General features: G+C 42.8%; 10 protein-coding genes, 1 non-coding gene and 3 pseudogenes across 18 annotated transcripts; 5 read left to right on the top strand and 9 right to left on the bottom strand.

Moving 5' to 3' along the window:
* Positions 1-9,689: 9,689 nt before the first annotated feature.
* On the top strand, positions 9,690-11,508 carry LOC133906609 (aquaporin SIP1-2). The gene is made up of 3 exons (XM_062348561.1): positions 9,690-10,173; positions 10,290-10,562; positions 11,164-11,508. Exons 1-3 carry the CDS (start codon positions 9,868-9,870, stop codon positions 11,317-11,319), a joined length of 735 nt encoding a protein of 244 aa, XP_062204545.1. The 5' UTR covers positions 9,690-9,867; the 3' UTR covers positions 11,320-11,508.
* Positions 11,509-22,522: 11,014 nt separating this feature from the next.
* On the bottom strand, positions 22,523-26,365 carry LOC133905658 (asparagine synthetase [glutamine-hydrolyzing]-like; annotated as a pseudogene).
* Positions 26,366-43,094: 16,729 nt separating this feature from the next.
* On the top strand, positions 43,095-47,842 carry LOC133906182 (xylan O-acetyltransferase 4-like). Its single transcript, XM_062347988.1, has 4 exons — positions 43,095-43,776; positions 43,940-44,311; positions 44,444-44,599; positions 47,057-47,842. The coding sequence occupies exons 1-4, from the start codon at positions 43,301-43,303 to the stop codon at positions 47,448-47,450; spliced, it is 1,398 nt and encodes a 465-aa protein (XP_062203972.1). The 5' UTR covers positions 43,095-43,300; the 3' UTR covers positions 47,451-47,842.
* Positions 47,843-51,617: 3,775 nt separating this feature from the next.
* On the top strand, positions 51,618-62,216 carry LOC133905943 (clathrin heavy chain 1-like). Of its 2 annotated transcripts, XM_062347757.1 has the most exons (29): positions 51,619-51,805; positions 51,901-52,105; positions 53,096-53,184; positions 53,283-53,489; positions 53,747-53,845; positions 53,948-54,056; positions 54,256-54,335; positions 54,423-54,650; positions 54,730-54,795; positions 55,542-55,658; positions 56,100-56,297; positions 56,417-56,533; positions 56,630-56,689; positions 56,807-56,893; positions 57,010-57,093; positions 57,234-57,368; positions 57,448-57,510; positions 57,597-57,701; positions 57,804-57,916; positions 58,003-58,255; positions 58,355-58,491; positions 58,580-58,858; positions 58,959-59,961; positions 60,054-60,539; positions 60,630-60,800; positions 60,883-61,068; positions 61,254-61,376; positions 61,461-61,571; positions 61,665-62,216. In XM_062347757.1, exons 1-29 carry the CDS (start codon positions 51,761-51,763, stop codon positions 61,836-61,838), a joined length of 5,130 nt encoding a protein of 1,709 aa, XP_062203741.1. In that variant the 5' UTR covers positions 51,619-51,760; the 3' UTR covers positions 61,839-62,216. The 2 variants fall into 2 exon arrangements, with proteins under 2 accessions (XP_062203739.1, XP_062203741.1); XM_062347755.1 differs by having other exon boundaries at positions 51,618-51,805; positions 56,417-56,689.
* Positions 62,217-62,955: 739 nt separating this feature from the next.
* Positions 62,956-63,822, bottom strand: LOC133905944 (probable calcium-binding protein CML25/26). The gene has a single exon (XM_062347758.1). It carries the CDS (start codon positions 63,616-63,618, stop codon positions 63,163-63,165), a length of 456 nt encoding a protein of 151 aa, XP_062203742.1. The 5' UTR covers positions 63,619-63,822; the 3' UTR covers positions 62,956-63,162.
* A 5,693-nt stretch (positions 63,823-69,515) lies between these two features.
* Positions 69,516-72,251, bottom strand: LOC133906430 (ammonium transporter 3 member 1-like). The gene is made up of 2 exons (XM_062348327.1): positions 71,005-72,251; positions 69,516-70,496 (listed from the first exon to the last, which is right to left on the bottom strand). The coding sequence occupies exons 1-2, from the start codon at positions 71,647-71,649 to the stop codon at positions 69,720-69,722; spliced, it is 1,422 nt and encodes a 473-aa protein (XP_062204311.1). The 5' UTR covers positions 71,650-72,251; the 3' UTR covers positions 69,516-69,719.
* Positions 72,252-72,399: 148 nt separating this feature from the next.
* Positions 72,400-75,051, bottom strand: LOC133906431 (uncharacterized; annotated as a pseudogene).
* Positions 75,052-75,096: 45 nt separating this feature from the next.
* On the top strand, positions 75,097-75,170 carry TRNAI-AAU (transfer RNA isoleucine (anticodon AAU)). Its single transcript has one exon. It is a non-coding gene; the product is annotated as a tRNA-Ile (tRNA).
* A 1,313-nt stretch (positions 75,171-76,483) lies between these two features.
* LOC133906325 (probable phytol kinase 2, chloroplastic) lies at positions 76,484-79,111 on the bottom strand. The gene is made up of 8 exons (XM_062348194.1): positions 79,010-79,111; positions 78,796-78,876; positions 78,504-78,652; positions 77,798-77,865; positions 77,577-77,711; positions 77,362-77,477; positions 77,106-77,220; positions 76,484-77,009 (listed from the first exon to the last, which is right to left on the bottom strand). Exons 3-8 carry the CDS (start codon positions 78,621-78,623, stop codon positions 76,730-76,732), a joined length of 834 nt encoding a protein of 277 aa, XP_062204178.1. The 5' UTR covers positions 78,624-78,652; positions 78,796-78,876; positions 79,010-79,111; the 3' UTR covers positions 76,484-76,729.
* A 5,892-nt stretch (positions 79,112-85,003) lies between these two features.
* Positions 85,004-87,208, bottom strand: LOC133906669 (transcription factor LUX-like). Its single transcript, XM_062348637.1, has 5 exons — positions 86,540-87,208; positions 86,346-86,422; positions 86,171-86,207; positions 85,954-86,077; positions 85,004-85,821 (listed from the first exon to the last, which is right to left on the bottom strand). Exons 1-5 carry the CDS (start codon positions 86,823-86,825, stop codon positions 85,299-85,301), a joined length of 1,047 nt encoding a protein of 348 aa, XP_062204621.1. The 5' UTR covers positions 86,826-87,208; the 3' UTR covers positions 85,004-85,298.
* Positions 87,209-94,975: 7,767 nt separating this feature from the next.
* Positions 94,976-106,559, bottom strand: LOC133906541 (uncharacterized; annotated as a pseudogene).
* An 837-nt stretch (positions 106,560-107,396) lies between these two features.
* On the bottom strand, positions 107,397-111,260 carry LOC133906251 (protein MALE DISCOVERER 2-like). 4 transcript variants are annotated; one of them, XM_062348102.1, is made up of 8 exons: positions 110,663-111,260; positions 110,446-110,523; positions 110,230-110,375; positions 110,023-110,131; positions 108,974-109,290; positions 108,652-108,842; positions 108,418-108,550; positions 107,397-108,243 (listed from the first exon to the last, which is right to left on the bottom strand). In XM_062348102.1, the coding sequence occupies exons 3-8, from the start codon at positions 110,324-110,326 to the stop codon at positions 107,663-107,665; spliced, it is 1,428 nt and encodes a 475-aa protein (XP_062204086.1). In that variant the 5' UTR covers positions 110,327-110,375; positions 110,446-110,523; positions 110,663-111,260; the 3' UTR covers positions 107,397-107,662. The 4 variants fall into 4 exon arrangements, with proteins under 4 accessions (XP_062204086.1, XP_062204085.1, XP_062204084.1 ...); XM_062348101.1 differs by having other exon boundaries at positions 110,762-111,260; XM_062348100.1 differs by having other exon boundaries at positions 110,230-110,334; positions 110,663-111,259.
* A 1,985-nt stretch (positions 111,261-113,245) lies between these two features.
* On the bottom strand, positions 113,246-119,649 carry LOC133905682 (ubiquitin-activating enzyme E1 2). Its single transcript, XM_062347446.1, has 7 exons — positions 119,509-119,649; positions 119,067-119,438; positions 117,490-117,707; positions 115,962-116,756; positions 115,005-115,873; positions 114,315-114,747; positions 113,246-114,128 (listed from the first exon to the last, which is right to left on the bottom strand). Exons 2-7 carry the CDS (start codon positions 119,314-119,316, stop codon positions 113,532-113,534), a joined length of 3,162 nt encoding a protein of 1,053 aa, XP_062203430.1. The 5' UTR covers positions 119,317-119,438; positions 119,509-119,649; the 3' UTR covers positions 113,246-113,531.
* Positions 119,650-137,346: 17,697 nt separating this feature from the next.
* Positions 137,347-140,569, top strand: LOC133906095 (uncharacterized). 4 transcript variants are annotated; one of them, XR_009907733.1, is made up of 5 exons: positions 137,347-138,105; positions 138,192-138,461; positions 138,681-138,851; positions 139,894-140,019; positions 140,097-140,569. XR_009907733.1 is itself a non-coding variant. In XM_062347879.1 (4 exons), exons 1-3 carry the CDS (start codon positions 137,641-137,643, stop codon positions 138,758-138,760), a joined length of 765 nt encoding a protein of 254 aa, XP_062203863.1. In that variant the 5' UTR covers positions 137,347-137,640; the 3' UTR covers positions 138,761-138,851; positions 139,238-139,446. The 4 variants fall into 4 exon arrangements, 1 of the variants encoding a protein (XP_062203863.1); XM_062347879.1 differs by lacking the exons at positions 139,894-140,019; positions 140,097-140,569 and adding an exon at positions 139,238-139,446 and having other exon boundaries at positions 138,242-138,461; XR_009907732.1 differs by having other exon boundaries at positions 137,604-138,448.
* Positions 140,570-141,897: the final 1,328 nt, after the last annotated feature.

Here is a 141,897-nt window from a genome sequence, read left to right as displayed (position 1 = left end):
TCTCGAAGTTGGCCAAGAACAACATGGAGATGCTCAGAATGTTCTTCTTCAGTCTTAAAGTAGATGGGATGTCATCGATGAAAACCACGATAAACTTGTTGAGCTCCTCCATGAAGACCGTGTTCATCAAGTACATGAAAAATGACAGTGCATTAGTCAGGTCGAAGGACATAACGGTAAACTCGTAGAGCCCGTAACGAATAAAGAATGCCATCTTGGGAATATCCTCCAGTCGGATCTTTATCTGATGGTAGCCCAACCTCAAATCAATTTTGGAGAAAACCCGGCACCAGTCAACTGATTAAACAAAATATCAATCCAAGATAGTGGATACTTGTTCTTGATAGTGACTTCATTCAACGGACGATAATCAACATACATCTGCAGAGTGCCATCTTTCTTCTCAACAAAGAGCACTGGGCATCCTCAGGGTGAGGAGCTTGGGCGAATGAAACCCTTCAAGAGTAACTCTTGAATTTGCTTTTTCAATTCTGGCAATTCATTTGGAGGTATCTGATAAGACCTCTTTGAAATCAAGGTCATACCGGGCAAAAGATCAATAGAGAGTTCCACTGCTTGATCAGGTAGCATTCCTGGCAGTCCTCTAGGAAGACATCAAGAAATGCGCGGGGGATTGGTGGCCTTGGAGCAGTCACCGTGGTTCCGGGCTTCGAGAAGGGGCATTCTCATGCAAAATGCTAGCTGCGCCCATAATTGTAATAAGGACCGCCGGGGCCACCTGTCACTTGCTTGAGATCCTGTAGGTCGTGGAGGTTGTCCTTGCGAAGAGGAGAAAGATGAGCGTCACACCACCCACATTGGTCGTGCAGCAGCCGAAGCCGTCATAAGAGATGAATGGGGTTGACTCTCCGCCCATAGAAAGCGACGGGTGAAAGTGCATCTAGCCATACGTGTGGTTTTGGTAATTAATGACATTATCTATGAACTAACAATGTGTTCAGTTTGTTAGTAGTTCCATAGGTGGTGCATAGAGAAGACATATGCATCAAGATGAATGAGCTCTTAATGATGCTCATAAGAAGAAAGAAAAACCCATATAAGATAGGCGATAAGTGTGAATGCTAAGTTACTTATGGTAATCAAGTAACTAAAGGTATGTCATTATCAATAGAGTTTTATGGACTAACCCATGTGCTTTATGTTTAAGAGTGAGTTGGGGTTGTAATACATAAGAAGGCATAAGTTGAATCGAAATCCAATATGCCAAGAGTGAAGAGCAAGATTGGACTCCATATATGATAAAATGAATTTACTGAAGATGTCGGATACAAAATGGTTTTCTATGGCAAGATGGTAAAAGGGGGCAGATTTTTGTAAAATTGCCTATTTACCCCCTCTAGGCGACATCATTGTCCTTTCAATTGGTATCAAAGTGAAGATTCTCTTTTAGGGCTTTACCGTGTAGAGACTAAATATGTTGACTAGTAGATTTGTGCACATTTCCACTCCTATTAGATGACTCTAATTATATTGAGTGGAGTACTCGCATACTTATGATTTTAGGACTATGAGTCCTCAAATAGAGCGAGTTGTAGATGTAAGTATTTCTTCTCCTAGTGGCATCTTGCTAACACCAAAAGAGGAAGATAAATGTCTACATCTCAATGTTCAAGCAACTAATGTTTTATTTAATACTTTAAGTATAGATGTTGTTGAATCCATCATGCCACTTGAGGACGCTTATCTCATTTGGACTACTATCAAAGAAAGATATGACAAATCCAAATGTGATAGAGAAGAAATTGTTCTAGACACGTTATTTGAGAAATACTCTACTTCATCATCACATCATAAAGAGCACCAAATGACTTCCTCCTTATCCAAAATGATGTCACTTTGTCATCCACCTCACAAATTGACAAATCTAAGCAAGGTAATGATATGGTAAGTGGGATTAGTAAGTGTTCAAACCTTTCTTTGGACTTTGATAATACTACTAGTGAAAATTCTATATCCACTTGTGTTGTTAACCTTTGCATATCATCTAGTGCAACATTGCCTATATATCATGATGATATGGTTAATTGTTCTCATTGTAATGAATCTATTTTCATTAGTATTTATGAGACTATTATTTTGAAGGAAATAGAATCTTACTTGAGACATAGTTAAGTGAAAGAGCCTCAAGAAAAATCAAGAAGAAAGGTCCATCTAAGAGAAGATCAAGGAGGACGTGCATCAATATGGACATTATAGCATGGATTTTCCTTAACTTGGAAGTAAAGCATCTACTTCTCCAAGGTGCTCATCCCCTCACTACGATGCTCCATTATGCTTTATGGTAAAAGGTAAAAAGAAAACGGTAAGTGAGGCTTATAATGCTAGTTTTAGTGCTAATGATAGTGATGAGATCGAGTTTGATCTTTTTAGCAAAAAGAACAAGCCTAAAATGATCAAACTCATGCACATAATAGAAGGCCATGAGGAAAAGCTTGAGAGGCAAGAGGAATTCCTCATTGAGAAAATAAAAGAGTTTAAGGCCTTAAATGAGAAATATGAAAAATTCAAGAATCTCATAGTTCTTTATCTAATCCTTATGGGATCTTAAAGTTAAGCATATTTCCTTAATTGATAAATTAGATGATATGGCTATAGTAGATTTAAAAAAATTAAATCCTAATTGCAACGTTTTATCTAAGAATAAATTCACTATTTCTCCTATTGATAATGCTTGCGCTTCTAACTCTATTTCTCACGTAACATCTTTGGAGAAAGAAAATATTGAGGTAAGGGCTCAACTTAAAAATCTTACTAGCAAGTATGTGAGCCTCCAAGAAAATCATGATAAGTTTTTTATACTCATAAAGATCTTGTAGATTCTCATATGATACTAGAAATAGCTCATGAGGTAATTGTCACAACAGTAAAATCCTATGAACCTCATGTGGACTTAAGAATATTTTCTTTGCTAAAAAAAAATTTGATTTGTGCTAGTCCTAAAAATAATCATTGTTTCTTTAAAGCTAATATTTTTCCTAGTATTACTTGTGATATTGATAGTAAAGGAAAAATCAAGAAGCTCAAGGATCAAGTGCATTCAAGAAATAAAAGTGGACTTGGACTCAATTTCACCAAGAAAAACAAGTTCAACAATATCAAGATCAAGGAGCAAAATCAAAAGAAGATCAATGCTCCCATCACTTGCTTCAAGTGCAAGATAGAGGGTCACCATGTAAAAGATTGCCCTTTGAAGAAAGTATAAAAGAACATGAGTAAGAAAGAAGAAAATGAGAAAAATTTTGCTCACATCAAGTGCTTCAAGTGCACCAATGCGGAACACTTTGCCTCAAGTTGTCCTAGGGAAGTTGATGATGAAGCAACACTTCTAATAAGGAAATAAGAATTAACAAAAGGAAGTGTTATGGTTACAATAAGAAAGGACATAAAATTACATTATGTCCTTACAAGAGGGAATAAGCTTCATCACCATCAGGAACTCAAGCGAGTTCTCATCATGATGACAAAATCCAAAAGAAGAGGCCCCAAGCTAAGTCAAGATCACTCAAAACAAGGGGTAAAGTAAAAGGTCACCAAGGTGAGAAGCTTCAAATAAAGAGGTTTGGCGGCAAAATTTGCTACACATGTCGTGAAAAAGTTTATTGGTAAAAATTATCTCAAGGGTAACATTCATAAGCTTAACTCTTTCAATAATGATCAATATTTGCTTAAGAAGGTTAAGAGTGGTACTTGTGTTGCTAAGGTGATTAGTTCACCTTATGCTAATGCAAGGGTTATTTGAGTACCTAAGTCTCTCGTGACTAACCTTAAAAGATCCAACAAGGTTTGGATACCACAAAATGCTTAATTTGCTAAATAGGTACTTGGAGATGCATTGATGACTTGGCTCACTTGAGAAAAATTATATTACACATCTCATATCAAGTTTCTTTTCAAGTGGTATTTCTCATCATTTGTGTAAAGGATGTCAATTATGAAGATTATTGTTTCAACATCAAGAATCAATGGTATCTCGGTAACACGTACCTACTTTAAAATATCTAGCCTCCTTAACCATATGCAGTGTGAATGTTTACGATCTTTGGTGATTATGAACACTTGAAGTTGGTAGGTAAGTTTTGCTTGAAATTCTGCATTATTATAAAGTGGTGCGTTTAATAGTGCTCTACTAGAGCAAAGTTTTATGAGTGATGCATGCAATGAATAGGTACTTGGAGATGGTCATCAAGAAAAATATCAAGAAAAGATCAAGACTTAAGAAAACCCCAAGAATCTTATCTCTCTGGATTGATTATGGAAGTTTCGATCTTTATAAACCAGATATTCCGGGCTAAATTCGGAAGTTCTGAAATCTGCAGAAGGTTGGAGGTGTGTTAAGATGAAGAAAGAAGTTGAAATTGGACCTCCACTTCAAGTGCTTCGTTCAAGAGCTCATCAAGTGTCCAACAAACCATTCCATAAATGATGTTCAAGGAGACATTTAAAAGAGGGATAATAATTGCATAAAAAACTCTTGTTACAATTTCTTGTGAATTTTATTCTTTCATGTCTTTGTGAACTATATAAGGTAAAAGAAGCACTATAGGACTTGGACTTAGTGATGACTATGGAAGATGAACTTAATCTACCATGTGAAGAAAAAGCGAGTGGAAAAATATGTAGATTGCCAAGCCATAATTCATATCTTGTGGTAATCTACATTATTTCATGGTTGTAAGTTCATTCTCGGCACAAGTATTTCCTTTATAAATTCTTTTTGTTCTTTAACTCAAACTATATGGTAAAATCCTCTAGATTCTTGAATGAACTAAGTGCATATTACAAGTAATTCAAGTACTTTGATGCTCATATATATGGGGAGCTCATAGTATATGTTGTGCTTTGAGACTAATATTTCTTGAAGTGAAATTTGTGTTTAGTCTCTTGGTGAAATGGAGGGTATTGGAGACTTGGCTAAATTATTTGAAGATTTATCTAATTGATTAAAGAGCTAAGTTGTGTGGAATATAAATTATCTATCCAATGTCACTCTATGAAGGTAACTTTCTATCACAATATCTTTAAATTTATAGTTTACATCTTTGCGATAGATTTGCTGTTCTACATAGTTTTGTGGAATTTACAGAATTCGGAATATCCGAGTTTAAACCAGAAGTTCCAGGTTTGACAAAAATTGGAAGTTTAAAGTTGTATCCGGAAGTTCTGGATTATAGAAATTCCTAACTCTTTGCATGTATAGGTTTTGTATCTATGTTTATTTAGAGTTTATGCTTATTCTAGCATGTGTAGACTTAATTGCAATCTTGATATGCCTATGTTTTATATTCATACATGTCTTGATTGCTTATTAAGTGTGTTATGAATTTATTTTTAGTGCATATAGCTTTTCTTACCAACTAGTATGGGTAGGATGCATTACACTTTCATTTGTTGATTGTGTGGTTTTGAGTCTTATTCGTCTTATTGAATTCTATTTTGGCTCTTTTGAAGATACTAATGGGTTATCACATTATGGGGGAGTATTATGCTTTGTGCATCTTAAAAATCCATAAAGTGTGAATATTTGAGCAATACTATTTAGAATTAATATTATTCTTATCTAGCATCTATGTGGTATGTCAAGATCATATAAAACTTATCTTTGCAAGAATCCATTAATTGATCCATTTTTGGTTTAAATTGAAACTTGAGACTTGTGGTACTTATCTTGTGACCCATTTAATCCCAAGATTTTTTTAATTTGAATCATTTCTTATTCGAATTTTTGAAGAATGCATTTAAAGCATGATACTTAAATTGCTAAAATCCTTCTTCTCATATTTCTTGAAAGAAAGTTGATCTATGTCTTATAGTAATTACCGACTTATGAAATCTTCATATACCATTATTTTCTTACAATTAGTAGTAATACAAGTGGTAACCCTTATTGATCATCTTTGTTTTGATTTTTTCTTCCAAGTGATTTCTTTCTTTGTGAAAGATTTATTTAACTCCTATGTTAAGAAAATTAGTTTCTTGAAGAAAACTTTCCTTTTGGAGTTTATGAAAGCTTGCTATCTCAAAGCTTGAATCATTATCAATATTCTTACTTGAGATAAGCTTTTGAGCAAGGATGCAATTCATTTCTTTATATGCTCAATCTTTTCACTTGGTTCATTTGTTGAACTTTATGAGTGATCATTTGTTGATCTTTTATCTTAGATGTAATTTGGACAACCTTTTGATATTTGTCTTTTATTTAGTATCTTTATTGCTTATATACTATTTTGTTCAAATTATATTTTTAGTGGATCTTGAAAGTGACGAGCATGCTTGTTTGACTCAAATGTTAACATTTATAGCATGTTTGCTTTCTTTGATCCAACATATGGAATAAGCCTCTCTCAACATATGGAGCTCTTGCATCTTGCTCGGGTCAATAGCAATTCCGTTCTCAGACAAGACATGACCCAGAAAAATAACTTCCTTGAGCCAGAACTCACATTTGCTGAACTTGACATAGAGTTGGTGATCTTGAAGTCAGCCAAGAACAACACGGAGATGCTCAAAATGTTCTTCTTCGGTCTTAGAGTAGATGAGAATGTCATCGATGAAAACCACGACAAACTTGTTGAGCTCCTCCATGAAGACTGTGTTCATCAAGTACATGAAGAATGTTGGTGCATTAGTTAGGACGAAGGACATAGCGGTAAACTCGTAGAACCCGTAATGAGTAGAGAATGTCGTCTTGGGAATATCCTTCAGTCGGATCTTTATCTGATAGTTTCCCAACCTCAAATCGATTTTGGAGATAACGCAGGCATTGGTTAATTGATCAAACATATCAATCTGGGTGAGTGGATACATGTTCTTGACAGTGACTTCATTCAACTAACGGTAATCAACATACATCCGTAGAGTGCCATCCTTCTTCTTAACAAAGAGCGTTGGGCATTCCCAGGGTGAGGAGCTCGGACGAATGAAACTCTTCTAGAGTAACCCCTGAATCTGCTTTTTCAATTCTGGCAATTCATTTGGAGGCATCCAATAAGACATCTTTGAAATAGGGGTCGTACTGGACAAAAGATTAATAGAGAATTTCACTGCTCGATCAGGTAGCATTCTTAGCAGTTCCTATAGGAAGACATTAGGAAATTCACAGATGACAGGGATATCCAGAAGATCCATGGTTGTGACCACCTTCAGGGCATACAAGTGGGGACCACCCTCTCTAAGGTGAAGAGAAATCCGCACACCACATAGATTTTTGAGAGAAACCACCCTCTTGGCGCAATCAATATGAGAACCATATTGGGTTAACCAATTTATTCCTAATATGACATCCAGTCCTCTAGTATTGAGTAGGATCAAATTTGCAGAGAATGTAACTCCTTCAATAATAATTTTGGCCAGAGGAACAAATCGACTAGCTTGCAACTTGGCACTAGGCGCATCAATACATAATGAAGAAAGTAGAGTCTGGGTGACTATATTGTGACTCGGAATACAACATTCCCTGACGAACGAATGAGATGCACCAGAATCGAAAAGCACAATTGCATGATGAGAATTCACAAATAGCGTACTAAGAAGCATGCTATCGTCCTCTCGAGCCTCCTCAGCGGTAATGTGGTTCACTCGGCCACGCTTAGGGACTTGCGCAGCCTTTGAGCCGTGATGAGAGGATTGCGCGGGGATTGGTGGCCTGGGAGCAATCATCGCGGCTCTCGGCTTCGGGAAGGGGCATTCCGTGCAAAATGCCTGACACGCCCATAATTGTAACAAGGACCATCAGGAACGCCTGTCACACTTGCTTGAGATCCTGCGGGTCGTGGAGGTTGTCCTTGCGAAGAGGAGAAAGATGGACGTCGCACCATCCACATTGGCCGTGGAGCAGCCGAAGCCGTCATGTGAGATGAAGGGGGTTGACTCTCCGCACGCGGATGTTGAGAGCTCCCGCCCATAGAAGGCGACAGGACCCTCTTGCGTTTCTTCTCCTCCTAATGGTTTTTTATCTTGAATTCAACTGTGAGAGAGGTGCTCACCAATTTGTTGAAATCGGTAAATTCATGAGCTGATAACCGGTCTTGCAGCTTTAAGGTGAGGCCGTTCACAAAATGATATTGCTTCTTCTCATCGGTGTTGACATCTTTAAGACACGTATTATGCTAGGTGGTTGAACACCTACACGTACTCTATTACTGACTTGCCCCTCTGCTGGAGGTCCAAGAATTGCCGCCTTTTGATCTCCATAGGAAGATGATAATCACGAAAGGCTTGGCGGAACTCCGTCCAAGATACACGATGATTGGCGGCGTGCATGGCAAGTTAGTTGGTCCACCATGCACCAGCCACACCTTAGAGTTGATGTACCATGGAGTTGAAGCTCGTTTTAACTACGAATTCATTTCTTTTCTATCATAATTTTTTTCTCTCTCATCCAATTGACTTAAAACTAAGTGTTCTAATACTCCGAAACAAAATTACTCCAAATCAAATATAATGCTTATGAAGTATAATTATGCTTAATTACGTTATTACAGTTTCAAAACCTGACACACACCCTCAGTTGTTTGTTGAATATTAGCTTGAGAATGATCAGTGTGTGGCCAGTTTACCTAGCTCAACTCATACCGTAACTATAATGCTAATTTCGATTAATAGATCTAATCACCACGATTATATCTACCGGTTAATCGTCTAATCATGAACTAGACGAAGTAGAAAGAACACACATGATAATCAGGACCAAAACGGAATACATGACCGCGGATCTTAAATATAAAACTATTGATTCTTCATTAAGGATAAGATATAATCACCATTGTAACATATCTTGATTGTGGCAGTTCCAGCTCTAAACCCTGATCTAGTTAGATCGTCTAAACTAGCATAAAATTAGTCAAGATATCTAAAGCTAAAATTAAAGGCGTTTCACCGAGGTTGGCTCATGACTTGGAATCTTTGATGCCGAAAACATCGAGAGGATCATCTATATATACATAGTGCTCGGAGTCGGCGGTCACAAAATGTGGCCATCCTCATGGTTGTCGTGTGGCACCCGGGTTGCTTTGTCGTGTTGACCACGTCCAACTCATAGGTCGGTTCGTCGTTCTTCTAAAAGATATCTAGAGGCTTCCAAATGGCTTTAATACAAGTAAAAAATTTTAGATGGACTTATAAAGATAAGTTTAAATTTTCGATAATTTGGTTTTTATATTTGATATTTTTAGAATATTCTCAGTGATATCAATAGTAGCTTTTAGAAGGCTTGTGAGAGGGGAAGGTAATTTGAGCCTTGGATGGGCCGAGGTGGGATCCAAATGTTTGTCTTCTTGTAGGATCCACTTATATTTGATTTTATTGTCTTTTTTACTTAATTTTACAAGTCATAACCAAACAATACTATACATAAATATCATCAACATTAACATTAATAATTAATAAAAATAATAAATAATTAGTAACATATTAAAAGAATATAACGCTAATATATATGTATAATGAGCGTCATCAACGTCCCACTCGATCGGCTTCGCCATCCCGAGCTCAAATCGTGACGGCATCTCGGCAGCAGTAAGAAACGTAAATTATTGTATGATGGAGATGCATATATTTTAAGGACTCTGCTAAAGGCTTGTATTTTTCCCATTACCCCTGTAGGCTTATATAAATATGGAGGCGCGCTCTGCGTGCATCAATTATTATTCCCTCTATATTGTAGAGATTTTCCCATAAAGTAAAGAGAGAGAGATGGGAAGATAAGAAGCATGGGTTGTTGAGAGAGAGAGTAGCACGGCAAGAGCGTGCTCTTGTTTACCCACCCCCTTCTTCTCCGCCTATCGAATCGATCTGCCGAGCAGAAGAGAAGAGCAAGCGAAGAGAGAGACGATAAGGGCGGGCCAGCGGATGGCGACGGGAGCGGCGGTGCGGGCGGCTGCCGCGGACGCGGTGGTGACGTTCCTGTGGGTGCTGTGCGTCTCCACGCTGGGCGCCTCGACGGCGGCCGTGACGTCGTACCTGAGGGTGCAGGAGGGCTTCCACTACGCGCTCCTCGTCACCGTCTGTCTCCTCACCCTCCTCCTCTTCGCCTTCAACCTCCTCTGCGACGCTCTCGGCGGCGCCAGCTTCAACCCCACCGGCGTCGCCGCCTTCTACGCCGCTGGACTCACCAGCCCCTCCCTCTTCTCCGTCGCGCTCCGATTCCCAGCGCAGGTGAGCTACCTCCTATGAACGAGTTCACTTTCTTTTTTTATTGGATTTAATTCAATTCAAGAATTTGATATTAAGCATCACACTGGCATATCTTGAGAGAGACTGGTTGTGATTAGGCCGCCGGCGCTGTGGGCGGCGCTCTTGCTATCTCGGAGCTGATGCCGGCACAGTACAAGCACATGCTCGGGGGGCCCTCGCTCAAAGTGGATCCCCACACCGGCGCCGTCGCCGAAGGGGTGCTCACCTTCGTCATCACCATGGCCGTGCTCTGGATCATCGTCAAGGGTCCCCGCAACCCCATTCTCAAGACCTCGATGCTCTCCATCTCCACCGTATGCCTCGTCCTGTCCGGCGCAGCCTACACCGGCCCTTCCATGAACCCAGCCAATGTCAGTCTCTTTCCTTGTACTGTCAATTTCTTTGTCAAAATCGCGGTCTTAGATAAACCGTACGCACTAGTTACAGGGGCTAAGCTTCAGTTATTGGAATGCTGATATTTGCTTCTGAAATATTACCAAGTTAAAATCCTTTTTCTCTGTTTTGTCAAATTGAAGTTAAGAACATAGCCACACAGACCCAGGTCATGAGACAATCAAATTAAGTGTTTTCTTGATGTATTAGAATTATGTGATTACATATTTGTGACTTTAAAGCAAATTTTTAATTGCTTTCACCATTATTGATCCACTTCATTTACTTTTTATTTTGTGAAAAAAAATCTTATCTACCTCCAAAGCATATGTACTGCAAGTTTGGTGGAACATCAGATCTTAGCGTAGTTCAGGATGCTTTGTAGAGTATTACTGAATTTTGAATATGTTGTTAATGATCTGATAAGAACTGATTTTAAGTTACTGTTTCTTTTGAATAGCATATTGAAAAATTCTTCTGTTCCTTTCCGTTTTCAGTTAAGCACTTCGCAGCAAAATAAGCATTATAGTTTCCTTCTTCCCTCGTAACTTATGTTTCTCGGTCAAATATTATCTACAGGCATTTGGCTGGGCATACGTTAACAATCGCCACAACACATGGGAGCAGTTCTATGTGTACTGGATATGCCCCTTTATTGGTGCCATTCTTGCTGCATGGATCTTCAGGGCTGTGTTCCTACCACCGCCACCTAAGCCGAAGGCCAAGAAAGCATGATGAACACCATTTGGTCGTGGATGCTGGATAAAAAGAAACCAGTGTTAATTGCTAGAAACAGAGGAACACAAATAATAAGTTCCTGATGTATTTATTTATCACAATTTCCCAGCATATTGAAATACACTGATTAGCCAGGTACTCTGTTATCCATCATCATTAATAATTTGTTCTGTATTGATGAACTTAGACTGGTCAGAATGTTGTTTTCACATCTTTTTCTTTTCTTTTCTGAGGAATCAGAGAATGCAAAATTTATACAACTTTTTTAGGTACTAGAAACATAAGAAAGAAGCTCACCAGCCTGGACCAAGTACTTTGCACATTGCAGACCTAGACACACTGAACCAATACCAGAAGACAATAGTGCCACTATTCTTCATTTGCAAACTACAAAATAAGGGCAAGGAGAATGGCTTAGCCAGCCTAACAATGACTTAAGGGGAAACGAAGTCAGTAATGACATAGCAACGACGTTCCCATTACTTTGAGATTGACAAACTGAGCAACGTTCATTATGAGTTTGTGTTATCCTCTTCATCTGTTGATGTCTTCATTGATCGCTATTAGATATTCTGACTCGTGCTATTTGTGGCATCTGGAGGTTAAGTAATGTCAGTCCACTTCTCTGAGCTCTTGCAAAGTCATCTAGATGTCGGTGTTAGCTAATGATATTGCAGTAGATGAAGATGAAGATTCGTTTCTCTTATTCGACATATCATGTACTGCAACTTAGATGTCTGGTCTAGATGATGTTTATATTGGTAATCGGTATCTCAGTTTCTGTACAAGTTTTGTTTCTGTTGCTGGCAAATTGTTGCCTGCGAAGTTTGAAATTGACCTAGTGGCGAAGAGCCGTTGCTCAAGCAGTGAGTTTTTTTGACTTTTCTTTTCTTTTTTTGGAAATATGTAGTAGCTTGCCCACTTGGTGGTGTTTGCCTTAAGTTTCTCTTTTCGGAAGAGAGCTACCTAAATTGTGTGGACGTCTCATATAGGAGGCCAAACGAATCCTGTTATCACTCCTAGTCATATTAGTTTTGTCCCTAAATGCACACCAATTTTTTTTTCTTGTTCTGTACGTATCGGAGGGTTAACTCCTGTCGCATGGATCTTGAGGGACCTTTTTTAAAGATTCGGTCAGGGAGATGATTCTGAATATGTTTGCCGGAGAAATAAATGGATATGAATGCGATGGCTGGCGGGGTGGAATGATCTAGTGCGGAATGAAGTGAATGTACTGGGGTTTAGACAGGTTCGGGCCGCACGGAGCCGTAACACCCTACTCCTGTATGGATACTATAAATGCCCTGAGAATATCCCTCAAGGATGTTGCTGGTTACAAGAATGTTTATCTATCTTAGAGCCTGGGGTTCCTTGTTCTTCGATCTGTGTGTATCTGTTGGCTTTCCCGATCTTCTCTACTTCCTTAACTGTTTCAACCGTGCAAAGCTTGCCGAGAGATTGTCTAACTTGTCGAGAGCCTTTCTAGCGCCTGTCTTTGTTCATGCTGTCGGCTGCTTTAAATACCCGCCGGCAGTAGCGAGCCCCGAATGGGAGGGCACGAGTTCCAAGGCACCATAAATGGAAAGGGCGTCATCATAGCCTCTATGCGAAATGACTGGGGATTGAAAACGCGCCTCGCGCCCGGTCATCAGTCACCATAATGGCACTGGCAACGGGCGCCGTGGAGCGGGCCCACCGGGCAGCCGCAGAGCGGCCCGGCGTGCCCGCCCTGTCTTGTTCTCCTGCCAAAGAAGCGCGGCAGACGGAACGTCTCGGCCCTTGCGACGTTATCCCGAGACGTGCCGGATGGCACGGGATGGGACCCGTGCATTTAATATCCCCACGCCCTTCTGCCAGAATGTGGCAGGAACTGACACCGAGCGTGGCGGGAGCAGTTGGAGGTGACAGGCCACGCGCGCTCTTAAATGCGGCCTCTGGCCTTTGACTGGCTGACACATCATCGCTGGACCCCTATGGAGGCCGCTGTCAGGGGGCTTCCTGGGTCGTCGGGGAACCGAGTGCTCGGGGGTCACTGTTCACCTCCCCGAGCACTCTCTCCTGAGAGTGCCCTTCCTCGGTTCTCGGGGAACCGAGTGCTCGGGGGCTACTATTCACCTCCCCGAGCACTCTCTCCCGGGCATGCTCGTACGGATCCTCGAGGGACCGAGTGCTCGGGGACCGCTGCACGCAGCCCCGAGCACTCTCTCCCGGAACTTCCTTCAGTGGGCCCTCGGAGTACTCGGGTGCCCGGGAGGCTACTGCTCGCAGCCCCGGACACACCCCTCCCGATACTTGGTTTTCACAGATTATCGGGGAACCTGGGTACTCGGGGACCACTGACTGTGGCCACGACGCCCTCTCCCGGGACTTAGCCTTTTTTACCTTGCGGAGGAGACTCCACGGGATAGCGCCACGTGGCGGATTGCTGGCCAGGCCTCGGGATTCGGGGACCCCTGGTTCCTGATTCACCGACAGCAGCCCCCGAGCCCATTGGCAGGCGATGGCCTAAAGACTGCGGATGGGCCCTTCGTCATCAACGAGGCCGAACCCAGCACCGACGCCACGCGGCGCGCTCTTAGACGCTGGCCCTTCCGGTCCGGGCTTCTGGTACGACCCATCGGGGAGCCGAACGGACGCGCGTCCAGCCGACTCCCGAGGCGCGTGATAACGGGACGGGCGGCGCATGATAACGAGGCAGGCGGTGCACGTGGCAACCGCTGACAACCGCACGGCCCGAGGGAGATTCGCCTGTCGGTTGCGCTGGCCGAGGAAACCGTCTCGCCGAGCGCGTCGCAGCAGGCGACATTTGAATTTCCCTGGGGTATAAAAGGAGGAGGGAGGATTCCGGGCCAACACCGTTAGGCCCGGAATACAGGATCCCGGAATCAAGGTGGCAATACCGAAGACCCAAATCTGCGTAAGTTTTCCCCCTTTTTCCTGAGCATGCCTTGCCCGGAGTGAGTTCGGAGACTGACCTTGTTTTCTTTTGCAGGCCGCCTACGAACGCCGCCGGAGACCAATGACGATCGGAGGCGCCGAGGTCGGCTCCAGCCTCTGAGCCTAGCGCGCCTGAGCCAAGCGCGTCGGTGGAGCCAGAGCCGCTGAGCGCGCCGGCCGAGACAGAGCCACAGGCGCCGCCCTGCCCTGAGCCGATGGCAGAGGCCGCGCCCGAGCAACCGGCGCTTGCAGAGCCCGCCCCGAGCACATCGAGTGTGGGGCGGATGGCCTCGTCGATGGCGGTGCCTGCGTGGCAATATTCGGGGACCCCGAGCCCCTCAGAGAGGGCTCGCATGGGACCCAGCGCCCGGTCGTCGCCCAGCCAACCTGCAAAACCCCTTCCAGACGTGCTAGGGAGCGCCCGGGAGGTGATCGGGCGGCTGGAGGCGGCCGTGGCGGGGGGAGAGGACGCTTCTTGAGGCGGGCTGCGCCGCCCTCTCTGAGGAGAGGGAGCGGCTAGCCAAGGGCAGGTGCCTTTTTGAGGCCCACATCGCCGCGGCGCGCGCCGCCAACGAGAGTGAGCGGCGCGTGATAGAGGCGGAGCGAGAGGCCTTAGAAGAGATACTCACGAAGGCCGTGCAGGAGCAAGAAGAAGCCGCCCGCCTGGCCGAGACACTCGCCAGGGAGAGGCAGGTGCAAGCTCGGGAGGAGGCGGTCCTGGCCCGCGAGAGGACGGTGGAGGCCTCCCAGGCGGACTTGGCCCGCCAGAAAGGCGAGGCTGATCAGATCCACAACGAACTCCAGCGTCGGGAGGAGGAGCTCCAGCGCCGGGAGGAGGACGTCGCGATCTGCGAGACCAACGTCGGCATCACGGCATCGGATCTGGACGCCCGGGAGGAGCTGCTGATCCGCCGGGAGACGGAGGCTGCCGAGGCGTTGGTGGCCTCAGCTGCTCGAGAGGAGCGGGCCGCCAAGTGGGAGTCAGAGCTGACTGCCCGTGAGTAGGCCCTCTCTGCCCTTGCAGAGCAGGTGAAGCAGGCTGAAGCCCAGGCGCCCGGCGCCGCCTCGACCGGCGCGGCCGGGGGACTGAGCCTCGAGGAGCGGGTGCAGAGCATGAAGGATGAGCTCGAGACCGCCAGGACCGAACGGGCCAACGTGAAGCTGATGATGGAAGACATCCTTCGGCAAGCACGGAGGTCCGTGAGGGTGGCCAGGCTCGGGCGAGTCCATGTGGGAGCGAAGGGGACGGGCATCGGCCACATCGCCCTTGGCTTCAAGAACATTAGCCAGCGCCTCGAGGCGCTCCCCCAGGCCGTCTAGGAGCTAGCTGCCCGGGAAGGGCATGGCTAGGCCCAAGCGGTGGCCGAGCACGTTCTGGCCTGCTACCGGAGCCGAGATCCGAACTTCTCGCTGGAACCAGCTCAGGAAGAGGTGGTCGAGGCCGAGGAGGAGACCGCTCGGGAGGCAGTCCGGGGCGCCGCCGCCGAGGTGGCGGCTTGCTTCACGCGGGAGGCGACACCGATTCCAGACCCGGGGAGCAGCGGCGAGGAGGCCCCGCTATCTTCCGAGCCTGATGGCTCTGACTTAGATTAGGCTTTTGTAATTTTCTTTTTCTTTGACTTGATATAAATATGGGAGTGATCCCTCAGAATAGCTGTCCTCTCTTGTGAATATAATGGAAGTCTTTCTTTGGGGTCACAACTCCAGTGTTCTTCCAAGTGCTTGATGAAGTTTATGTTCTTTTCACTTGATGTCCCGAGGAGTACTCAGTCAAACCGAGCCTGACCTTTCCCTCCCCGAGAACGAAGTTGCCCCGACCACTCGTCGCCCGAGCAGTGAGGCCTTCTTTGCGCGTTCAGCCCCCGAGCCCTCGCGAGTCCGCAGCGGCTAAGTCAAAAGACAAAGGCACGAACTTCCTTGCTCGGGAGATAGGTCGATCCAGCACGGAGCACGCCACGACCAGTGAACACTTTCCCATTCTGCAACCACTCAAACAGGTAGACTGGAGACACGTGCGGGCGGAAATGCGACCAAGAGTCCCCACGGTTTGGTGGTGCCCGGGCTAGGACAGACCGGATCGAGCACCGACAGCCTGCCCCAGGGGTCTAGGCTCCTGACCGCTCTTTGCTCAAGCGGTGAGATTACCCGAGAACCCTAGAGGCTCGGTAGTGCCCGGGGCCTTTTAAGCGGACCGAACACCACGACCACCATGAAGGACTTCGGTCCGACATCACCGTTCATACGGTACACCTTTCTACTGTCCGTTCTGTCGTTCCGGGAAAAGCGGACACGTGGCAGGGTTTTGTGCGCGAGGAGACCATCTCGCCGAACAGATTAGAATACGAGGGCCCCGAGGATAACTCGGGAACAATATATTACTGAATGTAAATTCATAGGAATTTAACCACTCACCGGACAGCTGTCAGCTTTTCGGCCGACAGATCCAGGAGAGGTATGCGCCCCGAGCTCGGGGTGCCCGGGAACTTGGTTCCTTCGACTGGAGCGCCTGAGCACTGGGGAGCGCGATGGGGAGCCTGGGACCAGGCGATCCTGACCACTCATGTCTGAGCAGTAGGACCACCCGAGGACACCCTAGGGCCGAGCAGCGACCTGGGCACTGAGGCCCTCGCGATCGAGCTGCTTTTGCTTTTGATTGTTGATCTGTGATTTGAGAAAAATAGAAAGATTCTTTGCTTGGTGCGCTCTGTTAGTGCGGTACTCATTATAGGCTGCTCTTGTTTTCGACCCGAGACCTCTCAAATACCCAAACCGGCGAACTATGCAGGCAGAGGCATAACCCAGAGGTCCTATGGTTCGGTGGCGCCCGGGGTATGACAGACCAGACCGAGCACCGACAGCCCGCCCCTGGGGCCTAGGCTCCGGACTAATCTTTGCTCGAGCGATAGGATTACCCGAGAACCCCAGGGACTCGGTGATGCCCGGGGGACTGCCACGACACCGAACACCACAGCCTACCACGACAGACATATGTCAGCAGCAACTGCCCGCGCGTATACCGATCGGGATTCTTTTATCAACGAGAAAAATGAGAGAGCAAATTTTTTCTCGCACAATCGAGCATCTCACCAGACAGATTAAACATATGGAATCCAGAAAAATAAAATTTGACATAAGAACTACACATTGATAACATATATATTGTAATGACAATTTTTACAAGACTGGGTGACTTACCCGGTTAGTGGTAGCCCCCGGTCAACTTGGGCGGGGGTGAAGCCCCCGGCCTGGTTGACCTGAGCACGCATACATGCCATCTACGGGAAAAATTTGCGCAGGTGCTCGATGTTCCACGCGTTGGGGAGCGGCTGCCCATCCTCTGCAGCCAACCGAAAGGAGCCTTCTCGCGGGACACCGATCACGGTAAAGGGGCCTTCCCACATAGGGGACAGTTTATTCCTTCCTTCGCGCGACTGGACACGTCGGAGAACTAGATCCCCCACCTCGAGAGATCAGGCCCGGATGTGACGCTGATGATAGCACCACAGGCTTTGCTGGTAGCGGGCTGCTCGGACGGCGGCACGCCGCTGGCGCTCTTCCAAGTAGTCGACGTCGTCGCGCCTCTGCTGTTCCTGTTCGCCTTCAGAATAGGCGTGCACCCGAGGGGAGCCTAGAGTGAGCTCGGAGGGGAGGACCTCCTCAGCGCCGTACACAAGGAAGAAAGGAGTCTCCTCGGTAGCGCGACTTGGCGTGGTCCGATTGGCCCATAGCACGGCAGGTAGCTCATCGATCCACCATTTCCCGTGCTTTGCGAGCATGTTGTAGGTCCGGATTTTGAGCCCCTTCAATATCTTCGCATTGGCGGGAGTAGTTGGAGGTGACAGGCCACGCGCGCTCTTAAATACGGCATCTGGCCTTTGACTAGCTGACACCTCATCGCTGGACCCCTGTGGGGGCCGGCCGCTGTCAGGGGGCTTCCTGGGTCGTCGGGGAACCGAGTGCTCGGGGGTCACTGTTCACCTCCCCGAGCACTCTCTCCCGGGCATGCTCGTACGGATCCTCGGGGGACCGAGTGCTCGGGGGCCGCTGCACGCAGCCCCGAGCACTCTCGCGTGGAACTTCCTTCAGTGGGCCCTCGGGGTACTCGGGTGCCCGGGAGGCTACTGCTCGTAGTCCCGGGCACACACCTCCCGATACTTGGTCTTCACAGATCATCGGGGAACCTGGGTACTCGGGGACCACTAACTGTGGCCCCGAGCACCCTCTCCCGGGACTTAGCCTTTTTTACCTTGCAGAGGAGACTCCGCGGGATGGAGCCACGTGGCGGATTTCTGGCCTGGCCTCGGAATTCGGGGACCCCTGGTTCCTGATTCACCGACAATACAGATTGCTGAGATGATACTAGTTTGTCCTATTCATGTTGCTTTTCTTTCAATTTGAGCCTGCTAGTTATGAACTTTTGTGATGCGTCATTAAAGAGGCTAGATTGATTATATATTGTACTATCTCCGATTGCAAATATACATCGTTTTAGATTTATGCACAAGGATTAAGAAAGTAGATCAAATGATCTTATTGTCCTTTATTTTTGTTGTCCTTTATTTATTCTGCATTGGAAATGATAACTCATTTACTTGTGAGAGTGATAACATTTATTACGCAAAGGTAAGAAGAGAACAAAAGAGAAAAAAATACATAGAAGTTTAAAAATAGCTTATATTTAGAGAATAATTTAGAAGACTAAAACGATCTATATATTTGTAATTAGAGAGAGAACTAGTTAAAGCTTGCTAGTTATGAAGTGTACTTGCTACTATAAACCACACAATATAGTAAGTTTTCGTCAGTTTCGGTAAAAGAGTACAATAACTAACATGCAGGCACTAATCTTGGCAGAAAAGGATCCGAGCAAGTAAATAACAATACTGACATCTCTGATTTCATTTGAACAAAGGATATTACGTCCATCTTATTACGTACGCTCACTCCAGATCGGTAAAGCTCTGGTTCCTCTTCAGAGATAGATTACTACGTGCTGCCCAACAAATCGCATCGCTAGGCAGCACATTAGCAATGCATAAACCTCAAATTACTCTACTGACGAATTAAAAAGAGATACGCTGCCAGCAACGGGGCAGCAGGACACCTTGATGACCCTGGGCTTCTTGCTGCTGCTGGCTCCTGCAGCAATGGTGGCCCGACTTGCTTCTGATCATATTCGTAGGCGGCGAGATCGACTCCCAACGCCGCCCTCCCAACTCCCAATGTCTGCATCAACTTCGCTACTGGCAATGTAAGTTGTTACTTGTTACACGTTCCTGTTGTAATTGTTTCACTCGCCTGTGGGACGAAGAGATTTTTTTTATTTTAGTTTTTTTAAACTAATATTTTAATAACAGCACGAGGGCATCTAAATTTTCAGAAACTAACCTCTTTTGTCACAACATAGTCACGCCATATTCATTGGTGTGACCAAAGTGGCCACGCTAGCGGAAACCCTGACGCCTTTATACATGGGCCCGATGTGACAGCCTGACTCGGATGAACAGTGTTTTCAGCGGATTCAATTGTTCTCTTTCCGTTTTCTCTATTTGAATAGTGGAGTTGTCGTACTCTAAAATTCACGAAATTTTTTCTGTATGTCCTATAATTCATGATGAATCCATTTTAAAAAGATTCACCTCAATACCCCATCTAGGTTTCAAAATAAAAAAACTTCAAAAATAGCTACTTTTAGATATTCTAGCAATTATTAAGGCCTCAAATAAATTTCCAAAAATCTGAAAAAATTCACTAATATTCCTCTCATATGGCGTAATAATTTCTAAAATTATTTTCAACCCTAGGTTACTTGGTGAAAAAGTGAGTTTATTTGCAATGCTCTATTTATATGTATTTTTATCATTTCATATTATTTAGCCTTGTAAACGCCCTCTAAATAATTAGCAATTATGTTTGATTTTACTCAAAATTTTGCTAGCGCTTAATGCAACATGTATAGATCCTATTTGCAAACATGAACAGTACCAGGTAGATTTAAATTAAAGTCCTTTCATCTTTCTCTATTTGGACAGTGGGGTTGTTGTGCTCCAAAATTCACGAAACATGCATTGGTGTGTCTAAAGCCTAAGTCAGGACAGAGGTCTTATCATTTCATGGCTAAAGCTGAGTCGTGTGGTCACTTCTTGTCTAAAGCCTGACTCACGACAGATGTGTTGCCATTTCATGATTAAAGCTGAGTCGTGTTGTCACTTCGTGTCTAAAGCCTGTCTCACGACAGAGGTGTTGTCATTTAATGCTTAAAGCTCTGTCGTGTGGTCACTACATGTCGAAAGCCTAATTCACGACAGAGATGCTGTGCTAGTGTCCTCTTATGACTAATATTCGTCCTTGAAGGTTGAGAATTTGTTGTAGTTGCCTGTGACTGCATGATTTTAGAGGCCCCTTTGCACGGAGAATACATTTTGAGTGGGTGTAGAAGTAACATCTATCCCTTTGATCTTAAGCCAAAGTCAAAGCATGCTTTAAGCATTCATCCAAAAAGCAAGCAATCTTTGTGTGTTGAACGGTTCACACAATCACATGATTGATGCTACAACTACAACTAATGTTAGTCCCCGAGGTGCTGGTGATACAACTACAAAGCTCTGTTATGTGGTCACTTCGTGTGTACAGTATGAGTCACGATAGAGATGCTGTCGTGTGGCCACTTCGTGTGTACAGTGTGACTGTGTGAGTCACGACAAAGATGCTGTGATGGCAGCAAGGTATTGTCATTTCATGTTTAAAGCTGAGTCGTGTGGTCACTTATTATCTAAAGCCTGACTCACGACAGATATGTTGTCATTTCATTCTAAAAGCTCTGTCGTGTGGACACTTCGTGTGTACAGTGTGAGTCACGACAGAGATACTGTGCTGGTAACAAGGTGTTGTCATTTCATGCTTAAAGCTGAGTCATGTGATCACTTATTGTCTAAAGCCCGACTCATGACAGATGTGTTGTCATTTCATGCTACCGTTACATGCTTTGATTTTGATCGTTCCTTGGATCTTCTTCCTAAAACATCGTGCAAATTTATGTGACCCTACAGGTCAGGTGCCGAGAGGGGCCGCTGCCAGCTTTCATGTGTAATCACCATCGGATAGCTCCTTCCAATCCACAATTAAACTACTCATGGATAATGGTTACCACTATTTCATTCAGTGTAACCTAAATTATGTATAGATTCTTGATGAACATATCTCATGGCTTAAACCTAAGAACATTAATGTTATCAAATGCCTACTTTCAACAAAATTGGAAATTATTTCCTAATTTAAATGTACGTTTCAAAATGCTTAATTCACCTTGTAGTCTCAAAGGCTGTGGGTAACCATAGCACTTAGCCATGTTTGAATATGCGCAATTTAAAGTGTATTAATCTTCCTAAAAATCATGTGTGTGGTTCAGCTAAAACATATTCTGAACTATCCATACAATAAATTTGGTAAGGTTTAGACCGCAAATGGCAATTCTTTTTGGCTCCACAAGTCACCTAAGTATCATTGTTATAGAACAAATTGTAATATATACCAATATTCGAAATTGAATAATTCAAATTCTATGACTCTATTGGATGTGCATGTTTGCAAATAGGACATGTACATATTGCATTAAGCGCTGGCAAAATTTTGAGGAAAATCGAACATAATTGCTAATTATTTAGAGGGCGTTTACAAGGCTAAATAGTATGAAATGATAAAAAATACATATAAATGGAGCATTGCAAAGGAACTCACTTTTTCACCAAGTAACCTAGGGTTGGAAATAATTTTAGAAATTATTATGCCATATGAGAGGAATATTAGTGAATTTTCTCAGATTTTTAGGAATTTATTTGAGGTCTTAAAAATTGCTAGAATTTCTAAAAGTAGTCATTTTTGGAGTTTTTATTTTGAAAACTAGATGGGGTATTGAGATGAATCTTTTTAAAATGGATTCATCATGAACTATAGGATATACAGAAAAGGTTTCGTGAATTTTAGAGTACGGCAACCCTACTGCTCAAATAGAGAAAGCGGAAAGAAAACCATTGAAACCGCCGAAAGCACTGTTCATACACGTCATGGTGTGACTCAGGCTGCCACGTCGAATTCACATGTAAAGGCGCCGGGGTTTCCACCAACGTAGCCACTTTAGTCACGCCAATGAATATGGCGTGACTACGTTGGGGAATCACGCCAGGTACTTGGTGTGACAAGAGATGCTAGTTCCTGAAAATTTAGATGCTCACGTGTTGTTATTAAAATATTAGTTTTAAAAAAGCTAAAATAAAAAAATCTCTGGGAAGAATATCTCGAAAATCATCAGTAGGCCTCTTTTTGTCGACGGTGTTTTGTGAGGATAGAAGAACTCTGCATTGGACATCATCTTGTCAGTCACCTGCATCAGTACGTAATCCGATTTAAAAATTGCAATCCAATATTCGTATGAACCAGAAAATCTTTTTTATTTATTTTTACTAAACTTGACATAAGATTGGATAATATTTACATTTGATGCTGCATCGGCCTTTAGTCCATTGATCCAGCTGTAGCCAACACCATCACTGAACTGCTCTTTCTGTCTGTCCAGGATATGCTGCGAGTGCCACACAAAAATAAGTTTAACCCACTACTCCTGCAACATCTGAATGCAGAAATGCTACAAAAATTCCAGTAGCAGGCGCCCGATTAAAATTGTTGCCTTTGGCAAGAATTGTTGCTCTTTATCATCAAATGCTTTCCTTAGTACCCACTTCGCAATTCTTCCAAGATCAGGCCGGACCTGTAACATCACAAATGATCATTGCTTGAAAGCAGTGCCCCCTTGTCAGGTTTCTATTTCTATGAAGTCCTTGAGATTAGTACCATCTTCCATTCAGGATCAGTGCTCATTGCCTCATTGATGAACTCCTTGTCCAAGAACGGCACATGAGCCTCAAGGCCCCAAGCAGATGTGGCCTTGTTGGCTCTCAAGTAATCATATTGGTGCAGAGCTTTAATCTGCAGAACAATAGTTTTGTCAGTTAGGGTATTTGGAGATGTAATATCCGTTCCACTATTTCTCCCAACATTTCTACTATTTCGGTGACCTTCCGGCATGTTTCGTGGTGGAACTCCTCTTTGTTGGGGGCCTTGTGGAAGTAGAGGTACCCTCCGAAGATCTCATCTGAGCCCTCACTGGAGATGACCATCTTCACCAGAAGTGCCTTGATCTTGCGTAACATCAGGAACATCGGCGTGCTTGCTCTGATCGTTGTCACATCGTTTGTCTCGGTGTGACATATCACATCTTCAACTGGAATAATGCCATCCTGCAACAGTTAGTGCAATCAGTGTTAGTAGTCTGTTATGACCTTCAAGATCGACAGACCAATCTATGGTAATGGATGTTCATGGTTGGTACCTGAACAGTGAAGTGGAACTCATGGTGCACAGTGCACAGGTAATCCGCCACCTCCTTTGCAGCCTTCAGATCAGGGGATCCCTGTGTAAATAATGGTAATTAACAGAATTGTGGTGTAATTTGCTGAGATTTAGTAGAAAGGTTCAGTTAAATATAAATGTGTTGGTTTCGGTTTTCAGACCTCAAGGCCAAAGCACAAGGAGTGGAGCTTAGGGCCCCAGCGCTTTGCAGCCTTTGTCCCTGCCAAGTGCCGAACAGCCTTTGCAGATCAGGGGAGCTTAGACCATCTCTAATCATATTACCTTTATTTCGTTTCCTTTTTAATTCCCTTCTTCGTTCATATTTTCTTTATTTTCTTTCATCTCCAACAGCTTTCTTTCGAAAAAAATCGTGAAGGAAAAAGAGAGAGAATTCCGTCCTAAAGAAAATAACCTTAGGAATCCCTTCGTGAAGAAAACCGTTAGAGCGCTGAAGGAAATAAAGATCTCGTCGCAAAGGGATTCTAGATCTGAAGAAAAACCCTTAAAGATGATCTTATGGCTGCGACCAATGACGAGTCGAGGCCACCAGAGAGAACAGCGAATGGGACATCAGTCATAAGCCTCTTAATCACGGCCTGAAACATACAGAACATAATTAGAGACTTACTGCACCTGTGAGTTCTCAAGTTTCTTTATTTGAAGAATAGTTTCGTTCATTTTAGATAACCGGACAACTTATTTGATTTTGTTGTGATATGCTGAAAATTCTATTCTTGGCTTTTTTGAACTGCCGTCTGAATAGTACGTAGCCTTTTTGGTTTTCAGATATGCAAAAGTGGAAGCAAGATCTTATATCTGTCAATACTTGGTCCAAGCGCAAAGTGCAAAACATGTCACCGCATTTCTGGACCAGAACAATGTCCATTAGGACTTTTTGGGCAAAACGATGATGTGGATGCCACTGTGCTAAGGCGCTTGTTCATATTTGTTTGATCTCAGTTCTAGTTTGAACTCTGAACTACAAAATGTTAGGCCAGTCCTAATGGATTCCCTTTGGAGACTAAAATCTCGTCGTGAAGGGATTTTTGTTTCCTACAGCGCTCTAACGGTTTCTCTTCACGGTTCCCTTCACGACGGGATTCTCTGTGTCATTCTCTTCACGACAGGATTCTCTCTCCTTTCCTTTCGCGATTCCTCTCGAAGGGAAGCTGTTAGAGATGAGAGAAAATAAAAGGAATGAGAACGGGGAAGGGAATCGGAAAGGGAACGAAATGAAGGAAATATAGTTGGGGATGGTCTTAGTGCTTGCCATGAAGATATGAAGTTAAGCATGTGTGCATGACTTGTGCTTTTACCTTTTCAAATGCCTTCCTGAGAGCGAGCGGATCATAGGGAACGGAGGGGATTGGACTCGGAGGACCACGGAGGGTTGTACCATCTCCTGAAGCCGCCGGTCTTGCTGGAGTAGAGGTGGCCAGTGTTATTAGGACACGGGTGCGAGTATCAGAGTCCGACTCAAGTGTGGGTGTTCGATTCAACAAACTTTAGAAAATAGGATTCGATGATTTGTCTATATATATTATTTTAAAAAAATCATAAATACAAAAAATAGAAATTTAACTTTATAGCTACAAAGCAAAGTAGGTAGTGAGCTCCACATCTTTGAAATACTCACGCTGAATACATCAATCACAAGAGGAAAGGAGGGGGAAGAAAAGAAAAGAAAAAATGAATGTGTTGGGCTTCCATGTGAAAGGCTGCTGGACCATTCAGCCCACCTAAAAAGCCTAAAGTAACCTACACTAACCCATAAGTGGTCACACACACGCAACTGCTTTGCTCCACCCTCTGCTCCACCTCCTACTCGTCACCGTTTGCATTGCTCCGCCCTCTCCCTGCCTCTTGAGTCTTGAACTCCTCCCCTCCCCTCCCCTCCTCTCCCCACTTCATGGGACCACCATGCTCTGCGCCGAGGTCAAGCGCATCCAGCTCTAGGATCTGGCGATGGCAACATGGATCTGAGCAGCAGTGGCGGTAGGTATGTCTCCTCCTGCTCCTCTCCCTTGGACACGACCGCATCACGTCGGATCCATGTCGCACAGCATCCAACGTGTATCTACAAAGAGATACGTGTCGACATGACAAAAAAAAAATGGATTCGCATATTCCAATAGCACTTAAGGTGGTCGGGAGGAAAGATCTCAAAATCAGTGGCAGACCTACATTAAGACAATGGTATACATCTGTATATCCAAAATTTTATTAAAAAAAGTTAAGTACATATCATATCTAATAGATGTAGATGTTGATAGTTGTTAAAATTTTATAATTACGTGATGTATTTCAACCAACAGACCATTTATACACTCATATGTCTTTTCTCACTAGTCACTGCCGCACTCCACCGTCTCTGAGCCCAATTAGCTTCCGGTGCTCGCACTCGTCGTTGAGCCTTGTTCATCTCCGACGATATCCAAACCGACCCTGACATTTTGAAGGTATCATAGTGTAATTAACTAGCTGTTGCATGCTTTAGTTGAGAGCAAGCACGCACGAGCACGGCTGAGTGAATGAATTACCATCAATTACCCATCCAAAGTCGAGGGCATGACACTGATGGCGTCGCAGGCAAAGGACTTACGGTGACAATGACAGAGTGATCCTTGTTGTAGAGTGGCTGGTCGCCGGAGGCGGGGTCGATAATGGCGAGGGGCTGGTGGGAGAGGTAGTAGTCGACCATCTGATTCAGGCCGCTCCAGTCGGTGCTTGAGCCTGCGTGAGAGCTCTAGGATGTGAGCGCACTTCTTGCCCTGTAGCGATGACTCACAGCCTAGCACCGCAAGGATGTCGCACATTCTCTCTGCTCTGCTATGCGGATCCTGCTAATTGGCGTGCACCCGCTCGCAAGCTACGCACGAATCTTGGACAGCAAACCAACAAAAAGTGCTCGTGAGTTACCCACCCCCTTTCGTTATGAGGTTGTGCACATTGGTGTCTCACGGTCTCACTCGTCTCACCCTTGTGAACCTCACCTGACCCGATCGGCAGCCAGCAAAGCAACAGTGCGCGGGTGGCTCAAAAGTTTTGTCTCAAATATTTTGAGAAAAAATTTGGCTGAAAAAAGTTTTGAGAAAAAGTTTGTATCAAAAGTTTGGCTTAAAAGTTTGCCTCAAAAATTTTGAGACATAGTTTGGCTCAAAAGTTTTGATCAAAAGTTACCGAGAAAAGTTTGACTCAAAAGTTATCGAGAAAAGTTACCGAGAAAAGTTATCAAAAAAAGTTTTTACGTAAAAATTATCAAGGAAAGTTTTTAAGAAAAAGCTATTAAAAAATTATCGAGAAAAAAAATTCAGCACAAACTTCTCTGTACTATAAAGCGCGATTTTCTCAAAAATATTTCTCACCCAACAATTATCTACCCAAATCAATTTAATAGCATCGGATCCGTTGCACAATTTCCATCCAACAACATGCATGGACGGTGGCCCCACTCGTCCATGCCCGTCCACGCACGAGCAGCTGAGGATTCAAGCGAGAACGCATGTGTTTGGCCTTCGGGGTCACCCCTACGCGCACCGGCCCCATTTCTACCCGCCCACAGATACCCGCTTCTTTCCTCCGCCACCGCCGCCCTTGGCTTTGCCTCTCTTCGCTGCTCTCGACCCCACCGCCTCCCTCTCTGTCATCCCCAGCCCCGCACCCTCATACCCACACCACACCTCCTCCCCAAATCCTCATATACGCCTCCTCCTATTCACCCTTGTATCGCGTCGCGCCGTGCCTCCACACCACACCCCACCCTGGATCCAGTCCACCACCACCGTGAGGACTAGCAGGGCGGCGGCGGGGTTGAGGCCACCTCGGCAAGGAATCCGCTGGCATAGGGTGCCTATCGCCCGAGCCCTTGCTCGCTCCGACTACCTCCGCCGCCACAGTGAGGGGTAGGTGGCGGATGCGTCCAGTGCGACCCCTACATGGAGGTGGCAATGAGGCGGAGGATGCGGAGATGCTGTGATTGGGAGTCACCATGGATAGTCATCACGGTGGACTCCGCCATTTTAGATCCGACGAATCCGCCGCCAGATGCGCCTTCGGCATGGGAGGGGGCTGGTTGGAGTCGAGTACTGCAGCTCACCAAGCTTCACAACACCGACCGCCGAGCCCTCCCACGCAGGATGCAGAGCAACCTCTGAGGTCCCCATGGTGGGCACACTTCTCTTCGTCGATCTGCCTCAGGGCTAGGTATAATAGGCCGAACTCCCCTATATGTTTTGTTTGGAATTTTAGACGAACTTGTATTGCTAGGACTCATGTTCTTGGAATGTGAGAACACATGAGCAAAGAGTGCAACAGGATTTCTAGCAATGTTAGGGCAACGTATGGCAGGGTGGAAAATGGATTGTTAGAAATATCTTATCCGACATTTCGATGAATTCTTGTTGTCCTAGCACAGTTTAATTTGTGAAATTTTATTCCTACTTCTACAATTAAGAGTTTTAACTGCGTGTGCTTGTGCTTAAAGAGAAGGGAAGGTACTTCAGGGCTGCCCTCACTCGACACACTTCAACACAGTGAGGATGGGCAAGGCGGTGACTGGATCCGAGGAAGCTCGTTGCCCTCTCCGTCCCACTATCTGCGCAACTGTAAGTGCTCTAGACTCCAGTGCATAGCGCCTACCTCTCAACCTGTGACACGGTGATGACATTCCCCCACATCACTGGCCTGCACCTTCGAACTTCATGGATCTAGGTTTCCTCTATGTTCCTATCTACAATTTTGTCTTAATTTGACTCTGAATTCAGAGATAGTTGGCACTCTTCTGTCCGTCTCCCATGGATGGTTGAAATGAATGATCCCATGGAGGTACGATCTATTTTTCTATATGTTTTCTTAACTGAGATCAGCTTGAATTGCTATCATATTCTCTGAAACAACAAAGACATAGGTATCAGGCTAAGCTTGTCCATGTATGTAAGCGTCTGATATGAATTTCTTAGGTAGTCAGATTTCCATAGCACTTTGTTTCTGTTTGACGGTCTGAAGTAGATACTATTCTATAACTTTCTTTAAAAGGAAGAGAAGAAATAGATGTAGCCTCATTCTATTTTATTCAGTATTAATTTTTGGTATCAAAATTTTCATTTTGAATGAACTGTGTGCTAAGCAATGACAGCCTCCATTCCAATGCAGTATGTGACCACAGCCAGGGAGTTGTTGGATTGCAGATTAAGTTTTCCCAATCAAAAGTTAGGAGTAGAAACTACACCAGAAGGGATATCAAGGTGTGTTTTTTTCAATGGCGTAGTGTTAAAAGCTTTTTTTCGAAATGCTAATATAGTGATTTGACGGCCATCTGTGAACTATCCAATGTTTGTTGAGGATCCATTCCAATGCAATATGTAACCACAGCCAGGGAGCTGTTGGAGTAGCTAGGAGCAGAAACTACACCAGAAGGAATATCAAGGTGTGTTTTCTTCAATGGCGTAGTGTTGAAAGCTTTTTTGGGAAATACTGATATAGTGATATGGCGGTCATCTGTGACCCAACTGATGTTTTTTGAGGATCCATAATTTTTTGAGGAAAAAAAGTGAAAACCAACTGCCATATGACAGTACCAAACAAAAACATCAAAATTCCAAAGTGAAATGTAAAACTATTAAACATAAATTTCAACATTGATCTTGCCGTGTCATTTTGCATTAATGTAAAATCCTGAAGTCTATATGAGGAGTACCAGCTGCTAATGAAAGAATAAACTCTGCTGCTATTTGTCTTTGGCTGACAATGTGTTTCAATATTTTGTTAAGCCTTTTTAATGCCTTTACATTCTGATTACACAAGAATGCCCCCCCCCCCCCCCCAAAAAAATACAAGAATGAAGATTGAGAAACTCATGATCTTTCCTTTACACACAAGTGCTACATTAACCTAGCTTCGAGAAAAGTCTTTCTTCTTTACCCTTTTGTATGTAGGGTTACAATATATACCCTTTTGTTGTGCTAACAGAAGTGACGCGTCAACAGGGAATTTCATTTTTACTGAAACCAAGGGTTAAATTCTATTTCTAGCTAACCTACTGGCTAAATTAGTTCACTGTTTCCTTCATATTGAAATATTGTATTGTCAAAGGCAGCATTACTTTTGGGCTCTTAGATGCTTACATGATGCATTGATCTGATGTTTCTAAGAAAAAAAAAACTTTAACCAGAACTCTATGGAATCTGAAGTAGTTCACCCAGCCACCATACATTAAGGGTCTGTTTGGCAGAACTCCCAGAGCAGCTTCCCAGCTGGAATCAGGGGGAGCTCTGCCAAACAGCAGCTTTCAGCTTTTAGCTCCCTGAGTGAAATCTGTGGGAGTGATTATCTGAAATGAACTAGAAGCTGAGGAGTTGGAAAAAGCAGCTTCCCCTGAATCACTTCCGCACAGAATCACTTCCTCCATATATTTATTTTAGAGAATCACTAGAGAAGCACTTTCAGTCACAGAATCATTTCCTCTAAAGAATCACTCCCCACAGAGAATTTAGATCGGGGAGAGCTCTACCAAACAGGCCCCATGCAACTGACTTCTTTTCTCTTGGTGAGAGCTAATAATAAACTATGTTAGAATCTTTGTTCAAGCACTAGTTGTAGCATTGCTTAAAGTTAGCTAGGGGGCAATGCCATCCAGTTGTTTAATTTTCATGAAAATATAGCACTGCAGTTGTTAGGTACAGCTATATGTGAAAAAGTATAAACTGCAATGCATGCATGGAATCATAATATCTCATGTAAAGCATGGAAAATTTATATCTGAGATTTTATTCCTATTTACTGGTGAATGTTGACAATCTTTTCACCGCCCCTGTGGTCCGTTGTCTTATGGTTAGTTTTTTTTTTTTAGAAATTACATACATACAACACACGCACGTGACCCCCCGGTGCAACACCCGCGTACACTCAAAATTCATACACGGGCGGGTGGGGCGTTACGTTGCCACCCACGCCCCACTACGGCCTCGAACCCAGGTCGTCACAGTAACGCTCGGGAGTTTTGCCACCTGGGCCAAGAGCCATTCATGTTTTGTGGTTAGTTAGGTCTGGAGTTCTTGGCAGAATGTTGCACACCTGTCTACATCTGTGCTGCTGCTTTTTTCCCTTGGTCGTAATGCGCTGAGTGCAGTTATTGTGTTAGGTTTATGGTGGTTTTGACTTTTGCATACATTTGGCTTGAATACGTTAACGGAATCTGGAAACCTATTCTTGCTCAGCTTGTACACTGCAAATTTGAAATTCTACCAAAATGTTTGAAATTTTTCAGCATACAGAGGATCTAATCTAGATGCTACGGTACATGGTAATAAAGCAACTAGAGGTTTTGGCATTTGCAAGGAAGCTACACCTCTCAGTCTGGCCATCAGTTGCTTCACAATCACATCTCCCATCAAGTCAGCTGTTGGAAGGGTTGTTTTTGTCTCCTCCTTCTTCCTGAGCTATTGCAATGCCCTGCATGCTGCATCCATACATCTATGCTTGTGCTGAAAAAAAGCTGAAATTTTTTGTGGAAAATTGTTTCGTGAAGAACATGAATTTCTGGTTGTTTGCTGATTGGTTGTGTAACTATGCATTAGCTGAAAGTTTGAGTAGGCCTGAGGCAATACTTGTCTGCTGGTGATCATCTACGACATGATCTATGATAGCACTTTGCAACACATCTCCACTACATTTGTTAGTAGTGTTTGAATTTATGTTAGCATTGCCATTTGAAACTAAGGGCACGAAAAAGAGAAACCAAACTAATGCCTACATTAGTCAGTAGTCTTTGATTTGTTAGGAATATACCGTATATATGTCGAGATTGCCAGTATTGGTTTCACTCAGGTCTAATCATAAATTGAATTCTACGCGTCTTGGATTGTCTTGGATTGCACCATCAGGATCCTGCAGGTACCACATTAGTGGGGACGTGAAGGACCAGAGTACATCTTCGATGAGAAAAGTAATTGGAATCGGTGGTCGCGCCCCATTGAGTGATCAGACAAATACAGTAGGCAATGCTACTGAATGTATACCGCATGATGTATTATATGTGGGTTGTTCTAGCATATGTGCCATTGCTCCGCTCCATGGTATATTTTATGATGAAGCTATATGATGACAATCACTTGCTGTTTATCAATGTTTGTGTTAGGTTTTATAGGCAATGAGTATTTCAATGAGGCTGAGCGTAGGCGACAAAAGGATAGGGAAAGGTTTTTCAAGATGTCCGATAAGGATAAAGAGAATATCCGTGCTAGAAAGCGTGCATATCAGCGACAATATATGGATAGAAAGAAAGAATTGATTGTGTGTATTGATGAGCATGGCTCATCACTATCTACGACGCCTGCGACAATACCTTGTGTGATAAATGACAAGTTTTGATTATTTATATTTTTTAAAATGAGCTATCATCAATGTTTTTGTAAAATCCATTGCACACTGGTAATGACGTAATATCTTATACCTTCAGGTGAAAATGGTGAGAATGTTCTGGACCAGACCATGCATAAAAGGGAGCAGGGGATGGCAACATACTCTGGTAATGGAGTTAACCTCTTTTGGATTTTTCATGCTGCTGGTACTTATGTCACAGCTGCTTTGCATTTCGCCCATGTAGGAAGCACGTAGTCTATAATTCCTGACAGGAGCATCATGAGTAGAAATGGAAGGGGCATTACCTTGGAGGAAATAACAATGTAGGAAGCACACAATCTATAATTCTTGTACACATTATTTTATTTTAAATATGTGACTTTCATGTAATGTATTGGATGTGAAGTACATCTATGTACGTGTATAAAAATTGATGTCGCACGTGCATGATTACTAGTTTCAACAAAAGCATTAGCCCACGTCCTCTACTCCTTTGGGCCAGATCAGTCACGCGTGCGTTCTCTTTTTCCCTCTCTGGGCCGCAGCAGCCCAGGCCGCCTTAGAGGCCGCCCCCTCCACCAATCCTTTTTCCCATCGCCCGAGTCGGCCCGTAGTCAGTCCCCCAATCTAGCTCCAGTCCGCCCGTGGGCTGCTTAGACAGCGTCGTCCGCGACTTGACCGCTTGTAGGCATGCTCGGAATAGTTTTTTGGCCCTAAACCTCCTTCAATTTTTAAGCATAGAAGAGAAAGAAGAAAGAGAAGAACGAAAGAAGGATGAAGAAGATGAAGGAGAGTCTACTATTTCATATTTCTGGATCTGCCACTGCGGATAATTACTATAACTCATCCAATACAATCTAGATCCATGTTGGCACCTTTTGACGTGTGTGCATGTGGTGTACTGGCTGAGAGAAAAAAACACGGGAATTCAATAACTGGTTTTCTTTTTGTTGGAAGGTTCGATAAATGGTATTCCAATCAAGGGAAAAATCGGACTATTGTGATAGTTGAGAAGGTAAATAGGACTTTTTTCAAGAAAAAAAAGAGAGGGAAGAGCCCGAATTATGCAGGCCCACTAAGAACTACAGGCCCAAACCTTTGGAAGTCCATGTCCAGCCCCTTCTTGATGCACTCGAATTTCTTTTTTGCTGGACCGTGAGTGGTAACCATGGGCTGAAATGACCCGTATCCTTGTGGCCTATGATGAGTGATGATGACCGACGCGTGCTCTTGGTGCTCGGACCTGTCTACACACGTCGGTCCGGCATTCACTGAAGAAGGGGACAAATATTCCTAGGGCAGTAAAAGGGCTCAAGGTTCAGTGGCGTGTGTGCATGAGCGCGTGTGCGCGCGCTCTATTTGCACTAGAAGGGTTTAAAGTTAAAATCCATGTGGAAGAGAGAGTTGAAGTGCCCCCCCCCCCACACACACACACCAAAATTGATATGTTGAATTGTTGCAGTTGCATTGCTGACAGTTGGAGTATTAAAACATAAAACTAAAATGGAATGAGAGACATGATTTAGTTTCAAACTTCTCACTCTGCTATATTATATCTTTGGCCATATACAATGAGGCCACCTCTACCCCCATCATATAAATAGGTGGAGAAGTCACTGCTAGACAACGAGGGACTAAACCTACCCCAATGAGTCTTAGTATGCCGGTAGCCCCCTAATGGGCACCGATTTGGTAAGGCATCAATGCCACTAGGCTCTAGAAGGCGGATCTCATAACACTATTGTTGTACACTTTTTGCCAATGATAGTCTTGTGCTCCATGAAAAACTCGTTCTAGAAACACATTAAAAAAAAGAAAGGAAAGGGCATAAACATTTTCGTCATTGCACATATCACCTCATAAAACCCTCCCGCGTGAAAACCAATTACGACGAACCAAAATCAAGGAAAGATAATATGATTTTTTTTTCTTTTTTTCTTGACCACAGGGAGAAGGCGTTCCCGTACTTTTTTTTTTTTTTTTAGGTATAAGGGTGCCAAACTCTGGCTGATTAGGATCACGGTGACACCAAGTTTCTCAACGAGGTACCCGTTGCGAGCACCCAAATTCAAATCCGGATAGGTGGCCTCCTCAATAGGAGGCTCTACCAACTAAGCTATCGCTCAGTCTTTCATATAAAATGTAGTTGCCATAAGTTCCATATCCGATGTTGTTTAACTTCTCTAATTGTGGAAAAAGTTACCTAAATTATCAATGGCACCTGATGGAGGAACCAAGTAAAACGTGGACTACTCCTGGAAAAGGGATGAATGATTGCCGCTTACCGGCAGGTAGCGCAAGAGGGCCGACCGAGTTGGAAAATAGACAGCGAGATCTCAACCAGAGTCCAGAGGGAATAAAAAAAGTTGGAATTGCATTAGTTGGTTCCATCCATACACAATATAGCTGAATTTGTAAGCTTACAACTGTTGCAAGCAACCTGCCGTGTGTCTCTTTCCTGAAAAAGATTCTAATTTTAGCTAATCTTTATTAATTTTGCTGCAAATATGATGTAACATCTCTTTCGCTGCATCGCCTGCCAATTGAATTGCCCACGCCATCTTCGCTTTACCACAACGTGGTCTTTCTTTGGCCAATATTGCTTGCTACAAACGATACAAAACAATTGAGACTTGATGCAGTATCGATCATGTCACCTCTGATGAAAGGTCAAAATCTTAGTTTGGTCCCTGCATGCGATCGATGACTTTATTTTATCAAAAGAAGCAACAGCTCTGTTGATGCTATACTACTCCTAAATTAGGCTTCTTGAGTCCTCACAGATGGTGTACCAGAAGGTGGTTGCTCATTTCCCTAGCTAGCTTACACCAACTGCACAAAGGACGTGATGAATAATGATGATTTTGTGTAGCTTACACACACCAACTCAACTCTTGGAAGCAATCCGTACGTGTTTATGCAAAGAAAAATCTTTGATAAATTATTTATTCCACTTGTGGCGACTTCCAGGTTTAGCAGGCAGCCACGTTTGTGGTGGCAAAGCGGAGGGGGGTGAAGTGGCAGGAGCACCACTGGTTGCGGTGGTGGGGAGAACCGGCACTCGGAGGCATCAGTGGCGGGGTTGACTGTATGACGATCCGTTGGGGACAAGTTAGCAGGAGAGTGGGCAGCCGCTGCTAGAGATAAAGAAGAAGGTGTGGGGAAGAGAAAGTGGGGGACAATGGGCGACTACACACATGGTGGAGAAAGGGGGGTCGAGCGGTATGGTCGGAGATGAAGAAGGCGTGGGGAAGAGAACCACCGCCGAGGAGGAAGGTCGGCGGTGAGAAAGTGGAGGACAATGGGCGACTACACTACACACATGGTGGAGAAAGGGGGTCGAGTGGCATGGTTGGGTGATGCACCAATAAAAAGCTTTATAACAATAATAGATTAGGTAAGCACCTAATGGAAATATAAAATTTATATTTACCATAGGCATATTGTCAGTAGAAATTGGTCGACACATCAATTCAGCACAAATCAAGATTTGCCCTGAATTGTGCATGGCCCTATTCCTTCTGGTCACATTGAGAAACGAACAGACTCTATATCCACTAAGGAAGCATTTTGCTTGAGTGTTGCCTTCTATAAGTATTGGTTGTATTTAAAATAGTCTGTAACCAAATTATAAATAATGCAAAACTGTAAAAATGGAGATAAAATAAACATGTATAGAGCAAACATTTTGGTATATCTTGTCTTCATTACTTGTAATCTGTAAACAAAGCGATTCCACAACTGGGAAGGAAATGGAAAGGGATAGCAGAAGATTAGCCAACAAACAAAGGTACAGACAGGTCCATACAGAGAGGACATAGATGCTGACAGCAAAATTACAGAACAGATGTTGAAAAAAATGGTGGTTCACCTTGATGTCAAAAGATGGCACTTGCAAGGATTGCAGTCCGACAGGACATTAATTTCAGACGTTCCCAAAATAGCTTTCAAAATCAAAAGGTGGTGTACAATGGACAATCAACTGCACAAGTTATGATATCACAGCACTGCTCTATGATCATCCATGTTTCAGCTACTATTTTTCATACTTCTGAAAATAAGCACATTTATTCTACTACATCACTTTCCTTTTACAATAATTTTACTCATCGGCAATTCTATGCGCATTTGAGATACCTTTTGGTAATGTAGTAGAAACATTTCTAGGCTGCAGTTACTTAGAAGCAGGGGGGGCATACCTTCCTACCATGCAAATCTCTTCATGTGTTGGGTAAGTTAGACATCTCATGTAGTGTGTTAGTAAAAATAGCAACTTTCGTACGCACCAGCCGCAACCTTGCATCGGCGGGGGGGTTGAAATAAATTTATAGGCAAGAATACATACTTGCTACAATTTGAAAAATGTCATTAAACTTACCTGAAACAATAATTTAATAAAAGAGATCAAGACAAATATACAGGCATCTTGTAGAACACCAAAATTCACTTCATTGCATGGATATTGACTATCTAAAACTTGGTAAGTTCATTAACTGGTGACAAACATTACTTGATCAGCACAACTGCGATAACATGACTATCTAAAACTCAGTAAGGTCATAAAGAACTCCCATAGATCAGCCATTGATGGTAGTTTCTGCATAACAAAACGAAAGTTTGCTCATTGAGACAACAATAAGCATTGCACTATTTGGATCCCACAATGGTATGTGAAAGCATGCACACACATAATCCTACAATAAAATGTTTTTGGAGCAACCAATGTTCACAGAGATCCCACTTCGTAAATGGACCTCTTAATCTCAGCTCAATTAGCCCTTCCTGTGCAATTTCACGCATCATATTGGCCAAAAAAGTATGGGGCGACATGGAAGTCTAAGCCGGGAGCACAGGAAAAGTAGCATTCGGTAGCTTCTTGACCTCGATGAGTAGGCCCTCGACGACAGCGAAGGCCAAGGCAAGGATGGTGGAGTGGGCACCTCTCTGCCGTTCTCTTTGGCCGTCGGTGTGAGATGCCTGATGGCCCTGTGACAAACTCATCGTAGTCCACGATGGCCGGACCCAACACTGCCGGCACCATTAGGTCAGGCAGCGCGTCACGAGCAAGAGGGCGCTGGATTCGACGGTGCTAGTAACAACTCCGGTGGCCGCAGCAATGCAAGGGGGCGTAAGGAAGTGGTAGATGGGCACGAGAAGGAGCAAGAAGGCGGGGGACGAAGAGCGGAAGAGGTGACTCCTGGGGATCTGCATGGAAGCACACCATATGGCCATCGCTCGAAGCAATGCGCCACCATGTCGACGCCCTCGAAGCCGGCACAACACCGCACGCCGTCGCCCACACGCTCACAGCAGTGACAGATCCAGCCCGCCATCGCGCGCCTCCTCGCAGTATTTAGCCAGATCTCCCTCATGTGGCTCCGCCGAGCCGCTCGCCATGCAGCCATGCCAGTTCCCCGCAGCCTTTAGCCGGATCTCCCTTGCGTGGCTCGGCCGAGACACTCGCCATGCAGCCATGCCACTGGCGTCGCTCCTCCCCGCCGCCGAACGGCGGGCCCGCAACCACCACAGTGCCCAGCACAAAAGGTAATGGAGGTGTGGCGGCGGATGTGTAGATGGGACCATCAGTCGGTCGCTCCACGATCTGGTGGAGAACGACGGGGGATAGGCTATGGCGGCTGCCTCGTCACAGCACCAGGCGGCGGCTGCCTCGTCACAGCACCAGACGGCGGCCGCAATAGCGGGGAGGTGTCGTGGGCTGCAGATTTGACCCTGTAGTGAACGATGCGACGCGGGAGTGGGCAGAAGGAAAAAAACCGAATAAAGGCTGACGATTAATGAATTAGAGATTTTTAAGTATATAATATATATATATAATATAAGTAGGAGAGAATATGGACAGAAGGGGAAAAACTGATGATACATGAATTATAAATTTTTTTAAGTATATATATAATATAAGTAGGAGAGAGGGAGGTGAATTGGTTCTGTTGGATTTTAGTTAAACAGTTAAAAAGTTTGTAGATTCGTGAGAGATAAAGTTTGTAAAACTGGTGCCGAACTTTGCCGTCGGTGTGAGCTCTGTTTTGATCCAGCCGCGCTGACTTGGATCGTCATTGCTTGCATGTGTTTTGCCGCAGCCGTGTCGAGTCACCCAGCTGTCTTCGGCGACGTGCGTGTGCTTTTGCCGCCATGTTGTCTATCGTCGGTATTTGCCGACGTGCGTGTCTCTTGTTTGCATTGAGACGACGAGTTGTTGATCTCCGTCCTCTTTGTTGATGTTGTTGAGTTATTGATCTTCGGTCTATCGGTGTGCGTGTCTCTTGGGTGCATGTGCCCTTCTCGACCGTGTTCGTGCTGTTGCCTGCTGCTGGCGAGCTCACCAGCCCGCCAGCCATGTTCTCTGTACAGAGTCGAGGTGATTTGGTGGCACTGTTTGGCTACTGCTGTAACATCATAAATTTTAATTTTTGTAATAATTTAAAATTTTGCTTGAATTTTAAATAGGAGTAGCAATTTTGTTCAATAGAAGAAATTAATTTCTAAATTTAAATTACCATATGTTATATTTGTGGTTGATGCATTCATGATATTATAGTTGCAATAAGCTTTTATGCGTGAAAAAGATTTTCGAAAAGATCGCTAGAAATCGCTCGTTTAAAACCTCTTCGGAAATTTTGCTCAAAATCTAAAAAGAAAAGGGAGTTAAAAAAATGTTAAAGGTTTTCCGGGCTGTCGGTGATACAGGAACTGGGGGTCCCTGAGTCCCGAGGCCAGAACAGCAGAGTGCCACGTGGCACCCTCCCTCGGGGGTTATCTCCCCGAGATCCGAGAAGACCAAGTTCAGAGAGAGGGTGCTCGGGGCCAGGAACAGTGGTCCCCGAGTACCCGAGTTTCTCGATGACCCGAGAAAACCAAGTACCGGGAAGAGAGTGTTCGGGGTTGCGAACAGTGGCCTCCGAGCACCCAAGTCCCTCGATGACAAGAAAAGCCAAGTACCGGGGAGAGGGTGCTCGAGGCTGCGAACAGTGGCCCCCGAGCACCCGAGTCCCCCGACGACCCAAGGGAAGTCAGTTCCGGGAGAGAGTGCTCGGAGCCGTGAACAGTGGCCCCCGAGCACTCGGTTCCCCGAGGACCCGAGCAGTCAGTTCCGGGAGAGAGTGCTCGGGGCCGTGAACAGTGGCCCCGAGCACTCAGTTCCCCGAGGACCTAAGAAGTCCTTCGCCGGTGGCCCACAGAGGGCCAGCGGTGAGGTGTCAACTGGTAAGAGGCCCGATGCACGCTACCGCCCAGGCAGGTATATAGGCCGGGCGGGCTCCCCGGAGAAAGACAGCAGAGGTTGAGCTGAGGACAAGTCTCGAAGAATATAAGACAGAAGCTTAGATCAGCCGAAGAACAAGGAGCACGAAGCTCTAGACTAGACAAATATTCTTGTAACCCAGCAGATACTAAGAGAAACATTCTCAGAGCATTTATAGCATACACACAGAAGTAGGGTGTTACGCTCAGTGCGGCCCGAACCTGTCTAAAAATCCCCTGAGCATTTACTACTTCCTACACCCGATCGTTCCATTCCACTTGCATCCCATTTACTACCATTTATTTCACCTACAAAGCAGATTCAGAATTATCCCCCCGGCCGAATCTCAAAGGGGGTCCCTCTGGATCCCCGCTTGAGGAGTTCACCCTCCGACACGGGCCGAATTCCTTTTCTCCGGCCCATTTATTCCCCCCCCCCCCTCTCCCTTTCATTCTTCTCGCGTGGGCCGCCCTTCCTTTTCCCCGCACTAGGCTGCGCCCGAGCTGGCCTGCCTCAACGTCGAGTTTCCCCCTCCCCACCCTCTCTCGCTGTTGTGTGGGCCCGAGCTGAGCCAAGCCGTCCGCCCGAGCCGTCGGCTCACTTTCTTTCTCCTCCTGCCGCTCTCTTGGACCGCCCCCAAATCCCGTGCGCCATTCAAAACCGCCACCTCCTCGAGCCGTTTCGCTCCAATTAAAGTCCATAGCCATGATCGCCGCCCCTTAATCACTTATTCCCGGACGTTTTCCCCTCCATAACCCCTCTCAAATGTGGAAACTGACGCATTTAAGGAAATCAAGGCCGCCTGCCATTTCTCTTCGAATCCTGCCGTTTCTCTCCCCCTCTCGTGCATATAAGTCACCCATCGACTTCCTTGCAACGTTTCGCACACATTCCACCCGTTCCCCCCTCATTTCCCGCAAGCTTTTGTCCTCAGTGCCGTCTTCTTCTTCATTTCCAATGAGAGCTTCGCCGCCATCGCAATTCTTTGTGGTCGAGCTCCTCTAACCCCTTTTTCTCCCCACTATGGCACTACAGGGTCACCGGAGAATCTTCCTGCCGCTCCTTGGCCTCCCTCCACCGTCGGAGCGCCGTCCTCACCGTGATCGAGCTCCTCCGACCGCCCCTCTCCGTCGCTGGCCTCCCTCCGCCCTTCTCCGACGACGTGAAGCCCATGGTAATGACCCTCGTGTCGCCCTCTCTCTTTTGCGCCTTGTCCTGTCGCGATCTGTGGCCGGTGGCGCACTTTTGTGCAACTCCGGCGAAGTTCTGGCCGCCCCTCCGCCGTCGGCCGGCCACCACCCTTGTCTGCGCCGCCCGATCCGAGCCCCATTCGCCCCGGCCGTCAGATCTTCATCCATCGGTCCAAATCGCGTATACCTTCGGTCTTCATAACCGGCCCACCATAGACCCTTGGACCGGCCACCAGGTCGTGGTCCACGAGTCCATGGACCATTTCCATAGGTTTTTTCAATTCAAAAATAATTTGATATTTGATTTATGACGTCATAAATAGAATTTTTAGTATAAAATCAATTCGGATTTATTCTCTGAAATCAAGTAAAATTTGCACATTAGCCCCTGAAACTTCAAAAGCTTAATACCTTTTGCTCGTAGCTCCGTTTTGGATGATTTTCATGCTCAAAATCTCGTAGCGTCTTGTAGAATCTTTTTATAGGGTTTTTACCTAGTTTTAGTACTGTTTGGTGTACTGTTCTTAGTAGTTTCCACTGTGTGCTTTCTCCAGTATGTCGATTAGGAGATGAGCAGTTCGGGAATCTTCAAGATCAAGTTTTTGAGAACTTTGAGCAACCCTTCGCTGAAGGCAAATGTCCTTGAATATTTTTCCCCTATTCTAGGAATCATGTGTAGCTATTTTATTCCTTCTATGCATGCTTGTCTAAATTGGAATCCTATGTTAGGGTTTACTAGTTTTGTATGATCATTCTTTGTCGCCGTTGTTTAACTATGGGTCAAAATAGGTAGTATATGCTAATGCAGTCATAGTTGGGGAAAATGTTAATCTTGACTAATGCCTATGCAACATAAATCAGAAGTGGTAATCTTTTGTAGAAACATGGTATATGGATCCTAACAGGATGGTTGGTTTGAGATGGTTCTATACATCAGGCTTGAGTTTGTTCATATGTAGAGTCTTAAGGACCAATCCTTGAACATGTAACCAAATGAATCCGTATAACCACGAGACCTATATGGGTACGACCTGCCCAACTAATTAGCCAGCCCTCTAACTCTGTGGGTACCGTTGGACGGTTGAGTGGCACAAGAGGGGGTTTCTATAGTGATATATAGGCCTGGCAACGGGGCGGGTCAGGGCCGGGTGCAGTCAGAACGTACCCGACCCGAAACCCGAATAAAAAAACCCGACCCGAACCCGAATCACATGTCCGGTGCAAAAATGAACCCGACCCTGAACCCTGCGGGGACCCGAAACCCGACGAGGACGTGACGCGGGCCGGGCGTGCGGGGTGCGGGCCTGCAAGGCTGCAACGTAAATGGGCTGTCGGCTGCCTCCACGGACGTGACATGGTGACGGGCCACATTATGCTTTGGGCCCCTGTGGAAGCCCCGCGGGTGATAATTTATCCCCGAACCCGACCCGAACCCATTTCGGGGACCCGACCCGCGACCCCTACGGGTCCAATTTCTCCCCCGCCCCCGTCCCCGCCGGGTCTAAAACCCGCGGGGCCCCGACCCAACCCGACCCGTTGCCAGGTCTAGTGATGTAATCGTCTGTTAGCGGTGAAACCTCAGTGGGTACCTGCAAGTTGGCGGGAGCTTTGTAAATACCTTGTAGTGAGACCCCGACTCCACACCCGGAAGTGTGAAGCAGCACGAGAATCACGACTCATGGGGAAAGCTGTGCAAACTCTGGAGAGTATTAATCTGGTCGATCAGCTGTGCTCACGAACACGAGCGAACTTGGACTTCTTCAGGACTAGATGGGATCAAGGTTGGTATGGTTGGTTGAGTAGCCGGGTAATGGAATTACCTGGTGAGTCTTGGTAGTCGGATGGAATCCGATAAGTCAATCTTTTTGTTAGAGTGATGTCTTCACACTTAGCAAATAGGATGCCTATTGTTGGAGTCATTAGGTTAAAATTTGCTCAGTGCAGTTAACCGTGTCTAACTTTTCCTTGACTTAAGCCCTATAGCATGTTTTTCTTTACTTGCGGAGTACATTTTGTACTCACACACGTTGTCCCTTCTCTTACATTCTACCACTGTTCAGAAGCCGTAATGAAGCTGCAACCCTTGATGAAGATGACTTCGACTCGGAGTTGCTGTTCTAGGCTGGAGTGTACCCGGTTGACGTCTGTGGAAGATGGAAGCCCCACTGGTGCTGAAGATCTTTAGTTTCGCTGTGTTTTCTTTTAGACCATCGGATCCTTTTGTATTAAGTTAATTATGTTATTTTAATAATGGTATTGTAATGATACACTGATAATGTAAATGCATGTATAAAACTTGATTCTAACATATATGTATTGTATCCGGTTTTGTTCTTTTAAAACTAGGTGTTACAATTGCCCTGCTCTGGTTGGACAGGAAGAAGAGGGTGAGAGAGAAAGAGAGAATGATATGTGAGCCTGCAAATATATTATTAGTTAAAAAATATTATTAAAAAAATATAAGAATATAGAGGATAAAATATGAATGTATGGTTAGAGGTGTGGATATATTGCTTCATGTCATTACCATGCGAGGGGGGAGCGGCGGGCCGCGGTGAGTAATAATTTTGATCATTGACTCCAGATGAGCAGTACAGTGGCTTTTTGAGGGAGGCAGCATCTCGGATCTGAAGGATGTTATGACCACCAAGCCTGCCCACACGCCGGACCGACACCGACATTTGCCGCCCGCTCCTACAAATCAGAAGCCGTGTTCGTCGCCGCGGGATCGGGCTGGGCGCCACCACCATCCCCCTCTCCCCAACTCAACTCATCTCCTTCCCTTACCGACAGCAGCAGTAGCCGCAGCAGCTGCGCGTCTCTGACCACCATGGGCAACCCATCGCCCAACCGACCCTCTGATCCGCCGCCTTCTACCACCACCGCCGCCGCCGCCCCCAAGAAGTCCCACCCGCTGGGCCTCCTCGACTCCGTGGCCTCCTCCACGCGCTCCCTCCTCACCGCGGCCCGCCGCTCCCCCGTCACCACCCTCGTCGCCGCCTTCTTCCTCCTCGCCCTCTTCATGTACGGCGAGGACGTCCGCACCATCGCCGAGCTCTCCATCGACGACTACCTCTACCCCGACGCCGACGTCTACAACGTTTCGGGGTTGCCTCCCCTGGTGCTCCCGCCGCCATCCTGCGACCTCTCCCGCGGTCGCTGGGTATTCGACAACACCTCCCTCCCGGCATACAGAGAAAAAGAGTGCACCTTCCTCACCGCGCAGGTCACCTGCCTCGCCAACGGCCGACCTGACGATAGATGGCAGTACTGGAAATGGCAGCCAAGCAACTGCTCCCTCCCAACGTAAGCACCCGCTTTCCTTCTATTCTACTCCAGATCTGCGAGCTGGCGGCGTAAAGCTTGCATCTTTCTTGCCTAATTGCAAGCTGACTTCGTAAACATTGCATCTATGTTCGCCAATTTAGTTGTACTAATTTGGGATTCGATTGGAACATACCGCGTGCAGGTTCGATGCTCGGAGATTCATGGAGGCGATGCGCGGGAAGCGGCTCATGTTCGTGGGGGACTCGCTCAACCGGAACCAGTGGGAGTCGCTGGTGTGCCTGGTGCAGCCCATTTTGTCCAAGGGCAGGAAGAAGGTGGTCAAGCGGGGCTCCCTCACCATCTTCCATGCCAAGGAGTACCGCGCCACCCTCGAGTTCTACTGGGCGCCCTTCCTCGTTGAGTCCAACTCCGACAACCCCAAGATCCACAGCATCGAGCACCGGATCATCAGGGCCGAGCGGATCGAGGGGCACGCTAAGTACTGGAGGGACGTCGACTACCTCATCTTCAACACCTACATCTGGTGGATGAACACCGCCGACATGAAAGTCAGGTCAGTTGCCTCCCTGCTTTCTTTCTGCTGGATTCCCATTCGGACTGAGGAAATGCATCCATAGAAGCTTCACTCCAGCTTTCTATTATCTAGCATTGCAATTGGATGCTGAGGATGTTGAAATCTTTTCAGGAGGCCAAATTCGAGGTATTGGTCAGAGCATGATGAGGTCCCGAGGATAGAAGCGTATGGCCGGGTGTTCAAGACATGGTCGAACTGGCTGGACGATAATGTCGATCCGGCGAGGACGTCGGTGTTCTTCATGACAATATCTCCTCTTCACATCAGGTGACTAAAAGTTGCATTCGCGTTTCTTCTTTTCTCTTGTATTTAAAAAATAAAACAAAACACACTCCTACAAGTAATGGTGGTTCCTTGTGGACGTACTTCACCAATTTGCTTTAATGAAACTGTGAATCTTGTGGACCACTGTCGGTCTAATAGGATACAGTATATAGGGTTGATTGAAATGGTTTGTTAAAACCCAATTTGTGTTCTAGAGAAGCAATCTTCCTCTTGTTCTAGTCTGCAGGGCACAACGTCATTGTCCACTCCACCAAACTATGTGGTCAATGGAATCAGCTCTTGGTTAGCTCGTACCCCTCACTTGGACAAAAAATAGGCCGAACTTATTTGCCTTACAGTCAACATTGCTACAGCACGTCAAAATTCAAGTGTGCAGCTTCAGTTTCTCACTAGTAGTTTTTTGTCATCTCTCCAGTGTGTGCGTTCAGTAGGTATGGACTATAGACTGCTGGTGCCATAGCATGCATGAGAATAACTTTCCAGAATTCGAAATTTTCAAACAGTAATGTACTTGGGTTCCAACAGCTGGACTCAAAATGAACACCAAAACCTTTAAGCTTTGAACGTGTATCTGGTGTTCTGGTATTGTTTTTTCGAAAGGATGGCATGAGATTAGAAGAAGAGCAAATAACAGTTTTACAACCGACCAGACCTCCCTGATCAGAAGCGATCAAGGGTGGTTACCGCCACGGCTACAACTTTACAACCAAAAACACAAGAACATTCTGGTATTGTACTCTTCACATGCTGTCTGAAATCTTAAGCTAAAAGCAAGGAAACCATGCAGAAAATATGTGTCCATAATTGCTGAAAATTGAAATGTAGGAATGGTGGATCAGAGTATTATAGGATCCCAACTAACTTCTATGAGGGCCCAGCTCGAAAATAATGAGAGAAAAGCAACAGTTGGTACAACAATAAAAGGAGTCATGTTTTACATGGGGTGATGTGGGGTCATCTGAGATTGCTGTGCCATTTTTTGCATCACAAGCAACATGAAAGCTAGGATTTTGACTTGCAAACAACCTTTAGAAAAGAAAAGGAGCACCACTCTATTGGAACTTGCATCTCCATTGTTTATTGCTGTCCTGACTCCTGACTCTGCGAGTACTCTTAGGTGATGCTTTGGTGTCTTTTAACGGTTAAAAGTTCTTGGTGCATACGTTTACCAGAGAAAATCCTCCCCTTTTAAAATTCAGTTTGGATGTATGAAGCTGTAATGCCATGCTATAACTATTATAGGCCTTAGCTTGCTTGTTAGAAAGAAGGGATTTCGTATCCTGGTTAAATCATTGGGCAGTTATCATGCCATTGTTAGTTGAACATGTAACCTTGGAGTCTTTGAAACTAGGCTAATACATTGAGAAAAACTAGAGGTCCGGACCCCAATAAAAACCCTCTTACTTTTACTAGGAGTATCTTTGAATTCAATGTTGCATAAGCCAGAAGGCCCTGAAAGAGAAAGGAAGGTATAGTAGGATATTTGGCGGAACAGTAGAATCATGGAACTCTCAATTCTCTAATATCGTCACTGAGGCTGAAACATAATGATAGGAGTACTAATAAATCAGTAGAGGTAGCCATTGACTTACCATTGATGCTACCATCATCAGTTAAATGTGGATCCAGTAGTATATATATGCCCTGCAGACTGCAGTGAGTTAATACTCATACCTTTTTATGGTTGGCACTCAATAATCATCTACATTGCTGAATGTTTATCCTCTCATGTGGATGTCAGCAAATTTGAGGCTGATCAGTTGGTATCTCAAACACTCTGGTCTTAATGAAATTTCAAAAACCATAATGTTGTTGGTACGTGATTAATGGTATAATTAAATAGCATAGGAACACTATGCTTGTTACACATGGCGGATGTATTTAGTTGGTAGGCTCTATCAGGTTTGGAATTTTGTGCATTGCTTAGACATAAAACCACCTTATCTTACTAAAATATAGGCATCATGTGAGTCTTGAGTGCTTCATGTTTTGTGCTACTGTATTCTGCAAAGTCAGTGTCGGTGTCAATAATTTTCATACAAATCTGACCCAACATGCTTTCACATGGGCATGTCTTAGACAACATGAGAGAAAGCAGGCACCATTTGCTGCATGTTGGATGTTGAATATATTGTCACACTCCTTGTACAGCTATATATTTGCAAATCATTTGACTGTAAATACTTATAAGTCATGTTGCCTTCTTCAAATATTGGGAAGTTCTATTTTGATGTACCCGTGTACCAATTGAAATAAAAGAAGGGCAAAATTAAAAGCAATTGTTCTTAAATGATTGCAGCATAAGACCAGCTTTGATTTATCTTTCTATTGAACTAATCATATCTGCTTTCGAGTTGTGAATTAGCATGATATTACAAATATTTCTTTATTTGTTTCTAAAACCCATTTCCTTTTTTGTGATGTTTCTCTTGAAAACAGCCCAGATAAATGGGGAAACCCCAACGGGATAAAGTGCGTAAAGGAGACGCTTCCGTATCTGAACTACACTGAACCCCTCGACCTTAACCACGACATGCGGATATTCGACCTAGTAGCAAAGGTGTCCAGATCCATGAAGAGAGTTCCGGTTACACTGATCGACATCACAAAGATGTCAGATTACAGGAAGGACGCCCACACGTCGTTGTATTCGATCCGGCAAGGTAAGCTGCTGACGCCAAAGCAGAAGGCCGAACCGGACAAGTTTGCCGACTGCATCCATTGGTGCCTTCCTGGTGTGCCGGACGTCTGGAACGAGATACTTTATACAAGGATCCTTTCGAAATCTTCACATTCTCCCCCTTCTCCCTCTCTGCCACTTCCTCCGAAATGAGAAGCAGGGGTTCCGTTTTTTGCCATGGCATAGGAAATGTATCACTATTCATTTTTTTTTCTTTTTTGCATAGATTGAGTAGAGGTTATAGGAAGGGAATTGAAAGGGCTGTTTACTGATGGCATGCAAGATCGTTCGATTGAATTGTAAATTAGTTCTGAGCTAGCCAATCGAGCAAACAGCACTCTGGTAGACACTTGCAGTCTGAAAATAGTTTCCAGCCAGAAATTGGTTATATAATATAACCTGCTGGATGATACGAAAGTGCAAACTACTACTTAAAGCTTGAAAAGACATGGGAATCGTTCACTCTTTTCATTGTACCCATTTTTGTATACAGGACAGGAGAATCATGTAAAATTTCTGAAGAAGTGGTGGCTGTTTTTACCGTTCGTTTCATCTTACAACTTTTTTGGACCCATTTCATCTCACCCCCTTGAAGATGCCATCATACGTGCCGATGTTATCTGTGAAGTGTTTTTCGTTTTGCGTTTTGCCGTGCACCTTCATCTATACTGTCTCGGTGACAGATGGTGCAACGTGGACAAGAAATATGTCATACATTTGCAACCACTTAGATCTTGTTTCGCAAAGCTTCAGTTTTTATATTCACCTCAGATCTGATATTTATAGGCGAAGCAGTTTAAGTATATATTTGTAGTTTAAAATGTAAATAAAATGACTCACATAAACACATCAAGTATATACACAACTTTGGTTCTGCGAATTTCTGGAGCTATACATTGCTTCAAGAATTCTTGCAGCCGGTACTCTACCAAACAAACACTTACTCTCGTGAATGAAATCATTTTCTTCTGAGGGAAATACTACTAGGACTTTATTAATCAAACATTTTCGTGTATTTCACAATCCCAGCTATACATGCTCGTACATAACTGTCTCAATAGAACGGGGAGTTCGCACGAGAACAAGACCCTAACTTGGCTAGTTCCTGAGCAGCACCATTGCATTCTCGTCGGACAAATCGAATCGAGCACCTGTGGAAGCGCGACGCCATCGACAGCTTTGTTTCCCTGGAGGACAGCATTTGCAGAAGAATCCAATTTCTAGAGTAAAAATGCAGGTGCCGGAAAGTAAATTATATATGGCTCTGTTCTACGAAAGGCTCTATCCTCTGTGATGACATATGTTCACTTCCTCTTTTCTTTAGCCTAAATATTGGATCATAGGATAGATGATGAGAATAGAATCTAAAAAATTCTTTCTTGAGTCCTATAAAATTTAGTTCCTAACTCCAAGGTCAAAATGTTTGCCTGCATGACAGCAGAGTAAAAGCATCTGCCACGTTATCAACCCGTCCGGCTTTGGCTGCTACAAATTTGTCCATCTTCAACACGGTGAATGGTTTTCATTTTCCATCGCTAACTAGCTGTGAAAATCGGAGATCTCTATTCTGTACTTCTGTTGTCCAGGAAAGAAAATGTAAAGACGCTGTTGTGATGCTACGCAACTAAAATGCCTTCTTTTTTAAAAAAGTAAAAGGCCTTATTTTTTTAAAAAATAACTAAATGCCTTTTTTTTTCTTGGGCCTTGTGGACCTCTAAATCATTAGCTACAGATACGCTCAACACAACCCTCATTCGTGGGCTTCATCCCAATCCAGGCTTCAGCAGCCCCTAAGGATTCGAATCTTTTTTTAAATAATATTATTTTATTAGAAAATTAAAAAATAATATTTAAAATAGGAAAATCATAGAAATAGGATAATTGGAGTGCCAACTAGTCCATTGTCGGTAACCGGATAGCCAACATGTAATTCTCCAGGGTCTGTCGGCGCTCTAATTACCGACAAGTCTTGTGTTCCACATGATATTCAAAGAAAAATTCATAATTCATGATCTCGGATGAAGATAATATTTATATGAAAATTGTACCTATCGAAGATATCTACAACTTTTTAATTAAACAATTTTTTTATCTGAACACGTTTAGATAAAAAAAAAGTGGTTATAAATTCCAAATCTGAAAAATTAGATCTGAAATTTCTAGCCATTTTTAGCATCTAAACGGATTTAAATGAAAAAATATTCAACTATAACATTGTAAATATCGAATAGGTACAATTTCATATAAATATCATCTCTATCCGAGATCATATAAAAAGTTATAATTTTTTTTTAATATTGTCTATGGTACATAAGACCTATCGGTAATAAGAGTGCCGACAGGTCCCTAGGGATGTGCCAAATGGAATGTCGGCACACTGATTGCCAATAGGTGGCTAGTCAGTAATTGAAGTACTGGCTGGTATCTATTTTTGCAAATCTCCCATTTTGAATAGTATTTCTGCAATTTTTAAATAAAATAATATTATTTAAAAAGTCCCCTAACGATTGGGTGGACCCATAGCCATGTTTTGTTTTTTCTTGTTGGAGTTTTACAAATGAACCCTATTTAATTTAGGTATTCCGGATACACCCCTAATTGGTATTGCAAACAATAAGTATCGAACCTATCAGCGATGTACTAACCATCACATATGCTAGCAAAAGAATAAGGGTTTGTATGAAAGAAAGAATGTTGCTCTAGTAATTTATGATCTAGTTCATTTTTAACTAAACTATGGATTTGGATCACACTCCCCACTTTTCCAAATATGACATAAGGAATATCTAAATCATAGCTTATTTATAGTGCTACGGAGTAAGAAAAAGTATTGGTGGTAATATAGCCTACTCAAGTGGATACTTTTCTTTCAAAAGAGAGGTAGACAAAATGATCATTCACGTATCCCTTTATTTACTATTGCTTGTTTCAACCCATGCAACATATGAATCGCACCATGACAGAATGACCCATGGTCCCTAGGTCGTTGTGGAATACCTTACCCATTTGCATATTAGGGAAGAAGGCACTTTACAATTACCATATTCATCCTTAGCTCAGCGATAAAGAGGTTATGAGATTGATCACCTGAAAATCTAGAACAAAATTGTCTAGCATGCACATAGTGGGACTTAGTTTGTAGCACCAAAATATGGTGCCATATTGTTGGACTAAACATTGGTTGACATAGCGAAACAAGAACCACAACATATTTTTTAAGTAATAGAGATATTAATTTTGTTAAAAAGTCCTAGCTTCACCGCCGGCTACTGCAACTATTCTTAGTTTCTTGACATTGAACAATGGGATAGTATTTTCTTTCAGTTGAGCTGCTGCAGGTCATGTTCTAATTAGTTGCCTTGTTGATATATGTTATAAAGCTTACACTTTATTTCATATGTAGTGAAGCTTTTAATAAATGATAAATTGTTGTATGTATAACCGGATAGTGGATGAACCGTATGGAATATGGATGTAGATATCCAGCTATAAAATATGAAGTGTTAATGACACTTTTTTTTTTCAGTTTCTATACATAGTTGAAAATGTCAATATTACATGGATTCAACTAAAGAGTGTCCTAAGAATTAGTGAAGCATTGTTACATAGCAATATTTACATGTTATGCCCTTTTTTTTTACTCAATTTATCGGTTGGATCTTGCATCAGTCCTGTCTAGAAAATCATTTGGAGATTTTGCACATCTATAGCGGCGATGAGAGTGTCCAGTTGCGGGTGGCGGCGGGACCGTACTCCACTTGCGAGCACCAGGCTCAGGACATGGCGGCAGGCTCCATGACATGAAGCTCTTCCAGGAGCGCTTGCGGGTATCCATGCATCAGTGAGGTTGATGAAGACGATGTTGTCTAGGCGATGTATTCACCGTCGTATTGGAAATACAAGGGTACGAATACCTGTATGAAAGCTGCACGAATCTCATAAGAGATCAATGGGGTAGGGTGAGTAATCATGAGCTTAGGTGCTCACTTTGTATATTGACCTTTTCCAAAGCATATTTTTTTCTAGCATGCTATTGCAATAATACAAATGATTTCAAACAAGAATGCCGTTGTAACGTATTCTTTCATACTGTACCAGTGTCTCAGCGTTAGAGAGTTGGAAGCGTATTTTGGCCGTGCCAAACCTTGATACCGAAGCAAGCTCTCTCCCTCGGATCACGGGAGGAAGCAGTTCAAACCTGCAGCTTGGTAACGAAGGAAGCTGTAAACATAAGGGAGGAGCAAATAGACGAATGGCGAAGGACTAATCTGCGAAAGATGACCACCACAAGGCAGGCAAGGGGGCACTGATAAATCCTATTGCCTTCCTTCGTCCACAAGCAGATCGGATCTCTCTCCCCCCCTCCCACGGGACGACTGGAGTGGAGGAGGCACCACCCGCCGCCTCCGTCCCTCTCCACCACCCCAGGCTCGAGAGCGATCTCCGCACCCCTGCCCGTCGCCATGGCGGCGGCCAACGCCCCCATCGCCATGCGCGAGGCCCTCACGGTGCTGCTCTCCCTCCACCCTCTCCTTCCCGCGCAGATCTCTCCGCTCCGGATTGATCCGCCGCTAACCACGCCTCGCCTCCTTGTCTGCTGCAGCTGACGAGCCTGGGCATAGCGCCGCAGTTCGTCACCTTCACCCATGTCACCATGGAGTCGGAGAAGTACATCTGCGTCCGCGAGACCTCCCCGCAGAACAGCGTCGTCATCATCGACATGGCCATGCCTATGCAGCCGCTCCGACGACCCATCACCGCCGACTCCGCGCTCATGAACCCCAACAGCAGAATCCTCGCACTCAAAGGTTGCCACTCCCCCACCTACTGCTCCTAGATATACTGTGATGCTCATTCGCTCCAGTCCACCGAGATCTCACGCCCTGGCGGCAGCTGAATTTAGGATCTCTAAGAATTGGGCAGCGATCTATGCATTGGTTCCTTAGTATAGCACCCTTCTTAGTTGGGGGCATCTGAATTTGCACAAGTGAGATCAAGTTTTCGATTGGGATCTGGCAGTGTAGTGATCCATATCGTAACGGCTAACAGAGTTTGATTTGTACCTTGCTATTTCCCTGATATTGTACAAGTCATGTACAAGGAACGGAGCTTAGCCAACATTATGTTGCAAGTATAAATAATTCCGTTCCGATAATATGCTGGGGGGAGGGAGGGGTATAGCTCTGGTGGACTATAATTGTAGCCTACCATATATGTTGTTGATATAGTTAACTGTTTCCACGAGTCAAATCCCCTGCAATTGAACATACTATGGAGATGGGATAAATGAGCATTAGGATTCTAACACCCAAGTTTGTGAGGTTCCACTGCTGTTGTTCTGGTTCAATTGATGACTTGCTACTAGCTTGCTCGGCATTACTTGTTTAAAATCTGTCGTCCCTAAATAGAGCGCTTGACTGTTAATTTCACAGTTTGTTTTGGTTGAGTTAGTTGTGGCAAAATGGAGCTTTAATTTGGAATTTAGTTGAGTTGCTCCATTTTTTCACATAAAATGCTTGCTTACTGGTTTCAGATTGATGCCAACATCATCAGTTGCAACTTGCAAGTAAGGGGATACCTGCATGAAATAGTGCTCTCAAAGTCCAAATTAGTGTAGCCATTTAGTTTCAGACATTGACACTGAATATCTTACTGGCCATAGTTGCTTTCATAAGAGATCTAGGGAAATTGCGATATCCAAACTTTCTTATGTCAAGCACTGCTTGCTTGCCACTTCAAACTCTATTTTGGTTACTGTGTAGTTTGCAATAACGATAATTTTTTGCTGAATTTGGCAGCCCAAATACCTGGAACAACACAGGATCACCTTCAAATATTTAATATTGAGGCTAAGACCAAAATAAAGTCTCATCAGATGCCGGAGCAGGTACACAAGTCTTTCCAATATTCTTGCACCTGCTTTTTTAGATGCTCGATAAATCTACTTGAGGTAATGTGCTGTGCATCTGTACTTTTCAACTGCAGGTTGTATTTTGGAAATGGATCACTCCTAAGTTGTTGGGTTTAGTAACACAACAATCAGTTTATCACTGGTCAATTGAAGGCGATTCTGAGCCTGCCAAGATGTTTGATAGGACAGCTAATTTGGCAAATAATCAGATCATCAATTATCGATGTGACCCAGCGGAGAAGTGGCTTGTGCTTATTGGAATTGCACCTGGTGCTCCAGAGGTATGCTCTTACTGATATTTGCTGCTAGTGCTATCATAATTGACATATTTCGTGTCAGTGAAATATCATACACAAATATTACTTTTGTGCCCCTTCCTGCTAATGTTTGTTCCAATCTTATGATTTGGAACATTGTCTCCGTAGAACTTCTTTTTGAACTAAGAGCAGTTTCTTTAGGGAGGAGAGGAACTAGTATTACATAATACTTTGTTTTATGTGCTTCTCATATTGGCATGCCCTCCTTTTCACACAATCAGAGGCCACAACTGGTGAAGGGGAATATGCAACTTTTTTCTATTGACCAGCAGCGTAGCCAGGCACTTGAAGCCCATGCTGCATCTTTTGCAACATTTAAGGTACCATTTCAGTTATTTTTGTTTTATTCTTATAGCCTTATATTCTTGTTTTATTTCTAGTATTTAGTAATATACCAACCTTTCTTTTTCTCACCTGTTCAGGTTGTTGGTAATGAGAACCCATCAACCCTTATTTGTTTTGCCTCAAAGTCAACTAATGCTGGACAGATTACTTCAAAGTTACATGTTATTGAACTGGGTGCCCAGCCAGGTTTCCATTTAAGAATCTCAAACTTATTTTGTTTCTGATTCTTTTTAGTGCTGTATTCGAATTTCTAAGAATGCAAACAAGTAGACAACTGCCTCGTTCTCTCTTGCACTGCTTATTTGTTTCATTGTAGGATTTCCTTTTTAAAAAACATTTAAGTCCACTGTTGTCACTGTTGTCCTTGTTGATCCCTTTATTACAGGGAAACCTGGCTTTTCTAAGAAACAAGCCGACCTCTTCTTTCCACCAGATTTCCAGGACGATTTTCCTGTAGCTATGCAGGTGAGCATCTTAGGTAAAAAATATGCACTGTTAAATTATCACATATTCACATTATGGATCTAATGTGTTTTTATTCTACTACTACAGATTTCACATAAGTATGGGCTTATCTATGTAATTACAAAGCTTGGACTTTTGTTTGTATATGACTTGGAAACTGCCGCGGCAGTTTACAGAAATAGAATCAGTCCAGATCCTATATTCTTGACAGCAGAATCTGCCTCAACTGGTGGATTTCATGCCATCAACAGAAGAGGGCAGGTTTTACACGCCACAGTTAATGATGCAACCGTTGTGCCTTTTGTCAGTGGTCAAGTATGTTCTTCTACATTTCTGGACTTCTTTCCCTGATCTATATGTTAGATAATTCTTTTAATACAATTTCCTCATGCAGTTAAACAACCTTGAGCTAGCTGTGAATCTTGCCAAGAGAGCTAATCTTCCTGGTGCAGAAAATTTGGTAAGCTATATTACTTCTATGACTTTTGTTGATGCAGTTATGTTGGCATAACTTTCTTTTTAGTTATCTATGCTAAGTTGTTTGGCTAGTTTTTCTGTACCAGTTTCGATTGACTAGTGACTAGTAAACTACTACTCCTTGCTAGACCACTGAACTATGTCACCTTTATTTATTTGAATGGCGCATCTTGTCAAAACATTTACTCGATCACTTATTAGCACAGCTTTCAGTCCCAGATTATTTCTAGTTTAAAACATCACATACTTGACAATTGGCTGATATGGCACCAACTATTTTCCACCTATAGCTTGTTATGGAGTTTTTCTGTGTAGTACCGCCACAGGAGTGCTTATTGCTTATGCTGCTACTACAGTTATTCCCAGGAGCTATGGAACACATATGAAATTCTTTTTTACAAAAGCTTCACGATGGCACACTTAAAAAGGCTGTAGAAATACGCATGCAACTGACTTTCTCTTGTAAACTACCTCCAAAGAAAATAGCAGCTTCAAAATCACGCGTGTTAGATGTTTATGAGCTCTTCACAGAAATAACGTTTCGCACATATACCATTTTTCGATTCCCGAACACCTCTTGCTATATTATCCTTGCAGTCATGCAAATATTGATGCTTTATACTGTTTGTGGAAGTTGCAGACTGTGTAGTTGAACTTTACAATTCCGCATTTCATTTGATGTGCCAAAAGATTGTGTGGGTTTTCTTGAAATTCTGAATTATTTTGCAGGTTGTTCAAAGATTCCAGGAACTGTTTGCACAAACAAAATACAAGGAAGCAGCTGAGCTGGCTGCAGAATCTCCCCAGGGCCTCCTGAGGACACCTGAGACTGTAGCAAAATTTCAGGTGAGTTTCTGGTTCTTTTGCCTATGAAGCTATTATAGTTTATCTGCCTCATTTTTGCAGGTGCCACCTTTGTATGTTCTCAATGGATCAACCATTCTCGATTGTAGCAACCGTATGGAATTATGAAGTGTGCTTGATATGTCGCTTGTAGAGATTAGTGTTACTCTTACATATTGAATTCAGCAAAGTGACTACTGTGCTAGGATGTTGATAACATCATAGGGTTTTGTTAAAGTTGTTTTGTGTACTGTGAAAGAGAAACCTTTGGTTGTTACTGGTCATTCCTCAGAGTACTAATGGATACAGACGAAAAGCATTACATTTAGTTTTCTCACATTTACTCTCCTTCTGTCAGGACTAATTTGCACAATACAGTTAATCAGCTTCCAGTATAGGTTCCTTCGCTTGACGGAATCATTGTTGGTATGTTTAATATTGCAGAGTGTTCCTGTTCAAGCTGGACAAACACCCCCACTCTTGCAGTACTTCGGCACATTGCTTACTCGAGGGAAGCTCAATGCTTTCGAGTCTCTTGAGCTATCTCGACTTGTTGTCAATCAGAACAAAAAGAATCTTCTGGAAAATTGGTTGGCGGAAGACAAGCTGGAGTGCAGTGAAGAACTTGGAGATCTTGTTAAGGCAAGACTGGCGTTGTGCTGTGTTTATTGATTGCACGGATTTTACTGTGCTTTACCAAATTGCATTCACTCTTTGTGTCTGGGTTATTCACTAATTGTTTCTTGAACTCTCTGATGTAGACTGTGGACAATGATCTTGCACTGAAAATATACATAAAGGCTAGGGCAACCCCTAAAGTTGTGGCTGCTTTTGCTGAAAGGAGGGAGTTTGACAAGATACTTATATATTCAAAGCAGGTTTGTTGTTTTGGTTTTGTTGACGTCTTGTTTTCAGTCGTTAGACCTGAGTTGAGATTTGAAATGTCCTATGACCTAAAACTTCCGGTTTTCCAGGTTGGATACACTCCAGATTATCTCTTCCTCCTCCAGACCATCTTACGTACAGATCCACAGGTAATTGGTTGTTTTTGACAAAATTGGGCTTAGATGCGACATTTGGTTCGTGTTTGTTGGGTTCCTTAATCTTTATGAATCCTTGCCTCACTGTCTATCCTATATCTTTTTGAGCAGGGAGCTGTGAACTTTGCTCTCATGATGTCACAAATGGAGGGAGGTTGTCCAGTAGATTATAATACTATAACTGATCTCTTCCTTCAGGTATCCTTTGTATTCTTATATAAATGCTTCTCTGGTTAGCAGCATTTCTTTTGGTTTTTCTAGTCTTTACTATGAAAGTCGGTTGCACACCTTGGTTTATATGCTTCTTCTTACAGAGAAACATGATACGAGAGGCAACAGCTTTTCTGTTGGATGTTCTGAAACCAAACTTGCCAGAGCATGCTTTTCTTCAAACAAAGGTTAGCATTTGTTTTTTTACCTTTGAATATGAATAGTTACCCTACACCTATAAATTGTTTCGTTGCTTAGCGGCTTCGTCTGAATGCATTGTAGGTTTTGGAGATCAACTTAGTGACTTACCCGTCTGAATGCATTGTAGGTTTTGGAGATCAACTTAGTGACTTACCCAAACGTTGCTGATGCCATTCTTGCTAATGGTATGTTCAGTCATTACGACCGCCCTCGTATTGCTCAGCTGTGTGAAAAGTCTGGCTTGTACTTGCGAGCCCTCCAGGTCAGTACCTTTGCATTGGTGTGGTTAGAGTTCTTCTCTTTGCTTCTCTGTTTAGCTAATCTTATATGTTGTGATGCAGCATTACTCAGAGTTACCTGATATCAAGCGTGTCATTGTAAATACCCATGCCATTGAGCCACAGGTTTGTATTGTAGTCTTCAGTTATGTTCACAATATATTATGTTATTGTCTTGTCCATTAACAACATTCAACAACATTCTTACACAGGCACTTGTTGAGTTCTTTGGCACCCTTTCAAGAGAGTGGGCATTAGAGTGCATGAAGGACCTTCTCCTGGTCAATCTAAGGGGAAATCTTCAAATTGTTGTGCAGGTAATCCTGCTCAGTTTCCTGTAACCTTTATTTTCTTTTCCCCTCTCTCATCTTTCTTCTTTATTAGTTCTAATAATTGCAAAACCTGTGGCACATCTGCAGGCTGCGAAAGAATACTCTGAGCAGCTTGGAGTTGATGCTTGCATAAAACTATTTGAGCAATTCAAATCTTACGAGGGCCTCTACTTTTTCTTGGGATCATATTTGAGCTCCAGGTAGTTACTCCTGATGTTGATACCTTTGAAATGCCTTTTATCTTAATGTGACACACCTTAATATTATATTTCTTTGCATGCAATAGCGAGGATCCAGATATCCATTTCAAATACATAGAAGCAGCTGCGAGGACTGGACAGATCAAAGAAGTTGAACGTGTAACCAGAGAGTCTAACTTCTATGATGCTGAGAAGACAAAGAACTTTTTGATGGAAGCAAAACTACCTGATGCCCGCCCACTGATTAATGTTTGTGACCGCTTTGGTTTTGTTCCAGATCTAACTCACTATCTATACACAAACAATATGCTTCGGTATATTGAAGGCTATGTACAGAAAGTATGTACCTCTTTGAACTCAGTAGTGTTGTTTTGGGTGTCATTCTTCCCATAGTATGTTGAGCATGAAAATGATTATTTCTTTTTCTCTGGTCTGTAGGTGAATCCTGGAAATGCTCCCTTGGTAGTGGGGCAACTACTTGATGACGAATGCCCTGAAGATTTCATCAAGGGTTTGATTCTCTCTGTTCGTTCTCTCCTTCCTGTTGAGCCACTTGTTGATGAATGCGAGAAGAGGTTTGATTCCTTTATTCCTCCAGTCTGCAATCACATTATTCACATCCCCCTTTTCCTGTTGGTCTCATTTGGTTGATATGTTAACCAGGAACCGCCTACGGTTGCTCACACAGTTCTTGGAACACTTAGTGAGTGAGGGCAGCCAAGATGTGCATGTCCACAATGCTCTTGGGAAAATAATCATCGACAGCAACAATAATCCAGAGCATTTCCTTACCACCAACCCATTTTATGACTCTCGTGTAGTCGGTAAATACTGTGAAAAGCGGGATCCTACACTTGCTGTTGTTGCTTACAGACGTGGGCAGTGTGATGATGAACTTATTAATGTCACTAACAAAAACTCACTTTTCAAGCTGCAAGCTAGGTATGTAATTATTTTTATTCTGATTACTTGTGTTTCTTCTAAATCTTTATATCTATTGAGTGACGCAGACATGTTCATATTACATTATTTGAAATGCCAGATATGTGGTTGAAAGAATGGATGGTGATCTGTGGGATAAAGTTCTTCAGCCTGACAATGAATATAGAAGGCAACTCATTGACCAAGTGGTTTCTACTGCATTGCCTGAGAGCAAGAGCCCTGAGCAAGTGTCTGCTGCTGTTAAGGCTTTCATGACAGCTGACCTTCCTCATGAACTGATCGAGCTTCTCGAAAAGATTGTCCTTCAAAATTCTGCGTTCAGTGGAAACTTCAATCTGCAGAACCTGCTCATCTTGACTGCCATCAAGGCAGACCCATCCAGAGTCATGGACTATGTTAACAGATTGGACAATTTTGATGGGCCTGCTGTTGGAGAAGTCGCTGTTGAGGCTCAACTGTATGAGGAGGCTTTTGCTATATTCAAGAAGTTCAACTTAAATGTGCAGGCTGTCAATGTTCTCTTGGATAACATCCGAAGCATAGAAAGAGCTGAAGAGTTTGCATTCCGTGTTGAAGAAGATGCTGTTTGGAGCCAGGTTGCTAAGGCCCAGTTACGTGAAGGTTTGGTCAGTGAAGCAATTGAGTCCTTCATTCGTGCAGATGATGCAGCACATTTCCTTGATGTCATTCGTGCTGCTGAGGAAGCAAATGCGTACAATGATTTAGTTAGGTACCTTTTGATGGTAAGGCAAAAGGCAAGAGAGCCCAAAGTCGATGGAGAACTCATCTTTGCATATGCTAAGATCGATAGACTCAGTGACATTGAAGAGTTCATTCTTATGCCAAATGTTGCCAGCCTCCAAAATGTCGGTGACCGTCTGTATGATGAAGAACTGTATGAAGCTGCAAAGATCATCTATGCCTTCATCTCAAACTGGGCTAAGCTGGCTGTTACCCTTGTTAAGCTGAAGCAGTTCCAAGGTGCTGTGGATGCTGCTCGCAAGGCTAACAGCGCTAAGACATGGAAGGAGGTCTGCTTTGCTTGTGTTGATGCTGAGGAGTTCCGTCTGGCACAGATATGTGGTCTCAATATTATTGTCCAGGTATATAAGCAGGAGCAACACACTCGATATTTATTCTAGTCTCTGAGAAAGCTTTTTATCTTTTCCTTTCTGACATACCTTCTTTTGTCTAGGTTGATGACCTGGAAGAAGTGAGTGAATACTACCAAAATAGAGGATGCTTCAGTGAACTTATATCTCTCATGGAGAGTGGTCTTGGACTTGAACGTGCACACATGGGCATCTTTACAGAATTGGGAGTACTGTATGCTAGATACCGCCCTGAGAAGCTAATGGAGCACATAAATCTGTTCTCTACCCGTCTCAATATTCCTAAGCTTATCCGGGCTTGTGATGAGCAACAACACTGGAAAGAACTTACCTACCTGTACATACAGTACAATGAATTTGACAATGCTGCCACCACTATTATGAACCATTCTCCAGATGCATGGGATCATATGCAGTTCAAGGATGTTTGTGTTAAAGTTGCAAATGTTGAGCTATATTACAAGGCAGTGCACTTCTATTTTCAAGAGCACCCTGATCTCATCAATGATATGCTAAATGTGCTCGCACTTCGTTTAGATCATACCAGAGTTGTAGACATAATGCGCAAGGTTTGTGTCTGAATGAAAACTTATTTGCCTTTCTGCACTTGGAATCAAATTCCATTCCAAATTTTAACTCTTTTGTTGCTCTTTGTGCAGGCTGGCCAGTTGCATCTTGTGAAGCCGTATATGGTTGCAGTTCAGAGTAACAATGTCTCTGCTGTGAATGAAGCATTGAATGAACTTTATGTTGAAGAGGAAGACTATGAGAGGCTCCGTGAATCAGTTGATATGCACGATAACTTTGATCAGATAGGTCTTGCCCAGAAGGTAAAAAGAAACTAGATAATTTTGCGATGCTGTTGTTTTGGCTTGTTGTAGTTTAATAACCTGTACGTGCATTTCTGAGCAGCTTGAGAAGCATGAATTGCTTGAGATGAGGAGGATTGCTGCTTACATTTACAAGAAGGCTGGCAGATGGAAGCAATCCATTGCTCTATCGAAGAAAGACAACATGTACAAGGATTGCATGGAGACATGCTCACAGTCTGGTGACCGTGAGCTGTCGGAGGACTTGCTTGTCTATTTTATCGGGCAGGTTTGTTACTTTGTTTTAAACCATTCTATTTCAACATGCTGTGACACATTCTTGATGAATTGGTTGATGACTTGTGATATGGGACCTAGTGATAAGCCAATTCAACATACACAAAAAGCCTAGCAGTAATTGTCTGCTTGGCATTGCATGTCTGCTTAGTAAACATATCCAATTATGTAATGCAGGGGAAGAAAGAATGCTTTGCTTCTTGCCTCTTCATTTGTTATGACTTGATTCGGCCAGATGTTGCTCTTGAGCTTGCATGGATGAACAACATGGTGGACTTTGCTTTCCCATATCTGTTGCAGGTATCTAATCTCCCGTCCATACCTTTGCCCGCTTTAATTTACGTACAGTTTTTTTTAATAATAACATCCCTGCTGTGTATGCAGTTCATTCGTGAATACACCAGCAAGGTCGATGATTTAGTGAAGGACAAAATTGAGTCACAAAAAGAAGAAAAAGCCAAAGAGAAGGAAGAAAAGGATCTTGTTGCTCAGCAGGTAATCTGAAGTGCACACAACTCCTTTGTTTTCGGTAACCAGTCATTCATACTTAAGTGTGGTTGGCATGACAAGTTGAATTCTATTGTGCAGAACATGTATGCTCAATTGCTTCCCCTTGCCTTGCCCGCTCCACCGATGCCTGGTATGGGCGGTCCTCCTCCCATGGGTGGAATGGGCATGCCTCCAATGGGTGGAATGGGTATGCCTCCGATGGGTCCTGGTCCAATGCCAGCATTTGGGATGCCGCCAATGGGGAGCTACTAAGTTGGCTTTCGGATATGTCAGATGATTGGAAATTCAGTTCAAGCGGAAGTAAAACTTGAGGTTCCAGAGGCATCTTTGGAGTTGTAGATGATTTGTTGTTTCAATTAATATTCTTTTTGGTACCAGGACAATTTTGGCGAGTAAATCTCAAGCCGTGTTTGAGATTGTTACTGGTTGATATATATTAAGATCGGCTAGGATCAGGATGATTAGGCTCAGCGTGAGCTGTGCAAAGCTGGTACCATTTGTATAGCTTGTGATAATATATCCAGACATTTTTCTTGTACACTCGATCACCACAGCATCGGTGTTAGACATAAAACAATGTATGCTATTTACCTCTTTACCCTCTAATTTTTAGTGGTTTGCTTACGTTTACATGAATGTTCTTGAACAACACGAGTATTTGATACTTTATCTGTGTTGGTGGTCCTCGTTCACGTTTCTTAAGCGGGTTGAGCCGTTACCTGTTGCTGTTTTGTTGGTTGGTATAAATCAGTAGGAACGAGACGATATTTCTACTTCAAGTTTACGAAACATCGTCTGATCAGTTCACATCTGATCGTTTCCTCGAAGTTGCTTTTTAATTGCTGTTTTGTTGTAACTTGTGGAAAATATGTGTGCGTGGGCACAATAACGCTGACCGGACTGATTCTCTTGGGGAAGTTGCATCGATGTGACTGGCAGTGGCGACTAGAATTGTTGTCTTGTTGGAGAGTCGAGCCGGTCAGTGAAGGTGACACGATGCAGATGGGTACATGGAAAGCCCGCGGAATCTTCTTCCTCCCAAGTTGCATCGCAAAAGTCACATGCGCTTCTTGTCACACCTTTGTACATCATTGATTTCCATCTTTATGTATAAAACACAAGTTGATTTTTTTATCAACTTTTCACTCTACCCTCCTCTCGTCTAATAAAATTTTTTAAAATTCAAATATTTTAATTACTTTTACTATCCATCTTATTTACTTAGCCTTCCAATCTCTTACCGGCTACAGATACGAGACATATTTTGTTAATGAAAATAAATAAAAATAAAATAAAAGAAAAATTAGTGGATAATCTGAAATCAAACTATGATATCGCCTCTAACATACTTTAAGTTTGTGATTGATGCTATCATAACCTAATATAATTATCGCACTAGTTTTCTGAGAAAAGAACAAAGAAGTACAAGTATGAATCGAATTAAACCAACTAAACAGCTGAATCAAATCAACGAATGAATGAATCGTAATTCATGTACATATCAGGGAATGAATCGTAATTCATGTACATATCAGGGAATGGACCCTTGCTTGCTAATCTAATCAATGGATGAGGATCACATGAGGCCATCGTGCATCATGACCCTGAACTCGTCGAAGGTGAGGACGCCGTCGCCGTTGAGGTCGAACCTGCAGATCATGGCCCTGCACTCGTCCATGCCCAGCTGCGGTGACCCCAGCCGGCTCAGCATCCGCCTCAAGCTCGCCGGCGTGATGCACTGCTCTTCTCCCTGGGGCTCCGCCGCGTACATCCCGAACGCTTCTCTCAGGCACTTGTACCTGCCGTCCTCGTCGGCGCCTTCCGCTTCGCGGGCCAGGCTCAAGAACTCCTCGCGGTCCAGCTGGCCATCGCCGTCGATGTCCGCCGCTGCGAAGATGGCTGCGGCCTCCTCGTCGGACACGTCCTCGCCGAGCGCTGCCGCCATGCAGCCGCGCAGTTCGGAGGCGGAGACCTTGCCGTCGCCGTCCTTGTCCAAGGCCTCGAACAACGATGATGCCACCATGTTAACCATTCCGAATTACTACGGCAAGGAGATGATCAGATGCTCGTGCAGTTGCTTAACTAGAAATTGAAGTAGCTGGATGTCACAACTTTGTTCTGCAGCTGAATTGCCTTTGTTCAACCATGTACATATATATCTATATATATATACCCGTGCAAACACGGACGACGACGGAGAGAGTTGAGTTTAGTATTATAGAGGAGAAGCTTCTGTTTGACGGCATGAATGGCTGGCAGCTGCCTCAATTAGAGATTTAGAGGTGGGCCTCGTTGTAATTTCCGTGTCCTTTCGAAGAATATGCAAGTCCAAATTTATATATAGCATCCGTGTGGTGTGATTCACGCGTACTTGCATCGTGCGTACGTCCTTGATTACCTCCCTTGCAAGCAGGGATTAAAGTTTTGCCGAAATTATCTTTTTAGACACATGTGTTAAGGATATAGCTTTGCTAGTGAATTTTTGTGAATTTTCAGAATTTCAGAGGGAAACAAAATATCTAATTTCGGAAGATGAAAAATGATCGAAATCTTGACGAAATTTCACGAATTTCGATCTTTTCGCTGGTGAAAAAAAAAATTATAAAAAGAAATTGAAACCCCTCCTTGCAAGCACAATAAATAAGTTAGTATCTAATTAGGATGCAATTGGTCCTTTTTTTTATAGTATTGTGAGAGGAGGACCAAATTAAGAAGATAGTTGTACTGAAGATGGATATGAATGTCGTCAGGTCGGTCGAGATGGTGAGCTGAGCTGAGCTGTGCCGACTAAGGCGCGCGTCAACGCAAACTAGATCATGCATGTCTAAATTCTGCCGCGTGCATCTGACCTGACACGCAATTACACGTTGTTGTTGCTATCATCTAGTTCCTCGTCGATCGACCGGCGGCACCGCCGAGAGGTATTGCCGTTGACACCGACAGGAGATGAAATAGTAGCAGTGCTGAAGATCACCCAACTAACAAATAAATTAGTCAAAGTCGAATACGCATGAGATGAAATAGTAGCAGTGCTGAAGATGCTAATACATGCCAGGTCAACGCAGCTAGCTGTTATATGATGGCCAATCTGATCCAGCAACACTCGTCAACGCCAGTTACCTCTTCAATTCTTCCTCGCCCCTGACCCGATCTGACACGCAAGAGGTTGTTGCTATCATCCAGTACCATCGTCGGTCGTCCAGTACGGCCGCGGTATGGCCGCCATTGACGCCGACATGAAAGCTGGGATGCTAGCTGCCACAGCCTAGCAACACCCTAGCTGAACAAAAATAAAGGGTTGTACTATAGTAAAAAAGGGAAATATATGGCACGGAAGCCCTAGACAGAGATTATGTGATCATCAAAATCACAAGCACTAAATCAAGCACCTATAAATTAGGAAAGCATGAGGTGTATCTTCGTTCGGAGATATCATCTAAAGTTGATCGGTGAGATGTTGTTGATGTAGAAGAGTTGGTGCAGCAAGTTCATGCAGTGTCGGCGTGAAGAAGAGGTCGGTGCAGATGTGGTGAGTGTGTGGTCAATGTAGTCATCGGTGTGTCAGTGCAACTGGAGGCGATCGTGATGGCGGTGATGGTCTTCGAGCCGACTCAGCATCGCGTTAGGATCAGGAATGAGTTGTTAGGGTGTTTAGAACCTCACGGGATAGATATTCCCGCTAGGCGCCTGACCCCTCTTATTTATATGACGTTACTCGACTCAAGACCACAACCATATATTGGTTGCACCTCTGATCGTGGCGCGTTTAGGGGCGAGACTCCCCCTCATCTCTCGATCTCGTTAGTTAGAATATGTTAGCTATTTGCCAAGATCAATTTCAAAATTATCTCCCTTGATTGTAAGTTAACATCATAAGCTCACTCTCAATGAAACAACACACCAAGAAAAAGCATTAAAGAGGTTAATGAAATATCACTGAAACTCAAATATCTATAGTACGCCACTTCATCTCGAAATGAAAATTTGTTATGCTTAGGGATTTGGTTTGCTTTATGTCACTCTTATCCAAAATCATAGGCTTTCTAATAACCCCATACTGGCAACCGGCAACATGATCACAAAATATATGGGGTGGTAAGGCTTTAGTGAGCGAATCCGCAAGCATTGACTTAATACTTATGCTTGACACTTATTGTTTGATTTTGAATTCTATCTTTCACAACATGATATTTAATGTCGATGTGTTTAGCAACACCACTTGATTTGTTGTTACTCGTATAAAAAACTATGTGTTGATTGTCATAGTATAACGTAAGTGGGTTTGAAATGCTGTTAACCACTTTTAATCTTGGGATAAAATTCTTTAGTCATACAACCTGTCCGGTAGCCTCATAACATGCTACAAACTCAGCCTATATCGTTGATGATGCCGTAAGTATATGTTTGGAGCTTTTTCATGGGATAGCTTCTCCAGCGAGAGTGAAGATATAACCTGACGTGGATTTCTTAGTATCCTCACACACCGCAAAGTATGCATATAAATAACCAATAACTTCGAGGTTATCAGATTTTCTAAATATGAGTATGTAGTTCTTAGTACCTTGTAAATAGCAAAGGATTTTCTTAATGACTTTTCAGTGGTTTGGTACTAGATTTAACTAATATCTACTAAGCATCCTAGTAACAAAATCTAAGTCAGGACGCATACATACTTGAGCATACATAATGTTTTTGATAGCTGAAGTATAAGGAATCAACTTTATTTGATCAATTTTATATTGGTTCCTCGGACATTAAAATGTTCCAAACTTATCGCCCTTAACTATAGAACATGCATGACAGAGCACTTATGTAACATTCTGAGTTTTAGCATATTAATTTATAGCAAATTTCACTTCAAATTTAATTTTTTTATTAACTAAGCTAACTAAAATCGAGGAAATATACAATTGAATGTGTGTGTGTGTGTATTAATATGTGTATATTTGTAGATTCTGCTGAGCAATCGAGCATTAATTATCAAGTTAGTCTAGAATGAATCAAATAAAGATACAAATTGAAGGCAGTAACATATAAATAAATAATCAGAAATTAAAGTACATACTTGTATACTTTGGATCATGGAAATACAAAGGGTGTTACAAACGGTTGCCACCGTCAATTGGGACAATTGCTGCTTGCCTAAACCAAAGGAGAGCTGGAGTTTGCGAGCTTCATCGTGTCTCAATGACAAGCTAGTTCTCTCACATCCATGGAGATAATCCATTTTGCTCATTGGAGTCTCAAGACTATGGGCAACCACAAACAGCAATTTGCCGAAGGAATGTGAAACAAAATTTACTAAGTGTGGGGCAATTGCTTGAACATGGATATGCTGTTCATTTTGAGGATTTCTCTTGCAAAATTTTGGACCGCAAAAATGGCAATAGTTTGATTGCAAAAGTGAATATGGAGAAGAATAGAAATTTTCTGTTGAAAATGAATCATCCAACGCAGTTGGCTTTGAGAAGTGAGGCCAACAACAATTCTGAATTATGGCACAAGAGATTTGGCCATCTCAACTATAGAGCTTTGAAGTTGCTTAAAACAAAAGGTATGGTTCATAGTTTACCCTTCATCTCTTTGAAATCTGATCTTTGTGAATGGTGTTTTTTGGTAAACAGATTCAAGCATCATTTCCCCAAAGTGGTGCTTGGAGAGCTAGTGCACCCTTAGAATTGGTGCATAATGACATAGTTAGTAAAGTACCAACAATGTCTGAAGGAAATCACTGGTATTTCATCATTTTTATTGATGATTATACAAGAATGACTTGGGTATATTTTCTAAAAGATAGATCTAAAGCACTTGATGTCTTCAAGAAATATAAAGCTATGGTGAAAAATCAAAGCAATAAGAAAATCAAGGTGATTTGTAGTGATCGAGGTGGAGAATATATTTCTCATGAATTTGAAAGGTATTGTGCAAATATTGGAATTAAAAGGCAATTAACAACAGCCTATAATGCTCAGTAAAATGGAGTTGCTAAGAGAAAGAATAGAAGAATTGATGATATGGCTAATTTTATGCTTCAAGAGAAAGGTATGCCTAAATCCTTTGGGCTAAAGCTGTTAATACTGTTTCTTATATTTTGAATAGAAGTCCAACAAAGTTGTACCAAATCGTACTCCTTTTGAAGCTTGGTATGGATAAAAACATGTCATTAGTCATATGAAAGTGTTTGGTTGCATATGTTATGCACAAGTCCCAATTCAGAAGAGAACAAAATTTTATAACAAAAGTGAGAAATGCATATTTGTTGGCTATGCTGATGGTACAAAAGGCTATACACTTTATAATTTGGAGAAGAAGAAAATTATTATTAGTAGAGATGTTATTTTTTATGAAAAAACTTCCTGGAATTGGAACTCTCCCAAGGAGAAAAAGGATCATCTATTACCAACAAGTACCATCATCTTAGACCAACCAAATGTTCATGTTCAAAATCAGGAGCAAACTGATATCTTGAGTTAAGGAAGTTCAGATTCAGACTCTAGCCCAAGTGCTAGTGATACATCAACTCTAGTAAAAATGAAATCTTTATCTAAAATTTATGAGACGTGTAATTTTTTAGTAGTTGAACCACAATCATTTGAAAAAGCTGAGAAACATAAACATTGGATTAAAGCCATGGAAGAAGAAATTCGTATGATTGAGAAGAATGATATTTGGGAATTAGTTGATCATCCCAAGGATCGTGAAGTAATTGGAGTTAAATGGGTCTATAAAACCAAACTGAAACCAGATGATTCAATTCAAAAATTTAAAGCAAGACTTGTAGCTAAAGGGTTCGAACAAAAGCCAGGAGTTGATTATTTTGAGACATATGCTCATGTTGCAAGGCTAGAAACAATTCGTACTATAATTGCTATGACTGCTCAAGAAAAATGGAAATTAGATCAACATGATATCAAATCAGCATTTCTGAATGGTTTTCTTGAAGAAGAAATATATGTTGAGCAGCTACAAGGATTTTTAGTTGAAAGGGGAGAAGGTAAGGTTTTCAAACTAAAGAAAGCTCTATCCAAGAGCATGGTATAGCCAAATTGATAAATACTTCATCAAAAATGGATTTGAGAAGAGCAAGAGTGAGCCAAGGTATGGATATTCTTATTGTCTCATTATATGTTGATGACTTAATATATATAGGTAATAATGAAGAAATGATGCAAAGTTTCAGAAATGACATGATGAAGACTTATGAAATGAGTGATCTTGGTATGTTGCATTACTTTCTTGGCATAGAGATATGTCAAAGTGATGAAGGTATTTTCATATAAAAGAAATATGCAGAAAGTATTCTGAAAAAATTCAAGATGCATGATTGTAAATTAGTGGTAATTCCTTTAATGCCTAATGAGAAACAAAAGAAATATGATGGAACAAATATGGTTGATCCTTCGATCTATGGAAGCATATTTGGAAGCTTGTTATATTTAACTGCTACTCGGCTAGACATTATGTTTGTAACAAGCTTGTTGTCTAGATATATGAGCAGTCCAAGCCAACTAAATTACTCTGCTACAAAAGAGTTCTAAGATATATCGAAGGAACTATGGATTATGGTATTTGGTATAAACAAGTTGGGAATTCAAAACTGATTGGTTATACAGATAATGATTGGGTTGGGTGCCTTAATGATATGAAGAGCACATCTAGCTATGTTTTTTCACTTGGATCTGGTATGTGTTCTTGGTCTACAAAGAAGCAAAATATTGTAGTTTTATCTTTAACAGAAGCTGAATATGTATCAACTGCAAGAGCTGTTTCACAAGTTGTGTGGATATATAAATAGAGCTATAACTCAGTTGTACGTGTGTATCAGAATCAGAAAGAGAATAAAAAGTTGTGCTGAAACTCTGTTTCTAAGTGTGTTGAAGAACCCTAAAAGCAGCTCTGTTCTTCCTACTCTGTCCTCCCATGTTGTAGCCCATTTTACTCCACCAAAACGTGAGTTCAGTGATCATAAACTCCATCACGTCGAAGAAGCCCGTCCAGTCCAACAAATTATTAGAGCTGGCCGGCCACTTACATAGTTACATGTACGTCGAAGTACGTAATGCCTCTAGTTTGATATGTGTAATTAATTTGCAATAATAAGCTAATGACTATCATAGTGATTAGTGAATAATGTTATGGGTTTCCAACAATCTGCATCGCAGCATGCCTAAAACTGCTGTTATTTCTACAGCCACACTGACAACTGCTGGACGCCTCTTCACCATGTACGGCGAGGTCTCCGGCCAGCAACTCCTCCTCGGTCATTCTCAACGGCACCAACACCCCGACGAGGAGCAAAATGGCGGATGTGACGACCACGTTCCATCCGACGAAGAAGAGAGCGGCGACGACCTGCTTCAGGATCTGCGCTCCGCCAGCACGGGCGCCGTAGACGAGGCCCCTCGAGTTGGTAACCGGAAGGAACAGGTTGCACAGCGCTGGGTGCGCGAAGACGCCGGTGAGGACGCCGCCGAGGAGGCCGGACACCGCGTGCGTGTGCAGGATGCCGAGCGTGTCGTCTACTTCCTCCGCGAGGCGGCACCGAGATCTGTTCATGGTGTACCATGGAACCGTGCCAGACGCGATCCCCATCACAATGGCGGCCCAGCCCTGCACCAACCCAGCAGCCGGGGTGATGCAGACGAGGCCGGTGATCATGCCCTGCACTGCCCCCACCACGGATGGCCTGCCGGCAGCGGCCACGTCGCAGCAGATCCAGGCGAGGATGCTCGTGGTGGCGCAGATGTGGGTGTTTAGCACGGCCACCGACGAGTCGGTGTTGGCGGAGAAGGGGTCGCCGCCGTTGAAGCCGGTCCACCCCATCCACAGGATGCCCGCACCGGCCAGCATCAGCACCAGGTTGCTGGGCGCCGGTTTTTCCTCCCTCTCCGCCTTCCTCCTCGGGCCCACCTGCATGCACACATGACAAAACTTAGGCGGTTGCTATTTGTCATATGCCTAAAATTTAGTTTTTGTTCGGACGAAGAATATAAGCTCCACGATCTTCATTCAACAACATCTAAAACGTCACCTCCTGTCTCTTCTTTTTCTTCTCCGACGTGTCGACGACATGTTCCCCTACCTCCCGCCCTCCTCCACGGTCTCTAGAGGCATCCCACCACCAGATCCACCACCGTCACACTAATCCAGCTCTGTTCGCTCCCGCCCTAGCACTATCCATCGATCGTCCTCTGCCGCCTCGCTACTTCACCCCCACACCTTCCTCCCCGAACCTCCTCTAAGCCCGATAACAAAGGACCCCTCCCCACCAATAAAACCCCGCAAGGAATTGCCACTAGAAAGACATCGTCTCCTGAGCACGTCTCGTAAATTTCAGCCATCTGAAATTTAGGAGGCGTATTTGAACGAAAAAAAACTTTGTGCAGCACGCAGTGCTTACGAACATTGACGAACGTACCCAGTAGGCAGCGGTGTAGCCAGAAACGCCGGCGGCGAGATGGACGACATAACCTCCGGAGTAGTCCATGACGCCCCAGTGGAAGAGGAATCCGCCGCCCCACACGCTGTACGCGCCCACCGTGTAGGACAGCGTCGACCACAGCGGCACGAACGCCATCCACGCCTTGGTGCTCATGCGTCCCAGCACGGCCCCGGCGACCAGCCCCACGGTCACGCCAGCGAACGCCCACTGGAACAGCACCATGCTCGCCGACGGGTACAGTGGCGCCACCGCCGGCGTCTCCACATCGCCGTTGGCTCGGACGTGGAGGGTAGAGGGAAGGAGCGCCTGGCTGAGCATGTAGTCCTGGGCCAGTGCGGGGCCTGGGCGGCCGAGGAAGGGCACGAGGCGGGGGCCGAAGGCCATGTTGTGCGCCCAGAGCGCCCAGCAGGGCATGGCGGCCGCCATGGCGTAGAGTGCCATGAAGGCGGAGTTGAGCGACCACTTGCGGTGGAGGAGGCCGGCGTAGAAGAGCGCGAGGCCAGGGAAGCCCTGAAGGCCGACGAGCGTGGCAGAGAGCATCTGCCACGCGTTGTCACCCTTGTTCAGCCACTCCGGCGCCGCCGCCGACACCTCGTACGCCACCGGGAACGGAGACGCCATTGGCTGCTGGCTGTTCGCAGATGATAATGGCGCAGTAGTGATCACCTCATCGGCCTTGATCTGGTATACACCTCATATGGCTGTACGCAGTTTCTTAGACTCAAGAGTATGCCTGTTCGGCTCAGTGGAATGCTCACTGGTCGGCAATGATCTGACAACTACGGAAGTATAAGATTACTGATTGGCTTATGGTAGTGCAACTGAAGGTCAATGCATGGTGATCTGTGACTGACTAGAATAAGAAAGACAAGGACTAAATGGAGCTGTCCCTGGAATCTCGGCAATTGCATGTAGATTCATGTAATGTGAGAACATCATATCTTGGGGTCCGGAACCATGATCTGCAGCCCCAAGGTAAATAAGCTTAGACTATGCAAATCTACGCTGACCTGTCTGATGGTGACAAAACATAGTAGTCCTATTCCAGTATTAGGTCTAGTGTTGGTAGTAGCAATCAACATGTGCAATCACTTGGACCATATCGTTCTTTAACCCCAAACAAAGTGAAGCATGGAATGGAGTCTGGCTCCAACCCTGTCCTCACAGCAGTACAAATGTTTAATGACAGGTAAACCTATCAACAACACGCCCTACCGTAGAAAAGAAAATGATTCCAACAGCAAAGTTCTTACACAAAGCTGACGCCATGACATTAAGCTTGATTCAGCATACAACTGAATTCAGGAAATGAACCAGACATAAAAGCCGCCGCTTCATCCCTAGTCACGCATGCAAAACACACTTGGAATCTCAGAACCAATCGCATTGGAAGTGCAATTCCTTAGAAGAATAAACACCACCTGATCAACCAGGTAACATAACATCTTGTCAATATGATATGCTATATCAATCAGCTTACGCCATGCAAGAGTTCAGAGGAGACGGAACTTGTGCAGATCACATCCTTCTGATTTCCAACGCTCAGGGGTACAAGGCCGCTCGCACAATACCAAAACTGTCAGAACACGAGACAGCAAGTGCGTTCTCGTTGCATACGGGAAATGCAAGTCAACAAACTTAAGAGGAATCATCAGCTCCTAGGTGCACCAAGCCTTCTTTGTACACTTCAAAGTCATCAAAAGACCAGCGGCAGACAAGGTACAGCCGGAATGTTGCCATCTGGATCCCAAGCAATTGCTGCAGACAGAAAACAATGTGGCCTCAATGAGAAGAAATAGACTGCCAAAAAATGGTCAGATGCATTTAAACAGTTACAACATAAACGGTACTGGAACACCCTAATCTAGCACAAATTTCAGTACCAAGTGAATCCCCAATCAATGTATTTTGGAACTTACTAACCAAGATACACAATTTAAGGATGAGTTGGAAATGTAAATCTTAGCAAATTAATAGATGTTTCCCTTAGTTCGGTCAAAAGATTACATAATCAACTTATGAAACATTTTCTAAATCAAATATGTAGACAACATCACATAGTATGTAACCCATACCAGAGTCTGTGCTGCTTCTGGCGGAAGGGGTTTCCCTTCTTCACACACTACATGATCTGCAACTAACTCTACATCACCTGCACCAACAACACTGACTTAATAATTGTTTTGTGTGGTAACTAAAAGCATGTGTGTAAACGGTGGGGACACTACAGACCTTTGTTCAGGCGAACTGGCAGTCCTTGCTTGTGTAAGAAGGGTTCCATTTCATGTGTAAACTGTTCCAGAGGGCCTTCCTTAAGCTCAACCTGGGGCATCATAAAGTTGTGAATTGGTTAACCACATTATACGAGAAACTTAACATGTTAGTTATTTGAGAACAAGAACATAATTTAAAATAACATTGAACGTTATGCAGGCTAAGCAGCTATTGCCGTCAAAAGAGTACTACTTCAAGTGCAAAGTCATACTACTGCTTGTATGTCTAAAGTCACCAGAGCATAAGCTTGCCATTGGTAAAAACAGTACAAGGTTTGGCTGAAAAAGTCTTACTAGTTGTTTGCCAAAACTAAGAGGTATGAATATCAGACATCTACATGGAAAGAAAAGCAACAGTAACAAGAATACTGTTTCTGTTGCAGTACTTCCCGTTCTTGCAAAATCATGCTCCTCAAATTCTTGAAACAATCTGTATGCACAATATATGGTCATAACGTTCATATAGTACCATCAGGTATATGGACAAAATAAATATTTTTCATATGCAAATAAGAATGTTAAGATCAGGATAGTACCTTTCGACATCATCCCTGGGAAGATTAGTAAACAACAGTCCAGAATCACCTTAGAGTAACTAAATACAGCAAAGTTACTTACTCATATTGATGGTGAGGAATACACTATCCACCGAAAGCTGACCAAGAAACTCACCTTGGAAAGTTTATGCAGGCCTGTTTTAGCTTCATCAGCAGCTGAACGTCCCAGCGCTATCTGCATGACTTTCTTTCCAGCAAGGAATATCCTGAAAAAAAAGATGTAGCTGCTAAAAACACGCACAACGGAATCAATAAGTTTAGTTAGCATCACAAAGAGTTCAACTAACATGGTGCGCTTCTCTACGGAGCATCTTTGTGTTCGTTCAACCTGGAATATCTTAATAATACATGCGCAGAATTGTTGTGGGTGGGAAGGAAAAAAATCGAAGACCAAAGCGCGACCCAAATTGCTTTGAGTCTACCTTATAGCAAATAATATAATAACAGTACCTGCTTGAGGACTTTAGCTGCTCCCTGAGGTCCCTGAGCTTCTGGTTCCTCATGTTGTCGTAGGTAAATACATAGACACTGGTGTAGTGCTCAATGGCATCTTTGATTTCGGTGACTACTTTGCCCTTGCGCTCTAGACCTGGCTTCTTCTTGGTCTTTGATAGGGTCACTGCGTCCACCCGGCATAGAATTGGCGCACATTAGCAAAATTGACAACAAAGCTACCATTTTTGGGGGGTTTAAGATGACGCTATCAACCTTTGGAAGCTTATATTTCTTCTGTTATCAATTATCAGGAAATTAAAAATATCGTCACAAAAAGGGACGCAAAAGGCGGACAAAGTTTAGTAGGAATACAGAAAAAGAAGATGCTTGAAAAACATCAGTTTATTTATAGAGGCAACAAGCTAAGAATCAGCGAGGGGAACAAGTGAGGAACATGCAAGCAATCGCAGCAAACTGATATGAATTAACCCCATTCCACAGTTCAATCAGCATACTACTGTTAGCATTGTGCATGGAACTCGACCAGTTGAAGCAAGTACTCGTACGACTAGACGGCAACGAATCGAGGAAGAGAGATGTCAAGGGAAGGGAAAGGAATCCCAAAGGGGATGGGTCACCTGGGCGGTTGCGCTTGGATTTCGGCATCGCTTTTCCTGCCGGTTCCGCTTCGTTCTTTCTTTCTTGCGGCGGCGGCGGCGGTGGTAGGGTTTGCGGTGTTCTTTCTTACTGGATGGAAAGATATTTATGTTGATAAAAGGAACAATGCACGACCAACCAAAAAGGGCCTATTAGCTCAGTTGGTTAGAGCGTCGTGCTAATAACGCGAAGGTCGCAGGTTCGAGACCTGCATGGGCCAATCTATTTTTAGTTGTTCCTTGCTCTGTTTTTTTCCCAAGAAAATATAATAAAAAAAGTTCTGATGATTTGGCCATTCCCATCGGAAACTGTTTTCTTTCTGATAATTCTCCTCGCCGCACGTTAGAGTACTACTTAGCTAAGTGCACGTGTTGCAATGAAAATATAAATATTAAATACGGTAACATCAAGTATAAATTTAAAATATAGAAATGTGGATACCTTATGGGAGTATCGTCGAACGAATATATCATGAGTTAGTTTGATTTCAAATGTGATTAAAAAAAGAGGAGATTATCTGGTAAATTCTCTTCCTAATTTTTTTCTTTATTTTATTAGTAAAATGAGTCTTGTATCCGTAATCGGTGATGAGGCAGGGAGATTGTAAAATAAAAATGGATGGTAAAAATATGTGAATTATTTGAATTTAGAGATTTTTATTAGATATGAGTAGAGTAAGAAGAAGAGGTGATACGAGAAACAACTTATGTTTTATATAGAAGAGACTAGTTGCTAATGTAGCAGCATGCTCACTACACATTATAACATCCACCATGTTATGTATTCAAGTTTCTGAACGAACCACAAAGGCAAGGACTAGCTAAGCATCTTTGCATTGTAAGGTATTGGGATGTGGTTGCGACATAGGAGCACTGTCGAACGAATACGTCAGGAGTGATAACGTAGTTTGATTTCAGATAAGATCCGAAAAAAGAGAAGAAAAATATTTGCTAATTTTTCTCTTAATTTTTTTATTTATTTTATTAGTAAAATGAGTTCTATATTTGTAACCGGTAAAAGACAAGGAGGCTAGAAGACGAATATGGATAGCAAAAGTAGGTAAAGTATTTGAATTTTAGATGATTTTATTAGATGAGAGGAGAGCGAAAGAAAGAGTTTAGCTAGAATCAATATATATTTTATGCAATAAAGACTACTAGTTGCTAACCGGTAAAAATCCAAAATTAGATAACATATCTGAGCGTATTTGCCGAAATAGACAACATGTACTCGTATTTATTAATTTAGTATTTGTATTCGGCACACGGTGTGCCGAATATGGGCAACAGTGCCGTATTCGACACACCATGTGCCGAAAAACACTTTTTCGGTACCGACATGACCGTGTAAAAAAAGTGTTTCTCGGCACACGGTGTGCCGAATACGGCATTGTACCGAAAATAGATTTCCGGTACACCGTGTACCGAATACAAATGTTAAATTAATAAATACAACTACATATTATCTATTTCGACAAATACGTTCAGATATGTTGTCTAATTTTATATTTTAACCGTTGCTAACCAGCAGCATGCTACGTATTCAAGTTTCTGAACGCATCAGAAACGCAACTTTCACCAACTTATTGCCCTTGTCATTTTCTTCTCTCTCTTCAGTCTAATAATTCTCAAGTTACAACTTACAAGAATGCAGTGCATGAGAACACGGTCAGAAGCACAAGATGCCGCCACACAACAGGATTCAAGCACAACTCGTCGGAGGCAAAGCACAAGGCTAATACGCTGCTAGATCCTCCTGCTCCAGCCTCCAGGGCTGTTGCTACTTGCTGCTGCTGCTGCTGCCTGCAAAGACCATTCCAGCGATTGCAGAGATGTTGCTCCGACCACGGCTCATGCAGCACAGGTTTCTGGCCCCAACAAGATAGAAAACCACGGCACCAACTAGCACACAGGCGAGAGGAACCGTCAGATTGTCGTCTAGGCGTGTGCTAATCGGGAGCGACTCCACAACTGCAGCGACAAGGGATATGGCACCAAAGGCGACGACTAGAGTCCAGCTCTCCTCAACAAAACCGAAATGGTGGAAGTAGCACATGTAGCTGGTATGTTCACATATAGCAGTTTCAGATTAATATGTGTTCAGGTTTCAGCAAAAATGTAGGACGGCAAAAGGAACCAGATGGACTGTTACTTACAGGACCGATGCAATGAAACCAGCTAAGAACATCGCAATGGTTCCCGCGTAAGATTTTTCAGGGTTGTGAGGGAGCTTTGCATGCCCAAATCGTCTTCCAACTATGTCAGCAACACCTGAAAGAAGCATCGCATAGAACTAAGATGCTTTCTGAAAGTTTCAACTGATGAATCAAAGAAGTACACTACTATATATATCGGACAACTTCATCATTCCTAACAGGCAAAAAATGTAACAGGAAAAAGTAGAGACTATACCGTCTCCGGCACACAAGTTGCAAATCACGGCGATTGAGATGGGGGATGTCCTCCAGAAAATTATAGTTGTGAGAGTTATGGCACAAGCATAATACAACGGGCCCTTAAGAAGTTCTCTACAAAAACAAAAGGAAAAAAGGATGGAAATAGTTAGTTCAGGGCAGACATAAATACACTATTTGGTTGAACAAGAAATATTTGATCACTTAAACTACCTGTAGTCTCCGTGCCTTGTCATCGAGTTAACCACGCCATCATCTTTGACTGCACCAAGTCCAATCACTGTTACCTTTATGATGTTGATTACAATGATAAGTGGAGCGAGAAATGGAGCATAGACATCCTCAGAACTGCAATGAGGAAGAAATTGTTAGGAAGGCAGATACACTAGGTCTGAAATGAAGAACTTAATTTCTTGGTGGCCTAATTTAATTACCTGAACAGAGGCCACATAAGGAAATATACTAATCCAACAGTTATGTGTACCAGCTTCCTGCAAAGTTTCTAAAATGCACAGGAACAGAAAGGCAGATACCAACCAATAAAACTCAAGATTCAAGAACTAGTTTGCACATAAAGTTTCATTGTTGACAAGGGACTGATTTGGCTTTAAGGTTGAGACATTAATTTCTACGGTAGTTAAATTTGAATCTTATGTTCCACTGCATCAAAATAAAAGGTTGGCTGCAGAATGTGAGGGAGCCAGAGCAGCTCGACGTCAGTTGGAAACTTGGAATGGCAACATCAAATAGTTAAGCACCAGATCAGCAGAAATTACATGGCTAACGACTTTACTTATGTATACCAAGAAGTGATTTGTGTTTCAATACAAACGGAAATTAAACTCCACAAGGAAAAGTACTTATAATCGAGTTAGGACATGTTTAGAGCTTTATCCCTCAGAATTTTTGGAGCCGTAGCTATAAAAAGATTGATGATATTTGGTTAAGCAGCATTATTTTTATTTTGAACTAAAAATAAATGTTGAAACCATACAGTTTTATTCTATAAACTTAAAATCCGAGCTAGAGCTGCTAAATAGCCTAAGTAGTACCTATGACGAGGAAAAAGAGATAAAGAGGCCATGCAGGGTGCGGGGACTGATCAAGGGGGAGAGAAAGAGAGACAGAGCGAGAGGTGACCTGGTCCAGGAGCTTGCGGTTGGCGACCTCCTCCCAGAAGCGGAGCAAGGCAGCCGCGGCGACTCCGGTGAGCAGGGCGGCGCCGGCGTCCCGGAGCAGCAAGCTGCTGTCCGTCCACATGATGTGGGATTGATTGATGGAGTTGTGAGGATCTGGATCCTCTGCCATAATCGCGATTATTGCAGAGAATTACTGTTTGAACAGTGTAATGTGTCTGCTGCTATATCCCCTAATACATATCACTGTTGATAGTGGAGGAGCTACTGCAGAGGATCCCGATCCGAGTTGTGAGCCTGCAGCAAGAATCAGCAGAGCAGAAGTACTGGAGCATGCAGCTAGCTATCTAGATGTTGCTGTTGGATCTGTTCCTCGCCTGCAGGAAGACTGTATTTTATTAACCAAGAACTGAGGTTGCGATTACTTGTCACAATCCCTTCTTCTATCTCTTTAATTATACTCTTTTAGATTATATATGAATGATGATGGATCAAGTTAGATTATATTACTTCGTGGTCCTTGAGGCTTGAGCTGGACTGAGCGAGATCCTTGATTTCTTTTGCAATTGACGACCTTTTTGTGGCCAGCGAAGATGGGGGGCAATATATTGGCTAGAAAATCTCTGTATGTTTGTGAGTGCTCTCTTCGTGTATTAATAAGATGAGGTAGAGCTGTGTCCTAGTTTTGGGAAAGGGAAATTTAAATATATGCTATTATAAATGTCACGGTTCAGAGATTACTTACCTCTTTGGCTCAAATTCATACGTTTTCTGGCTCCTATATTTCCGTATGGACCATTTTACCCTCGTCATCTTCGAGTAGTCGTCTCTCCCTCACCGTCTCTTCTCCTAGCCGAAGCTACCTGTCGCTGTCGCAACACATACCATTGGCCACCGTTGCCAAAACCGTCGTTCGATGTGCCAGTTGCGGTGCAAAGCAAGGCACCTGAGCTCGCCAAGATCATCGTCGCCCAGGTGGAGGCGCCGAAGCCCATCGAGCAGGACGCCAAGTCGGGCGATAGTGCCAACTCCGATGAGGCAGCCAAGTAGCGGTCCAAGGTGCCACAGTTGAAGCGTGTGTCTAGCGCTGGGCTTTATCTACCTTCTCTAACCGGATCTTGTCATTTTCCCAACGGATTGAGCGTGCCATCCGTTTTCTTCACTGGTGCTGGCAACTCCCTCCACCACCTCACCGTCAAGCCATTGTTGCGTAGCCTCACTCGATGAGTCGAGCGCACGATGAGCTACCTCTCACTCCGACGGTGCTATGGCGCGCATCGATTAGGCTCTAGCCCGATGCTGGCGTAGCCCACCGTGGACCTCTAAGCGTTGTCGTGCCAGGCACATGCCGCCGGCTTTGCTCCGGCCAGGCTCGTCAATCGAGATCTACATAGATGTGTTCACCATCTCGTATTGAAGCCGTAGGTGTTGACCCTGTGCAGAACTACCGCTAGATTCGTTGTCGATGAAACCACCCCCTTCTCCCTCCAGTCGACGGCCTCGGGCAGTTCCTCCACGCCGTTGTGGCGATACCTCTCCCCAGTAGCGTGGTTCCTCGGGATGGGCTTGGCGCCGAGGTATGTCTAGGGGCGGACCCACATGGTGGTCCTGGTAGGCCCAGAACTACACTGGTCCAGCCCAAAGTTTACGATATTATACCAAATTTGTATTATCTTCTATCAAATTTTATATTTTTTTTTTATCGAATTTATGGTTTTAAAAATTTGCTTGCCTACCCTAAAAAAAATCCTGGGTCCGCTAATGGGTACGTCATGCGGAACTCCTCGTTGGTCAGCTTCTTCACCTGAACACACTCGCGGCGGCAACTGGAGCTCATCATTCTCTTTCTCGAAGCTTCGATGGAGTAATTCGCTGGAGCTCATCACAGCAGATTTGGTCTTCGACTTTGCCATGTCAAGCAGAGCTACTCTGCTCTGTGATGGATGACGCTCCACCCATGCTCTTGGGCCTCAACGTGGCCTTACAGTTCTATCGTGCACCATAGGAAGGGGGAGATCTTGTGTCACACCCGGTTTTCAAGTAAATAAACCAGATGTAATTCACATGTATGCCATGATAAAGTTTTCATACATGTAGTGACATCATCAGTGATAACATAAACTGTGTCATTAATAACGAAAATATTCCTTACAAAAGGACCCACAGGTCTAAAAGAAAACATTAAAACATCTTCAATCGACAGCAGGACTCCCATCCATCCACAGGCGTTGTCCGGGGAACACCAGCCTATGACATGGTCTTAAGAGCGATGCCTTCCTCCTCCTAGAATTCAGCACCGTCGTCCGGAAAGTCTTCGAAAGCTTCACCTTTTGAGCAGTATTCAGTAGTTAGGAGAAGGCAAGCGTGAGTACACAGAGTACTCAGCAAGTGAGGGAAAAAGTATGACATGCAGGCTTATGACAAGGAAAAGCTTGACTCGGGATAACTGTAACTAAGGCCAACTAAACAAGACTCAAAAGACTTAGCAACCTATTTACTAGGTTATATCTCCAACCATAAAAGAACATAACTCATCGGATTTCATCTGACTATCAGACTCACCATATATTCCATATCCGGCTACCGACTCATCGGGAGTTCCACCACCCGACTACCCAAACCAACCCCTCAGAATCCCCACTAATTATGAAGAAGTCCAAGCCCGCTCTTAACTGTGAGCACGACTGATCGATCGGTTTTATCACTCTGCAGAGTTTGCACACTTTACTCACGAGTCGTGATTCCTGTTTTGCTTTACACTTCCGGGGTGTAGAGCCGATGTCTCACTACAAGGCCGTTACAAAGCGCCTCCAAATCTATAAGCACCGACTAAAGTTTCACCGCTAACAGGGATTCCATCCACTGCAGAGGCCCCCTCTTGTGCCACTTAACCGTCCATTGGTGCGTACAGAATATGAAGGGCATTAATTACTTGGATAGGCCGTACCCATATAGACCTCATGGTTGTGCTGTTATGCAAGGTAACAGGCTTCACAAACTGGTCCTTAGGATCCCACACAGGAACGTACACAATCCCTACTATGCAGCTCCACCTCATACTAGCCATCCAGTTGGGATCCCTATTCCAAATTACTACAAGATTATTGTACCCAAATTCTTATTACATAAACATTAGTCAAGATTAATATTTACTCAAACCCTGACTACACTAGCATAGCTACCCATTTTATTTCCCACGACCTATCAAAGGCTACAAGGAATTGTCACACAAATTCTAGTAAAACCCTAAGCATGGGATTTCATATTAAACAAGCATACATCTAGGGAAAATAAAACTACAATGTCCTACAATGGTGTCAAAGTGTTCAAGAACACTTGCCTTGAAATGCAGGTTGCTCGAAGTCTTCAAATGCTTGGTCTTGTAAGCTGACACACTGCTCGTCTCCTAAAGCCATTGCGCACACCGGAAAGCAAACAACATAACAGCTAAGTACAGCACACAAAACAAGGGCAAATAACTCTAAAAAGGCTACTAAATGACAGTACACGATGCTACGATCTCGGGAGCGAGAAAATCACCTAAATCGGAGCTCGTATGAAAAAGTTATGCTAGTTTTACTCTACATGGGCTTTTCTGAAAGATTACAGGGACTAATTTGTAAAAATAGAAGGATCTAGGGACCTATATGAAAAGTTCAGGGACCTATTTGCAATTATCCAAAAGTTCAGGGCCTAAAAGCATAAGACAGAACTAACCAGGGGTATTTTTGTGAAAACAGAAAAGTCTAGGGGCCTAAATGTAAAAGTACCTATTTTTCTGGGAATTAAGGAATTATTTTTCTACTGGAAAATCTATTCAGTGTGTCAGCAGGCTGATTGGGCTCGAAGGGCTCATGTGGCTGACACGTGAGCGACATGTGGCACTAACGTGGACTACTTAATTCGATTGGGATTAAGAGGCAACGTGGCGGCTTCCTTTTAGTTCGCAAAGGGGTATGGGGTATTCTAATCTGGGCCATTCATCGACGATTGGAGGGCCGAGAGCGATTAGGGAGGGTCGGCAGCCGACGACGACTGAAGGATGGCGGCGCTGCCTCGGGCTTCGCCGAAACTTCGCTGGCGTCGCGCTAAAACGGCCTACGGGCTACCAAAAGCTACTGGAAAAGGCGCAATCGAACGGGAAGGGGATGGGGATTCTCAACGAGGGCGTATCAACGGTCGGGGAGGTCCTGACGATGGTCGGCGATGGCGGAGGTTGGAGCTCGGCGAATTCGCGTCTACAACGACGGAGAGGCGGAATTGGCGGTCGGAGAAGTTTCCTCGAGGCTTTGCGATGGCAAACGGACGGTTAGGTGGCCACGAGATGTAGCGGGAAAGGCCGGCGACGGTGAAGGGCGGAGAAACTCACCGGAGCACGGCGGGAAGGTGGTTCCGACGACGGAGAAGCGAAATTGAGGGGTGGAATGCGAGCCACTGGTCTTTGCGGTGCTGATGGCGGTCTCGGATGCGACAGAGGAGCTCGGGTGCGGTGAATTTTGCTCAGCGAGCTCGGTGGTGGCAGCAATGGAGTTTGGTTCTTCAGCGATTTGGGGCGAATGGGCGACGGCGTGCTGCAGGGTTGCTTTATAGGCGAGGGGAGGCTGTCGTTGCGCGGACATGGGCACGTGGGGCGGGGCGTGCCGGTGAAAGCGGACGGAGTGCGCACGGAGATTGCGGGAGCGAGCGCACGGGCGCAGGCGCGGCGCGGAGAAGAACGCGCTGACGTCAGGGCCCCGGGTGTCAGCGAGAGAGTGCGGTGAAGGTGGGTTTGGCCGTGCTGCGCTGGGCTGGGTCGAAACCGGTGTTCTGGGCTGCGCAAATTGAACGTGCGTCACATCTTGCCGGAGTTAGAGCTCCACTGGTGGATTGGCATAAGAGATGGGTGTGGTAGAGAAGACCAGGGGCAATTTTGTCCGATCACAAGTGATTTCAGGGCAAGACAGCGAGCAAACATAGGTAATGGTACGATCTAATTTTGACAGTTTTGTAATGACATGTCTTTAAATACATAATTTGTAATAGTATTTGTCTAAATCGTACCATTTATAATAGTGTAAATCTAATTAACCCTTTTAGAAAAGGAATGCAAGAAACTCTCTATGTTAATTCTTATAAAATTTTGATCAAATTCACATCGAGCCGGCTTTCTCCCAGACTATGCCGAGTGTGGGCCCTCGAAAATGGACACATGTTGGGGTAGGGACGTAGGATGGATATCGAGTCAACAGCTCAGATCGGTAGAAAATCCACTCAGCTGGTTAGGGCTAGCAAAAAAGGATCACCTTGCCATGTTAGTCTAACAAGCTACGACCAAAGCTCAGAAAGAAATTTTATAAGATATGGTCTTTCAAAAGATCTGACAAAATATTAAAAAATCCCGAGCATACTCAACTAAACATCTTGAGTTTACACCTACTGGAAGTGAGTAGACCGGTTCCTTGTTCCAGGTGGCCAATGAATTTGCAACTCAAGGTGTGTGTATCATCATCGGCCCTCTTTTTTTCTTGAGAGAGGCGAGATTATTAACCTCTTAGTCTTAGGATTATTTTTCTTAGGCTCGTTAGGCTGGGTTGTTAAATGATAGGGTCGTTAAAGGATAGAGTTAGGCTAGCTCCTGAATTTTGAGCTTTTTGTCCAACCTATGGAGTGAACTCGTTCTTAATTAGATGAGCTGAAGCGAACAACGGTATGGACTCAAAAAAAGAAGAAGAAAAAACTGCCTAGCTAACAAGTAGAGAACGGAGACATGGACAAACCTATTTAACTAACTGTACCTTGATGACATCTCAGGCAACAAAAGTTGTATCTCAATGAAGAGAAGAATATGACAAAACAATGCCTCATTTTTCTAATGAGGGGCAATGTATAAGAGAACTACGCTAGCTGACCAGGCCAAACCGAACAGACGTCTCGTTGAATTGGAAGATGGGACCATCATTCTTAGAACTTCTCCCTGAGCTAGGAACATAGAAAAGTCGCAAGTTCAAGGAAAAAAAATGCAAATATAAGAAACAGACAAAATTCTACAAATTAAGTCACATAGTCAATCCATGCCGAACCAAGTTAAATTCATGTGGACATACCTAGGGCGGCACTCTCAAGTTAACCCAACAAGGACATCTCATATCTATAGCAGGTTCCTTCAAAAATTAATCAAAGTACGTAGAATGTTGTTAAACATGACAAGCATGCTTATCCGAGGTGATATATATCGTGCATATAAAAATATATAGTTATTTTTAAAACACCAGTATAAGTCATAGATGTACACATATACTCATATCACCACACGCACGTACTCACGTAGCGTCGACTGAAAATCAAACATATGGAGCTTGGAGATTGATGAAGTCATCATATACACTTTACTGTCGATAGGTACGTCGTTCATCACTGAAGGAAAAATCTACCTTGATGAGACACTCAAATAACAAACCTGTGGGTTTGATCCCTGGTGGGCTGGAGATACAACCACCTCCACTAACCATCCAAACCGAGTCTTGGTTCTCTAAAAATATATAGTTATTGAAAAGATCATGAATGTATATAAGAAAATGTGACAACACTATTCTACATAAGAAGTGTACTATATGTAGGCAGTGTTGATTAAATCCTAACTATACACTACATGATTTAGCACATACATTACTTGAAGTAGACGTACAAAGACTTGGCTATAATCAAAAGATCAAGGATATGTATATATAATCAACAGCTATGCAGATAGAGTACAAGTATCTTCCACTACACATATATGGGTAAGTACCACAAGATATCACCACTAGATCATATGGTGAGATCAAAAGTACTTGCCCTTGTTGCATGCCGCATGCGCTTTCCCTTTATCCATACTGACACCTAGGACTGTATGATCACTACCACTACTTGTCCTCGCAGGAGGAGGAGATGAGAACAAAGAAAGAGATAGCGCAGTTGCAGTAGTACTCTCCACTTCTTGATCACCGCCATTATCGTCTTCTTTGCTCCAGCTGCAATCTGGTCTCTTTCTCTTCTCCCGCCGCGGCCCGATATCCAGTGTGAGTTCGAGATCAAGAGGATCATGGTTATCCCCATTGTGCAGAAAAGTCCCTTTCAGCAGTCGCCGTCTTTGATGGTTCATGATTTGATCATTTTGAGATGAACAGCCTTGAGGGATCAAATCTGGTGTTGCAGTTGCTCTAGCTAAATATCGAGCACGGGTTCTAATAAGTAAAGCCTCGGCTTCAGCTGTTGAGGAGTAGGGTTTCGATCCAAGAAAATGGTGGCCATGAAACAAGTATGGTTGTTGATGACAATTATTCCATGGAGGCCAGGCACCACACCTAGTGCATTATCAAGGAGATCAATCAAAAAAAGGACTAAAACCATGTGTGCTGAGTGCTACACAACAAATTAAGGTGTAGAAATTTAATGTATTTTGTTTGCAAGTGTTCCATCACCATGGATCCAACTACCTTGAGGACAATATAATGCCAGCACCAGTCTGGTTCTGATGGAAGCCATGAGGCAATGAGAGATGGCCGAGGCTGTACACCTGTCCCCCATCTTGCAAGTGATCTCTCCATGAACCACCTATCACTGCAAATGAATAATCTACCAGGTCAGGGGGAAATTATATTTACCGAGTCTATAGAAAGAACAAGAAAAGGATATTTATTCATGAAGTCTCACCCTGGCCCGAGTCGTCAATCTTCTTGCTCCTATACATCTGAAAATCACCGAAAAGAAAAAAGAAATGGCACATGATGAAAGGAGAGATTAAACCAAAAGCTATGAAGGAAGTACTAAAATTAGGAGCAAAACAATTTTGAGTAAAAAAGAAAGGTGAAGATATATGCATATATACTTGGAGATGGCTCTTGACATGGCCTATGCCAAGCCCTTTAACGTTCATCAGTTGAAGAACAAGCTTGGGAGTTGCACCTATATATACATGTACAATCAGAAAATCAACCGACATCACGCTTGAGATATATACTTCGGCAAATTAATTACTTGCGTCAAGAAAACTGAATATGAAATTAGGTGGTGATTGCTTACGATCTTGGCCGCCGAGCCTCTCGACGGCGCGGAGGAAGCAGAGGTGGAGCTCCGGCGTCCAGCGGAGGCGGGGGTTCTTGGAGCGGACGTAGGGGCGCACCGACGAATAGGAGGCGCCGGTCTTCCTCCTGCTGTCCCCGCCGGCTTCCTCCAGCTCCACCGTGCTGCTATTGCTCGAGCTTCCATCGCGCCCGTGGGGAGCATCGGCAGCAGCGTCCTCCTCGGCCTCGCCGCCGGATGGAGCCTGATCCGTAGAGCTCTCAAAGCCTTTGTTACTCTCCTCCATGCTCGATGGATGGAATTCTCTCAAGCTAGTAGTAGATGCTGATGTGTGAGGTCCAACTCTCTGTTGTTACATGGATCTTGTTGTTGCAGCTGCATCATACCGGCGCCGGCTAGCCTGTCACCGATCTAATAACTCTCAACTGGAGATCAAGAAAGAGAGGGCCAAAATATAGGTGAGGTCATGGATCATTCCAACTATCTATCTACATATACATGTCTGCATATGGGCGTGTGAGATAACAAGTGATCTCATATATGCACATATATATGGCTTCTTCGGAAGGTAGCTAGCGTCATCAAGGCAAGATTGGGAAAAGGTGAAACTATAATGAACCCTAACTTAAAAAGCTTATAGAACATATAGTACTATAGTGGACAAATCAGTTACCTAAAAGTCCTTGGTTTCTGATATTGGTCATGCAGCTATAACTCATTTTTTGGTCTGTAGCTTCCTGTCTCCATCTAGTAGGAGCAGTGTAGACGACTAAAAGGTGTGAATGAAAGAACAGCAGGCCAATCTTAGACCGAACGACAGGACAATGCAACTTGGTCCATTGCATATGCATGCTGCCAGTGACCAGTGTGAGATACTACTTGATGTCAATTTGCCCATGGATCTCTCTCGCGCGCGTGTTTTCTGTTATATTTATCCAGTGTTTATGCATTTACAGTTATCCAGTGTTTATGCATTTACAGTTATGATACTCTCTTTGATCATAAGTAGTAAGACACGGTCTTTAATTTATAGTTTTAATCATTATTTTCTATTAAAATATATTTATAAAATATTAAATTTATAATATTATAAAATATTGTTTAAGACAAAATCTATATATATTTTATTATTTTTATAATAAATATTTTAAAAGTTATTGATAGTCAAAAATTTAAAATTTTAACTGAATATATATATATATAATCAGAGGGAGTATAACAGTGTAGGTACATGCATGCATATATACAAGGACCACTAGCACTCTATATCTATGAATCCTATTTCGAAGGTACAAGAACTCTATATGTCTACCGAAAAGAATTGCGATTGATTGTTTGCCAGTGTACGTTACGTTGTCACTACCTGCGTGGCAGGAGAGATCGACCATTCCAACGAACAAAAAGAAAGAACAAAAGGCGAATACCTAGTACAATTAGGTAGAATGTACGGCTCATGCACGCACACCCCAATAATTAATGGCCTCCAACATATTTAATTAGTTTTGCCCTAAAAACATACTCTCTTTCTCGGTTCAAGAATGTAGAACTATTTTGTTTTAAAAAATTCATTAAAAGTAAACTTTGATCGTTATTTTTTTAATAATATATTGTCAATTGCAAACCATCAACATTATATTAAAAATACTTTAAAACATAAATCTATTGAAACAAAGTTGTATACTAAATATTCATATATTTGACTAATTATCAGTCAAAACTTATTAAGTTTGATTTTTTTAAAAACAAAATACGCCTTACATTTTTGAATGGAGGGAGTAATTCAGTTTTGAGTAATAGGAAACTCGAAATTATGAAGTCCCAATTGCGACTACTAGGATACACACAAATGTAAGAACAGGGTAAAGAATGCATGTGTCCACAGAGAATTGAAAAAATTAAGAATTAAATATAAAAATGGTCATTTCAATGACCTTACCTACGTGGAGATGTTAAAAATGATGATAAATGTATGTTTTTTTTATTCCTATTGATTTTCTATTAAACTAAGTAGAAGAGAATCATATCCTACTTTTCGAATCTATGTTCCATTCTTGCTTTCCAAATCCTGGTAAATGCAAATTCCTATGGATTTGTCAATCTTGTGTTTTTCCTTCGAACCAAACAGGACTAGCTTCAGTTTTGTCGCAATACCACTAATTCGTGGGTGGAGTCATAGAACCTTAAGATTGCTCTTGACAAGGTTTTAAAAAATGCTAGGCGCTAGGCGTAGGCGGATGGTGGAACTCCCAAACCATATCAATAGAGGCAGCTGCTCATCTTTCCCCTCGATCCGTCGCTTCTCCCTCAATCGAGATGTGGACTGTGGTTCTTCCCCACACCTCTTCTCCCTCATCCTCTCACAGATCCATGGCCAAATTGAGGTGAAATCGAGCAACAGCAAGTGAAATTGGGCAACAACGACAGGTTGAAGGAGACGAGAGGCAAAGACCAATGACAGGAAGATGAAGTCCGGCCCTCCAACGGTGAAGACCAGGTGGGGAAGACAAAGTCCGACAGTCCCTCCAAGCCTAGGCGGTAGTTTGCAGTCATCGCCTAGCGCCTAGGCGTGTTCTCACTTAGATTAGATTAGTCGTAAGGATCAACTAGCCTAATACATGAACACCCAATTTCGTGCGGAATGAATTGATCTGGCCGTTGTTTGGAGACATCATAGTGATGATCTTGGTCGCTTGAGGAAGAACCGTGATAGGGATCATTACACTTGGGGTAGCCTTGGCGTAGATGTTGATGAGCATGAGAGGGTTGCCGGTGTAGCCGCCGACGATGGGTTGAGGGTGATAGTCGGTCTTCGGTCACCACGAACACCACTGATTTGATCAGGAATATTAGGGTTACACGAGCCTTAGCAAAAGTCGATGCATATCGCTGCCGGGTTCCCCTTTATATGTGGCGCTAGGTGATCGTGACCGAAATCAATTCTAGGTTAAGCCCACCGATCACGGGCGTGTGAGTGGGGTCATTATCCCCCTTAATTCTCGGTCAGTTAGTTAAAGCCGAGATCACAACTAACAAAGTAAATGCTTTTTTAAACATTAGCTCTAGATCTATGAGCATAGCTAGATAGATTCATGCAAAGTTGGCAATATTTATCTTAAATTAAGATTTAAATACTTTCTTTCAATGCGTTGGTGCAAACTAGAAGATCACTTATTCTTTTCTTAACACATGGATAACATATCAAAATATGAACTGAAAGGATCAATTTTGCATAACTAGCTAGCCAGAGGGTGCATTTGATGTCAGGCACCCCAAAAAGCTAGTGAAGACCAAAATATGTCCTTTTACAAAAAGCAAATTACTATATAGTTTGAGTGTACTTCACCAGCAAAACTAGCTTTTTGTGTGTTAGCTTGCAAATTACATGAACAAAGCTGTCCTCCAACAACAAATTTTGCCTATACTTTATGGGGAGGTGTGACCCAACCCATTTATTATATTGTGTTTGTGCAACGAGCTACCTATCTAGTATAGTTATGCTGTGATAAGCTACAGAGACATACCAGTTTACTTGAAGAATGATTTTTTAAGCTTTATTAACTCTTATCGTTATAACAAGGAGGTGCAATTGTATAAGAGTTTACTCTTGACCTCTGCATAACCAGTTTACTTGAAACTTAATGTCCAGAATTAACTAACTATTAATCATGTATTGAATGAATATAAGAGGGACCATATATATAATTCTGCAAATGCAATAGTAAGTGAGGAGGAATTGAAGGATGAATGGAAAGCTCAGCTCAGCTCAGCTCAGTTGATGGCGTGGGTGATTGCAGAAAAAGTTGAGTGCCTTTTTAAGCTGAGCTACTGGTCATAAAAGTATATATGCATGAGAGTATCTCGGCTGAGTTACATTTAGATACAATTCTTTATATGTCACGGGCTAAAACTTAAATCTCTGATATGTAATTAGGTCTCATACGTCAGTGACTAAGGTGACTCATGCGTCATAGACACACGATGGTATATCATAGATTTGTAAGTGTTACGGGTGGCATATAAAAAATTGGCCTTACATTTACTGATCAATGATGGGATTATGCATGAGAGTATCTCTGCGTAGTTACCACGTATTCTTAAGATGAGCTGCTAGTCATAAGATTACACCTGCCCTTACATATTACCTGCTCTCTGGCTTGCGCAACCGTCAGGAGTCCAGTGAGCATTTGCTGTCGGTTTTTTAGGTTCCTGAGGGTTGGCCCTTGAACCGTCAGGAAACATATGACCTATCCCTGACGGTTCAAAATACCGTCATTAGCTGTTCCCTTCAGCCGGTGTAAAACCATGATGAAATCCTTAAACCGTCACGAATCAGCCATTTTCTGGCAGTGAGAACATAACAGAGTTTGTGAAATAACCTATACAATATAGCAAAAAAAAAAACACAAACAATAACTCTTAAAACATGTGTGGTTAGATTTCAATTATAGTGTTCATGCATGGATATTTATATCATATTAGTTGGGCTAACAAAGGCTACCTATAGTCTACTACTATAATGTCGAGTCTATGGATACATATATGTGTTTTGATGGATTCTTTTTCAATATTTTTTCCTTTAGCAAATGTTTTTCAAAACTTATTTCAAATGGGGATTTGTTGACTTTGGTTCAAACAAAAATTTCGCGTTACCTTTTTAGTGACGGAACCAACTTACAGATACGAATTAAGAGCTATTCGATCAGTCTCAAACCATTGTAAACCACTCCTTTTATTTAATTATTACAATCGATATAAATTATAACTGGACACTACTGTAGAATTTATTATAGGTAGCAGCTCATCACTGTCGGTTGTACTAGAATCGATATTGAAAATGTATTACTGCCGGTTCTTAACCTTCCACGTCCGAACGATGATAAAGCAGCTAAGAACCGACACTGATATAGACTATCAGTGCCAGTTTGTGTTACAAACCGGCATTGATACATCAGTACCGATTTGTAATATGAGCCGGTACTGATAGTCGTATATCAGTGTCAGTTCTATTCATGAACCAGCATTGAAGTCCGAACCCGAATATTTTGTTCAATCCACTTTTGGCTCGCGTTCGTCAGCTCTCATCCGCTCTCCACCTCCTTTCTCATCCACTCATCCTCCTGCTCTTATCCGCTGATCCACTAGAGCTCTGTTGTCCGCTCTCCACCTGCTCTCTCATCCTCCACCTGCTTTCTCCGTCCGCTCTCCACCTGCTCTCTCATCCATTGGACACGGGCAGCAGCAGGTGAGCACACCCTCCACCTACTCTCTCATCCGCTCTCATCCAACTCTCTCATCCTCCACCTGCTCTCTCCGTTTGGCTGCAGCAGATCCTCTCGGTAGCAGCAGCAGGTGCTCTCGGCAGCAGCTGATCCTCCCGGCAACAGCAGCAGGTGCGCGGCTCCACCGTCGCCGCTGGCGACGACAAGAAGCGCAAGGCGCAGCTTCGTGTTTGATTTGTTTAAATTGATTTAATTGTGAGATGAGTCGCCATGTGTTCGATTTGATTGTGAAATGAGTCGATTTATTCGATTTGATTGTGAGATGAGTTCGTATGGATGAGATATTTGATCTGTTCTTGTATGGATTTGATTGTGAGTTCGTATGGATTTGATTGTGTGTTCGTATGGATGAGATAAGTCGATTTGTGCTTGTTTTCAGATGTTAGGAGAGGTTGACGGAGGAGCGGCAGAGCAAAGGAGAGAGGAGAGCAAGTGCTCATCGAGGATGGACGGCGCGTGGCTGAGCTGTGGAGTTGCGGAGCTGGTGGCGATCATATGACGACGGAGCATGCTGACGTATCGGCAGCCGAGCTGGCTCGATTTCGAGCTAGCTTATTTCTTTTTTGGCTCGTGATCCACCTATTACTGCCGATTCATGGCTCGAACCGACAGTGATAATAAGTTTCTATGTCGGTTGTGGAACTGACACTGATACTAGCCAAGTATCAGTACCGAGTAAAGAATGCTGGTTGAAAAACCGACATTGATACCGTTTTTCAACCGGTAATCTTATACCTTTTATAGTAGTGGGGTATATTGGGTACATATGGCCAGACAACAGAAGTACTTCGAGGATGTTAGTAGTCAATCATGTTCACATAAATACCACTCGAGACACCTTAACTAAAGTTTTGGTTGAATGATGCAAATTAAATTCAAGGCACTTTATCTTTTAGGTACCTTTTAATTGTACATAATTAATTCCTCTTTGACTCTTGTTTTTTTCTTTTTACATTTTTTTTTTAAGAAAGTGATATCTCCTCCAGATATCGTACCGTTTAACAGTGCAAATATTAACTTTTGCCTACTGCTGTCTCATGTTTTTTTTTTCTTTTTTGCCTTTTCTCCTTACATATTCTAGACACCATTAGGCGCTTTGTTTGCCAGATTCTCTATCTGTTTTCAGACACTTCTCTTCAATAACTCCTGCATTTTAATTCCTGCTACAATTTTCACTACACATTACATTTCTATTCGTTCTTTTCATTTTATTTCATGCATTTTATCTCCAATAGATAGCACCGATTCATAAAGGGAAAAAAGAAGAAGGAAAAGGCATATTGTTGAGCAAAAGAACCGTGATTACCCATTTCCCACCCTTTATTTTCCATGATTGCCACTTCGTACAGTTACTTTTTCAATTGTTTGATCTACATCATAGCTAGCATCCTCTTTTTGCTTATAAAAGAAAATAGGCAACCCAGTAGGAACCAGATGATTTTTAATTAAGAAAAAATAGTTACATAAATTCGAGTTGAAGATGACTCAAACATGGGTGGTGGGTCAGCTAAAACTTGCGTGACGGCATAGAGTGGAAGTTTCGAGTTTTTGGAAGTCTGACTAGTTCAGTGACAAATAATTGAACTACTCAAACATTAGAGTGGAAGGAACCAGGAAATGTTTCTGGAACAATAGGAAAGATCTTAAGAAGCTCACCGGCCATTTGAAAAAAATGGTGTATGGCCTAGGCAGGGAGCATAGCAACATAGTAAGGCTCTGATACTACGCATGCACCAACCTAGCCGCCGTCTGCATCCATCAGCTAGATCATCGTAGGTTTGGATCAACTATCGATCTATTCAATAGCATAGCTAAACCACCTTCCATCCAGAGAATTCGTTGATTGGGACTAAACATGTGTACGGCTAGCTGTTGAATCAAATCATCAATCTCACGTACCCCTCCTGTACAATTTAATTAAATTGCATGCATGACCACATGGTGCAACAACTCCTTGTAGAATTAGTAGACTGCATTGCAACAACTCCTTGTAGAATTAGTAGACTTCATTGCAACAACTTCTAAACAAATGTATGGAGAGTATGCTTACTCTTTGCTAGTATCTGTAGACATGTGTTGTTGATCGGTCCTGTAAAGGAACAGGATATCGTCACTTCTTCCAAGGCACGTGAGAAACAGGAAACATCTTTGACAGAGGGTTGATACATTCATTCATATATGTCCAGCGGCTTCACCATCCTGACCTGTGTGTGTTGGCTGTGTCAAACATGATGGCTGCCTCACCTGCACCTGCAGAAAAATGATGCCTTTCTCCCGAGTTGTACATATTACCTGGATAGAAATGTCGCCATCCCCTTTGAAATCGGAATGTGCTGTTCTGTCTGGAGGATCTGGTGCCACGGCATTATTTACTCAGTCAAATTCAGCATATGTACATTCTGAAAATATCACACTTCAATTTGAGATCAACAAAAGTGATATTTTTATCATGCAGGGTTCCAGAATGGATTAAAACGATTGATATGTTTCTCTATGTATATTATATTCCAAACAAGAAGTTCTTGTTTGACAATGTATATGACAAGACGCTAGTTAGGCTGCAATAGCAGATCCTTTCAGTCCAAGGCTCCAAGCTTTCACATCTGTAGGACTAGATATCCAATATGCAACCGATTCATAATGACAAAGCTGCAATATTTATTCAGCATGCCAATTCAGACCCAACTTGGGCAGTCCCAGCCTCCCAGGCTCCCAGCCATTCTCACAACCTAAACTGATAGAAATATTAAGTAATACACTATTCTCCATAATATACAGATTGCCATTTCAACATTTGCATTAGTCATTCCTACTTTTCTACAGAAACACAGTCCCAGGAATGGGCAAGGCCTTGTAGCTTGGCAACGGCTTATTGACACAGATCTTTGTACAACAATAATTCATCATTTCCAGTCCAGAACATTCAGGTCAGCATTGAAAACTCAAGCTCCCAACCTCTTCTGCTTTTGTTTTGCTTTTCTGCTTTACAAGTCACAACATTAAATCCATAAGCCAGGACAAACAATTTGCCACTTATAGTTAGCAAGGCTTTCTTTTTATGAGTGAGAGAGTTCTAGACAAGCTCTTCGAATAAAAATCAGAATAGTCAGAAAAAAAAATAACTAATCGTCTTAATGAGACAATGTTGCCAAAGAAATTATGGCGATGAAAAGTTGAACTCTATGCCTGACTTCCCCCTGTCATGATCAAACTGTTTCAAGATGTGGCAGTAATTCATCTGGAAAGAGGAGAAACACGTGTTAAGTAAAAGTAAAACAATAAAGTACTGCAATTTCATCAGTAACTTTAGTGGCACAGCTGAATAGTGAAGGACAAACCTCTATGCGAAACAGTCTGGTTAGCACAACTAGGGATGAAATCGGTTCGAAAACGATCGGAAAAAGGCCTAAATCATTTTCAGTTTCACATTTTCGCTTGGAAACAAAGTCGATAATGATAATATCGGAAATGAATACGATATCGATAATACAAGAAAACCAAAAACGATGTTATCGGACGAAAACATATGGGTATCAATCGGGAATCAATAATTCAAACCCGAAAGAATAATCTGATATCAAGTTTCTACATACGCAATTACAGTTATACAGATACATGAAGAATATGTGAGGCCCTTGTTATTGTGTTGTATAATAATATTTCGGCAACCTATATACACATATATATAGTGATATAAATAAATAAAATACCAAAATGCCATCATGGGTATGTATTGTGCACTGTGGGATATGGCCGTTCTATCTCTCTCACAGTCTCACTCGATCCCAATCCCTATCTCTCTCTCCCCTAACGCAAACTGGCAGTGGCTAAGCCAAGGCAATGAGGCGGCGTAGGGGCGAGCACATGGTGCAGCGCAGCCAGGGCGCCTACGTGCAATGCGAGGTGAGGGCAGGGTGCGTTGCTGCACGAGGTTCCTGCACATTGCACGACACGAGAGCAGGGCACAGCCCGTCACCACCGTCGCCACACGAGGACGAACTGAGGAAGGGTGTCGCCACCTCGCCGTCTCGTTGCGTCGTCTGGCCGAGGCGGGGTGGAGGAGAAAGGCTGGAAGGGCGTCTGAAGGGATCAATAAGAGGAGGAATGAATTAGGATACTTAGAATCTATTCGGCTTCAAAAACTATATAAGATAAATCTATATCAATTTCTATCTAAATGTGCTCTAAATTTATCTAGTGAATCTACTCTACCAATCAAAATGCTTGCGACCTATCTAAGAAGATAAATTGCAAGAATGTAAATGCGGAAACATAAATAAGGTAGAGAGAGCAAACTCGATACAAATGATTTTTATCCTGTAGTATCGGTGCCATGAATGTTACCCCTAGTCCACGATGGAGCTCCAAAAAAGATATACTCCAGGTCGGCATCCGTTCACGGTTCTTGAGCCACCAAATCACAAATACAAGACATCCATCCAGATGAGCCACCAAGGCAAGGCCTAACCACTAGCCTCTCTTTCAGTTTCTTGCCGCCATGATCACTTCGGAGCTTGAGCCACCAAGGAAAGGGTCTTCGCGTCCCCGTACACGCTTCTCATCGCCACTCCACACCAAGTCGAAAGGTCAACAAGTTTGCCGACGAGTCACTAAGACTCCAAGGTGTCGACGTACCACTTGGTACAAGGTTGGATCATTCTTTAATACACTCTCTAGGCAGCAATCACCTAGCAACACTCTCTCTAGGCCTATAAGCACTGATCACTCACTAATCTTGTGCTTAATCATCTTGGATGATCATTTTAAGTACTTTGGTGGCTTGGATGTCTTCTCAAATGTTTATGGACTTCTTAAAACTCAAGCGCACTCAAATGACTGAGTAGAGGGGTATTTATAGCCTCAAACCCGTGCACTAGCTGTTAACCCAATAACTCAAAAAAGTTGTTAACACCAGATGATCCGATAAGAACAATAGTACTAACACTGGATCATCCGATGAGTACATTCTCACAAACTAGCCGTTGGAACCCCACTCAGGGTTCTATGAGCACCAGACATTCCAGTATATACTTCATCTCCAGACTATCCGGTGAGTTATCCTAAGCCATCCGAGTCTTTGCTTCTTCTCTGTGTAAATTACTCTGGTGGAAGAATCCGCTGCACATCACTTCATCACCGGACTATTCGATGCCTTGAACTTTGTTCTGCCTCTTTGCACTGTTCATTATCCGGTATATTTTCTGGTATAGCCTTACTTTATCACTGGACCTTCTGGCGTGTTGATCTTCAATCTTCTACGACTGCAACCTTCTCTGGTGGAAATGCTTCAGTGTGTATTTTTCTCTGATCACCAGACTATCCGGTGGGTTATTCCATTCTGCCTTCTGGACAGAAACACTCCCGTATTGCCATGTTTTGATCATCGGACTATCCAATGAGGCTTAACCTTCATTTTTCAGCACGACATCTTTCTCTGAAAGAATTGCTCCGGTGAGTACATTTGCTAATCATCGGACCTTCCGGTGAGGTCTTGAGTCCTCTCTCCCCATTTGTCAAATATGCTCTGGTGAACTCAACATCCACAGCACTGGACCATCCGGTAAGGCTAATTTTCCTGTGACTTCTTTAATTCGATCAAACCTTGTTCCGGCTGTGTGGCTTCTTCATATATTGCATTCATAAGATCTACTAATATATATTCTTGATAAATATGTTAGCCTCATTGACTATGTTGTTATTAATCACTAAAATTACAATCATAGCCTAATATGATCATTTTCGCTACAGCATCGTCGACTCACCACGTCGAGATCTTAAGGCCGGCGATGGACGCGTGGAGGCACTGAGGTCCAAGGGAGGCAATCCGCCGGCTCCTCGTGTCGCATCTGACGGGCGGCGCTGGTGGACAGCACTAGCGGGCGGCGCCTCTATGGTTTGGGTGACATGGCTGTAGAGGAACGAGAGAATAATGATGGAAGTGTAGACTAAATCAGTGAAGGACCTGGAGTCCTGGACCACTGGAGGTTGGGGCCTGGGAGTGGGAGGCGGAGGTCTATTGGGCCATGGGTCAGGTTAGAAATGAAAATTTTTGCTGATAATTATCGTCCAAAATGGAAAACGATTGGAGGATGCCTAAATTGTTTTCATATAATTTTATTGTTTTTGTTTCCGGGAATTACCATTACCGGCTTTCAGCAGAACTCCTAAAGTTTTGTAGGGAGTCAGTAAGGGGAAATTTCCGAAGATCACGCTCTGTTACTTTAACAAGATTTCCAGCAGAAACAAATGCATCGCCGTGAATTTCCAGCTCCCTTAGCAGCTTCAGAGGTAGATCAAATGATAGATCAGCAAAGGCTGTGACTGCTATGTCACATCCCAGTCCATCTAGCTCAGGAAAAGTGGAAGCACCATTTTCAGAATTATTGGGGCCAAAGGTTCTGAAGTCTGTCACCTCCAAACCTCTTGCTTTGAAGCCTAAGAGTGATGATGGTCCACCCAAGTGGCAAACAAGAGACCTATTGCCACCCAAGGAGAACCGTTCTGGAAGTGGTGAGACAGATCCTGTGGATCCTCTTTCCAATGGGTGGATGACCCCTGCAGCCACTCCAGCATTGAGAGCACCATTCAACACAACCAGAGGCAAAGCCACTCGAAGATCAAATTCCTGATATGCAATCGAGGAAACGGATGCTGCAAAGCTGAAACGGATAGGTACATTTCAGTTTGAGTCGTTCAGTTGTTTAATTAAAAAGTTCCTAGTGTGCAGTGCATCAGATTCTAGAAAATAAAAATGGTGCAACACGTTTCATTGAAAATAAAGGCTATGTCCTAACTGCTCTTGTATGGAATTGGATGACATACGTGCTGGATCAGTTAAAGTTCTCCATGTCAGATTGTAAGCAAGGTTATGGTTCATGGTGGAGCAAGCCAACAAAAACACCCATCAGGCGTTCTTTGAGTGAGGACTTTAACCAGTCCTCGGACAGAAACGATATTCGGGCTATCAGTGGAGCTGCCATTGCTCCGATTCTTGACATTTCCACTCCAGCACTTAGTTTTGTCGTCTGATCTAATTCAAGAACACCTGATGCATCCCAGGTCTCACAGTATCCAAATAGGTTCTTCAACTTCAGTGAACCTTCCAGTGAACATGATCTAGTCTGCAAAAGGTTTACACGAAGAAGATAGGTGAGACTTGAGACAAGTGAACTCGGGAACCAATTGAGGTCATGCCTATGACACAGTAATATTTGATCATCAAACATCATGGCATCCTCTACCTACACAGTGGTTCTGAATAACGATTATTTGAGGTCTATTTAACAGCACACACAAATTTGTTAGTTGCGCATGTTAAGTGATGGAGAATGCATGAGAGATATCCTTGCATGATATTCATTCAAGCTATGTTGTGGAGAATGTATGACTTTGGCATAGAGAGGGATATAGCACGGCACAACAAAATCCTATAATGCAGAATGTAGAAATACTGCAATACTGAACCAGAAAATGAAGGAAACTAATTAATTTTGTTCTACGAACCAGACCAGTGGGAGTCAACAAACTACAACCATATAATTCATCCACAACGAACCTGAAGATAGCCGATTCACGTGCAACTATAAGCAAGAAGAAAAAAGTTCCATTTTTTCCGAAGCAAATCACACTAAGAGATAAATGGATGCTTCTGAGTGTGATTTACTACAAGCATAACACCTGCTAAAATCAAAATTATGTAGCCAAGGCCATGTATGATCCTTCTGAAAGCAAGCACATCAATAAAATCCACTTCATTGTATCGACCAGAAGTCCACAAGGCTGCACAGTCCGATGAAAGCACCGTCCTTCAGATTCAAACTAGCTTAGGTTCTAGTCTGAGGTCTCTAAATCGAAGCAACAGCTAGAGACTGTGCAAGTCCCAATCTGAATAGCTCAAGCAAAACAGTAAACTGAACCCACTTTACAACTATTATGTGATCCGAATTTTTTATTATACCATATAAGTAACATCTTTAAATTTTAAAACGGTTCGTATTAGACTCGAGTCTTATATTTTCATCCCTATAAATATATCTTATAAACTATAAAAAGAATTAAGATGTTTATTATAATCTTTAATATTATATATATTTCTAATATAGTGAAAATCGTCGATTGATATTTCTAATTTTTCCGTAAAGATTTTGCAGGTAAAAAAATCGTGGCTTCCGCATAGGGATCGAAACGGATCGAATATGCATGGAATCGAATTTGGATAGTACGATTTATCACATTTTAATCCGAATGCGAATATGGATCCGGATATCCTCGAATATGAATACGAATCGGATAGTTCGAATACGAATCCGCATTCGGATATCTACTCGATCTTCGAAATTCAGTCAAAAATTTAAATTTTTGAAAAAAATTGACTGAAATTTGATAAAATTCGATTGAAATTTGTTCTAATTTGATTGGACCGGAATTTTAGAAATTTTGTTCAAAATTCATGTTGAAAATTTAAATTTTTGATCAAATTTAACTGAAATTTGACTGAAATTTGTTCCAATTTGATTGGGTCGGAATTTCATTCATATCTGAAATTTCTAAAACTTTAGCAAAATTTGGTTCCCTGGTTGGTGGATACAGATACGAATCGGATATATCTCGAATTCGGATATCCACATTTGAATCCGAATCTCGAAAACGAATTCGGATACATTCATTTTAGTATCCATTTCAAAAACAAATACAGATACGAATATTCATATTCATATTTTAACGAATACAAAATCAAATAATTCACCGTCCACTTTCACCCTTACTTCCGCAAATCGAAGCTAGAACCTGACCAGAAAAAAAAAGGTCGTTTCCTGCTGCTGCCCGTGCATCGAGGCTGGCAGAGCATCGACCAGCACAGTAGCATCAACATGACGAAGCCATCTTCGTTTTCCGGCCTGTGCTGTCACGTGAAGTCCAAAATTAGTGTTTTGCTAAGCGCACACAAGGAAAGCGTACCAGAGTTTGTGCTGAATTGATTTTTGGCTGATGTTTCAGAGTGCACTAAGGGATTTTCTAACTGCTTCATTGAATATGATATTCTATCACTAGATCGTGATGTAAGATTTTTTCTATGGTAAGTTAAAATACGAAATATTCTTACGTATATTGTTTTGGATAATATTTTTTGATAATTTTAGAAATAAGATTAAAAGTCTTGATCTAATAAAGAATAGAGAAAGATCTAGGGCTTTGTCACAAATTCATCTTCATTTATCAAATAATATTTTGTTAGAGGTTTTGCAAAAAAATAGATGATGCTTTATAGCTAAAGCTAGAATCGATCTGCATATCTAAGGATTTAGCCAGTAAAATACATCTGAAGATAAAAAATTTCACCCACAAATTACAAGAGGATGGTTCTGTGTTGAATCATCTTTCGGTCTTTAAGGAGATCGTTGCTGACCTACAATCCATAAAGATAAAATATAATGATGAGAACTTGAGTCTTTTCCTTTCATGTTTATTGCTCGGTTCTTTTGTAAATTTCAGAGATATCATATTATACAATCACGACACACTAACTTTGAAAGAAGTTTATGAAGCCTTATATGCTAAGAAAAAAAATTAAATAAATGGTGTCTACTGATGGCTTGACTTCCAATAGAAAATGTTTGATTGTGCATGGCAGGACAAAGGAAAAGAATTCGCATCATGGTCAAAGAGGTAAAAGTTTGAACGATTACAGGGGTTGTTCGAAGTCCAGAAGCAAAGAAAAATTATACAGGTATTACAAGAAAAATAAACATAATATATCTAAATATTATAAGTTGAAGAATAAAGAAAATAGGAAAGTTAAATCTAATGAAGAAGGTAAACCTTCTGTTGTTGCTTCAGATAGTAGTTTTAATGGAGAGACTCTCGTTGCTTTTGATGGATATGCTAGTAGTGGTGATGAATTGATTATTAAATTTGCTGCGTCTTTTCATATATGTATACATAGATATTAGTTCACCACTTATAATTCTGTTTAAGATGCTAGTTTTGTTAGTATGGGTGATGATAACCCACTTCCAATTATTAGAAGTGGATCAATTATGATAAAAGATGTATGATGGTATTGTTAGAATCTTGACAGATGTGTGGCATGTTCTAGTTATGAAAAGGAACCTTATTTGAAAGAAGTTTATGAGGCCTTATATGCTAAGAAAAAAGATTAAATAAATGGTGTCTACTGATGGCTCGACTTCCAATAGAAAATATTTGATTGTGCATGGCATGACAAAGGAAAAGAATTTGCATCATGGCCAAAGAGGTAAAAGTTTGAACGATTACAAGGGTCGTTTGAAGTCCAGAAGTAAAGAAAAATTATACAGGTATTACAAGAAAAATAAACATAATATATCTAAATATTACAAGTTGAAGAATAAAGAAAAGAGGAGAGTTAAATCTAATGAAGAAGGTAAACCTTTTGTTGTTGCTTCCGATAGTAGTTTTGATGGAGAGACTTTCGTTGCTTTTGCTGGATATGCTAGTAGTGGTGATGAATTGATTATTGAATCTGCTGTGTCTTTTCATATATGCATACATAGATATTAGTTCACCACTTATAATTTTGTTTAAAATGCTAGTTCTGTTAGTATGGGTGATGACAACCCACTTCCAATTATTAGAAGTGGATCAATTATGATAAAAAAAAATGTATGATGGTATTGTTAGAATCTTGACAGATGTGTGGCATGTTCTAGTTATGAAAAGAAACTTTATTTTCTTGAGTACTCTCGATAATAAAGGGTATGGTTGGTCTGGTGAAGATGGTATTTTTAATGTGAGAAAAGATTTCCTTATTGTAATAAAAGGTGATTTGAAGTCTGCAATTTATATCATCTTCGAGGCACTACAATCACAGATGATGCTACTGTAAGTTCATATTCATTAATAGATTATGATGCTACTAATCTTTGGCATATGCGTCTTAGACATATGATAAGTGAACTTGGTTTGACAGAATTGAGCAATAGATGTCTTCTTGATGGACATAACATCGACAAGCTAAAATTTTGCCAGCATTGTATTTTTGGCAAGCATAAGAAGGTGAAATTCAACACTTCGGTTTATACAACAAAAAATATTCTTGATTATACGCATTCTGATTTATGAGGATCATTTCGTAGGCCTTCACTAGATGGTTCTCGTTATATGTTAATTATTATTTATTATTACTTGAGAAGAGTTTGACCTTATTTCTTGAAGCATAAATCAGAAGTATTTAAGGAGTGGAAGGTTATGGTTGCAAAGCAAACCGAAAAGAAGGTAAATTTTTTTTGCACTGATAATAGGATGGAATTCTATTTTGATGAATTTGATTTATATTGTATATCATTAATTGATCATCTAATATTATCATTGATAAGAAAACTCCAATTGAGATATGATATGGTTCTCCAGCTGGTTATTTAGAATTGGAAGTTTCCAGTTGTTCTACTTATATTCACGTTGATAATGATAAATTGAAGCCAAAAACTATTAAGTGCATCTTTCTTGATTATAAATCTGGTGTTAAATGTTATAATTGTGAAATCTTGTAACACAAAATGTGGTGATTAGCAAGAATATTGTATTTAATGAATTTGCTATGTTGCATAACACTCCTGTTCAGAGTCAGCAGAGTTCTAGTATACAGGTGAAGTATTTTATTAATACAGAAAGTACACTAGATGCTGTTGTCCAATATGCATTTATTGCTAAAAAATTTATTTATTGATCATAATTCATCTAGTGTTCCACCTTCTTCTTTCGTTGTGCAGCCTACACAACATTCTATTACAGTTGATAGTCCTAGAAGGCAAATTAATCCCTACAAGATGTTAATTAAAGAGTGTAATATTTGTTGCTTATGCTTTGAATTGTGCAGAGGATGTTGAAGTTAATGCAGAATCTTCTAATTATAATGAGGCTATTACTTCTATTGGTTGTAATAATTGGATGACTGCAATACAAGAAGGGATGGAGTCACTTAAAAAGAATGATACTTGAGATTTAGTCAAATTGCCAAAAGAGAAGAAGACTACTCATTGGAAGTGGATTTTCAAAAGAAATGAGGATACTTCTCCTAATAAAGCAGCAAGGTATAAAGCAAGGTTGGTTGCTAAAGGCTATAGCCAGATTATATGTATTGATTATAATAATATACAAGTATTGATTATAATGATGTCTTCTCCCATGTTATGAAGCATAGTTTTATTCGCACTTTACTCAGTATTGTTGCTATATGTGATTACGAACGTGAGCAATTAAATGTTAAAACTGTATTTTTATATAGAGAGTTAGATTAAGATATTTATATTGATTAATCTAAAGGTTTTATTATTCATAAAAAAGAAGACATTGTATGTAAATTTAAAAAAAAAATCTCTTTATGGTTTGAAATAATCCTCTAGACAGTGGTATAAGAGGTTTGACTCTTTTACACTCTCTAATGGTTTTAAACGTTCTGATTATAATAGCTGTGTCTATTTGAAAATTATTAATGGTTCGGCTATTTATTTGCTTCTTTATGACGATGATATGTTGATTGCTACAAAGGATAAATCAGAAATAGCTAAACTGAAATCACAGTTGAGTATGAATTTGAGATGAAGGATTTAGGTATAGCAAAGAAAATTCTTGGCATGGAGATCATTAGAGACAAAAAAGCTGGCAAGTTATATCTTAGTCAACAAGGCTATATTAAGAAGGTCATTCGTTGTTTTAATATGCATGATGCAAAACCAGTGATTACTCTATTAGCTGCGCATTTCAAATTATTTTTAGCTTTATGATCTGAGTCAGATTATAATATTGAGTATATGACTAGAGTCCTCTGCTCTCATCCTGATTTATCTTATGCACTAAGTGTTATTAGTAGATACATAGCTAATCCTGACAAATAGTATTGGAAGGTTGTTCAGTAGATTTTCAGATATATGTGTGGTACTTCTAATATTTGTTTGCAGTTTGAAAAATATGGAGATGGACTTGTTGGTTATGTTGATTCAGATTATGATGGTGATTTGGATAAGAGGAGATCTCTCACATGTTCTGTTTTTACCATTGTTGGTTGTACTGTTAGTTAGAAATCATGTTTGCAGACTATTGTTGCTTTATCAACTACTGAAGTTAAACATATGGCTATTTCTAAAGTATACAAAAAAGTTGTTTGGCTGAGAGGTTTGTAAAGTAAGTTTTATGGAGATAATTATTGCGTTAATATTTTTTGTGATACTCAAAGTTCTATTTGACTTACAAAGGATAAGATATTTTATGAAAGAACAAAGCATATTGTTGTGATGTATCATTATATTCGAGATGTTATTGTTCAAGATGATATTAAAATATGCAAGATAAGCACTCACGATAATCCTGCTGATATGATGAAATTGTCAATTTCTGCTACTAAATTTGAGCTATGTTCAAGTTTAGTTGGTGTTACAGTTTGCGTTCTAAAGACTTTTAGCGTTAGTGATATTTATTATTGAAGAGAGTTTATTGATGATTTTTTATTTGCTATAAGATAGAATTCATCTTAAGGTGAAGTTTGTTGGATTATGATCCGAATTCTTATTAGGCCATTCAAGGGACGTATTCGACTTATATTCCAAAACAGTTTGTATTAGACTCGGGTCGTATATATTAATATTAATTCCTATAAATATATCTTGTAAGCTGCAAGAAGAATTAAGACGTTTATTATAATTTTTTTTATCGTATACATCATTGATATAGTAAAGATCGCTGATTGACACCTATAATTTTTCTCACAAAGATTTTCTATGTAAAAAATATATATATTTATTTCTACCATATTACAACAAGGATCGTGTGAAGTAAACCATTCTCCGAAAAGAAGACATTTTTAGTTGGATGCACACCGGGCGTTGGCAAAAGACGCCGAATTCACCGGCACCGCGGTCGCGTGCCTTGGCGACGTCAACGACGACGGCGGCGGCGCCCCCCGCCGCCGCTGCAGGGGATCCCTGGCGGCGCCGCGTCGAGGGTGATGGAGACGGCGTCGAAGGCGCCGAGGCGACGGAGCCGATCGCTGGCCGCAGCGGCAGCGCGCACGAGGTCTAACACGGTGGCGGCGCGCGCGAGGTCTGGGCCCGCCGCCGCCTCCACTGCGGCGCGTGCGGGCGCAGCCCCGGGTTGCCACCTCCTGCACCCCGATCCGAACCTCCTCCGCGGTGAGCCGCCCGAGCACGGCCTCGAGACGAGTCTCCTCGGACGGGGGCGCGGAGGGTTCTTCGTTATCGTCATCGAAGTCGTCCTCGAGGTGGCCATGGTAGTCTTGGGTGACGGAGGAGGGGGGATGGGTGCTGTTGGATGCGGTTGCCATTGCCATTGCCATTGCAGCGGACTGGAGGAACAACTGAACCGAAGCGAGCCTGACAGTTGCAAGGCGCGACAGAACTGAAGCGTGGTCGGTTGCTTCTCAAGTTCTGACGAACGGAACAACACTTGCCAAGAAACATTGGGTAACGCTGCGCAACAAAGAACCACCCAGTCGATCGAAGAAAAGAAACAAGAAAAAGTCCGCGAGTGCTGCTGCCCGTCCTCATCGCCGCCGTCCGCGTTCCGCTGACGCGGCCCTCGGCCGCCGCTTCTCTGCATCAGTGGCGGGCACGAGGGCGCATTTGCCGATGCGTCCTCTCTGCATGTCCACAGTTATTCTAGCCACCGTGTCGTTGTGGATGCAGCTACGGCACCCGCCGAGGAGCGGGGCCATAGTGCGTTGCCATTGGAGGTATTTGTAGGTGTTGCATAAGCGGCACGCACAGCCCGATGCCCAACGAAATCATCTGCACTTGAAGCTGCAGCCTGCAGCAGGTACTCAATGTTGCCTCTTCTAGTATCGATGCCTTGTCGATCAGCAAGAAAAGCAAATGCGATAACGCATAATAGCCTCATGAAGCAAGTGAGATTCCGTTGCAAGATCATATCAGATCAGTGCACCTTGTTGCGGTTGGGGATGAGCTCCTGCAGCATGATGAGGAGTTCGCGAGGTCCGGCGTGCTTGGCCATTACAACCGTGGTGGTTGCTCCGACAGAGCGTAGCGACTAGCGACGCCAATGTCATGTCTGTAGTTGACGAGCGAGTCCGCTGCGGCCTCGCCGACGACGTTGCCGGCGCGTGGACAGCGGGGCAGCGAACGATATGAGGACAGGGGATGACAGAGGAGGCGATGGTACGGCCAGGAGGGCCCGCCCACCAGCACCCCTACAACAAATGGTTACAATATTTGCAACCTAGCACGAACTAGTATTATCCAGACATATGTGTCTTTTTTTTTCCGAATTAGGTATCTCGCATCCGAGTTGAATTTCGACTCTGTCAGATTTTAAATTGTATTTCGCATGTAAATTTTTTTTCTGCTGAATTAGACATATGCATCCGAGTTGGATTCTAATATCCGTATCCGTATCTAGGGAATACGTCCTAAAAATAAATAAAAAAACCACAGCTTAGATGGGGTTATTACTTTACATTGTATTGCAGCTCTGTAAACCGATACTCTTTTTTTATAAGACTCCTGTAAACTGAATTTAGAGTGAGGCAGAACATGCTGCGCCTACTGCCTAGCATTCGAACAGTAGATAGATGGCAGATGGAATTGGATTTGGCAGTGAAACAATGTCTTGCTTGCAGAACCCTTCAACGAGTAGGTCCCTATATTGAAGGAATACAAACCATAATTACACTGACAATTTCTTTTCTTTCTTTCCACTTCTAAAACCTTGCAGGTTCGCTGTTATCCGAGGGAAAAGAAAAAAAGGGGGAAAAGAGAGTATATTATACATCAAGACAGCTGAAAACGAAATAAAGGAAAATTCAGTATAGCTATACTAGCTCCTTCGGTTCTGAATTTCACCCGGTCTCCGACGAGGCAATCTCAAGCTCGGCCCACCACAGGGGGTTGTCTCGCGGGGTCGCCTGCTCCGGCGACAACGCGGTGACACCTCTCATCATCCTCGCGACCTCTCCCATGGCTGGTCTCTTCTCTCTCTCCGGGTTTATGCACAGTCTCACAACCTCACACAGCGCCGCCACATCCTCGTCAGGCACAGACGACTTCAGCGTTGGGTCAGCCATCCCGCTGAGCGGCCTCTTGCCGTCCATGTAGCTCGAAGCCCACAAGACGAGCAGGCCGTGGTCTTCGGAGAACGGTAGCCGACCGGAGATCACCTCAAGCAGCAGGATGCCGTACTTGTACACGACCATGCTTTCTTGGTCAGCAATAGCATTTTGCAAAGCGGAGCCTTCGTCGTCCTTCCAGAATTCGATGTCAGATATCTTGGCCGCATAGTCATCGGTCAAGTAGATGGATGAGGAGCTCAGGCTTGTTGGGGTGACTGGAGGGTCTATCCGGCTCATATGCTCCAAGCAGTATGCTACTCCCATGATGATGCGCAGCCGTACAGGCCAGTCCAAATCTTCTGCTTCTCTAACTGCACAGACATTATCATAAATTCAGTCAGCATAATGAATAGTTAATCAGTTAACTTGTTCTTCAGAGGAAACAAGAACCGAAGCATCACAGTTATTTCTGAAGGAAAATAACCAAAACGCTAGGACGGCATTTCGATGGTTCCAGATGCTGAGGTAAGAGCCAAGCCACTCACTATGCAAATGCTCAAAGAGGGAACCACACGGAGCATACTCGAACACCATCATCCTAGTGAATGGCTCGTCGCACTTGCAGTAGCCGAGTAGGTTCATGAAGTTCTTATGGTTCACTCTGGACAACGCAGAGATCTGAAAGAACAGCAGTAAATAATCTAGTAGCACACAGCAGTAAATATGCTAATTGACTTGACAAAATGAGTAGCTATGTACTTTTGCACATTGCATATTACCCTGTTCCTAAATTGCTCCTCAGACTGATCTGACCAATTTTTGGCAGAGTCAACTGAAGTGGAGACAACAGCTATTTCAACTCCACTTGACAAAGTTCCCTTGTACAATGTGCAGCCGGATGAAGTGCCAATCACATTGATGAAGTCCTCGCACGCTGCCTGAAGCTCTGCCCTTCCTAGAGAAGGCACACCTGCCCATAAGATACAGCAAACTCACCATCTTTAAGCACAGTTTATAACATCGAGTAAGCAAACTTTATCCTTGTGTGATGAAATGTGTCCATTAGTCTACCCATAAGTTTCAGACGATACAGATACTGACCTGTCACAAAGGCTTTCCTGAGTGGTCCACTGAGTCCAGTAGCCCATGGCATGACAGTATTATCCTTCTTTCTACCAGAGAAGAATAGATACATGCTAGTAGCTGCAACCAAGAGGAAGACTGCTCCGGTGATGGCCAATGTGTAGATTGCCCAGTGAGGTAGCGTGAAAGACTTTCTAGTTTCAGGTTCAAGACCAGCAGGCCTGGATGAAGGATCAAGATGTGGTTTGTCTCCAAATGCATGGTTCGAAGATGCTGGGCCAAGCTGGTCTCTTGGATGCAGTAGGAGTCTCCTCTGGATGACACCCCGAGTTGTTCTGTGTAGTGTTGTGGATTAACATAAGTGAATGAATACACTTGGTGGAGTTGTGATGTACAGTTAATGAACTCCATACAACGAAAAAAGGAACACTTATTCTGTTAAGCGTTTTCTGCATGACTGTAGCCCTCCATCAGAAAGAGCCTCTGAAGTCTGAACTCATGTTAATCTTTTGCAACTCAGGTGCCATTTCATCAGATAACTTTTGTTGCCCTTGACTAAGCTGCTGAGATCATCATGTGGCACCTTGTTAACTTAGGTGCCATTTTCTGCATGATGTTTGTCGCGGCTGTTGAGAGAATTTCTAAGATTTTTCTTGCTTCTTGTATTTTTCTGATTTAAGGATTATTTTGCTGTCTTGAATCCCAACAACTATTTATCTATGGATTATGAAACGTAAATTTTGAAGAGAGGCCAAGAAAGGCTCGAAAGTCAATATTCTTGTTTGCATGCATAGCTTCCACAAGAAATATTTGACTAATTCCTAAACAACGGCGGGAGATAGCAAATACCCGCTGAACTCAAATAAGGTTCTGTTTCAAGAACTATTCAAATCATTGCTAACCACACATGCTCGATGCTTATAAACCATCTGTAATTCAAGAGTCAGCTTGGATTCCTTTTACCGCCTTGCAAATTGAAGGAGCTATGGATCAACAGAAGCAACTATTTACCGTGAACTCTGATATTAGCAGAAGAAGGCTGAAGATTGAGCAGTAATAGTACTTACAAAGCCACCGGTCTACCATCATCATCTGAGCACCCCACTCCCAACCAAGAACAGCGACCAAAAAGCTTCCATTGTCTGCAATTCGATAAAGACCTAGTTGGGTCTTTCCCTGAATCACCAGTAGACATGTTTAGGCACAACTCCATTTGAGTAAAAAAAAAAAAGAATTGCGTTATCGGAAAAGAGAAGAAGAAGAAGAATTGTCACCTAGTTCATTGATGGAAGCACAGGACCCAGGTGTGTCAGACAGAAGCAAGGAGAAGACTAAGAGGCAGGAGGCCACTCTAATGCTCCATATCTCCATTTCTCCCGCTGGATGTGGAAAAAGGAAGTAACAATGAAAAGATCGGCTACTGCGAAACACAGTATGGACTAATTATATTGAAGGAGAGGCAAAGATTCCAATTTTTTTTTTAATTTTACCTGATAAGTGTGGCGATGGGGCTAGATGTCACACATAATAAAGCTCAAATCTTTTGAGCACGCATGGTTCCATACTACCTAAAGAAAAGAATCGATCAAATCAGCTGCCTTTATTTTTTTTCCTTCTCCAAGGCAAAATAGGATGCTCCAAGAACAAAAAGAAACGTTGAAAATAATCTGGAAATTAAGTGCCCAACTAGGCAAGCAAAGAACCCACTCTCAGTAGCATAGCATGCAGAGGCCGGCCATAGAAGTTACAAAAAGAAGGAATAGCCAACGAATAGTTAGGGTCGTCATGACGAGCACCTCAACTTACCTGTAAAGAGATTAAAGAGGGAGGAATCCGCTGACTGTAAAATACATGGAAAGAGAGGTCAGGGTTGGCTGAGGCACAAGCTGCAGCTTCGAGAGAGAGCCAGTCAATGCATGTCTCCCTCGGAATCAACTGAGGAAGTAGGCAAAGAGAAGGGTCTCTCTCTCTCCTGGAGATGGAGTGGAGTACCAAAGTACTTGTAAGTAAGGCTGTAAAGCTTAGCTTGCCACCTCCACCTGCAAGGATATGTAGGAATATTGAACTCTGCAGATTCACATGGCAGCTTGAATGTCTGTCTCATTGTTTGCTTGTTTGTTTGCAGCCAGTCAGCTAGTCTTTTCCAGGCAAATATATGGCAGGTAGGTAGGTGATTACTGGAGTAATAGTAACCGATGCCTTCAACAATTCTACATTTCCTCTTCATCTAAAGAACAATTATTCATTTCCGCCCTTCTCTTGCCCAGTCGTTCTTTGTTTTCTCTATTGCTTCTGCTGATGTTGCCGAGCTAGCTGCTGCCGTTCAACTAGGACCGGATCCATTCATAAAAATATTAAAACAGCTAGTGGTTGGAGCATGCATATCAACCTTCTCCTTCATATATCGCAAGTAAGAACAAGTTTAATTTGTTTGTTCTTGTCAAGTTTAGTTTTTCACCGTCAGCAAGAAGCCAAGAACAAGTCAATTCACGAAAGCGCCAAGTCACCCACCCGTTTACGAAGTTTCACTGGTCGTCATCTAAACAGTGACCACATCAACCCTTCCCATCAGCTCCTTGTGAAAAATATATGCTCGAAAAACAAACCGAGTTGGTCTCTTGTGTTTGCCAAATTGAAGTATACTTAAGTAGTTGCCTTGCTTCCAACATCACGCCAAAGAGATTTTAATGGGGCTTTGATATATATAATGAAATCGACGTATTTTCCAGAGTTCGTCCAAACAAGAAAATGAGGCGGCCCGACTCATTATAGAAGATATCAACATGAGGTCGCGGGGATGTTTTTAGAGGGGGCGAGGTTTATTTTACTGTTATGTTTGTGCCCTCTGTATTGTAGGCCTTAAAGCCATCGAAGTTATCTGCTAGTTGTAATTAGACACTTATGTTCTCCTTCTCTTAATTAATTTAGACATAACTTCTTAATTAATTTAGGCATAACTGCTGCCATTGCCTGCAAAAAAAAAAGTAGTTGCCTTGCTTAAAAAAGAAGAAGAAAGAATATACTTAAGTGGAAGAAAGGCTTAAAGTTGAAAGAAATCAAATTTGTCAGAGATAGTAGAAGAGAAGCTGGACCTAGCAGAGATAGTAGAAGAAATTAAATTCACGATAGTATCTTGTTACTTATCCCAGGAAATGAGATACATGATGGCCGTCAGAGACCAAGGATGGATGCAGACAGAGGAATGCATGTGAAATGGATCACATAGACCTGGCCCTGCATGTGGGTGGGCCCTCCTTATTCATGGACATGATTGTACAATTTTGAACTTGTCACTAATGGTCAGTTTCTAATTAATCCCCACTTGTATTATCCAGTTGATACTCCTTTCTTCTAAGACGCGTCTACTTTCTTCCAGTATATATACACTTATTGGCATACATAAACCGAGACGAAGCTTCGTGATTTCACACCATCCAAGAAAGCTATTAACTATGGATCGATCGTGAAAGGTCATTACACAATGTATATATATATATATAAGTATATATGGAGAGAGGAAAATCTTTGTAAACCAGCGTGTTGCATCCTAGTAATATGTTTTATTTCAGTGTCTTGTCAGCAAAGGTGTTTGGTCTACTGGTATGATTATTGCTTTGGGTGCGAGAGATAGCGAGTTCGATTCTCGCATCACCCCCTTTACTTTTATACTTCTTACGTTTGAAACCTTTTGTTGTGCCTATACAGCGGCGAAGCTAGAGTAAAAATGTTCTGGTGCACCACCTTATCGTATTTTACAGCAACACATAAATTCTCAAATAATATTTCACTATTTTTTACCCTGGTGCATGTACACCATGGAGGGCCAACATGGCTTCGTCGATGTGCCTATATATGCAGCAAGCTATCCTCTCTCTTTTCCCCCTTCTTCCGAGCACCTCGTAGAATTTCAAGCCTTTCAATTGACCAAACTGTTGTGCCTGTCGGCAAGCCAATATTAGTTGCAGCAACTTGTAACATTAGAAACAAATGCACGTGCATCTCATGACAACTTAGGCATGGTCACCTTCATGCATGATGGGGTCAGTCGAGGAAAGCATTCAGACAACGCAACTACACAGCTCAACAGCTGAGCGTTATCAATGTCCTGTACGCATGAGGACCGATTGCCTGGCCATGCACATCACATCCTCATGCAAACCCTTTATAAGATCAGCCCCTACGATTTTTTAGGTCTGGGGTGCACAAGATGCCGCGAACACAAAGATGAGACTCCCTGGAGGCTGGAACAAAGCCCTTACGATTCACATCATAGAGATCGCAAGCAGAATATGATTACACCTCAAACCGGTACATACATCCAAGTACCAATTAAGACGACAATATTCGGTGATGACAGTATCATGCATCGACTACCAACATTGTATGCTTAAAAAAATTTCATAGTTGTGACACCAAATCTCCATAACGATTCAGCACGAGCTCTACCCAGATGGTAGCACGAGAAATCGGTAGCGTGTGACTTAAACCCCACCTAGTTCATAGTCGCTGGTGCAACTTATACACCCTCCTGACAAGATAAAACACAAGATCATGTAAATGGGCAGCGAGCCCCTCCTCACCGAAAGTAAATTGATACCAGTGGGATGTCAACGTCATTGTCATCGTCATCCTCGCAGGCCACCACAACATCTAGATGGCGCCGATATGAGGGCACCTCCATCTTGGCCACCTCCCTGGCCACATCCACCACCTTCTTGTCCAGCCGTTCCTTGTGCCTGGGGAACATGGAGTTGTACAGAAGCGAGGTGCCGCAAGATATGCTGTATGCGTTCAAGCCCTTCTCCTTAAGCCATTCCAGGAGCTCCTTTAGCGTGATGTTGCCAGTTATAGTCCAGCGGTCCCAGACGGTCCATGACATATCTTGGTGCTTGATGGTCTTGGGTGGGACAGGCTCCGCCATAGAGAAGAGGGGGATTGCAAGGTTTGCAAATGTGTTCCGGTAGTCTTCAACCTTGTGCCCACCAGCAAGGACTTTGTAAAGCTCTAGGCAGACAAGGCCTGTGGCCATTGCGGTTGACGTGGCAATGGCTGGGATGATCCTGCCCGCTATAAACTTTGCCTTCAGCTTGTCAACTTCAGGGATGCTGTAGTTCCTCGCCCGCATGTTAGCAAAGCCAGCAATCAAGTCCATATGGAAATTGGTATCATCATCCTGCATATAAAAATAATAGCTCAGCCATTCTGAATCTTAAGATGATTCTTCATTTTAGAGACATGGATACCCAAGAAAACAGCTAGAAGAAATTACACATTTAATAAAGCTACAGTACATGAGTGTAAGAAAACTCTTCAGAATAAAGCATTGAAGTTTTAGAAGTGATTAATTGGACATACTGACCTTCTCAAACTGTATTGGGTTCATGTGGAATCCTGGTGGCAATGTTTTAGAAATTGCTTCCAACTTTGCAATAAGCTCTTCAATGACGGCAGCATCATCAACAGATGCAGCGGATATGCTAGTAGCCTTCTCATCTGTCTCTATTTTAACCCCCTGTTTTGGTTGGAAATCAGGTACAATGACCTTGTCGACAGCTTCAGCTAGTTTCTTTGGGTTTTTCGCCCAATCGGGTATGGGTATTCCAAATGTCTCTGCCCTTAATATCGAGGCAGCCAGCAAAAAGCTAAGCTGACTTGGGTCAGTAGACGAGAACTCCAGAGGTCGTGGGAACCGCTTAGGAGCAGACCAGAAGGGAGTGCCAGAGCTGGTCATTGCATCTTCAGGGAATGTGAACGTCAGCTGCTTCACACGGTTGGAGAAATAATCCTCAAACCTAATATAAACCATCAACAGAAAACAGAAGAGCAAGCAACATTAGATCTTTATTTCATCAGGAGTGCTGTGAAATAGATAGCATGATCAAAAGGCAAAGGCTTTTGTTGCAGTATTTCAACATTTCAGAACTTCGACACACATTGTAATACACATGAAACAAATGTGAAACTAAGCAGGTGTACACAGCACCGAGATGGACTATACCAATTAAGCAACAATTGTGAAGAGAGATAGAGGAGGGGGTGCACAACTTACTTAAGCCGGGCCCAGGTAATACAATCTTGGAATGTCTCACACTTCTCCCTATCAAGGCATTCAATAACACGCTCAAGCTGATCCCTAGCCTGTGCATCCCCAGCGGTTCTTGCTGCAGTTGCATATCCACTAGGATTAGACAGGAAAGCATTTACTTCAGTGGGAGTTTTCTCAAGAAGACCCTCAAACTCAGACCTTGCCCACGTTAGGCAGTGATCAATATTATGAGGAAATGAATGTACGGTGCACATAGGTGCCTGCTTTTCAGGTGGATCTCTGGACGCCCCATAGTTTTCTGTTAGGTGAGGTATGACCATCTGTGTGTTGCATTTAGCACCCAGAGTACCCGATTCAAGAAGTGGCTTCTGGAAATATAAACATCTGGAGTCAATGTACATTCTTGCAGTCACATTATCCAAGGCATTCACAACAGCATCCAAGCTCTCCCAAAAGGCATCATTAAACACATTTTCAGTCTCAGGACTTGCTCTGTTTTGAAGGGCTTCGACATTAAGCTTAGGATTAATTGCCATAGCAGCAGTAGCAGCAACTGTGGACTTGGGCTGCCCAATGTTCCAGTCACGGAAGAGAAACTGGCGACTGAGATTGCTCTTTTCTATGACATCATCATCTGTCACAGTCAGCTTACCATTATGACTGCAAGAAATGCCCATTAGTGCAAGGTTCTTCAAGAATTCACATCCAAGTGCCCCAGAACCAACCATGAAGACTTTTGCCTTTTCCAGTTTATTTTGAAGCTTAGCCCCAAATACACTAATTTGTGCATCATATCTACTGTTCTCTGGCTTCAAATCACTAGGCTCCAAGGGTTCAACTGGGAGAGATTCAACAGAATCAAAGTAGAAGAACTGCAGAATCAAGATGGTACAGTAATATTATAAATTTTCTGCAAACAAATAGAATATTAAATTCAATAAAAGGGCAACGGGTTATAACCTGGTAAAGTGGATGGAATTTCCCTGAGCATGCTTTAACAACCTCCTGACCTACAATACCTCCAAACATTGCAGCCATAGGATTCAAAACAGCCCTGGAACCACTTGCAAAATGGTGCAGGAGCTTTTTGTCAATTTCTTCAAGCTTGCTATCACCAAGAGTTTCATTAATAATAATAGCAAAATCAATCAGCTTTTGTGCATCATCAGCTGACCCAGCAATAGGGAATCGCCCCAAACCATTCCTAAACTTATCCAATGCTTGGAAAGCCAAATGCAAAAGTGGAGGACGGTCGAATTTGGAGAAATCACTCATCAGAAATTCTCCCGGTTCCTTAATTGCCTCTTTCATGGATTTGAATTTAAGAACCTTTGGTGGCTTTACCTGTGTGACAATACCACCTCTAATGTAAGTGCCATATGAGGTAGTGTCTTCTTCAAGAGTAAAAGAATAAGGCCTAGCATTCTTAATCTTTCTTGGTTTTCCATCATTTAGCTCAGTCATTCCGTGCACTTCAGAAAAAATAACTAGATCACCATCCTGGAACTCCAGACGCTCATCATCCACGCAAGAAACAAGTGCTGGGTTATCATTGCTGATTGATGCAACAATTCCTGTATGTGGTTCCTCTCCATCAACATCCAAAACAGTAAATTCAGGACCAAAGTCACAAAAGACACTGCCAAAAAGACCACGAACTTCAGACTTAATGAAAGCTATTGGTGGCTGGTGGCTATGGCAGTAGTCATCAAACTCAACTGCTTTCTCTAAGCTGATATCAGTAAAGACCACAGCCTGTAAGTTGATGAAGAAATTATTATTCTGAGAATAAGCAGGCAAATCTTTACCCAGTCTAAATCAAGAAGCATATATCAACACAATTCATAATGCACATTACAAAAAAATCGATAAATCATCTTGAAACAGGAACATGACTTCAAAATTTCAATCCTCCTGACCAACAAACAAACCACTTTGTGGGTCATGCTCCCATGGTAGAATATATGCGAAAAAATGTGAATTAAACAGATAATGTGTGTCTACACACGCTGATAAACTTTTTTGCTGTTTTCTACTTAACTTTTCTTTGCAGCAGTTGGCACGATATAATAATCTTATGAGTTATGACTTTGGAGATGATAGTACGTGTTTATATATAGACAGGAGTTTTTCTATCTGTACATGTATATAGCTAGGACTTCTGGCCCTAGGAATACAAGGTAGGCATTCTATCAACAGTACTAAGCCAACTCTCACTTGGTTTATACAGTAAATATAGCCGAATACGAAATTCAGAATCATGAAAAGACAGAATGCTACTTTCTGACCAATATAAGGCAAGTAAGGGAACAATAGAGGAGACCAACTATAGGGCCTATAATGCGACTTAGCTTTAAGCAATATCAAATAGTCATGCTGATGAAGCAGTTTTAGAAGCTAGCAGCAATCAGTATGCATGGCTCATCCTAAACACATTTCGACAGTACACGCATTTATACATGTCAGATGCCATTTCATGTTCATGTACCTGAAAGTTAGAAAGCTGCTCCTTGGTCAAATCACCAGTTAAGGTAGTGATAATTACAGCATTGTTAAGCTCTTGTAGCTTAGCAACGCATGCTTGAGCACGGTTTTGCCCAACATCCTTCTCTGAGAGGAAAAAGTTGCTTGATAAGTCCCATAGCTCCACATTGCCATCATCGTGCAACGTTACGGATTTCACACCCGCGAGGACAAGGTTCTTTGCTGCAGGAATAGATGAGCATTAAGTAAATTGAATGTATATGAAAAAGAAATAAAAAAGAAAAGGTAAAGCAAAAGGGCGTCCAGCATCGAGTAATTTGAATTGCTCAAAACTAATTCCAAATTTACAGGCTACACATGATATATTGAATGACAAGCATATATACAATACCACAGCAGGTGTAAATTTTAATTTTGTCTGAAGCATCCAGGTTGTGATAATTACCAATAGCATCACATCACACAACGAATAAAAGAAGCAACAACGTTAGCCACCGTTTGGCGATAAAACCAGCTCAATCATTTGGTGATATGACACAAGAGATCAAATTGAGCAGCACTACAGTGAAGGTGCAGCTTCAAGATGTCAACTTGGAACTGTGGACCCAAACTAAGAGTGAAATTATTGCAAGAGTATGTCATTCATGTGCAAGGCAGAAAGCCTTGAACTTTCCCATCACAAGGTGTAGATATTAACGTTTTAGAAGTGAGGGACACTGCTAGTCTGCTAGAGGGTCACAGGAACAAAGAAAGCAGCAAACTGTAGACATACCACAACTGCATCATGTCTAATGATGAACAGCACTAGCAAAAGGAAACTTAGGGGGACAGAAGTTTCTATTTTATGGTTTGCACGCAATAATAAGAGCACACATAGGGGAACTAAAGAATCAAATATTCAAATAAATCAGGAAATCACACAAGACCATGTAATGGGTATCGCTGTGCCTCACCAAACTAGCAATACCAACAGCAGAACTTAGCCAGTAATTCAGCATATGGCATTGTGAAACAAAACCAAATATCAGCTCGCAATAGCAACTAACAGGGCAACAAGTTTGGCATGACTAACATAGCAGATGTTTCAGGTTAGCTACACGAAGTCAAATTTAGTCAGGAATAGGATGAGCAGAATGCAGAAAACCCGCCACTTTATCTTAAGGGCATGTTTGCATAAGGTGATTAGGGATCCAAATCCCTAGGGATCCAAATCCCTAGGGTTTGATTAAAAAACTCCAGTTCAATGAACCCCCTCATCCAAAACAGGCCCTAAAACTAGCAGATATACAAGCTCAATTTTATGGATGAGAGGAGCGCTTCGAGTATGTTGGATCTGATGGACATGAACTAGAGGAGTTGAGAATTGAGGCAGTAAGTCGGCGTATGAAATCCTAAAGCACATCAACATATCAGCGGGCGACAAAAACTAACCGGGAAGAAAAGAATCAACTTCTGCATGGGTAGTAAGACAAAAAAAAAAAAAAAACTCCTACTAGACTAGATCAGATCGAGCAAGGAATAAAAATAGCACACAATTAATTAATCGTATTACGAATACATGGGCGCTTGAGCCACACATACCGATTTCGGCGCCGAGTCCCTGGAGTCCCGAGACGAGAACGTTGGAGCCGAAGAGTCGCTTCATGGTCTCGCGTCCGTAGACGGCGAGCTGGCGGCTGTGGAGGTCCTCGTCGATCTCGGGCGCCCTTCCTGTCATGGCGTCGCCTTTGTTGACCTCCTCGTCCTCCTCCTCCTGGGCGGCAGCGCGGGGGGCCTTGTTGTGCAAGTCCTGGACCTCGCCGTCGACGAACCCCCGCTTCCGGGGAAGCATATAGTGTAGGAGGCTGCCGAGGAGCACGAGTACGGCGGCCGACGCGAGGACTTGGGAGGCGAGGGACGGCAAGGGGAGGCGCGTCAGATCCAGCTCGTGCAGAGGCTGGGAAAGCGGCGGGACTGCACGGATCGGGTGGTGGTGAGACGGGGAGCGCGATGAGCGAGGGGGGGAATGGGCGGAAGAACTCACCTTGGATTCGAAGCCAATCAAGCGAGGAGACTCGACTCTGCTCTGCTCTGATCTGACCTAGGGTTTTGAGGACGGAGGGCAACCGACCTGGGCACCTGGCCAAGTGGGCCTCACGGGCCGTGATGGGCACGCCTAGGCATGATCCGGTTAGGACACCATCCGTCCTGGCTAATCGTGTCATCGTGAGAGATCATATTAAATCAAGTCGTGATACGATCAATCGGTGGACAGGCAGGGTAGCAATCGTGTCGGGCCGTGTCGATCCACCTTGTCGGCTCTTGTGACATATTATGTCTAGGTTAGGCCAAAATTGTTGTGTCTCGTGTTGGTCCATTTAGCTCGATTTAGTTGGGATTTAGAGGGCAAGAGAAAATCAAACACGAGAGAGGAGGCTGGTAGCTGGACAACACCGATACAGATACTATATCGGTATCATATCTACGGTATCATATCGATATAGATACATGTATAGGTATCGGACGGACCGATATGGATACGAATACGGTGATATGTTATTTTTCTAGAAAATCTAATATGCACATATATTTTACTTTAAAAAAAGTAGTAATAAGTTTGCATAACATGTTTATATTATCTGAATCGTTTGGCGGCTACTATTGTCAATATATCCTATTAAACCAAAGCCTAAGCTTAGATTTAATTCATCAATAAATTGCATATAATGACAGACGGTAGTTAAAAAATTATACAGTATCAACAATAATTTGCTTTGTCATCTTCACAACATGCAAAACTGTTTTCACTATATATAAATTATATCCACCGTCAAATTTTATTAATTAATTAACTTAAAATCCAGTGTAGTAAGAAAATTTTAGAGCACTGTAATTACAGGAACAAGAAGGCGGTCAATCACAACATCAACAGTTCAGCAACATGTGAGTATATGGCACATCACAGATCACACATCAGTCATACACTACTCGGTCAAATAATCCTCATATAGTAAAATCACATAAGAGAGGGAAGGGGAAGAAAGAAAGAGAAAAAAGGAAGAGCCGGAGAGGAACTCACCGTCGCCGTTGGATGCGGCTAGAAGGGCGTCACGGGCGACGGCTGGCGTATAGGCGGTTCTGCGAGAAGGTGTATGAGAATGCAGGCAACTTATTAGGTTATGATGGTGCAAATGGATGGGCTACATCCCCAAGTATCGAGAAGTATTTAATTGTGTATCCAGAATTTACATACTTATTTTTTTATACTTGACTGATATGTATTCAGCGTGTATCAGTATCGGATACAGTATTCGATATGGATCTAGTGCCTTCTTGAAGTATTGGTATTTTTTAGGCTGATAGAGAGAAGCAGTCAGACATGGCTTCTCTTTTTGTTACGATGACAGGTGGGATATTGAGGTTTTTGAGGACCATTTGACATAGACAGGGACACATTTTTTTAGATTATAAATCGGATGCATATATGCACTCACACATGCACACCACTCTCACACCTACACACACGTATGTTAGCACTCGTCTAAACAAGATTAGAGGTATAACCTCATGTAGCATGAGCACGTGTTTTAATCGCTAAACACACCCACATAGGTATGTATTATTTCTCTTGGGATTTAATCTCAAGAAAATACAAGCATACGAGCCGAGTCTAGAACTCAAATCCGAGTGAACATGCTCCATCATAAAAACTCTGATCAACTAAACTATGCTCAGTTCGCGGCTGAGGCGCATCTGTGCTTTCCTTGCAAAGTGGGGAGAAGAAAGGAGAATATGATTCTCCACCCAATTATCCTCTCCAGAAATTAGAGGTGTCATGGTGGGCCAATATCTAAGATGACATGTGGGCCCAATTATTTTTGGCGAACCCGGGTTAGCTACGCTAGACAACCAACTCAAGCGTCTCCACGGGTTAGAATTTTTTTTATAAAATATATAGATAATAGAGTCTATGGTTTACAATTTAGAGGTGATTGATGTGCATATATTGACCATATTTCTTTACTAAATCAGAGTTTTTTAAAGTTATTGTTCTTGTCTTTTTCCTCAAGTTCACAATATCCTAATACGTATGTAACTATTTATGGTATAATATTTCAATTATTTAGCATGTCTCCGGACGCCATGACATAACTAAGAAAAAGACCTAAACTAATGTCCAGGTGTAAAGTGTATGGAACGTTACAAGGCAACAACAATTTAGGTTAATTTTGTTACAATGGTATGCGTAGGTAATTTAGAAGTAGATATTTAAGTTCTTTTAGATAGTTTGTTCCTAATAACAGAGGTGTGCAATTTTAGAAGCATGTATGAAAAACTCTATGCACACAAAGTTTTTTTTTAAAGCGACTACGAACACCTCACGTGGTGCCCGATTGCAAACCCCCATATCTCTGGCAAAAATCCAAAAATAAACAACATATATGAACGTATTTATCGAATTAGAGAACATATCAGCGTATTTACAATTTTAGCATTCATATTCGGTACCTCATTTACCGAAAAATGATTTTCGGTACACCGTGCTCCGAAAATATGTGGACCTGACCATATTCGGCACACTCGACTGTCGTCGCCTCGTTGTCGCATCACGTCTCGTCGTGGTCTCGTCCTGTTTTATGTTGTCGGTGCTTTCGGCGTAGCTGATTGTGTTGGTGTTGAGTGCGTCTCGTTTTGTGCTGAGTGCGTTGCCTGCTGCCTTTTGTGTTGTCTGCGTCACTTGCTGCCCGCTATAAGGTGCATGATGAGAAGGAGCAGCAGAGGCAGCGCGAGGCGACAAGCAGCAACGCAGCGCAGCGCGAGGCGAGCAACGGAGCTCAAGCGTAGAGCAGCAGCGTAGCGCGAGGCGAGGAGAACCAGCAGCGTGAGGAGAGAAGCCTCAGCAGCGTAAGATCAGTTATAGTAAGTACGTAGATTATATATGTAATTAATACTTAAATTAGTAATAATAATTAGAGTAAGTAGATTGTTTAATCCATTCAATTAGATTTGATAAATTAGAGACTTAGATTATGTATGTAATTAATACTTAGATTAGTAATAGTGAGTAAGTAGATTATTTAATGTGTTCAATTACGTTTGGTAAATAATATTAAGTTGATAAACTAAGTACTTGCGTTATTTTTTATTAATACTTAGATTAGTACTGACGTTATTTAATCAATTCAATTACATTGTTTTTTATTGAACCATAAAGCTTGGGATTATTGTCATAGCTTCGTCTTTTCGAGCTTCTTCAGCTGCGGTACGATGAGAACCACAAGGGAAGACTGATTTTCATAAGGTAGCAGGTACAACCATTATACGTGATTTTCAATTGCCACGATAACTCGTTACTTACTCAATACAAGTATTGGATACCTTTGCCGTATGATGATCCTTTATCATGGTACATGCAGGGTCGAGTTAGCGGGTCTGGATACATATTCGATGTGGTCCAACAGGGCAGGACGATGATGATGAGGAGCAAAGGCACACGTGGCAGGGGCTAGCGTAGGTTGTTGGGATGAGGGCCACACACCCTTTAGACGCTTACACTCCTGTGGATTATGTGCGTTGTCGTCGTTGTTGAGTAGCCAGTGCAGTTATTGGGTACTTGTCATTGAGTACCTGTTAAACGCTTACACATGTATTATTCACTATATTATTGTATTTATCTCTACTATGTCTTATGCACTGTATTGTTAATATAATTACTTTTAATTTATTTAATATTTATCAAATAATTATGACATATAACTTTATTTATTAGTTATTTATTAAGAATTTTTACATATAATTATGATATTGAATACTTGTTTAATGTTTATTAAAGAATAAGAGATTTGTGTTTTGGTGCAGAGAAAGAACGTTGCAGTTAAGAATCAATACATTTATGACATGATCTTTTAGTATAGGCTTTTTATGGACACCTACAACGATCGATGTAACACTAAATACCTCCTTGCAGGTTGTGTGTGAAGGGAAGGATGATCCTTCAAATAGAGCAACCTAATCCAAGCCGTGTCTAAATTACATGCGAGACCATTCTATTCTGTGTTGACCGCTTTGCTGCTACATGTAACCACCGACTACCTTAGGTCTGTCTTGCACGAACGGTGTCAAATGTATCTCGGGGTGTGCGAACTAACCTACCATCCTTCTGTGCTAGGTTTCTCTATGAGGCAAAGAAGGATGACGATGTTGCCCGATCAGTATGCATCCCACATCTAAGTTCATCATTTTCTATTTTGTCACCCTACTTATCTTATTTACATTGATTTGAACACTCCTCTTATGCATTAGACGTTCCCGGAAGACGCAGAGTTGATCAACAAATAAATTCCACATTTCTTGATGATGCATTTCTAAGTGTTAAGGTTGCTTACTGCCTTAGAGACGGCATGCATGATATATTAGAAATTTTGAAATTTACATTTAAATTAGCAAAAAATTACAAATTTTATTAAAAGTTGACAATTATATGAAAATCACAACACACCGTCATAATATTCGGTACACCATGTGCCGAATATGCATTTCGTGTGCCGAATACGGTTCATATTCATCACATGGTGTGTCGAATATATGCTACAGTGCCATATTCGGCACACGGTATGCCGAATATAGTCGGGCCCACGTATTTTTAGGGTACGGTGTACCGTAAATCGTTTTCCAGTAAATGATGTGCCGATATCGATGCTAAAATTGTAAATACGTCGATATGTTATCTATTTTAGTAAATATGTTCATGTATGTTGTCTATTTTTGGATTTTTGCCCCCTATTCCTTTGTTAATCACGTAATTGAGCACAACGCACCTCAGTAGTCCTCTTTTTCCCACCAAGTCTGTCAAAAGATTTCCTCCGAATATATATATTTCCCTCTTAGGCCTCATTTGGCAGCCCATGGATTGGCGTGGATTAAGGTCTGATCCTGGCCATCTGTGGATCTAGGCGCAGTCATTGCACGTGGGGAATGGGGACGTGGAGTACTGGAGTGGCTAGGTGAGTGGGTGTGGCACTGTGGGCTGTGGGATGTGGGGTGGCCTCGGGTTTCGGTGGCACCGGCGGGGTGTAAAATACGACTCGGACCTGACTCGAGTCAAGGCCCCAACTCGGTGGCTCTGTGGGGCAGTTTTTACATCCGAACCCATCTCCACCGAGTTTAAAACACATGAGGACCCGACCCGATCCATTGCTACCTGCGGGTGCCCCCGAAACCGAAGCCACCCCACACCCGGAACTCAAGCCTGATTTGGCTGGTACTTGCATCTCCTTTTTTCTTCCTATCCTCCTCCTCACTTGCGGGGTGTTGTTTGCTGATGTTTTGCCTAGTTCTGGAGGGGTAGCTTAATATTCCTGCATACTAATGTGCTGGTGATGGCTTTATCAGTAATCAGTTTTGCCTAGCTGTAAATTAGTTAGTATGGATCTCGTGTGCATCGCTTTGGGGTTGTGTTCATTCCAAGCCTAAATTAGAACAAACTGTCCACATTTCAGTTTCAGTAGATTTTTTAAGTGCCTGCTTTTCTTAAGTGTTGATATGTGACTTGTGTGTGACATGTGTCTTGAGATCGAGATATAAAATAAACTTTGAGAGGAGACTGCTAATGCTGGCCAGCATACTTTGTTTCTTGTTGCATCTGATAGGATGTACAACTCAACTTGTACTACTAATGGTAACTATTCTGATGTCTTTAAATTGTATTGAACAGACAGTACATTTCTTTAGAGCCATCTCTTTTTTCTCCCTTTTCCAAAGCTTATGGTGTAGATGTCAATAGCTAGAACTCGTATATTTGCTGCGGCCTTTTATTTTTAGAATGAATATCATATCTGCTTTGCATTTTCAGTAAGACAAATGTAGTACTAGTAAGATATATGTATGTATGTCAGTACTAGTAATTATGTTTATGAACTATTGTTAGCTGAAAATGACAACCATGTTTGTTTGCTTTAGGTACTACCAAGTACCAAGGTGCAAAGTAGGAGGCAAAAACAAGCTCTTCTGTCAAATGATGCCAAATCCTCATAAAATAATGGGCTTCGGAGTTAAGACTGTAACCTTTTGACAATGTCTTCTGTCAGAAGTATGACTTTAAGTATTTAGATTTTGCTTGCTTTTGACAAAAAAAACTTTGCCTGTTCCAGTGCTATGATAATATGACTCGGCAATATTGATCTGTCTACTGGTAGTACATGCATCAAACATGTGATTTGTATGCATGTGTGCCATTTTAAATCTCAATACTAACCTGCAATTGTGGTGTAATCGAGGCAGCTGGTATCTCACAGCGTTTAAATTAACATTGTATTTTAATACTAACACGAGTTTTAACCATGCCACATGATTTAATTAACACTACAAACTGCTTTTCTAGTGCACAATGTTACTACTATAAAAAGTGATAGCAAAACGAACGTTGTACACATCTTCCATCCCAATCCAAGCACATCCCAAATGTGCAAACAAATCAAGGAATTAAGAGGCTGTTTGGCAGAGCTTCATTCAAATCCAGGGTAGTTCTATATTTTTTGAGCAGCCTGCTCTGTGGAGCTAGTTTCCTCGCAATACATTTTTGTGGAGCAGGTAAAAGGATGTTCCACAAAAGGCTGTTATCAATGTCCTCGTAGAGTTGGGAAAAAATTACCTACCATTGCCATTGGGATAATACCCCTTCGGTTGCTCGCCTCTCCCAGTCGATTCTCCTCCCTTCCCCTCCCCCTCTCGAGTCTTGAGTGACCTAGCTCTGGTGACCCAGCGCCCTAGCCCACCGTCACCCTAGGCCGGCGCCAGCCTAGCTCGCCCTCCAGGTCGCTTGCCCTCCAGCTACTCCAGATCACCCACCCTCTAGTTGCCACCCTCCGTCGAAGTTCCTCCTCCCTTGCAAGGTTTGTTTCCTCCCCTTTGATTGATGCAAATTGATATGGCCTAGTGTTGTTCAAACTCGCATCTTTCTAATCCAAATGCATAGTAGCTCTTTTGCCAAGTTGATGCTTGTGATCTGTTTATATTTTGTTTAAGTATGTATTATTCTTTGAACATCCTAGGAAATGCCTTCCGCTACTTTTGTTAGTACCAACTTGCTTGAGTAATCCAACAATGATGGTGAAAATCATTGGTCTCCAATAAGGAAAGTTCATCTCAAACCCCCATCTCAAGGTCCTGGTATAAACAATATTGGTAGTCAGGAGAGCGAAGCTGGGGATGAAGATGAGGTAAAGAGCTTTATCGTGTCAATGCAAATGGAAAGACCGAGTCCTTTGCATGACACAAGTGTCCTATACCATACAATTATGGTCGATGTACAAGACTTCCCACATCCTCCCCAAGGTACCAAAATTATATACCTCAAAATTTCTTCTATAATTAAATACTATAGCAACAAATAACTTGATTTGTTCTATTAGGCAAATATTATGTTGTAGTTGTGGGCTATCCTAGGGATACCTAGCCCATACAAGGGTGAAAGGTACTATTTACCTGAGTAGCATAGAGGTTTGGAACCAAACACCCGCAAGGAGAAATTTAACTGAGTGCACTTATCTGTATGTAATGTTATTGAACAATCGTTTGGAGTGTTAAAGATGAAGTGATAAATTCTTTATAAGATGCCAAGCTATTCGATGAAGAAGCAAAAAATGATTGTTGCTGCTACTATGGTGCTTCACAACTTTATACGTGAGCATGAGAGTGAGGACTTGGACTTTGCCAACTATGATCAAAATCCAAACTATGTTCTTACCATCCCAGAAAGATATAACATATATGCTATTTCTCAAGTAGCATCCGATGGGTCAACTTTGCAATCAAGTATATTGTCATTGGATACATTTGGTAATGAGATGGCCACCGCTATTGCTCTTGCTTAGGATTAGTATTATTTCATGATGATATATGCTATTTTTCAATTATATTTTGATATAATATGATACCTACTCCATTTTAATATTCAAAACTTGTTTATCTGGAACAATTTTCTATTTCTATGGGACTATTATTGTTAGTTTGGAATGAGAAAAGGAAAAGGAATGTTCAGCCACTACTATAGAAATGGTCATCAGTGCTGGCTCAAAAATATCATGAGTGATGGTTTTTGAACTAGCACTGATAGTCACAGACTATCAGTGTCAGTCCATAACAAAGAATCGACGCTGATGCTCAGACTATCAGTGTCGACCCATAAGAACGAACTGACATTGATAGTCTGAGTATCAATACCGGTTAGTGTGATAAACTAGCACTGATACTTCTGTAGGCACAAATAAATAATTAATTCAACAATACAATATTCAAAATTCGATTTTAAAGTTGTATTCAAATATATGTAGCCATTCATCACATGAAGATATATATATATATATATATATATATATATATATATATATCATAAATAATTCATTCACATCCACACATAATCGTGAGTTCATCAATATCCACACATAAATATTATCATAGTTCATATTATAGGTTAAACACATTGCAAATGCACTCATCTCTGATTCTATGATGCACGTTGAATCATATAGTATTCATAGTTGACATTTATGATATCAACTCTATATATTTTATCCAAATGGCGTAGTACATAAGCGAGCGCACTATCTCGAGAAAGAAAGGATAGATCCATTACAGTTCTATAAACAATAAAACCTCCTTCATCGAACTCCACGTGAGCCTGATACCCGCCTTCATGAACTCTCTTGACTTTTGGGCCAATCATTGTGAAACTCAGCTCCTCCATGACATAACGTAAGAGTAAACCTAAGCTAACATTCAAATGTATCATGTTGTTCCAGTAAAAAACCTATAGGCAAAGAGTGTGAATGTGAAGAGAAAAATTGATAATATATGAAACAATACTATAGACTAAAATTCATAGCACCAACTGTGTCAAGTGCATGTAACAGCGACAGACTGGTAGTCATTGAAGCCACATCCTTCATATTTTGGTCATGCACTTTCAATTTAAAATAGGTGTAGTCAGATAAAATATACCGAACTTGATCCTTAATCTCTTGCAAAACCGCTGCCATCGTGTTTTTTTTTTAGCTACATGGATCTCAGGTGATTGGATGTTAGAGACAACAATATTGATAGATTCTTCATTTGCTGACATCTGAAAATTAATTGATATCTTCTTTGTACCACTATCACATATAGTGGTAGTCACAATAGGTTATGTACAACCCTCTATGTGAGAAATCGTTCTATTTAACCAAACTAGAGGAAAAATCACCTATATCAATACATACATATATTTAACAACTATATATTTTTTTATTATCAGCTGTCTAACCAAAATAGATGCGAGGTATACTATTTTGATCATCCCTGAGGATGCCGAGAAGGATGGGGCGTCGAGTTCGTAGAGGAATATGTCGAGAGGACTGGGGGCACCACGCGGTGGGATGTAGATGCTACTTCAAATGCATCCATGATACTTGCTAGATCCACATGATATCTATAAAAAGTAAGGCATATGTAAACCAATAAATTATACTTTTCTAGAGGTCGGTCCTGGGGCACAGGCTGTAAACGACGTGCTTAGAGCGTTGTCTTGATGTGGGTATATATCAAGATTCAACTTGAAAATAATAATCGAACACCAAATTTATATCCTAGTGGTTACCTATATGTAATTTAGAATGTGCTGTACCTGCAAGTAGGGGGATGCAAACCATGTTGTACTTAGCTATCTCAGAAAATTGGTTAAAATCATTAGGCCGGTTTACTCCTTCGAATAATCTTGTCCTACGAAAGTTCCAACACAACAATAACAAAATTTTAGAACCAGCCTCTTCGTTTTTCAATATGGTCGATTTCATTCTTCAACCAGTTTATAAGCATAAAGGTACTTTCACATTGAAACAATATAGCATAACAAGTACATTAACAATGGCTAACATTTAATCAGATGAACTAAAATACTCGCTTTCATTCTTCAACAAACCAAGAGCACAATTAAACTAATGCTATGCAAAGATCATCAGTTTTTTCAACCACCAATTTGCCGTCTGATTACACAACCAAATAACCATATTTTTTTACAGAGTAGATGGTAGAGCTGCACGACCTCGACGATGGCGCAGGCAACGGGGATGAGGACGGGTCTTCGAGGTGGTGAGGACGGCGGGGCTGGCGATGTTCCGGGGATGAGAATGGCACGCGGGCGACGGGGATGAGAACGGCGTGCGGGCTCAGGGGACGGTGATGGTGGGGAGGCGGCGTCGGCTCCAGGATGAGGACGACGATGGGGGTGAGGATGGCATGCGGGCTCTGAGGACGGCGATGGCGGGGAGGCGATGTTGGCTCTGAGATGTGGATGACGACTGAGATGAGGACGATGTGGAGGCAGCATTGGCTCTGGGATGAGGACGACGACGGGGATGAGGACGGCGTGCGGGCTCCAAGGATGGTGACATCGAGGAGGCAGTGTCGGCTCCGGGTACGGCGACAAGGAGATGGCGTCGGCTCTGGGACGACAGCGTTGGTGAGAACTGGAATCGACAGTCGCGCAAGAAAGGAATGAAGAGGCTACGACTAAGTCTTGCTTATATAGGGATAGAATATCGGTGCCAACTATAATCTATAACTAGCACTGATACTAGAATCAATGCCGGCTATATAATCTAGCCGACACTGATAGTTGGACTATTAGTATTGGTTCTGAACCCACAACCGGCACTGATAGTTGGACTATTAGTGCTGGTTTTTTTCTAGAATCGATAATGATATTGTGGTGACAGAAAGGGGCGCCGGAATTGGGGATGACGGCGTGGCGATGAGGTGGCGGAAAGGGGCGCTGGAGTTAGGGATGGCGCGTTAGGGGGAGAAGAAGACATATTTTTAGACTGTAGACTTATTAGTACTAGTCTATAATATGAACCGATATTGATACTCATTATCAGTGTCAGCTCATAGTTACCGGCCGATACTGAAGTATCAGTGTCGTTTTGATCCAAGAGCCGGCACTGATACTGAGTATTAGTGTCAGTTCAACTCGGCTGGATCGTTGATCGAGCACGAGAAGTTATGCGGTTCTATCCTAATCGACATTGATGGGATGATACGGATGACTGTTTTTATTGTAGTGAGCAAGAAAAATCTTTAGTCCTGTTACTTCAATAAAAATCTTTAGTCCGGCCGTACACAAATGTAGAAAGTATTTTATTTTTCATATATCACAACGAGAGAAGTAAAAATCAACGAAAGGTCTCCACTTCTCGTATTCAGCAGCACGTAGTACTATTTTTACGGCAAACTTGCTCTCGTAGTGCTTTTTAGGACGCATCAGTAGACATCATTTAAAAATTTAATTATCGAGGTCGCAATATTGTGCTATTTAGCTTTATGCTGTAATTTTGTAATAGTACTTGGTTATGTGCATCATATAGTAAAAATAAAAATATAAAAGATATCATGGACAATTCATCCTAAATCTCATCAAATCTAGAACAAATCTGTTAGTCAAACATCCACGCTGATAGCTCTATCTCTACTAGTGGATGTATGAAGCAGCCCTATAGCCCCTAAATACAAGATGGGAGGAGATTGGATGGTGAGAGGGGATAAACTCCATCCCAATATTTTTTTTTTTGCGAAGAACCGGGAATGTCATTTAAACAAAAATAGTAGAATTACAGTCATTTGCAAGGAGCTCAGAAACACAAGGAGGCGCGTGTAGGTGCGAAACCACAGACCTCGCACTCCTTTTTGCTAATTGAGCAAGCTCATGAGCTACCCTATTACACTCCCTGTTCACCTTCCTTATGAGTATCCCCCAAAAAGAATTCAGTAGGTCTTTGATTTCCCTGTAAACCAAACCCATATGAGATCGATTCAATGAGGAATTCGAAAGTCCCTGAATCACTGCAGCACAGTCTGATTCGAAGATAACCGGCTGGCTGATCCAGTCCACTAGTAATTTTGCTCTCTCTAGTGCTGCAAGAATTTCAGCTTCAGTAGCGCTGGCACATGCAGGAAGTATACTCCATGCAGCAATTAAAACCTGTCCTCGACAGCTTCTGATAATAATACCACATGTTGATGCTCCTGATACTGAATCAAAGCTGGCATCGCAGTTTAATTTTACCCACCCTTGTGGAGGAGCTGACCAGCATTTCCTCAGGCCAACATCCAAAACCGTGTGAGATCCAGTAACCAGGTTTTTTCCTTTGTCAATGCATTCCTGTAGACGCACGCCGAGCAGAGATTGAACATAACTACGCAGGAACGCCACTGAAGCGCCAATTGTGGCCTCACCTTTACCATAAATGATATCATTTCTTAGATGCCATGCTCTCCACAAAAGCATGAGAGTTTGCGTGCACATTTCATTGTTTAAATTGTCCAACAGCAAAGGTAACCAATTTGGGCCTGTATACCTTAACTCAATTTCATCTGGCAAACTCCAATGTTGGCGTAATGCTTCCCTCAAGGCCCTGGACTTTGTGCATAGAACAACAGCGTGGAAACCATCCTCCTCACCATTGCCGCAGATTTCGCAGGTAGCCATAGGGCACAACGATCGTCGGTATCGGCCTTTTTGAGTTGCAAGTCCTTCTCTCGCAAGTCTCCATGCAAAAATTCTCACTTTTGTCGGCACATTTGCTTTCCAAATACTCTCCCAAATCTTCTGTTCACCATCTCCATGAATGCTGGTGGCTTCAGGTGCCGGGAACTGCTCACGCAATGCCAATTTGTATGCACTTCTGACCGTGAAAATGCCATTACGTTCGTAATGCCAAGCTTGGAAATCTTCATAGCATGTGTTCGGTAGTTTCAACTGTAGAATCTCATAAGCATCATGAGGCAGGAACAAACTTCGAATGGTGACTGCATCCCAGTTCCTAGTCCCTGGCAATATGAGCTGTGACACTCGTCGTACACGCTGGCTATTCGGTTGAGATGTGATTTTGAGTGCACCATTTCTTGGAAGCCAGTTGTCTCTCCATATATGAACTTTTTCCCCTGTAGCAACCCGCCAAATGAGACCTTTCTTCAATAGCTCCAGTCCATGTACCACGCCTGACCAAGAAGGAGAACCTCCCGCAGGGAACACCGTATCATGTAATGGTCCATTAGGAAAATACCTTGCTTTCAACAATCGTGCACACAGACTGTTCGGATTTTGGATGAGCCTCCACGCCTGACGGGCAAGGAGCGCCTGGTTAAAGAGTTTGAAATCTCGGAAGCCCAAGCCTCCATGCATCTTGGGCATAATTAACTTGTCCCATCCAATCCAATGTAACTTACGTTGATTCTGTTCGTCACCCCACCAGAAATTTCTCACCAGCTGCATCAAATTCTCACACAGTGTTGAGGAGAGTTTAAAAACTCCCATTATGTAAGTTGGAAGAGCTTGCATGACAGATTTTATAAGGACCTCTTTACCTCCGCTAGACAAATACTTTTCTGCCCAATTAGTAAGCCTTTTGTTAAACTTGTCTCTGATTGATTGGAATCTATCATTCTTCATCCGTCCCTGTGGTGTGGGCAAGCCAAGGTATTTCTCCTCGAAACCTCCCTGTTGAACTGTCAACACTTCTTTTACTTCTTTCTGGACCACATCAGTACAAGCATTGCCGAACATGATAGAGCACTTTGCATTACTAAGTAGCTGGCCTGTACTTCTTTCGAACTTAAGAATAGCATTCTTAACTACCAAAGCTTGTTCCTGGTTAGCCTTAAAAAACAATAGACTGTCGTCGGCAAACAAAAGATGTGATACACCTGGTGCTCCTTGACAGATCCGAAGCTCCTGTAAATGTCCCGAGAGAGTTTCATGCTGCAATATCCTCGATAAGCCATCTGCCACGAACAGAAATAGATACGGCGATAAAGGATCTCCCTGCCGGAGCCCCCTGGAAGGAGAGAAAGGCGCCAAAAGGTGCCCATTGAGACAAACCGAATAGCGAACAGTGGTTACACATGTTAAAATCCACTGAACCCATTGTCGATGAAAGCCCAGCCTCAAAAGAATCTCCTCCAGGAAGCTCCAATCAACACGATCATAAGCTTTCGCCAAATCCAACTTGTATGCACAGAATTCCCCTTGTGCCCCTTTATTTTTCTGCAAGGTATGGATACACTCGAATGCAATAAGTGCATTGTCAGTTATCATCCTTCCCGGAATGAAGGCGCTCTGTGTCGGGCATATGAAGTCTTGCATAAGAGGCCTCATCCGGTTTACCATGCACTTGGAGATGACTTTATATATCACATTACACAAACTTATAGGCCTAAAGTCCTTTAGCTCCTCTGGATCATTCTTCTTTGGGATAAGGACTATAGAGGTATCATTTACACCCTCCGGCATGATGCCATCATCAAAGAATTTCCGAACTGCACAGATAACATCCTGCTTCAAAACTTCCCAATTCCGTTGGAAAAACCTCGCCGGGAACCCATCCGGTCCAGGCGCTTTAAGTGGTCCGATTTGGAAAAGGGCATCCCCAATCTCCTGCTCAGAGAAGTTCCTACAAAGAGCTTCATTCATATCAGGCGTTATAACTCTGTCAAACAATTCTGTGACCTGAACCGGTTCGACATTTACATCCCTTGAATACAACTTTTGAAAAAAACCCGTGGCCAAAGCCTCCAGTTCCACATCCTTGTCGATCCACCTGCCAACTGAGTTCTTCAGCTTTTGAATTTTATTTTTCTTTGATCTGTAGACAGCCTTGCGATGAAAAAAACTAGTATTTCGATCTCCTTCGCGCAGCCATGAAATCCGAGACCGTTGTAGCCACATCATTTCCTCTTTATAGAGAAGCTCATCCATCTCCCATTGTAGCTTTTTAATTTCCCCGCTATTTCCATCGCTTGCAGTCCGTTGAAGCTGCTCAATCCGTTTTCGATGGTCTTCCAGTTTTCTGGATATAGAACCAATTTTCTCTCTGCTCCAAGTATGCAGTGCTGACATGGTAGCAGAGAGCTTAGTAACCACGTCACCCAGATGCTGGACAGGTTGCGTGTGTAGCCATGCAGTCTTTATCTCCTCTGATAGTTCCTCCTCACGCTCCCAAAAGGTCTCATATCTCTTCGGCCTCGGTCCCCTGTGATTTTCAGGAGGTGAAACTAGAGACAAAAGGATCGGGCAATGGTCAGATCGGGATGAGACTAGATGCCGTAGCCTCGCTTCCGGGAAAAGATCCATCCAAGTCGGTGTAGCAACCCCCCTGTCTAACCGTACACGAATATTCCGGTCCCCCTCTTGCTTATTGTCGTAGGTCCAAGGCAGCCCTATGAAACCAACGTCTTGCAAGTCACAATGTGATAGTACCTCTCGGAAGTCCATCATTTGTCTCTCCGAACGTCGTGTGCGGGAGAAGTGTTCCCCTTGCCACATAACTTCATTAAAGTCCCCAATCATCAACCACGGTTCCGTCGACCGGTCTTTGATTCTTCGCAATAAAGTCCACATGTTGTGTCTGTGCTGAGGTTTAGGTTCACCGTACACAAAGGTACCCCTCCAACTTTGGCCATCCTGGTCGTCCCGAATGCGAACATCAATGTGGTGATTGCTAAAAGACAGCAGTTCCACGTGCATGCATTCTTCCCAAAACAAGGCCAAACCACCTCCTTTACCTTCACCTTTAACCGCAAAACATTCTTTCAAACCCAATCTCCATCTCAGCCTTCGAACATACTCGCTATTCTGCCTTGTCTCCGACAGGAAAATGAGTTTAGGGCTGTGCATTCTCGTCAGGGTGACGAGCTCCTGAACTGTCCGGGGCTGCCCCAGGCCCCGGCAGTTCCAGCTTAAGAGATCCATTAGGCCCGGCGGCGCTCCTCAAAGGAGCCCGCCGAAAAAACCAAAACATTTGAAGTGTTGTTTCCTCCCTTTACCTTCTTCTGACGTTTATTGTCACGGGTCATTGCATTACTAGCCTCTGTTTCCGGCATCCCAAGAGGTTTTTCATTTGTGTCATCTGTAAACATCACATTGCCTTCATCCATATGGTCCCTCTCTGTGATCATCAGAGTGTTGTGCTGTTTTGGCAAGACATCCTCAGCCTCTAGTGGTAGCCTCCTTTTGCTCTTAAACGATTGAACACTCTGCTTTGGAGGGCTAGCAATAAAGAACGGGGTGCTGACGATATGAAAAACTCCATCCCAATATGGTTTGATTCTCTCTTAGGTTGTCTTCCACATCTGTCAAATAAGGCTTTAAGATATCTTTCTCACCATCTGATCCCCAAACGTAACTGAATTTTGTCTCTCTTCAATTCAAGTAGAACAACTTTTCGCGGGCATGCAAGTAAACATACATCTAATTAACTCATGTGATTACTTCCCTTTGGCTTCCTAAATCTTTTCATGAGTTGATTCACTGATCCGATCAATCATTGCATCAGACTAATTTTGTTGCTTCTATGATCTGAAATTATGATTCAGTACGGTGCAATTAGAAATCTAATTATCTCGGTTTGAGACCAATACATAGTGTCAAATAGTAGAGGTGGGTAGTTTAGAAATATATAATAAGGGTACATTGGGTTAATTTTTGTATAATGATAAAGGTGGGTAATTTAGAAACATGTTTAATCCAATATATAATAAGATGTTTTACTTTTTTAAAGATTTTTTTTCTTTTTCTAACGTGTCTTGTCTAAAGATTAATGTGGAGGATCTAAACATGTTTAATCCAATAATTATTGTTGTCAATGATAATTAGACTCCGCCGAATTGATGATCCGATGTTTTACTTTTTAAAAAAATTTCTTTCTTTCTCTAACGTGTCTTGTCTAAAGATTAATGTGGAGGATCTGGAGCTTTCAATCGGCGCACGCCAGGAGCGGAACGCGCGCCGCGCCCCGGCAGTAAAGCGACAAAAACACGCGTGGAGAAGCAGGCCGCGGGCAGAGCAGGCCGTGGCCGCATGAGGCCCACGTGCGCGCGGGAGCAGGCCACAGGACACCAGGCACGAGGCTCACGGGAAGGCTCATTTGCTTTTGAGAAAAGTTTAACTCAAAATCTCTCCTACTTAAAAAAATCTCTAATCCATGTTTCGTCAGCCACAGTCGGTCGAACAGACGCTCCTCACCCGTCCGATCGCACGCCTTCGTCCGTCCCTTCGTTCGCCTGCATCCCCGCATCCACTCGGTGCCGACAGGTGGGTCAGTGTAGTCGGACGACCGGACGCAGATCACTCGTTCGATCGCGGATGCTCGCCTGCACGAAGAATCGCCCTCCGCTCGGGCTCGCCCGCTCGTCCGTGTCGACCGCTCCCCTCCCCTCCCCGTGCCCTGATCTTATTCCATTCTCCCGAACCTCACCTCCCTCCGTCCCTTTAGATCTGCGCGTCGCCGGCCCCGATCCCCTGCCGCACGAGCGCAGCCGGCATGGAAAAGACGTCGCCGCGGCCAGCACACCCGTCACCTCCGTCCCCCTTGCAACTGCGCATCTTCTCTCCCATGCCCGCGCTGGACACCCCCAACCCTGGTGCGTTGCCCTACCCCGTGTCCTTCGCCGCGGGCTACTTCTCCTCCTCCTCCAACGCCACCGCCGCCACCACTGTGTCCCCGTTCTCCGAAGTTGCCTCATTCTCCTGTGTGTCCCTGTTCGGAGATGCCCCGCTTCTCTCCTACTTAAAAAAATCTCTAATCCATGTTTCGTCAGCCACACTCGGTCGAACAGACGCTCCTCACCCGTTCGATCGCACGCCTTCGTCTGTCCCTTCGTTCGCCTGCATCCCCGCATCCACTCGGCGCCGACAGGTGGGTCAGTGTAGTCGGACGACCGGACGCAGATCGCTCGTTCGATCACGGATGCTCGCCTGCACGAAGAATCGCCGTCCGCTCGGGCTCGCCCGCTCGTCCGTGTCGACCGCTCCCCTCCCCTCCCCATGCCCTGATCTTATTCCATTCTCCCGAACCTCATCTCCCTCCGTCCCTTTAGATCTGCGCGTCACCGGCCCCGATCCCCTGCCGCACGAGCGCAGCCGGCATGGAAAAGACGTCGCCGCGGCCAGCACACCCGTCACCTCCGTCCCCTTTGCAACTGCGCATCTTCTCTCCCATGCCTGCGCTGGGCACCCCCAACCCTGGTGCGTTGCCCTACCCCGTGCCCTTCGCCGCGGGCTACTTCTCCTCCTCCAACGCCACCGCCGCCACCACTGTGTCCCCATTCTCTGAAGTTGCCTCATTCTCCTGCGTGTCCCTGTTCGGAGATGCCCCGCCTAGCACCTGGGAGAGCTCGATCCTACAGACTGGAACTCGATCCGGGCATGGATGAGATGGATCCGAAGAAAGGAGTTCGATTTGGGAGGGTCGGTCACAGATCGTCATCAGCTGTGTTGTCCTTCATCGGGTGGTCGTGCAGGATGTCGTGGAGGCTGAGCTTGACACACTCCTTCATGCACAGCCTCGCCCGTGCCAGGGTTGATGGCGAGTGTGTGCAGGTCGATGAGGGCAGGGTGGCCAAGCAAGCAACGCCGCCGCCGCCGCCGCGAGCAAGGGTTGCCTCGTGGTCTCGGATTCCGGCGACCATGGCGGTTGCCGCCCCGGGCATCTCAACCTCGACGAGTCCGTCGTCGGGATTTCGCATCCGCGTCACCACCGTCGTTTCCACCACTGTCGCCCACCGTCATCGCCTCTTTTGCCGTCAAAGGCGCACAGTTCCATCGCCTTCGCTTGTAAGTGGTGTCGACGTGCATCTGTGATCCCCTCCGCTCTTTCTCCTATTTCTTTTATCGATGCTCGCTGAGTTTAGCTCCGGTAGGCCAAGTGGCCATGGCCGTCGATCTAGCTCCGGTCCAATTTATTTTGCAGGGGTTTGCCGAGTTTAGCTCTGGCCAGCAGCATCATCGTGGCCGTCGAGGTAGCTTTGGCTGCGTTGGTGCCCAGTGTAGTCGTCACCGACGAGCTGGTGCCTTTCGTGCTACCTTCTTCTACTCCGGCCGGTGTTTCGTCGGTGGACTGCATGGTGGGGCCACACCAGCTGATGGTGGGTACGCGCTGCTGCGCCCAGGCAGAGAGGTCGAACAGAGAGGTACCCGTTGCTTCTTGTTTCCCTTGGATTTAGTGTCCATATTTTGCTGGATTTAGAGGCTTAGCGTGGTCAAATTTAGTCATGTTTGATACATTTCATATGTTCCCAAATCATTGTTGTGTCACTGTAAATCAAGCATTTGGAGTAGTTTTCTTCAGAAATGCAAGTAAATTTCTATCTTGTGCTGCTGAATTGACCACTGATTGCTCGGTGACAAAGGCCTGGCGCAGCTCCGGCTAGGCGGGTCACCATGCGGAGCACATGTCCTCATCTCCCATGAATTCACCCACACACCATGAAATGTCGTTCATTGATGCCGACCATATACCTTTTGGCCGCAACCGACATGTGAATGGGCGTCGGCGCTCTCACACATGGCTTCAGGAAGAGGTACAGTGCAATTATGCAGCATCTGTTCAGTTCTGCCCATTGTGTCATGTACTTGCGTATGGACCTTTTTACCAGTGAAGCTATAAAAATTACGAATTTACAATGTGATATTGTAGTTAGAGCGTTGCTCTTAGAAAGGTTGGCCATGCATAAGGCCCCCTCGACAGGGAATATTTTCTTAGGTAACTAACGGTGTGTGTCAATTTGGCTCATTTGTTAGTTGAGCATGTCACATGAATATCATCCTTTTGAAATTGTGTCTTTCGGTTAGACATTCAATATCTAAGAGGTTGCAGCTTGGGGAGTGTGTGGTACACATGTTGTCTACTTGGTAGTCATGCACTCAAGTTTAATCCCTTCGAAAAAATGTACTCTTGTTTATTCAGGACACTGCAACAGATATGAGGAGGGCACATGAGAGCAGGTGATAGTGGAACATGGCTCAGGAATAGATAAGTTAGGTGGTCAAGAGGGCATTTGAGTGTAGATGAAGAGTTCCCTTCCTTTTCTGCGTACATGCATAAGTGCTGAATCATTGTGCTGAACTGAACAACCATGTTGCTGATTCTTTCAGTTAACTACAACGTTGCCGAAATGATGGTCTTACCGTGCTTTTTAGAACAAACCAGGGGCAATGAAGAATATGCCTGAGCAGCGATTTAAATTTTGGTTTTCTGTTCAAGTTGGTTCTATAGTAGGTATTAAGTAGCTCTAAAACAAAGGTATTAAGTAGTGTGAACTGACATGCTTGTTAGTGAAATGCGCCATTTGGTGGTAGATTTGGAGTGTTGAAGTTACCGATTAAAGTTCTCAGTTCTTCAGGGAAATGGGTTAATGGTACTGTTTCCTTAGCACTATATACTTGTTCTATACTAGAGATTGACACCTGGCCATTGATGACTCCAAGTTCATCATTCTCAGGCATCTGTGTGCGATTTAGATCCCGGAGTCTTTTTAAGGGAGATCCCGATGTACTTTGTTGATGTATTTAGTAAGGATGTGCTTTCTCCAAAGAGTATGAACTCATTATTTCTCCTTTCAGTTTTCAAAACTTCTTATTTACGATGTGCATATGATGATGTTTCGAACAAGGGTATTATTGGGAAGGATGGGTATGTATGATCAGTATCAGGATTGGCACCTTGATGTCGATAACATGACATATGAGGTACCCCAGCTGCATATCATGTACCCTAAAAATAGAAAGTTTGCAAGGTTATCATCACTTACTATTTCATTGGACAGGAACTGCTTGATCTTGAGTACCGAATTGGATATGTAAGTACAGGGTTGCATGAGGATGAGATCATTCGAAGCCTTAGGATGGTCAAATACTTGCATTCCACCCCATACATTTTTCAACATAAATGGATCCGAGATGTAGCATTTGTCAAGTATACACGGGGATATTGTTTCATCGCATATCACATGTAGGCATGATGATTTACAGTTTAGATGATGGTTACATATAGGTAAATAGTATTGCCTTCTCGCAAGCTTCCCCGGTTGTCCAGAGTGAAGGACCTGAAGACACCTCAGCATATGGATCTTTTGAAGCCTCCATCTTTCTTACTTGACTGAGTATGTATTCATTATTCGATTCGAGCTTACTTAGAATTTTCTTTGATCTTTTGTATATCAATATAGAAACCCTTCTCGCCCAGTGTATATGAAAATATACATCTACATTTTCAATTAATGTTATTCATTGATTTCTATCTAAGGTTGACTCAATCATAATTGTTTATAGAAGTTCTACATCTAAATTTCTAAATGTCATGGGGCTCGTTAAGCCAATGATAATAAATATTGTAGTATGATAATATTCGACTCCCGTTGCAGCGCACGGGTACGTAACTAGTTTGAACAAAATTACAACACACTCCGGCCTCAGCCCGTAGCCACGCGCCCCGCACAACCTGCAGGCCACGAACCAGAAATTCTAGAGTTCTTTTACATTTTCTAACTTAGAATATTAAATAAATAGATTCTTGTAAAAAACGTTTATGGGCTCTTACCGCCTTTAAAAGATGTCTATTGACGGTCATCTACTTAGATGAACAGTACTCGTCAAAATTACTCTAGCATCTTCTCTGTTTAAAACAGTAGTCTTCTGTTGTTCTAAAATCATTGAACTTTTGTACGTATTTTATAATTTATTTGCAACCTATTTTAATTGGATTCATCCAAAAAGCCTACGTAGAATTTAAACTAAAATCCTTCAAAATATACTACTTTTATAACTTCTAACAATTGCTAGTGTCTCAAATAAAATTTTAAAAATCTAAAAAAATTTACTAATATTCTTCTTATATGATAAACTAATTTCTAAAATTATTTTCAGCTATAGGTTATATGGTGAAAAAATATCACATGAAATTTTGTAAAATTATTTCAATCCTATAATAAAAAATATTTCCATCCTATACATAAATAATATTTACAATGAATATATTTCCAATGGCTAAATTTTGTATATATTTTAATTTTATTTGAATTCAAATTGAATTAAAAGAAAAATATCACATGAAATAATAAAATACATAGAAATAGAGTATAACAAAGAAACTCACTTTTTCACCATATAACTTAGGGCTGAAAATAATTTTTAAAATTAGTCAATCATATAAGAAGAATATTAGTGAATGTTTTCAGATTTTAGAAAATTTATTTGAGACCCTAACAATTATTAGAAATTATAAAAGTAGTTTTTTTTAAGAATTTTAATTTAAATTTTACATAAGCTTTTTGGATGAATCTAATTAAAATAGGTTGCGCATGAATTATGAAACATGTACAAAAAATTCTAGGATTTTTAGAGCAACAAAAAACTACTGCTTTGAATAGAGCATATAAGAGAGGAAATAGGAGTCATGAACAGTGATGGCCGCGCTGACAGCTGCTAGAGTTAGACTGTTTGTCGTTCTCTCAGAATTCAGTACTCAGAATTCAGTAAGAGATTAACTGTCCTATGAGAGAGTGATAGGTTTCTATTTTGCAAATCTTTCCACTAGCATCTATTTATTTAATATTTTAAGTTAGAAAA

This window comes from Phragmites australis, chromosome 23 (genome assembly GCF_958298935.1).
Source record: "Phragmites australis chromosome 23, lpPhrAust1.1, whole genome shotgun sequence".
In the NCBI taxonomy this organism is placed as follows: Eukaryota; Viridiplantae; Streptophyta; class Magnoliopsida; order Poales; family Poaceae; genus Phragmites; species Phragmites australis.
This window is presented reverse-complemented; position numbering and strand designations above follow the sequence as displayed.

Coding starts and splice junctions, on each gene's coding strand:
- LOC133905943 (XM_062347755.1), top strand. CDS start 51,761: ATGGCGGCGGCCAACGCCCCCATCGCCATGCGCGAGGCCCTCACG. Junction 57,917..58,002: donor GGATCATATTTGAGCTCCAG/GTAGTTACTCCT, acceptor TGCATGCAATAG/CGAGGATCCAGATATCCATT. Junction 59,962..60,053: donor GTCTCAATATTATTGTCCAG/GTATATAAGCAG, acceptor TCTTTTGTCTAG/GTTGATGACCTGGAAGAAGT.
- LOC133906251 (XM_062348102.1), bottom strand. CDS start 110,326: ATGGAGATATGGAGCATTAGAGTGGCCTCCTGCCTCTTAGTCTTCTCC. Junction 110,132..110,229: donor TGCTTCCATCAATGAACTAG/GTGACAATTCTT, acceptor CTGGTGATTCAG/GGAAAGACCCAACTAGGTCT. Junction 109,291..110,022: donor GATGGTAGACCGGTGGCTTT/GTAAGTACTATT, acceptor AACACTACACAG/AACAACTCGGGGTGTCATCC.
- LOC133906095 (XM_062347879.1), top strand. CDS start 137,641: ATGCCCCGCCTAGCACCTGGGAGAGCTCGATCCTACAGACTGGAACTC. Junction 138,106..138,241: donor CAGTTCCATCGCCTTCGCTT/GTAAGTGGTGTC, acceptor TTTATTTTGCAG/GGGTTTGCCGAGTTTAGCTC. Junction 138,462..138,680: donor CAGAGAGGTCGAACAGAGAG/GTACCCGTTGCT, acceptor TCGGTGACAAAG/GCCTGGCGCAGCTCCGGCTA.
- LOC133906325 (XM_062348194.1), bottom strand. CDS start 78,623: ATGTGGACGGACAGCAGCTTGCTGCTCCGGGACGCCGGCGCCGCCCTG. Junction 77,866..78,503: donor ACCGCAAGCTCCTGGACCAG/GTCACCTCTCGC, acceptor TGTGCATTTTAG/AAACTTTGCAGGAAGCTGGT. Junction 77,478..77,576: donor ACAAGGCACGGAGACTACAG/GTAGTTTAAGTG, acceptor TTGTTTTTGTAG/AGAACTTCTTAAGGGCCCGT.
- LOC133905944 (XM_062347758.1), bottom strand. CDS start 63,618: ATGGTTAACATGGTGGCATCATCGTTGTTCGAGGCCTTGGACAAGGAC.
- LOC133906430 (XM_062348327.1), bottom strand. CDS start 71,649: ATGGCGTCTCCGTTCCCGGTGGCGTACGAGGTGTCGGCGGCGGCGCCG. Junction 70,497..71,004: donor GCTACACCGCTGCCTACTGG/GTACGTTCGTCA, acceptor GTGTGCATGCAG/GTGGGCCCGAGGAGGAAGGC.
- LOC133906669 (XM_062348637.1), bottom strand. CDS start 86,825: ATGGAGGAGAGTAACAAAGGCTTTGAGAGCTCTACGGATCAGGCTCCA. Junction 86,423..86,539: donor GAGGCTCGGCGGCCAAGATC/GTAAGCAATCAC, acceptor ATGTATATATAG/GTGCAACTCCCAAGCTTGTT. Junction 85,822..85,953: donor GGCATTATATTGTCCTCAAG/GTAGTTGGATCC, acceptor ATAATGCACTAG/GTGTGGTGCCTGGCCTCCAT.
- LOC133906609 (XM_062348561.1), top strand. CDS start 9,868: ATGGCGACGGGAGCGGCGGTGCGGGCGGCTGCCGCGGACGCGGTGGTG. Junction 10,174..10,289: donor CGCTCCGATTCCCAGCGCAG/GTGAGCTACCTC, acceptor GGTTGTGATTAG/GCCGCCGGCGCTGTGGGCGG. Junction 10,563..11,163: donor CTTCCATGAACCCAGCCAAT/GTCAGTCTCTTT, acceptor TATTATCTACAG/GCATTTGGCTGGGCATACGT.
- LOC133905682 (XM_062347446.1), bottom strand. CDS start 119,316: ATGCTTCCCCGGAAGCGGGGGTTCGTCGACGGCGAGGTCCAGGACTTG. Junction 117,708..119,066: donor GGGACTCGGCGCCGAAATCG/GTATGTGTGGCT, acceptor CTATTCCTGCAG/CAAAGAACCTTGTCCTCGCG. Junction 115,874..115,961: donor AATTCCATCCACTTTACCAG/GTTATAACCCGT, acceptor TTGATTCTGCAG/TTCTTCTACTTTGATTCTGT.
- LOC133906182 (XM_062347988.1), top strand. CDS start 43,301: ATGGGCAACCCATCGCCCAACCGACCCTCTGATCCGCCGCCTTCTACC. Junction 44,312..44,443: donor ACCGCCGACATGAAAGTCAG/GTCAGTTGCCTC, acceptor AAATCTTTTCAG/GAGGCCAAATTCGAGGTATT. Junction 44,600..47,056: donor ATATCTCCTCTTCACATCAG/GTGACTAAAAGT, acceptor TCTTGAAAACAG/CCCAGATAAATGGGGAAACC.